The sequence below is a fragment of the Coregonus lavaretus genome (genome assembly GCF_964263955.1).
Source record: "Coregonus lavaretus genome assembly, chromosome: 29".
Taxonomy (NCBI): domain Eukaryota; kingdom Metazoa; phylum Chordata; class Actinopteri; order Salmoniformes; family Salmonidae; genus Coregonus; species Coregonus lavaretus.
Window position 1 is genome coordinate 20659267 of NC_140016.1, and position 116577 is coordinate 20775843.

The 116577-nt window shown below is 45.1% G+C and overlaps 4 protein-coding genes and 1 pseudogene across 5 annotated transcripts; 2 read left to right on the plus strand and 3 right to left on the minus strand.

Moving 5' to 3' along the window:
* Positions 1-1423: 1423 nt before the first annotated feature.
* LOC311105296 (BCL-6 corepressor-like protein 1) lies at positions 1424-28223 on the minus strand. Its single transcript, XM_084147388.1, has 12 exons — positions 28089-28223; positions 14205-14295; positions 11498-14077; positions 9365-9500; positions 8777-9253; positions 8164-8372; positions 7614-7883; positions 4782-4948; positions 4400-4545; positions 4195-4272; positions 3786-3942; positions 1424-3561 (listed from the first exon to the last, which is right to left on the minus strand). The coding sequence occupies exons 2-12, from the start codon at positions 14208-14210 to the stop codon at positions 3246-3248; spliced, it is 4542 nt and encodes a 1513-aa protein (XP_084003514.1). The 5' UTR covers positions 14211-14295; positions 28089-28223; the 3' UTR covers positions 1424-3245.
* A 7420-nt stretch (positions 28224-35643) lies between these two features.
* On the plus strand, positions 35644-56556 carry LOC311104852 (cleavage stimulation factor subunit 2-like). The gene is made up of 13 exons (XM_084146797.1): positions 35644-35740; positions 39291-39369; positions 39910-40079; positions 40259-40395; positions 40541-40660; positions 40907-41029; positions 41256-41355; positions 43160-43259; positions 52285-52829; positions 53365-53489; positions 53573-53647; positions 55554-55725; positions 56228-56556. The coding sequence occupies exons 1-12, from the start codon at positions 35662-35664 to the stop codon at positions 55674-55676; spliced, it is 1776 nt and encodes a 591-aa protein (XP_084002923.1). The 5' UTR covers positions 35644-35661; the 3' UTR covers positions 55677-55725; positions 56228-56556.
* A 1173-nt stretch (positions 56557-57729) lies between these two features.
* LOC311104853 (NADPH oxidase 2-like) lies at positions 57730-66805 on the minus strand. The gene is made up of 13 exons (XM_084146798.1): positions 66700-66805; positions 66303-66398; positions 65939-66049; positions 65594-65678; positions 62343-62488; positions 61355-61536; positions 61138-61264; positions 60931-61023; positions 60582-60823; positions 60186-60348; positions 59748-59894; positions 59514-59638; positions 57730-59342 (listed from the first exon to the last, which is right to left on the minus strand). Exons 1-13 carry the CDS (start codon positions 66742-66744, stop codon positions 59216-59218), a joined length of 1689 nt encoding a protein of 562 aa, XP_084002924.1. The 5' UTR covers positions 66745-66805; the 3' UTR covers positions 57730-59215.
* Positions 66806-69754: 2949 nt separating this feature from the next.
* On the minus strand, positions 69755-81880 carry LOC311104684 (endoplasmic reticulum membrane adapter protein XK-like). The gene is made up of 3 exons (XM_084146562.1): positions 80894-81880; positions 72247-72506; positions 69755-72151 (listed from the first exon to the last, which is right to left on the minus strand). The coding sequence occupies exons 1-3, from the start codon at positions 81241-81243 to the stop codon at positions 71313-71315; spliced, it is 1449 nt and encodes a 482-aa protein (XP_084002688.1). The 5' UTR covers positions 81244-81880; the 3' UTR covers positions 69755-71312.
* A 29830-nt stretch (positions 81881-111710) lies between these two features.
* LOC311104606 (ADP-ribosylation factor-like protein 13B) lies at positions 111711-113752 on the plus strand (annotated as a pseudogene). Its single transcript has 8 exons — positions 111711-111835; positions 111950-112005; positions 112086-112359; positions 112530-112545; positions 112603-112708; positions 112908-113116; positions 113311-113442; positions 113554-113752. The product of its transcript is annotated as an ADP-ribosylation factor-like protein 13B (transcript).
* Positions 113753-116577: the final 2825 nt, after the last annotated feature.

Consider the following 116577-nt stretch of genomic DNA (forward strand, 5'->3'; position numbering starts at 1 on the left):
TCTACACACAATACCCCATAATGACAAAGCAAAAACAGGTTTTTAGAATTTTTAGCAAATTTATAAAAAATAAAAAAAACGGAAATATCACATTTACATAAGTATTCAGACCCTATACTCAGTACTTTGTTGAAGCACCTTTGGCAGCGATTACAGCCTCGAGTCTTCTTGGGGATGACGCTACAAGCTTGGCACACCTGTTTTTGGGGCGTTTCTCCCATTCTTCTCTGCAGATCCTCTCAAGCTCTGTCAGGTTTGATGGGAAGTGTCGCTGCACAGCTATTTTCAGTTCTCTCCAGAGATGTTCGATTGGGTTCAAGTCCAGGCTCTGGCTGGGCCACTCAAGGACATTCAGAGACTTGTCCCGAAGCCACTCCTGCGTTGTCTTGGCTGTGTGCTTAGGGTCGTTGTCCTGTTGGAAGGTGAACCTTCGCCCCAGTCTGAGGTCCTGAGCGCTCTGGAGCAGGTTTTCATCAAGGATCTCTCGGTACTTTGCTCACCATGCTTCACCATAGGGATGGTGCCAGGTTTCCTCCAGACGTGACGGTTGGCATTCAGGCCAAAGAGTTCAATCTTGGTTTCATCAGACCAGAGGAATCTTGTTTCTCATGGTCTGAGAATCTTTTAGGTGCCTTTTGGTAAACTCCAAGCGGGCTGTCATGTGCCTTTTACTGATGAGTGGCTTCCGTCTGGCCACTCTACCATAAAGGTCTGATTGGTGGAGTGCTGCAGAGATGGTTGTCCTTCTGGAAGGTTCTCCCATCTCCACAGAGGAACTTTGGAGCTCTGTCAGAGTGACCATCGGGTTCTTGGTCACGTCCTTGACCAAGGCCCTTCTCCCCCAATTTCTCAGTGTGTGCCATAAAGTTCTAGGAAGAGTCTTGGTGGTTCCAAACTTCCTCCATTTAAGAATGATGGCGGCCACTGTGTTCTTGGGACCGTCAATAGAATAATCTCAAGGATGATCTATGGAAACAGGATGAACCTGAGCTCAATTTCGAGTCTCATAGCATCCCATCCTTATCACAGCACCATGCTGGGGTTTGAGTCATGCTGTGTACCTTTGAATCTCATACGAAGATGGATATTTCCTTGACAGTGCAAGTTCTGCACGACATTTCAGAGAAGGTAATCTCTATTTAGGCTGTAAATGTTTTATCTGCTATTGGTCGTCATGGGTATTATATGACTAATGATAAGATTGGATAGACTACATACATACCTGACACTGATGATCTCTTCAAAAGGGCAATTCATCACCAGTCTGAGGATTAAGTCCAGCTAACATCTGTCTGCCTTTAGGCTTACGCAATACGGTTTACAATGTAAAAGGTCGCGGTAACCGTTATCTTAAAAAGAGCACAGAGCAACGGACTGTAAATAGAATTTGCTTTCTGATGAGTCAAATGAATACCTCACAAACAATACTTCACAATCATGCTTTATTCTGGTTGATTTAAAAATAAAAAATAAATCGAATAGAAGGTTAACCTGTTTTAACAGCACTCACACAAGCAGTACATTGTCCTCTTCTCCAGACTAGATGTGTTCCACTTTCTTCACCATAGGTAATGAAACTATACTTTTTCTTTACATTTCTGTCACTTCATCTTAATTAAATATAATTTATTGGTTTTAACTTCAAACAAAAACATCATTGATTGTCAACACAAATTCTAGCTTAGCACCAGTACAATAAAACTGTACTTTTGCTTGTTAAAATACTGTTTGCAATAAGAAAAAAAAAAAAAAAATCTCAAGAAGGATCCTGAATTGTACATTTGAAATGAAGCACCAACCATACAAAGCAATTTTTCATAAATTGTTTGTCAGATACACAAGAGGTCAAATATATTAATGACTATTAAATTAAGCACAAACAACAGTGTAAATAAAACACACGCCACATAGCACGTTGGAGTCCGTCCGTAACCCCATGAGGGGGGATGAGCAAGGTGCAGTAAAAGGATACCTATCCTATCCCTCCTGTTAGTCAGTCTTATGCAGCAAAGTGAAGGGTTGCAGTCAGAACAGAGGAGCAGAGGACGCTGGTCTCCCCACAGATCCTATGTGGCACTTCTACTCTCACTCCCATCATCTGGTAAGCAGGAGGAGTGAAGAAAACTACAGCGACACCTTTCCATCTGTTGAGATCTGTAAACAAGTATTAATTCTCAAGTTCAACTAAATCAATCCATGATCTGAGGTTAAGAAGCCTACAGGTAGGCCGCGGGTTAACACACCTAAGATGCTTGGTGAAATCATGTGCACTGCAAAATGAAAGACAAAAGAAAAGTAACACAAACTGAATGGCCATCTACTTAGCAACTTGAGAGTACTGTGTGGTTGAATGATGAAATGGATCACTGTGGTTCTATGGTTCTGTTAGCTGGGCAGATTATGTGTCTGTGTGTGTGTCCGTGGTCTCTGGGTCTCCCATGTTAATCTGGCCTTGGGGCCTTCCTGCTACTGTTAGCTGGCCTGGCCTGGCTGTAAACCTTTTAGCTGCACGCAAGAGTTCACCCAAATAAAAGCCTTGGATTATCTCCCACCCCAAAATATTATCTTTCCCTCAGGAGCAAACAAACTGAACAAAACCACAAAAATAAAACCCTAAACATAATCCATCCCTAGCCACACGGATACATTACAACCAAATGTGATCGCCCTGGTGGCAAGATATACATATAGTACCATATACATATAGAATCATAAAAAATATGTTACCAGAATATTTATTGGGTCCTGAAAAATACCTACAGATTGGAACCTGAAAGCTGCTCTCCAGCACCGAGCACCCACACCCATCCTCAAGGTGGTGCCGCTTTGACCCCCATTTCTCCTCAATGTGGCGGTCCCAGGTCATTAGTGAGGTGTGTTCTTCCCAGTGGCGTAGACCAGTGGAGGCTGCTGAGGGGAGGACGGCTCATAATAATGGTCGGAACGGAGCAAAGGAAATGGCATTAAACATGGAAACCATGTGTTTGATGTATTTGATACCATTCCACAAATTCCACTCCAGCCTTTACCACAAGTCCGTCCTCCCCAATTAAGGTGCCACCAGCCTCCTGTGGCGTAGACATTGTTTCATTTCACCATACCACAACCACCATTACAACAGCTGGAGCCTCCCGACATTGTTTATTTTAATCTGCTGCTCGCGGGAGGTTAGGGTGAGACTCTGGGGACGTGTAGGGGAACAGTTTGGATGTGTGAGGGGCTGAGAGAGAGCAGAGGGGTGGGGGCTACCGACTGCAGGGCGTGGCTGTATCCGTCCTGTCCCCTTCCTCCTCCCCCTCGTCCTCCTGTAGGATGTGAATGGAGGAACCCAGCAGTCCCTGGAGCTCCGGGACACAGCGGACCAGCTCCACCGGCCCCTCTCCCTCTTCCTCTCCCTGAGGCTGTGCAGAGGCTGTGCTCACATGGCTGACAGACACCTGCCTACACAGCTCCGTCCGCGCCAGGCTCACCACCTCCAAGTGCGGGTACCGCGCCCGGAATATCCGGGAGGACATCTTCAGCCGCTTCAGGACGTCCGTCAACAGGAACCAATTGCAAAAGCTGTCAGGGACAAATGCAGGGTTGGTTTTAGAACTAGCTGAGCCTATCCAACAAGCTGATTCCAACAAGCTGATGGCTGAAGAGCGGTTTGAAGGATTTCAAAAGGTGCTTCTGGGTTTCAAATAGTAAGGAACAAAAAGCACTAGAATATGGGTGGAAAAGCTGGGACTATGTGTGTGAATGATTGTGTTGACAGGTGATTTTCTGCTCTGGTGTTGACTCACCCCTGGGTTAATGACACTTGGACATGGTAACAGGGTAAGAGGGGCTCCGAGGAGAATTCAAACATGAGACAGTCCCTATCAGAGTCTCCCTCCATCCTCCCCTCGTCCTCCTCCCGCTGAGAGAGCAGGAAGTCCCAGCATGCCTCCTGGCCATTCTCTGAAAAAACATGTAGTGATGTGAGCTCAGGACTGCCGGGAAAACTTGATTCACCTTTGTTCTAAGGACTATAAGCCTCGTTTCACCATGGGCTTAAGGCTCCCCCTAGTGGACTGTCCGGTTCATAACACCCACACTACGCATTCTAATCATGGCATATACAAGTCATAACACGGATAAGAGTGGATACATGGCAGTGGATGCAGAGGTCAATGGTTAGGAAAAGAAACCAATCAAACGAAGGTTTCTTACCAAACACAGAGCTGCTGTAGAAGTCCCATGGCAGACTGGGGTCCTGGTCACGTCTCCCCTCCAGGTCTGTGAAGTATTCTGAAACAAAGCAGATCCAGGGTCAGATTGAAACTCCACCAAGCACTCCTCTGTGATGTTCAGAAAATGACAGACTGTGATGTGTGTCACAGGGGTCAAAGGTGAAGGAGATGACAGGTTAGAGTACCTTTGAGGAAGGTCTTCATGCTGGGGCTCTGGGCCAGTTTGACCGCCGTCTGTCCAGAGTAGGTAGCCAGGGTGGGGTCTGCTCCGTGGTTCAGCAGCATCCACACCTCAGGCAGGTTATCACTGGCTACTGCGTCATGGATGGGCCTGACAAAATACAATAACACGTGTTACTTTTCTCGTTTCATCAACATACATTTCAACTGCATTACAACGGATCTCATATAAGCCAAGCGTGAATGCTCTATTTTATGCAACAGATATAGTCTAGAATGAAAGTCCTTTATTGCAGGCATAACCCTTCAGCTCAGGAGTGTATGGCAAACAATATGCTCTCCAAGTCTGAGCCCTCATTAAGTGTTCAGAAGTCATTAGACGCCCACCGTGTTCCGTCCTGGGCGCTGCAGTTGACGTCGGCCCCATGTTTCAGCAGCACCTGGACGATGTGGCTCCAGCCTCGAGAGCACGCCTCGTGGAGAGCCGTGTAACCTGCGTTGTCACGCCGATTGACCTCCCGCACGTCTTTTTCCAGACAGTAGAGCACCACGTCCTGCAGGAGGGACGGACACACAGCAAGGGTTTAACACCACAAGAAATAATACAAGAAATAATACAAGAAATATATGAATAACACTTGCACTTGTCTTATAAGACACTGTATTTGCTGTAGCAAAAATAAATAAATGATGTCTATATACAGTTGAAATCGGAAGTGTACATACACTTAGGTTGGAGTCATTAAAACTCGTTTTTCAACCACACCACATATTTCTTGTTAACATACTATAGTTTTGGCAAGTCGGTTAGGACATCTACTTTGTGCATGACAAGTAATTGTTTACAGACAGATTATTTCACTTATAATTCACTTTATCAGAATTCCAGTGGGTCAGAAGTTTACATACACTAAGTTGACTGTGCCTTTAAACAGCTTGGAAAATTCCAGAAAATGATGTCATGGCTTTAGAAGTTTCTGATGGGCTAATTGACATCATTTGAGTCAATTGGAGGTGTACCTGTGGATGTACTTCAAGGCCTACCTTCAAACTCAGTGCCTCTTTGCTGAACATCATGGGAAAATCTAAAGAAATCAGCCAAGACCTCAGAAAAATAATTGTAGACCTCCACAAGTCTGGTTCATCCTTGGGAGCAATTTCCAAATGCCTGAAGGTACCACGTTCATCTGTACAAACAATAGTACGCAAGTATAAACACCATGGGACCACGCAGCCGTCATACCACTCATGAAGGAGACGCGTTCTGTCTCCTAGAGATGAACGTACTTTGGTGCGAAAAGTGCAAATCAATCCCAGAACAACAGCAAAGGACCTTGTGAAGATGCTGATGGAAACAGATACAAAAGTATTCATATCCACAGTAAAACGAGTCCTATATCGACATAACCTGAAAGGCTGCTCAGCAAGGAAGAAGCCACTGCTCCAAAACCGCCATAAAAAAGACAGACTACGGTTTGCAACTGCACATGGGGAAAAATATTGTACTTTTTGGAGAAATGTCCTCTGGTCTGATGAAACAAAAATAGAACTGTTTGGCCATAATGACCATCGTTATGTTTGGAGGAAAAAGGTGGTGGCTTGCAAGTCGAAGAACACCATCCCATCAGTGAAGCACGGGGGTGGCAGCATCATGCTGTGGGGGTGCTTTGCTGCAGGAGTGACTGGTGCACTTCACAAAATAGATGGCATCATGAGGAAGGAAAATTATGTGGATATGTTGAAGCAACATCTCAAGACATCAGTCAGGAAGTTAAAGCTTGGTCGCAAATGGGTCTTCCAAATGGACAATGACCCCAAGCATACTTCCAAAGTTGTGGCAAAATGGCTTAAGGACAATAAAGTCAAGGTATTGGAGTGGCCATCACAAAGCCCTGACCTCACACCTATACAAAATGTGTGGGCAGAACTGAAAAAGCGTGTGCGAGCAAGGAGGCCTACAAACCTGACTCAGTTACACCAGCTCTGTCAGGAGGAATGGGCCAAAATTCACCCAACTTATTGTGGGAAGCTTGTGGAAGGCTACCTGAAACGTTTGACCCAAGTTAAACAATTTAAAGGCAATGCTACCAAATACTAGTTGAGTGTATGTAAACTTCTGACCCACTGGGAATGTGATGAAAGAAATAAAAGCTGAAATAAATCATTCTCTCTACTATTATTCTGACATTTCACATCCTTAAAATAAAGTGGTGATCCAAACTGACCTAAGACATGGTATTTTTACTAGGATTAAATGTCAGCAATTGTGAAAAACTGAGTTTAAATGTATTTGGCTAAGGTGTATGTAAACTTCCAACTTCAACTGTATGTTCAAATACACTACATGGCCAACAGTATGTGGACACCTGCTCGTCGAACATCTCATTCCAAAATCATAGGCAGTAAAATGGAGTTGGTCCCCCCTTTACTGCTAGAACAGCTTCAACTCTTCTGGGAAGGCTTTCCACTAGATGTTGGAACATTGCTGCGGGGACTTGCTTCCATTCAGCCACAAGATCATTAGTGAGGTCGGGAACTGATGTTGGGCAATTAGGCCTGGCTCGCAGTCGGCGTTACAATTCATCCCAAAGGTGTTCGATGGGGTCGAGGTCAGGTCTCAGTGCAGGCCAGTCAAGTTTTTCCACACCGATCTCGACAAACCATTTCTGTATGGACCTCGCTTTGTGCACGGGGGCATTGTCATGCTGAAACAGGAAAGGGCCTTCCCCAAACTGTTGCCACAAGGTTGGATGCACAGAATCGTCTAAAATGTCATTGTATGCTGTAGCGTTAAGATTTCCCTTCACTGGAATTAAGGGGCCTAGCCCGAACCATGAAAAACAGCCCCATACCATTGTTCCTCCTCCACCAAACTTTACAGTTGGCACTATGCATTGGGGCAGGTAGCGTTCTACTGGCATCCGCCAAACCCAGATTAGTCCGTCGGACTGCCAGAATGTGAAGCATGATTTATCACGCCAGAGATAAACTAGCTATCTTAAGATGAATACACTAACTAACTGTAAGTCGCTCTAGATAAGAGCGTCTGCTAAATGATTAAAATGTAAATGTAATGTCAATTCATGTCTGATAAACTGAAACATCGTTGGGTTAGGGTCTGGTATGGGGTATGGGGCCCACCACACAGGAGTAATGATAGGGGGAAAAGCGCTGAGCATGAATGCAGGCAGGTGATTGGGTGGAGCAGTAGAGCAGTACCTGGTAGCCCAATCGGGCGGCTCTTTGTAGCAGAGTCTCCCCGGCGTTCTTGTTGACAATGAGCCGGCGAACCTCTGGAGGAACAGGTCTGCTAGGGGGAGACTCTGGTGCCCCTCCCCTCCCTGAGGTCCCCTTCTTACTGGCAGGAGGGGAGGACGAGCACTTAGGGGTGGCCTGGAGGCCTGCTGGTTTCTTAGCGTTGGGGCTGTCGTCATCCGTTGCCACAGAGGCAGGGCGCTTGCCCAAGCTGCAACGTTTGGTCTTGAGCTGCTTAAAGAATACACATTTTGCAGGGTAATGAGAAAGTCATGTGTGACGGAGAGTCACAGCATGGACGAACGGCCTCACACTCTGTGATGGAGGAAATCAGCTGCCAGAGCACAAATAAAATGAAATAAGTTGTAGTAGTGATTTAAGCCACAAGGGGGCACCATGAGCCAAGCATTTAGGCTCATCACGGCACACTGTATCTCACAACAAGGATCTGTTTGACAGGAAACACAAAGTCCAGATCTATGGCCTCTGCGATGGATGCTGCTGAACTTCCTACCTTCTTGGGCTCATCTGTGTCACTCAAGTGCTTGCTCTTGAACTTTCTCTTCCCAGAGGGTTTGTCGCTGGGCTCTGGGGAGGCCTCTCTCTCCGGGCGCCTCACCGACCCTGAGCGGGTGAAAGAGGGCCTCCTGGGACCAGGCTCTGGGCTGGCGCCACGGCAGGTCAGAGTGGCACTGAGGCGTGGGTACATGCCAGTTGTCAAATCTACAGAAACACAGCAAATATTTACTCAATGGTTCTAAGCAGTGTATTGGGTGTTATTTAAACATGTTGTGTACTGACAGGCTCATAGGAAGCTACAAGACAAGAAAACAATGAGACTAGAACCAAAGCCCCATCGCAGTAAACATGCCTTCCATCTCTCCTAAAGTGTGCCATCCAAAATAAACAGTGGGTTAACAGCACTTTAAGGATATATGGATGTTTTCACATAATAAGCTGCAAATAGTGGGAAGCTACTGCATACGAAACCAGTTACACTGTATACAGTTCTATTCAGTCATTCAACTCGTACCAACTTTGCCTTGTGTAAGGCCCACTGTGATAATAACCACATCCAGACAAACCTGCAGCTGCTTCTATTTGTTCAATTTCCAGCTGAACAGTACCTGATCCAGATTGAGTGCCCTGCCTGGTGGTGACAGATCTCTCCTCCCCCTCTCCGTCTCCATCCCTGTCCTTCCCCGTGATGTACTCCCCATTCTGGTATTTCCTGTTCCGGCAACGGGACCGTTTCTTGTGTTTGGGGGAGTCTCCATCAGTGTTGGGGGCGGATCTGGCCTTGCCCTGGGCAGCCTTCTCAGGCAGGGGGTTGGTGCGCGGTCTGCCCCTGGGCCGGCGGGCAGGCTGGAGAGGAGGGTATGTACGGGGGGGAGGGAGAGTTGGGGGAGGTGGAGGAGAGGGAGTAGCGAAGCCCCAGTCGTCCAGCCAAGCCTCATCACCCCTCCGTCGGCCCCTCCTCAGCCTGGGGGTAGAGCTCTCTGAGGATGAGGGCTCCTTATTGGGTCTTCCAGGGCTGCTGAAGGAGATTGGGGTCTCAGAGCACTGGGGACTGGGGAGAGGACTGCTCCCGCTACCTGTGAAACCTACGTCAAAACAACGTAGACAGAGGAATCATAATAAAGGATTTCTGATTAGATCTTTGGCTGACGTAATATGTGAAGTTCTATTCTAGACTATCAGAAGAGACAGCCTACCTGGTTTGTTGTGAGCAGTCTGCTTGTTATCAGTGGGGCTGCTCTTCTCCCTGCGAGTGTTCTCCCCCTCCTCCCTGTGTGGGGATGGTTCAGCCAGCGACAGACTGTGCTCCAGTACAGGTGCACCTGGTTTCTTCTGTTGCAACACACAAGGGACAGAGTGAGAGCACTAAATAGGCCATTCAGGCAATTGATCGTAAAGCTTTGATGGTGATGGAGAGCATACGGAGAAACAACCGGACTGTATAAGCACTGAATTGCCTTTTTATTTCAATCAGTATACTTGAATCATAATACAGACAGGTACAGTGCCTTGCAAAAGTATTCATCCCCCTTGGCGTTTTTCCTATTTTGTTGCATTACAACCTGTAATTTAAATGGATTTTTATTTGGATTTCATGTAATGGACATGCACAAAATAGTCCAAATTGGTGAAGTGAAATGAAAAAAATAACTTGTTTCAAAAAATTCAAAAAATAAATAATGGAAAAGTGGTGTGTGCATATGTATTCACCCCCTTTGCTATGAAGGCCATAAATAAGATCTGGTGCAACCAGATTACCTCCAGAAGTCACATAATTAGTTAAATAAAGTCCACCTGTGTGCAATCTAAGTGTCACATGATCTCAGTATATATACACCTGTTCTGAAAGGCCCCAGAGTCTGCAACACCACTAAGCAAGGGGTACCACCAAGCAAGCTGCACCATGAAGACCAAGGAGCTCTCCAAACAGGTCGGGACAAAGTTGTGGAGAAGTACAGATCAGGGTTGGGTTATAAAAAAATATCAGAAACTTTGAACATCCCACGGAGCACCATTAAATCCATTATTAAAAAATTGAAAGAATATGGCACCACAACAAACCTGGACCAGGCAAGGAGGGCATTAATCAGAGGCAACAAAGAGACCAAAGATAACCCTGAAGGAGCTGCAAAGCTCCACAGCGGAGATTGGAGTATCTGTCCATAGGACCACTTTAAGCCGTACGCTCCACAGAGCTGGGCTTTACGGAAGAGTGGCCAGAAAAAGCCATTGCTTTAAGAAAAAATAAGCAAACACGTTAGGTGTTCGCCAAAAGGCATGTGGGAGACTACCCAAACCTATGGAAGAAGGTACTCCGTTCAGATGAGACTAAAATTGAGCCTTTTGGCCATCAAGGAAACACTATATCTGGCGCAAACCCAACACCTCTCATCACCCCGAGAACACCTTCCCCACAGTGAAGCATGGTGATGGCAGCATCATGCAGTGGGGATATTTTTCATCGGCAGGGACTGGGAAACTGGTCAGAATTGAAGGAATGATGGATGGCGCTAAATACAGGGAAATTCTTGAGGGAAACCTGCTTCAGTCTTCCAGAGATTTGAGAGGTTCACCTTCCAGCAGGACAATGACCCTTAGCATACTGCTAAAGCAACACTCGAGTGGTTTAAGGGGAAACATTTAAATGTCTTGGACATGCTGTACACCAGCGGAACCCAAAATCACAGTGGCTACATTTTACATTTTAGTCATTTGCAGACGCTCTCATCCAGAGCGACTTACAGTTAGTGAGTGCATACATTTTCATACTGGCCCCCCGTGGGAAACGAACCCACAACCCTGGCGTTGCAAGCGCCATGCTCTACCAACTGAGTTACAGGGGCTAGATGTACCAAGCTTATAGAGACATACCCCAAGAGACTTGCAGCTGTAATTGCTGCAAAAGGTGGGGGGGGGGTGAATAGTTATGCACGCTCAAGTTTTCTGTTTTTTTGTCTTATTTCTTGTTTGTTTCACACAAAAAAATATTTTGCATCTTCAAAGTGGTAGGCATATTGTGTAAATCAAATGATACAAACCCCCCCAAAAATCCATTTTAATTCTAGGTTGTAAGGAAACAAAATAGGAAAAATTCCAAGGGGGGTGAATACTTTCGCAAGCCACTGTAAGTTGATGGGTGGTTGATATTTCACATATTTTTTCAATTCTGCTTCATAATAAATGTGGACAAGAGAGTCAAGTGTGTGAATGTAATATGTTTCTTCCTTTGTTCAACCAACAAAAGAGAATAATGTCATTGTACAACACATAATCAAAACAACTCATCTAAATGGAATTGTAAATATTACAAAAGCAGAATAACAACGTACCTTTTTGGGACGTGGTTCTTTCTTAACTGGAGTGGTCTCCTGGCCTGGCTTTTTCTTCACTGGCACCACAGCCTTCTTTGAATGGTCCGGTGATGCCTTCTCCTTTGTTGGCTTCCTTGGACTAGGGGGCTTCTTCTGTTTGGTGAAGGCAGCTTTAGCTTTGGTGGGGGACTCCTCTTTAGTTCCATTCGTCTTCTTCTCCACCTCGACTACCCCTGCACACTGGCCAGTGAGGATGGATAGGGCAATCCCCTCCAATTTAGCACGGGGAGCAGGACCAGCAGGAGCCTTACTCTCCTCCTTCACCATTCCTCCCTCCAACTCCTGGGCTAATTTGCTGTCCATCCTGTTTCTGTTAGCTGAACCACTACTTCCAAAGACCTGTATCTCTTTGCCACCTGCATGCTCCCCCAGTTTAACATGTTTCTCAGAGCTCTTTTCTCTGGACTCAGAGACACCTGTTTTCTCAAGTTTGTTCATAACTTGTGTGGAATCCCCTTGAGAGGAAAGTGTCTCTTTGTTCTCCACAGATCTGATAGGTGGACATCCAAAGGAAGCAGTCTGACGGAACAATGTGTCCTGGCCCACTGTGTGGGTGCTCACCACAGGCTTTCTGGATGCCACAGGCGATAGATGGCAGTATCCCTCACCAGTCAATGCAGTGGTCTCTAGAGCTTTCTGCTTCACTATGGACTCAAGGTTGGACAGGGGGGACATTCTGGAAGGGCTTTGACATTTGGAACCTTCTGAACTTGTGGCCCCCTTGACCTTGTGAGTCCCTTGACTTACCTTTCTTTGAACAGAAGCACCTTGGTAAGGAAGAAGTGGTGGTTGCTGCCATAATGGCTTGACGACAGTGAGGGAGTATGGGATTGCTGCTTTGACACTTGCAGATTTCTGATGAGAGTGTGAGTTGGTAGAGCCGGGCAGAGCTGTGGAGAAAGCCCCCTTAAAGGGACAGCTTTGTGTTACAGCTGGGCTGGTACTGTTAGGGTGCTTGATACCATGAACGTGCTGGTTCCCCTTCGTCATGAACAATGCCTTCTTTCCCCTTGAGGCCAGGTGTTCCCCTTGGTCAATGATAGAGATAGTCTCCTGTCTAGCAAAAGTCTGGAACTCGTCCTCAAAGGACCCCTTCCCATCTTTGCTACGTAGGGTGGAAGCAAGTATGGGGCTGGCCACACCTACATAGGTTCCTGGGAGGTTATTAATGGGGCCTTGAGAGGAACCTTTGACCCAGGATGAGTTGGGTTCCAAACCCTGGTGATTTAGGGGCCTGCTGCTCTGCTTTTGATAAGCCCCATTTCTGTGAGTGTCGGGTAGGATCGGGTATGGCACGGCAGAGCCATACGTTGTAGTATGGGGCCTCTTTGGATGGAGGGCAACTTTCTGACATGCCTCGTTATGGAGATGCTCTGTGGTGGCAACCATGTTTGGAGGGTCTTTGACTGCTTTTGGTCGCTTCGACTTGGCGGACAGGTCAAGGGGCACATCCCTTGCTTCAGTCGGGCAAGCAACCGCACGGTCCTCAGCAGCAGATGGAGCCTTCAGTTTTGGAAAGCCTACGGATGTCTTGTCTGCACTGCGGTGCGGAGGGCCTTTCTCCACATGGTTCAGCAGCCTGCCCTGAGTGGTGATGCTGGCCAGTGAAGGGCCACAGCAGATGGCAGCGGTGGGAGACAACGTGAAGCGGGTTGGTGGGGCAGAGGCTAATGCTGGGTGCTGTATTGGGAGAGTGATAGTGGGAGAGGCCACCACTGAGGCGATGGAGGATTTATGCTCTCCTCCAGCTTTGGAGCTCTTGCTACTGGACGTCGAGTTACATTTGAGTTTGGGTGTTGCAGTGGGTGTTTTCTTTTCAGGTGCTGGACTTCGACCCACTGAGAAGTGATATGGATAGGTCCGCAGCAGTGGTGCCATGCCAGCAGCTGCGCTTTGTGGTTGACTCCCCTTCTGAAACTGGCTGGCTGTGGCTTCTCGCAATGCTGCGATCTGACCCAATGCGGGTGGAAGAGTGATTTTGCAGAGTGGAGATGAAAAGTTAGTGGAGGGAAGAAAAGCAACAGGCTGGCCTGGTTTAAATAGTGTTGAGCACTGAAACCCAGCTGGAAGACCAATCACTGGCTGGGTCTGAGTATGTGGTTTTTTATTGGACGTCACAATGCTGTGACTTGGGTTAACTGGGTCACCAGGGCTGTTCTTTGTACCACACGGCCACTGATGTGTGGGAACGACCCCAGCACCATCAGCCTTGGGTTTAGGGACCTCTGACCTCTTGTCTGCTCTCTTGTCAGAGCTAATGAGGGGAGGGCCTGATGTTGGAGCATTGTTGTGTTCTTGCGGAGGATGGACCACTGGGCAATGGTTGAAGTTGCTAGGGTCTGAACAGACGTTGACCGGCGTTTTACAGTCTGTTGCTGTGGTGGTCTTGTTTGGCTGACTGAGGGGCACATCTCCTCTGAGCTCCTGGGGCAGCGTCTGAGGGGGATTCCCTACCATGCTCGCAGACGCTTTAATCGGAGCACCGATCTCTCGGGTCACCGTGCCTCCATCCCCTACATTCATTGGAGTTGGATCCACCTAGATAACAAGAAAGGTACATAAAGCCCATGTTCACTGCTCATGCAAATATATCTCAGGTAAAGCACCATAGCATCATCTGTGAAGCTTACAGTTCACTCAGTCAGTGTTCAGGCACAACAATTACCTGCATAGGCTTTTCTTTAACACAACATTTCTTAGGTGTAGTTGACCTCAGGTCTGCAGCAAGGGGGTCTTCCTCTGTATAGGATGATATGCTGTTGAATGAACAGATATGACATACTGTAGTATGATCTGTGATGAGCTTATTTTCATTAACATAAAACAAAGCTGTAACTGCATTTTTTTTTTTTTTTATAGGTCAAACATTCTGGAAAAGAGACAATTGCACAGATATTGCATTTCTTTTTCATCATGGTGCCATTGGCTCAATACACCCGAAACTGGTCAAATGGCTCATTATTTTTAGCTCATGAGTCTTGTCATAGAAGAGGTTAGCAAAATATTACGAAACCGATTAGCCAGCCTACTGCTAACGCTACTATATATTCATATAGATTTATGTTAAGTTGGCACATTTGGGCTAAACATCATTGTTTAACGATTTTGTTATTTTTATTGAGAAAGTGCTAGATTGTTTTCTGTGTGTAAAGGCTCGCACACACATCGCACCAAATATGGATCTAGCGTTGGTCTGCCGGTCATTCCGCGCACTGTGTTTTAGGGACCACCCCATGTAGACGTCTGACTGCCGACACTGACCACACTCGATTCGCAAATTACGTTCAGAGGTGCTAAGAACTCTCGGCCAGCAAACACTAGTGGTGTGTCTAAGTCCTAAGAGAAGCTTGATGACGAGAGATGTCACACTGTCCTCAGTGAAACAATCCAGGAAGGCTTGGTTGTTGAAGTAAAAATATATGTTATATATTATTTTACATTTTATTTGGTATGTTAATCTTATCAAGAAAAATCCAATATTGGTACAAGGCATATTTGCCAATAACTTTCACTTACTCTACATTTATATTTTAGCTATGAGTAGGCCTATTTGCATGGACATAAAGATCCTAACATTGGAGTTGATGCTTTGCCCTCTTAACTAGGGCCGGGATGAAACCAGCATCACGAAACTCGTTCGTATCGAGGCAAGGAAACAAAACACGAAGCGGATTTCACTTATTTAGGAGGAACAGCCCTAATGTTGGAAACAAACATCATTATGTTGTCATCCAGAGTGTCACATGTATTTATTTTCCAAGCTATAGCACACAATATTTTACATACAGCAGTTATTTTTTGCCATGGAAAAAATATTGCGATACTGGTATCGTCTCAGCCCTACTCTTAACCAAGGGAAATTGGCACATATTGCTTTAAAGATGGAAACCATATTTTATTACCTCTCTCACAGTTCTCCTTAGTGTTGCACGGATGGACTCGGTCAGTGCTGACCAAGCCATGCACACTGCAGCACAGTGGACTGTCTGAGACCACAGAGAGAAGTAGAAACATGGGAAGCAGGTGGGGGTAACATTCTGAAATCCCTATACCAAACTCATTCATGTGGTCTCAACCCTCAACCCATTTCCAGCTCATTTAAGAAATCAATCCGAGGGTCAAGGAGAAGAGAACCTGAGGAATGACGCCATATAATGTAATTCAAATTCTTAACTACAGATACTCTGTTATCAAGAATGAACAATTGGTACAGCTCAAAGCACTGGGGAGTAAAGAAGACTCCAAATGCAAGTCTAGCTTCTGTTTCCCTGCCTTGACCATGATACCCAAATTCCAAAGTAAAGAGAGCAGTTAACAGTGACATCTCAGCAGATAGGCCAGGAGACTGTAACCAGGGCCGTAGATACATATGAGGACGCCAAGGTCCGGACCTCTGTCCGTACCTCTGTCACCCCCCCTATGGGACTCCCAATCACGGCCGGTTGTGATACAGCCTGGAATCGAACCAGGGGGTCTGTAGTGACGCCTCAAGCACTGAGATGCAGTGCCTTAGACCGCTGCGCCACTCGGGAGGTGTTTTCTTTCTTTTTTTAAAAACTATTTTCTATATTGTAGAATAATAGTGAAGACGTTAAAACTATCAAAGAATCATGTAGTAACCAATATATTTTATATTTGAGATTCTTCAAATAGCCACCCGTTGCCTTGATGACAGCTTTGCACACTCTTGGCATTCTCTCAACCAGCTTCACCTTGAATGCTTTTCCAACAGTCTTGAAGGAGTTCCCACATATGCTGAGCACTTGTTGGCTGCTTTTCCATCCCTCTGCCGTCCGACTCATCCCAAACCATCTCAACTGGGTTGAGGTGGGGGATTGTGGAGGCCAGGTCACCTGATGCAGCACTCCATCACTCTCCTTATTGGTAAAATAGCCCTTACACAGCCTGGAGGTGTGTTGGGTCATTGTCCTGTTGAAAAACAAATGATAGTCCCACTAAGCCCAAACCAGATGGGATGGCGTATCGCTGCAGAATGCTGTGGTAGCCATGCTGGTTAAGTGTGCCTTGAATTCTAAATAAATCACAGACCGTGTCACCAGCAAAGTACCCCCCACACCATAACACCTCCTCCTCCATGCTTTACGGTGGGAACTACACATGCGAAGATAATCCGTTCACCCACACTGCGTCTCACAAAGACACGGCGGTTGGAACCAAAAATCTCCAATTTGGACTCCAGACCAAAGGACACATTTCCACCGGTCTAATGTCCATTGCTAGTGTTTCTTGGCCCAAGCAGGTCTCTTCTTCTTATTGGTGTCCTTTAGTAGTGGTTTCTTTGCAGCAATTCGACCATAAAGGGCTGATTCACAGAGTCCCCTCTGAACAGTTGATGTTGAGATGTGTCTGTGACTTGAAGTCTGTGAAGCATTTCTTTGGGCTGCAATTTATGAGGCTGGTAACTCTAATGAACTTACCCTCTGCAGCAGAGGTAACTCTGGGTCTTCCATTCCTGTGGCAGTCCTCATGAGAGCCAGTTTCATCATAGCGCTTGATGGTTATTGCAACTGCACTTCAAGAAACTTTCAAAGTTCTTGAAATTTTCCGGATTGACTGACCTTCATGTCTTAAAGTAATGATGGACTGTCGTTTCTCTTTGCTTATTTGAGCTGTTGTTGCCATAATATGGACTTGGTCTTTTACCAAATAGGGCTATCTTCTGTATATCCCCCCCCCTACCTTGTCACAATACAACTAATAGGCTCAAACGCATTAAGGAAAGAAATTCCACAAATTAACTTTTAAGAAGGCACACCTGTTAATTGAAATGCATTCCAGGTGACTACCTCATGAAGCTGGGTGAGAGAATGCCAAGAGTGTGCAAAGCTGTCATCAAGGCAAAGGGTTGCTATTTGAAGAATCTCAAATATAAAATATATTTTGATTTGTTTAACACTTTTTTGGTTACTACATGATACCATATGTGTTATTTCATAGTTTTGATGTCTTCACTATTATTCCAAAAAAGATTTTGTAAAAATAAAGAAAAACCCTTGAAAGAGTAGCTCTGTCCAAACTTTTGACTGGTAATGTATATACATTGAACAAAAATATAAAAGCAACAACAAGATTTTTCTGAGTTACAGTTCATATAAGGAAATCAGTCAATTGAAATAAATTCATTAGGCCCTAATCTATGGATTTCACATGAATGGGAATACAGATATGCATCTGTTGGTCAAAGATATATTTTTAAAAATAGGGGCGTGGATCAGAAAAACAGTCAGTATCTGGTATAATGGTGGGATCACCATTTGCATCATGAAGCGTGACACATCTCCATTGCATAGAGTTGATCAGGCTGTTGATTGTGGCCTGTGGAATGTTGTCCCACTCCTCTTCAATGGCTGTGCAAAGTTGCTGGATATTGTTGGGAACTGGAATACGCTGTCGTACATGTCGATCCAGAGCATCCCAAACATTCTCAATGGATCACATGTCTGGTGAGTATGTAGGCCATGGAAGAACTGGGACATTTTCAGCTTCCAGGAATTCAGCTTCCATTTTCAGCTTCCAAATCCTTGCGACATCATGACACATCTCCTTCGCATAGAGTTGATCAGGCTGTTGATTGTGGCCTGTGGAATGTTGTCCCACTCCTCTTCAATGGCTGTGCAAAGTTTGGTGAGTATGCAGGCCATGGAAGAACTGGGACATTTTCAGCTTCCAGGAATTGTGTACAGATCGTTGTGACATGGGGCCGTGCATTATCATGCTGAAACATGAGGTGATGGCAGCGGATGAATGGCACGACAATGGGCCTCAGGATCTCGTCACGGTATCTCTGTGCATTCAAATTGTCATCAATCAAATGTAATTGTGTTCGTTGTCCGTAGCTTATGCCTGCCTGTACCATAACCCCACTGCCACCATGGGGCACTCTTTTCACAACGTTGACATTAGCAAACTGCTCACCCACACGACGCCATACATGTGGTCTGCGGTTGTGAGGCCGGTTGCACTGCCAAATTCTCTAAAACGACACTGGCTTATGGTAGAGAAATGAACATTCAATTCTCTGGCAACAGCTCTGGTGGACATTCCTGCAGTCAGCATGCCAATTGCACGCTCCCTCAACTTGAGACATCTGTGGCATTGTGTTGTGTGACAAAACTGCACCTTTTAGAGTGGCCTTTTATTGTCCCCAGCACAAGGTGCACCTTTGTAATGATCATACTGTTTAATCAGCTTCTTGATATGCCGCACCTGGCACGTGGATGGATTATCTTGGCAAGAGAGAAATGCTCACTAACAGGGATATAAACAAATTTGTGCAGAACATTTTAGAGAAATAAGCTTTTTTGCGTGTATGGAAAATTTCTGGGATGTTATATTTCAGCTCATGAAGCATGGGACCAACACTTTACATGTTGCGTTTATATTTTTGTTCAGTTTATATACACTGAGTCTACAAAACATTAAGGACACCTGTCCTTTCCATGACATAGACTGACCAGGTGAAAACTATGATCCTTATTGAGGTCACTTGTTATTAAATCCACTTCAAATCAGTGTAGATGAAGGGAAGGGGACAGGCTAATGAATGATTTTCAAGCCTAGACAATTGAGACATGGATTGTGTATGTGTGCCATTTAGAGGGTGAATGGGCAAGACACACAATTTAAGTGCCTTTTATCGGGTATGGTAGTAGTTGCCAGGCAAACCAGTTTGAATGTGTAAAGAACTGCAACGCTGCTGGGTTTTTCACGCTCAACAGTTTCCTGTGCGTATCAAGAATGGTCCACCACCCAAAGGACATCCAGCCAACTTGACACAACTGTGGGAAGCATTGGAGTCAACATGGACAACCATCCCTGTGGAAAGCTTTTGACAACTTGTAGAGTCCAATGCCCCAACGAATTGAGGCTGTTCTGAGGGCAAAAGGTGGGGTGCAACTCAATATTAGGAAGGTGTTCTTAATGTTTTGTACACTCAGTGTATATTTTGTACACAATAAAGAAAATCAGTTTCAGGTCATGTCGTGGAAATATTTGACTACATACATCTGGATTATAGAATGTCAATCATGTTTACTATATTTTACTTTTGACATTTCCCAACATTTTGCCTTAATGATACATAATTTATTACTATAGTCATCATCTAAATATTACTCCCAGCGTCGATCAAAGCTCATAACGCTTATATTATTGATCTGACTGAGTTTTAATTGTGCCTGCCTCTTCGCGAACGAGTGGAATCATGAAAAGTGGTTTGTTTGTTATGTTCGCCTGCGTCCCCAGAATTTGCCTTTTATTTTTTATTTTTAATGTACCTCCTTTTTCTCCCCAATTTCGTGATTACTATCTTGTCTCATTGCTGCAACTCCCCAACGGGCTCGGGAGAGGTGAAGGTCGAGTCATGCGTCCTCCGAAACACCCGCTCCACCCACTCGCTTAACCCGGAAGCTAACTGCACCAATGTGTCAGAGGAAACACTGTTCAACTGACAACCGAAGTAAGCCTGCAGGCACCCGACCCGCCACAAGGAGTCACCAGAGCGCGATGAGACAAATAAAGCCCCCCGGCCAAACCCTCCCCTAACCCGGACGACGCTGGGCCATTTGTGCGCCGCCCTATGGGACTCCTGGTCACGGCCGGTAATGACACAGCCTGGGATCGAACCCCAGGCTGTAGTGACGCCGCAACACTGCGATGCAGTGCCTTAGACCGCTGTGCAACTCGGGAGGCACTGGATTTGCCTTTTTAACAACACATTCACCTCTCTCTCAAACGGCTAACTCCGCCCTCTCGCGGCACAGGCCCGAGGGCCTGAGACGTGAAACGACCTACCCCAGCTCGGAGTCAGCTCAAGTAGGCCACTAAAGACGCTGCTGACAGTGTGTTTGCGAGATGCCGGACAAAAGGCAATTTTAAAACCATTCCGCGTCTCCTGCCGTCTCTGCAGACATCCCCCAAACAAACAAAAACCGACTCTCTGAGAATGAGTACACAACTGGTAAATAGTCGCTTATAGATATGTCAGTGAGTCAGGTGGCTAGCTGCCAGCAGAGACTTTAATTACAGTAATGTTGAAGGGCTCTGGCTAGTATTACTTAGCTTCTTACTTCATCCTTCTAGCTGGCTAACGTTAAACGGAGCTTACCTCAGCAGGAGCAACAAGTAGGCTACTAAGTTATAATAACTTTGCTTTACAGAGAGTAGGATACTGAGACAGACAGTGCTGTGACGCTCAGTGGTAAGGCTGAGGCAGGCTGCAATGCATGCAGGAGGAAGCAGAGGAGACAGAGAGAGAGAGAGGAAGCAAGCAAAGGCAGAAGTTAGTACAGTGGTTCCCAAACTTGTGGTCTGGGCCTCCTGTGGCATCCCCTGAGAACATCTGTACTAATCTTATCAAACAAGTTAGGAACTTAAAAAAGAAGAAGATATGTTTCAATATGAACATCCCCAGATGGACTATCTTCCCAATATGCCGACATTAAAATGCTATCAAAATTCAAACAACACAGTGTAATACGTTTCCACTTGTTAAATCCACTTCAATCAGTGTAGATGAAGGGCAGGAGACAGGTTAAAGAAGGATTTTTAAGCCTTGAGACAATTGAGACATGGATTGTGCATGTGTGCCATTCAGAGGGTGAATGGGCAAGACACATGATTTAAGTGCCTTTGAACAGGGTATGGTAGCAGGTGCCAGGCACACCAGTTTGAATGCGTCAAGAACTGCAACGCTACTGGGTTTTTCACACTCAACAGTTAACCGTGTATACCAAGAATGGTCCACCACCTAAAGGACATCCAGCCAACTTGACACAACTGTGGGAACTATTGGAGTCCATCCCGGTGGAATGCTTTCGACACCTTGTAGAGTCCATGCCCCAACGAATTGAGGCTATTCTGAGGGGGGTGCAACTCAATACTAGGAAGGTGTTCTTAATGTTTTGTACACTCAGTGTATATTTTGTACACAATAAAGAAAATCGATTACGGGTCAACATCTAAATATTGCTCCCAGCGTTGCTCAAAGCTCAGAACACTTATATTATTGATCTGACTGACTTTTAATTGCGCCTGCCTCTTTGTGAAGGAGTGGAATCATGAACAGAGTTTTTTTTTCTCGTTATGTTTGCAATTATGCAAATTAGCAAAACAATTTTACCACTACATAATTGATATTAATACTGAATCGTAAGTAATATTCTAACAATTAATGTGAATGTGATAATATGATAATCTGTGTGCTCCATTGATGTCTGTTTGTGCGGAGCTTGTTTAGGTATACAAATGTGAATGCGAAGTGATTTGAGAAAAAAAAGATATCTATGTAGAGAGTTAATGATTTTCTGCAATTCATCATTACAACTGACTGAACAGTTGCTGATGCTACTTGTCAAACCCCCCCCCCCATTCCGGACCTCCCTAAAACTGAAACCCTGGTTGTAAGTATCATATGCATGCACAATCATATGAATCTTGCATTATTCCTAAATAATGGCACCTTAATGAATATATTTGTCAGAAAGCAACATTTCAAACGCTTTCAGGCATCCTGTCAACACACCCTGCGAGGAAAGGTGAGCGCAGCCACCCCACCCGACAATAAATGAGACGACTACAAATGGGTCCGGTTATAACTATCCACCAGCAAATATCAGAGCAATGCACCGGGGGGTTAAGATCATTGTAGTTGCCGAAACATACCCGTACCGTAAAACGTGAGTGACAGCCCAGGTAGGCTCCGTCTCTCCGCTGAAATCGGCAAACATGGGTTGAATATAGTTTCAAGCATATAACTGAATATAAGAGGTTTCTGCATTCATTATCGCATAACCTTATGTTGCTACTTGCTAATACAGCTAGTTTGTCTTTGTGCTACAGTTAAATCGTCTCCTCTGCTGAGTAGCCAATTGGAATGCTATGGATGTATTTGAGAAACATATATTTTGTTTTTCTCATGCTGGCAAAACAAAGTCACACCTGTCCCAACTATAATGAGGTGGCTATCCCATAGAGTCAATCGGCTACGTCTAAAAGATAAATAAAATAATCTCCCTCAGACTCCAGACTACTTGCTCCCGGTCAATTGACTGCGCAGCCTTCATGCACAAAAGAGACGCATCCGAGTGTCAAATCTATGCTTTTGATGATGAACAAAATATAGTCGTTTTATTCCACCAGTTCAACTAATCGAAAAATTGGTTAAATCTCTATAAAAACAACGTATTCATGCTAAAACTCCGGGCATCCCACTCGCCCAAATAGCTGGAGAGCAGTCGTATCATAATAGGAAAGGACGACACTATTGCCTCTCAGGTGATCAGTCAAAACAGACTACACATGATCAAAATGGAACCAAATTTATCCTTGATTTTTAAAGCGAGAATGATGCGATAGCAACCAGTACAATAGGCTACAAAGCATGCATTTCCAATATCTAGAACGAAACGACTGACACGAGAATTTATTTTGCCTTATCAAATACTTACATCGTTCATCCGCACTTGCACGATACCCTACATGCACAATGTGGACAACTACCGTCACATAATGTTGCCAACATCAATCGATAGCCAAATATCACGGAACAAACATTCCAAACTCCAATGACCATATTATTTAATCAATCCATAGATCACGAGGTAAAGTGTCCATGACGTCTTTTACTGATAAATAACATTATTGAAGAAACGAGGTAATGATATAATGTTGGACTGTATTGAATAGACTGAAATTGACCGCATGAGGGATACATTGCACTTTAGCAGACTGTTTCCTTTGCTCATTTTCTGATTAAAAGTATTTCAGAACTAACAGAGGGTAGGGCAACAATCTACACAGAACTTGTAGTTGGCTACTGTAACGTGCACCGTACATAATAAGGAAATCAAAATGTAACTCAGGTTCAAAATACCACGAAAAAATGTCAGATCCCTGCGCAGCAAAGTCTCCGCGAAGCCAGTATTTGTCTGCATTACACAGTGCTATGCATGTTTAGACAGGCTACTGTATTTATCTCCGGCCGTGCGACACAAAATGTTGATTTGACTGTCTTTCATCGGCCCTTATCGAACCGCTTCTGTGTTCAAAGACATGCATGAGTCCGACCCGAACCGAGTCGTCTCGTCCCTGATACGGAATAATTCGACGGGTACTTAGCAAGCAAGATAACGATGTCAAATGGCACAAACAATTACAAACCCGTTCGTCCAGGGTGTAAATGAACAGTATATATCACAGCTCCAGCGAGAATCAAGTCTTTCGTTCTTGTCGGTTGCTGTTCACTAATCTCGACGGTTTTCGGTTCTTAAAGTCCGGGGGGGTTTCGTCAAGACAGTCCGTACTGTATCTCGGTATACGGTCTGATGGGAGAGAAGGTGGACTGATAGTCTGGGATTTGTAGTGTTTGGCTACCCACGCGCAAACGATACAAATCCTGTGGTGGGAGGAGTAATGACTGCAAGTACCAGCATGCAACGCAGTACTCCAGCCGCTCAAGGGGAAAGGGGGATCGCAGCGGTGCGCTAAACTGAAAAAGCTTACCGAAGTAACAAAGTGAAAATGGACATTTTCATCATAAAGACACCGATTTATATTGAATGAATGCACGAATAACAATAATTAATAATCCAATGAATTGAAGTACCCCTGCGGATGGTTGCATTATGGACTAAAGCGGTCCAACAAAAGAAGTGAGCGAGGTATTGGTTCAAAGGAATTAACACGAGGGGCCCGAGATCCTGTCGGGTGTGTGAAGGGGAAATACTCAAATTTCACGGTGTATTTATGTTATGGAGTCCCCATCATTATCATAACAACTTACTGTAGGCTTTATGGATTTGATGTATGGTCTAGGAATATAGCCTTGTTGTAGGCGGCAGAAATCTATTTGGACAGACTTTCATATAAAGCAAAAAACATTACATTTTAACGACAAGAATTAAGATTAATACGACCACATTATATTATCACCCCTCCAGGCCCAGTTGTACACGCCCTGCTTACACTACTTAACAATGCACATTGCCCCTCACTGCCTCTCCCCTGGTCTCTCCTTTGACAACCAGGCCTCCAACCAACTTGTACTTCAAACACCCTAACACTGACCTCCATCACTTCCCTGAATACAATCCCCTTTCTCGCCTATTCCAGGCATCCACCTTAAATTTCAATCCCCTCCCCAATCATAATCCTAAATGACTGATATCCAGAAATGCACAATTTCCACACCCCACATCTGTCTCCCCTCCCCTATATCACTTGATTCTGTTTCCTGTATGTTTATTTACCTGGTCTCTCTCCCATTAACCTTTACATTGACCTTTGCTCTCCTCCCAACTCCTCCACTTCTTTAATGCCATTGTCCCTTCCTTCTCAAACTCATTCATACAGTCACAGCCTGTTGACCCATCTTTCATGGTTATTCATTTCTTCATCACTGTGTGGATAGTTTTATCCGTTAGACTAACATTCTGAGATTAAAATCAATATCTGAGGATGAATGGTTTCAAATGAATTCACACTGTGCTTTATGACTGAAATAGGGAAAATTCCAAATATACACTGAGTGTACAAAACATTAGCAACACCTGCTCTTTCCATAACATAGACTGACCAGGTGAATCCAGGTGAAAGCTATGATCCCTTATTGATGTCACCTGTTAAATCTACTTCAATCAGTGTAGATGAAGGGGAGGAGACAGGTTAAATAAGGATTTTTAACGTTGAGACAATTGAGACATGGATTGTGTATGTGTGCCATTCAAAGGGTGAATGGGCAAGACAAAATATTTAGGTGCCTTTGAACGGGGCATGGTAATAGGTGCCAGGCGCACAGGTTTGAGTGTGTCAAGAACTGCAACACTACTGGGATTTTCACACTCAACAGTTTTCTGTGTGTATCAAGAATGGTCCACCACCCAAAGGACATCCAGCCAACTTGTCACAACTGTGGGAAGCATTGGAGTCAACATTGGCCAGCATCCCTGTGGAATGCTTTAGACACCTTGTAGATTCCATGCCCCGACGAATTGAGGCTGTTCTGAGGAAGGTGTTCTTAATGTTTTGTATGCTCAGTGTATATGGCAAACTCTATCACTCAAGATTACTCAAATAAGACAAGGGTAATTTCATTTAGAGGTGCATTACATTTTATAATTTCAGTCTCTGATCAGTATTTCATCATTTGAAACACATGACAACCTGACCCGTCATATCATGCTATAGGCTATTTTTTTCTGTTGGTCTCACTGATTTCTAGACAACCATGGACATCGATTTCTAGATTGTAGGCCATGCAAGACAGTGTCATTCTAGAAATAGACTACAGAAGCTGAGATGAATCACTGTTTTTGAAAAATCTGCATAATGTGTTGAGCAATTCTACCTTTATCTCATATAATATTAAATAATATTGGCACCATTTCCCGCATGAAGGCCTTTTTATTGAGTGATTATCACGATGACCAATATATTTGCAATCAATAAGACTGTTAGACATGCTTGATGTTTTAGAAGTGTGTCAGCCAAGTTCTGTTAGTTCAGAGATTATTATTTCAACATTTAAAGTGACCTACATGTTTTTATGACAAAATATTATGCTAATAATCACTCCACTCATATAAGCCATTACAGGTGGTAATTAACAATTAACAACACATATATCAAGTCAACTAAACGTTTTTGAGCATTGATTAATTGTTTTCATAGAGTTGTAAATAATGTTGAGGTAAAATAGGTGTGAATGATCAAGGTTAGAGGATCAGCTGCCTTTACACCAATATAACACTGATTACAAGTTTCAACGAGTGTCAGGTTATCTGGATACATCTTACAGTTAACTTGAACAGGCACCTGTCCTAAAAAATACATTTGAATGTTTGGAGACTCAGGCGATATAAAGAGGCTGAGAACCTATAAGTTATATTACCTTGCAAGGTCAAAACGGTTAGAGACAGGTCTCGAAGCCTGGGTTGTTTTGATTAATGCAGAATAAACATAATAGCCTACCCCAAAACATTCTGCAGGCCACGCGCTCTTACAGTTGGCATCTAGAGAAAAGCCTTTGGCACATGGTTTATAACAATTTCGGCTATTTAGAATCAGGCCGGCGCGGGACTCTTACCTGCATCATAGCCTATGCAGGTAAAAACGAAGTAACCATGGAATACAATATCACCGACTTGTGAATGACAGACATTTATATATATACATTCCGTTATAGCAAATGTCTAAATGTCAGGTAGTCTAAATGATGATAGAAGTAAAAATGTATGTTGGTCGTTTAACAATGACCTATTTCTTCACTGTCTCCCGGCTGCAGCCGTTGCAGCACAGTGATGCACCCCCATCGGACGGACACACGTTCGTCTTTCAACTATTTCGCAGGCTTCATCTAGGTGAAGATATCTTTCGGTGTGTAGGATAATTTACCCATTGCCCAACACCGTTCACTCGCGAACAGCAGGGAGTGCTGCATGTCGGCGGACAGCCTAATATTGACATATAGCCAAATATCAAAATAGGACAAATATACGCATCACACCGCCCATGCTACAGAATAACACGCCTGATTTTGAATGTGCCTTCCTATAAGCGGAACCAGGTTGTTGGCAGACTTCACATTGCATTGCGTCGGAGAGGGGGTTACCCAGAGACCTCAACGACAGAGCGAAAGCAATCCCGGTAGTGACCGGCTGCTCCGGGCTCCTCCAGTTATCGACTAGTTTTAGTCACTGCCACTACCACCGGACGTTCGAAGCTATAGGCTCAAACAACTTAAATATAGTGAATTACAGTACTCCAGTGTAAATCTGACTGTTGATCAAAACAATCACACTTAAAACAGCAAGTTCACAGTGAATGAAGCCGCAGTGTTTTGTTGAAGGCCTTGTGAAAATGACCGTCGTTCCCTTTCAAAACGGGGCTTAGGCTACTTTTAGTAAATTTGGTCGATTTATGGAATATTCTAATGCCTCATCCAAACAACCTAGGCCTGGGATAATGCCGCTATAGAGTAGGCCTAAGGCATGTCCTGTCACGTCTGAGTTCGCGGTTGCCATTACCTGGTATAATGTTTACGTCGATAAGGGAGTCAATCATCCAAGCCTTTACCATGGAGCCAGAGAAGAAGTTGGAGACGATGTTCTAAATTGGCAGGTTGAGGATGCCACTGAGGTGTAAACTCATGGCAGATGGACAATAATATTATAATAAAATACAGTGTGAAACTAGAATTCACGTTACATCTTTTTTGGGATGTAGTAGCCTTAGCGAAATATAATGTGGACCACTGCCTACTGAGACAGGATTTCACCCCAAGAAACATGTGACATGTTTATCCTGACACTTGAAGACGTCTTTAAATTACCAAGTGCACACCTTGAATACCTTTAGACAGGTTTGTTATGGCCTGTACATGGATTTACAAACTTTACTGTACACAATTATTGACAGCAAAGTTTGGGAGAGTTGACTGTTGCCCTCCATGGCGTAGTGCAATGCCCCCCTTAATGCCCCCTGCTCGCCAGTACGCCTTTGTTATTAATCGCATGGTATCGCACCGCCTTACCTTGCGCTCCAAACTGCCCTCGCAAAGCTTGCAAATAGAGCCTTTCACACCGCGACAAGTGATTGCTTGAGACTTGGTGACTTCTGTTAGGGGTCAGGAATATTCATTTTTGGTAGAATAATTCCAGAGTGAAATTTTGACTTCCCTCATCGCCCGTTTTCCAGAACGCAGCAGCTGGAGATGAAAATCGCGCACCCTGGGTCCTAGCGCCGACAGAGGCCTAGAGGTGCATAACAGGTGGTGACCGTATTCGAGCCTTTGATTATATAATTGTAAATTCAAAACATGGACATCTTTGGAATCATTCCTTCCTAATAATGAATAGGTCTACCACAACAGCCGAACTCTGGTGACCAACGTGGTGTTTTGGCCGCATGCTTCCAAGTGTGTTTTTCTGAACCATCATTAGATAGCTGACAGAGTGGTAGTCAAATTACAAATTTGACAATCATATTTGTAATATGATGTCATATCATATTACTATTATAATATTTGGCTACTGGATATTTCTTCCTGAAAATGATATGTATATAAGGAAAGTTACTCAATAATTTTATAACAATAAAATAATTGTGGCACTAATTTGGGATTTTCTTCTGCAATTAAATGCATAACACATGAACATCATGATAATGACGTCAAATATTTTTGGTGTAAAAGCATAGGCCTATTTCCTTATCATTAGGGATTGTACTGGAGTTTGTGCATGGCTTTATACTGGTACTCCTGGTTAAATAAAGGTGAAAAAAAAAAAAATATATATATATATATATACAGTGAGGGAAAAAAGCATTTGATCCCCTGCTGATTTTGTACGTTTGCCCACTGACAAAGACATGATCAGTCTATCATTTTAATGGTAGGTTTATTTGAACAGTGAGAGACAGAATAACAAGAAAAAAATCCAGAAAAACGCATGTCAAAAATGTTATAAATTGATTTGCATTTTAATGAGGGAAATAAGTATTTGACCCCTCTGCAAAACATGAGTAGTACTTGGTGGCAAAACCCTTGTTGGCAATCACAGAGGTCAGACGTTTCTTGTAGTTGGCCACCAGGTTTGCACACATCTCAGGAGGGATTTTGTTCCACTCCTCTTTGCAGATCTTCTCCAAGTCATTAAGGTTTCGAGGCTGACGTTTGGCAACTTGAACCTTCAGCTCCCTCCACAGATTTTCTATGGGATTAAGGTCTGGAGACTGGCTAGGCCACTCCAGGACCTTAATGTGCTTCTTCTTGAGCCACTCCTTTGTTGCCTTGGCCGTGTGTTTTGGGTCATTGTCATGCTGGAATACCCATCCACGACCCATTTTCAATGCCCTGGCTGAGGGAAGGAGGTTCTCACCAAAGATTTGACGGTACATGGCCCCGTCCATCGTCCCTTTGATGCGGTGAAGTTGTCCTGTCCCCTTAGCAGAAAAACACCCCCAAAGCATAATGTTTCCACCTCCATGTTTGACGGTGGGGATGGTGTTCTTGGGGTCATAGGCAGCATTCCTCCTCCTCCAAACACGGCAAGTTGAGTTGATGCCAAAGAGCTCGATTTTGGTCTCATCTGACCACAACACTTTCACCAAGTTCTCCTCTGAATCATTCAGATGTTCATTGGCAAACTTCAGACGGCCCTGTATATGTGCTTTCTTGAGCAGGGGGACCTTGCGGGCGCTGCAGGATTTCAGTCCTTCACGGCGTAGTGTGTTACCAATTGTTTTCTTGGTGACTATGGTCCCAGCTGCCTTGAGATCATTGACAATATCATCCTGTGTAGTTCTGGGCTGATTCCTCACTGTTCTCATGATCATTGCAACTCCACGAGATGAGATCTTGCATGGAGCCCCAGGCCGAGGGAGATTGACAGTTATTTTATGTTTCTTCCATTTGCGAATAATCGCACCAACTGTTGTCACCTTCTCAGCAAGCTGCTTGGCGATGGTCTTGTAGCCCATTCCAGCCTTGTGTAGGTCTACAATCTTGTACCTGACATCCTTGGAGAGCTCTTTGGTCTTGGCCATGGTGGAGAGTTTGGAATCTGATTGATTGATTGCTTCTGTGGACAGGTGTCTTTTACACAGGTAACAAGCTGAGATTAAGAGCACTCCCTTTAAGAGTGTGCTCCTAATCTCAGCTCGTTACCTGTATAAAAGACACCTGGGAGCCAGACATCTTTCTGATTGAGAGGGGGTCAAATACTTATTTCCCTCATTAAAATGCAAAATCAATTTATAACATTATTGACATGTGTTTTTCTGGATTTTGTTGTTGTTATTCTGTCTCTCACTGTTCAAATAAACCTACTATTAAAATTATAGACTGATCATTTCTTTGTCAGTGGGCAAACGTACAAATACAGCAGGGGATCAAATGCTTTTTTCCCTCACTGTAGCCATGTTATTTTCTACTCCCTATATATAGCCATGCTATTTTAACTCGTTATTTTTATTTGTTATTCACTGTGCCACTATTTATATTTTTTATTTGTATATCTTATCTTAAACTGCATTTTTGGAAAAGGACCCGTAAGTAAGCATTTTACTCGTAGTCTACACCTGTTGTCTACGAAGCATGTGACAAATAACATTTGATTTGGAGTGTCCATTTTCTTCATATTCTGTTAATATTGCTATTTCCTATATGTCAGCATTCTAGTGCCCTATAATTACACCCAAGAGACAAACAACTTCGGCAGAGTCCGTGTCTCCAGGTTGCTGTCATGTTTACACTAATAGGCTATTGCACAAAATTGCCTTATTACAATGTGATGTGAAGAGAGGACAGACACTTTTGTTACTTTGGATTAGAGACCCTCAACCTTACACTCGCTGCGAGTGACTAGAGTGGCCAATCGAAGAAGCCAGTCAAGTAGAATGTAGGTAGACAACCAGTTTTACCTCCCGGTAAACGCGAGCCCCTTCGATAGCCTGTGTTGTGGTCACGAGGGTGTCGCACTGTGCCCTGCTTTCCTCACTTGTACAAAACAGGCGACGGAAATGGATAACAGTTTTTCATACTATACCAGCACGGGTTGGTCCAACGAACCTGTCGTATAGAGAGCCTGTCAAATGTTCTCCAATTTATAAAACCGTTATTATAGGTCAATTCTCAGTAAAATAAATAACCAAGTGCCTCAAATGATTTCTATAGATCAATAGCACAATCCATCACAACCAATGCATTCCAGACATTCCGGAAACATGATGTCAGTTGAGTCCGTTAAAAGTTTCGGTTTTGCGCAACATTGTAAGCTAAAAACCTATGGATCCACCTCAATTAGATATACATCGGTGCGGATTAACTGTGGTTAATTAAAGGCCAGCATTTTAATGTTCATGCAACGGTTACATTTTGTCATTTTTAGATCGAGTTCATATTTGGTGACTAGTATCCCTTGCTATGCCGCAGGTCGAGCTGGATCAAAGTGGAAAGGTAGCTATAATACTACCATGACACAACTCAGGAGTAAACCAAATAGCTTGCCATTGCAAATGCAGTTGCACACACGACTGCACTCCCCGCCATTATAGGCCTATACACCTAATGGATTACAACAAGACTGAAATTCCATGCTTGTCTTAAAAATGAAGATATTAACATCACATAATATTTCTAACAGTTAAATACAGATAGTATAGATCAAAGGACATTCATCGCACGTAACAAGGAACATTTAAAAAAGGCCAAGATCTCGTCATCTACAAGACCCTTGCATTTGACCATGGAACTCAGCTGGTTCCATAGTGTAGTGGTTATCACGTCTGCTTTACACGCAGAAGGTCCTGGGTTCGAGCCCCAGTGGAACCACCACTTTTTGATGACCCAAAGAAAACATTCATTTACATTTTAGTCATTTAGCAGACGCTCTTACAGTTAGTGAGTGCATACATTATTTTTTAAAATTTTTCATACTGGCCCCCCGTGGGAATCGAACCCACAACCCTGGCGTTGCAAACGCCATGCTCTACCAACTGAGCTCCATACTGATACTATTGTTGACTGATAGTTTTACACTGGCTGAATCCAATATCTAAGATATATTATAAACTGGGTGGTTCGAGCCCTGAATTCTGATTGGCTTACAGCCATGGTATATCAGACCATATACCACGGGTATGACAAAACATTTATTTGTACTGCTCTAATTACGTTAGTAACCAGTTTATAATAGCAATAAGGCACCTCAGGGGTTTGTGGTATATGGCCAATATACCACGGCTAAGGGCTGTATCCAGGCACTCTGTGTTGCGTTGTGCGTAAGAACAGCCCTTAACCGTGGTATATTGGCCATATACCACACCCCCTTGGACCTTATTGCTTAATTATCTAATGCCAATTTAAAACATACAATTTAAAAAAATGTTCTCAGATGATTACAGATTTAGTGTTGAGTCACTAGTCTACATACCAGTTACCAAACCTACTACATTACATGACCAAAAGTATGTGGACACCTGCTTGTCGAACTTCTTATTTCAAAATCATGTGAATTATGGAGTTGTTCCCCCCTTTACTGCTAGAACAGCTTCAACTCTTCTGGGAAGGCTTTCCACTAGATGTTGGAACATTGCTGCGGGGACTCGCTTCCATTCAGCCACAAGGGCATTAGTGAGGTCGGGCACTGATGTTGGGCGATTAGGCTTGGCTCGTAGTCGGCGTTCCAACTCCTCCCAAAGGTGTTCGATGGGGTCGAGGTCAGGTCTCAGTGCAGGCCAGTCAAGTTTTTCCACACCGATCTCGACAAACCATTTCTGTATGGACCTCGCTTTGTGCACAGGGGCATTGTCATGTTGAAACAGGAAAGGGCCTTCCCCAAACTGTTGCCACACAGTTGGAAGCACTGAATCGTCTAGAATGTCATTGTATGCTGTAGCGTTAAGATTTCCCTTCACTGGAACTAAGGGGCCTAGCCCGAACCATGAAAAACAGCCACAGACCATTATTCCTCCTCCACCAAACTTTACCGTTGGCACTATGCATTGGGGCAGGTAGTGTTCTCCTGGCATCCGCTAAACCCAGATTCGTCCGTCGGACTGCCAGATGGTGAAGCGTGATTCATCACTCCAGAGAACGCGTTTCCACTGCTGCAGAGTCCAATGGCGGCGAGCTTTACACCACTCCAGCCAACGCTTGGCATCACGCATGGTGATCTTAGGCTTGTGTGTGGCTGCTCGGCCATGGAAACCCATTTCATGAAGCTCCCGACGAACAGTTCTTGTGTTGACATTGCTTCCAGGGGCAGTTTGGAACTCGGTAGTGAATGTTGCAACCGAGGACAGACGATTTTTACACACTACGCGCTTCAGCACTCGGTAGTCCCGTTCTGTGAGCTTGTGTGGCCTACCACTTCGCGGCTGAGTCGTTGTTGCTCCTAGATGTTTCCACTTCACAATAACAGCACTTAAAGTTGACCGGGGCAGCTCTAGCAAGGCAGAAATTTGACGAACTGACATGTTGGAAAGGTGGCATCCTATGATGGTGCCACGTTGAAAGTCAGAGATCTTCAGTAAGGCCATTCTACTGCCAATGTTTGTCTATGGAGATTGCGTGTCAGTGTGCTCAATTTTATACACCTGTCAGCAACGGGTGTGGCTGAAAAAGCCAAATCCACTAATTTGAAGGGGTGTCCACATACTTTTGTATATATAGTGTATCTCAATAATAAACAAGCTGCCTATTGTAAACTGCATTGTAATAAACTCTTGATTCATGATGAGATCGTTAATCCTAGCAATTTAGCCGATAAATGACACCTACGATGTCCAGGCAGGTGACATTTCAGAATGTAACATGAATTCTGTCATATGGCACAATAAATATCATGAGGTCAAGCTTTGACCTTGTGATATTTTAAAACAAACTTATAGCCTACTCACATCTCTTCTGTCCAGTGGGACCGATGTTTCTTCACTCCAGGTGTTTTGTTGCATTGCTGCAGTCCAGGTAACCTGCAATGAAAAGAAACACTGTTGTCAATTATTTCGCAAGAGACCACCACATTAATAGCAATTCAAGTTGTAAATTATTGACACACAATTATTTTTATCTCAAATTGCCTCTACGAAAAATATGTTTGAAAATGTATTTAATTGCAAAAGAGGGAGAATACCCTATTACAAAGCCTCTTTATATCCAAAGTAATGTACTAAGATTGTGGTTGTATACTGTTTTTCCAATAGATAGCAAGTACCAGTAATTACAATAATTGAACCCTTGTGGACTAAAATAAACGACCAACATCATGATCAAGCAATGTTTGTTTTTCATCTTGTTAGTTAGCACCCCCTACTGTTAAATCTGTTCTTTACAGGGTCCCAGGGCTTTCCAAGCTGAGGTAAAGGATACAGCACTTTCTCAGGCCAGTCTTGTAATACAGATTTGAGAACCCACTTCTAGCTGATCCAGGATGATATCCTTGCCAATTTTGCTGCCACCATGCACATTATCACTTTCTCAAATAATTTCTCCCCTCCCCCATAATGAATGTTATTCCATAATTAGTTTAGCACATGACTAAACACTGCCTGCACATTAAATAGTTTGAATGTGATAAATCCTGCAGGTAGCTATGTGACCAATTCTCCATTGCCAGGCTATTCTAAAATAATTTAGGCGATAAACAAACTATGAGGACATCATTTAAAAAGTCTGATACAGTAACGTTAGTGTGATACTGACAGCTAGTGGTAGTCTGGCACTGTACTAGCCGGTCCACGTGGAGGAAACATCTAATAATTCAAAAGGTAAACTTTTTTTTAAACCTTTATTTAACTAGGCAAGTCAGTTAAGAACAAATTCTTATTTACAATGACAGCCTACACCGGCCAAACCCGGACGACGCTGGGCCAATTGTGCTAGTTTGCTAGTTTGTTTGCAAAATTGGGATAGATACATTGCTAGCTGTAGAATAGTTTACGCAAGTGTTGAATTTAAGTTATCACTTCAAGCTCCTTGTCTCTACTAGGAAGTTAGCTAGCTACCCCAATGATTATGATAACTTTAATCTGTGATTGGACTGTAACAGTGTAATGTTAAACGTTAGCTAGTCAGGACTAGGCTAGATAACATATGCCTACACATATCATTCGTTTCAGCTTTAGCTGCTTACCAAATAATAACATGTATATCTTCTGAGTTCGCACACTTGACTTGACCCATTTGTTTAGCTAGTTTAGCTAGCTACATAAACACTTGTATGAAGCAGATCATTAAAATAAATTCACCCGAGGTTCCTGAACTAAAACTTTCGAGCGCATACCTAACGTTACGCACTGCAACAAACGACGCCCCCTAGTGGACAAATAGACTGCTGTTTTTCCCGCCAAATGTGAAGTAACGTATGTAAATATATTTGTAAGATATTTGCGTTAATACAGTACTTTTATTGAAATAGTTTATTTTATGTGGACAACATTGGAAACCTTTAGCTACTTTCATTCATTATATCAATGACTCCTCACTGCAAGGAGAAATGAAGGATGCGTTTGAAAAAGGTATTCAAACGAGGCCCACTCATAAACCGGATGGTGTTACACTTTAAAGGGTTGCATTTCCTGTTGCTACACTGTTATCATTCCCGAAAATGGCGAATTTAGCAGCTGCTGTTGTTGCTGCGGCTGGCAGAGATCCCGCGGTTGACCGTTCATTGCGCTCTGTCTTTGGTACGTTTATTTATAGAGTAATACTAGTTGTTTCAAAAGTGTATGTATGTCGGATAATAAGGTAGTACTGATGTGACAGCTAGTTGAGCGAGCTGGCTAGCTTGCAAAACGCGCTAGACAGTAGCTTTAGCTAGCTTCATTTAGCCAACGCGTTATCACTGAAATGTGTGCAGGATCTGTATCAAAATTCTTTTTTATAGTATGTCTCACGTTAGCTAAACTATTCATCTCTGTCAGTATTACAAAACTTGAGCAAGAATCAGGGTTTACGGGAGACGTTGAATATGGCTATTCCTCTAAACCCAGATTCTAGTTCACACGAAACTGTTGCTAACTATATTGAACAAAAATATTAACGTAACATGCAACAATTACAAGATTTTACTGAGTTACAGTTCATATAAGGAAATCAGTCAATTGAAATGAATTAATTTGGCCCTAATCTCTGGATTTCACATGACTGGGCAGGGGTGGAGCCATGGGTGGGCCTGGGAGGGCATAGGCCCAACCACTTGGGAGCCAGGCCAAGCCGATCAGAATGAGTTTTTCCCACAAAAGGGCTTTATTGCAGACATAAATACTCAGTTTCATCAGCTGTCCGGGTAGCTGGTCTCAGACGATCCCACAGGTGAAGAAGCCGGATGTGGAGGTCCTGGGCTGGCGTGGTGACACGTGGTGTGGTCTGCGGTTTTTAGTCCGGTTGGACATACTGCCAAATTCTCTAAAACAACATTGGAAGTGGCTTATGGTAGAGAAATTTACATTCAATTATCTGGCAAAGCTCTGATGGATATTCCTGCAGTCAGCATGCCAATTGCACGCTCCCTCAACTTGAGACATCTGTGGCGTTGTGACACAACTGCACATTTTAGTGGCCTTTTATTGTCCCCAGCACAAGGTGCACCTGTGTAATGATCATGCTTTTTAATCAGATTCTTGATATGCCACACCTGTCAGGTGGATGGATTATCTTGGCAAAGGATAAATGCTCACTAACAGGGATGTAAACAAATTTGTGCACAATTTGAGAGAAATATGCTTTTTGTGCGTATGGAACATATCTGGGATCTTTTATTTCAGCTCATGAAACATGGGACCAACACTTTACATGTTGCGTTTTATATTTTTGTTCAGTATAGTTAGTTAGCTAGCTAGCTAAGTGTAAACCCATGTTAGCAATGTGTATAGCTAGTTAGCTATATAGCTTGCTAATAGTGTCATAACACAGTCTTGGTCATAATTATATCACATAGCTAGCAGTGCTGTCTGCAGCAGGTGCTTAGCTAGCTAGCTAACTTGCTGTTGTTTCACAGACAACAGCAACGGGAACTAACATGTCTGGCGCTTCCAAAATGGTTAGCTCAAATCAAATCAAATTTTATTGGTCACATGCGCCGAATACAACAGGTGCAGACATTACAGTGAAATGCTTACTTACAGCCCTTAACCAACAGTGCATTTATTTTTAACAAAAAAAGTAAAAATAAAACAACAACTAAAAAAGTGTTGAGAAAAAAAGAGCAGAAGTAAAATAAAATAACAGTAGGGAGGCTATATATACAGGGGGGTACCGGTGCAGAGTCAATGTGCGGGGGCACCGACTAGTTGAGATAGTTGAAGTAATATGTACATGTGGGTAGAGTTAAAGTGACTTTGCATAAATAATTAACAGAGTAGCAGCAGCGTAAAAAGGATGGGGTAGGGGGGCAGTGCAAATAGTCCGGGTAGCCATGATTAGCTGTTCAGGAGTCTTATGGCTTGGGGGTAGAAGCTGTTGAAAAGTCTTTTGGACCTAGACTTGGCACTCCGGTACCGCTTGCAGTGCGGTAGCAGGGAGAACAGTCTATGACTAGGGTGGCTGGAGTCTTTGACAATTTTGAGGGCCTTCCTCTGACACCGCCTGGTATAGAGGTCCTGGATGGCAGGAAGCTTGGCCCCAGTGATGTACTGGGCCGTACGCACTACCCTCTGTAGTGCCTTGCAGTCGGAGGCCAAGCAGTTGCCATACCAGGCGGTGATGCAACCAGTCAGGATGCTCTCGATGGTGCAGCTGTAGAATTTTTTGAGGATCTGAGGACCCATGCCAAATCTTTTCAGTCTCCTGAGGGGGAATAGGCTTTGTCGTGCCCTCTTCACGACTGTCTTGGTGTGTTTGGACCATGATAGTTTGTTGGTGATGTGGACACCAAGGAACTTGAAGCTCTCAACCTGTTCCACTACAGCCCCGTCGATGAGAATGGGGGCGTGCTCAGTCCTCTTTTTTTTCCTGTAGTCCACAATCATCTCCTTTGTCTTGGTCACGTTGAGGGAGAGGTTGTTGTCCTGGCACCACACGGCCAGGTCTCTGACCTCCTCCCTATAGGCTGTCTCATCGTTGTCGGTGATCAGGCCTACCACTGTTGTGTCGTCGGCAAACTTAATGATGGTGTTGGAGTCGTGCCTGGCCATGCAGTCATGGGTGAACAGAGAGTACAGGAGGGGACTGAGCACGCACCCCTGAGGAGCCCCCGTGTTGAGGATCAGTGTGGCAGATGTGTTGTTACCTACCCTTACCACCTGGGGGCGGCCCGTCAGGAAGTCCAGGATCCAGTTGCAGAGGGAGGTGTTTAGTCCCAGGATCCTTAGCTTAGTGATGAGCTTAGAGGGCACTATGGTGTTGAATGCTGAGCTGTAGTCAATGAATAGCATTCTCACGTAGGTGTTCCTCTTGTCCAGGTGGGAAAGGGCAGTGTGGAGTGCAATAGAGATTGCATCATCTGTGGATCTGTTGGGGCGGTATGCAAATTGGAGTGGGTCTAGGGTTTCTGAGATAATGCTGTTGATGTGAGCCATGACCAGCCTTTCAAAGCACTCCATGGCTACAGACGTCAGTGCTACGGGTCGGTAGTCATTTAGGCAGGTTATCTTAGAGTCCTTGGGCACGGGGACTATGGTGGTCTGCTTGAAACATGTTGGTATTACAGACTCAGTCAGGGACATGTTGAAAATGTCAGTGAAGACACTTGCCAGTTGGTCAGCACATGCTCGGAGTACACGTCCTGGTAATCCGTCTGGCCCTGCGGCCTTGTGAATGTTGACCTGCTTAAAAGTCTTACTCACATCGGCTACGGAGAGCGTGATCACATAGTCATCCGGAACAGCTGGTGCTCTCATGCATGCTTCAGTGTTGCTTGCCTCGAAGCAAGCATAGAAGTGGTTTAGCTCGTCTGGTAGGCTTGTGTCACTGGGCAGCTCGCGGCTGTGCTTCCCTTTGTAGTCTGTAATAGTTTTCAAGCCCTGCCACATCCGACGAGCGTCAGAGCCAGTGTAGTACGATTCAATCTTAGCCCTGTATTGACTCTTTGCCTGTTTGATGGTTCGTCGGAGGGCATAGCGGGATTTCTTATAAGCGTCCGGGTTAGAGCTGGCCAATGTCCTGCGATCCAGGCTGTGTACGCAATTTTTTTCAGATTACATTTATTGTTGTCTAGCTACCTAGGATTCTTGTATTCTATAAGTTTCTCCACAACTCAGTCAAATTGCTGACTGGAACACTTACTCAATTTTACAGTGGGAAACATTCCATATGAGGCCACAGAGGAGCAACTGAAAGACATTTTTTCAGAAGTCGGTCTCGTTGTCAGCTTTAGGTAAGTGAGCAGTCTTAGTGTCACTCGGTCTCCTTTTTACTCAATTAAATACCTGATTTAGCCCCCAAAACATATTTACCAGCCCTCTGGTTGACCTATTTCTGAGAAACGTCCCATCACCGAAGGAGAATCTATAATCTGGAAGGCCTTACCAGTCGGTATGGGTTATACAATGTGTGAACTACAGTAAAATAGAAGTTCATATCAACATTTTACCTAGCGAGCTCACAAGTCCCGGTTCTCCGTAGTAGTTGCCAGGCAAGATTACTGCGCTATCCCAGACTCTGGAAAAGTTGGATATAAACACTTATTTTCACACATTTTATAACCCGTATCGACTGGTAAGGCATTCCGGATTATAGATTTGCGTTCTGTGACGGGAAAAGTTTATCGGAAATAGGTGAACCAGAGAGCTGGTAAATGTTTTTGGGGATACTGGATGTAGCCTTCAGCGACGGGAGCCCAGGTCTCCCCCGGAGCGAAGGGGCTAGCTTTTATGATACCTGTGAAAATGGTTTGTAAGCCTTGGCCCTCTTTCAGGTTGGTGTATGATAGGGAGACGGGCAAGCCGAAGGGATATGGCTTCTGTGAGTATCAGGACCAGGAGACGGCCCTCAGTGCCATGCGGAACCTGAACGGAAGAGAATTCAGCGGCCGAGCTCTCCGTGTCGACAATGCTGCTAGTGAGAAAAACAAAGAAGAGCTCAAGAGTAAGTATCCACTGTTGTGCACTATTAACCACAATGGAAAGTGTACACTGCAGTTCACTATTAACCACAATGGAAATTTGAAGAGGGGATGGGCCATGTTTTGCTGCTTCTCAATAATTGGTAGAGATGTTAGCTTTCAGCATAACTCTTAGGACATAACTCCTGTTGTCGTCCCCCAGGTTTGGGGACGGGAGCCCCCATCATTGAGTCTCCATACGGTGACAACATCGTGCCAGACGAGGCTCCGGAGTCTATCAGCAGAGCTGTGGCCAGTCTGCCCCCAGAACAGATGTTTGAGCTCATGAAACAGATGAAGGTGAGTGTGTTCTCTCAATAGACTCTACGCACAGTGACCGCTGCTGTTCTCCCAGTATCCTTGTATTGAGATTGTATATCATCACATTATAGCAGGATAATTGGAATACATTGGACTCACATTGTGGTGTAATTATCCCCTCCAGCTGTGTGTGCAAAACAGTCCCCAGGAGGCCAGGAACATGCTGTTGCAGAACCCCCAGCTGGCCTTTGCCTTGCTGCAGGCCCAGGTTGTCATGAGGATTGTAGACCCTGAGATTGCCCTGGTGAGACTTGGTTATTCTGAAGTATCATTCAACTTGGGTCAGTGCAAATGCACTCATAAATGGTTTTGAGTTAATGGAAGCACCAGTGTTGTGGATGTCTTACTGACTTTAGAGCGTAACTGTTCAGAGGCTTTTCTCCTTGAGCATGAAGTAATTCAGAGCTGATATTGGTCGCACATGTTCTCGTTGAGAGAGGTGTCAATGTGTAACCTGGATGTTCCTTTGTTTGTTTGACCCCTTCTGTAGAAAATGCTTCACCGTCAAACCCCAGTGCAGCCATTGGTTCCAAACAGTCAAGCTGGACCAGTGCCAGTGGCCAACCAGCCTATTCCCTCGGCCAGTGCTCCAGTCTCCCAGTCACAGCCCATGGTGAATCCACTTTGGCAGATACCTACACTGACATATAGCTAGCAAATCGTGTCATTTATTAGAATTTAGATCAAATTAAGTAATCTGGCAGTTTTCTACATCTATTAGATCAACCTACACAATCTCTAAAGCTAAATTTAACATTTAATATATATTTTGAAATAATTGTTACATGATGCATGTCTGCTGTTCTCTGTCCTAATGTCTGGTTGTGTGTGGTGGTCAGCCGGGCATGCACATGAACGGAGCCCCTCAGATGATGCAGCCCCTTCCAATGGGTGGGGGACCTGGGCCCATGCCAGGACAGGGACCTGTGGGACCACCAGGTAAGGAGACACACACACTCACACACAGCCTCTCTGTATCCAGAAGTCAAAGGAGCACCCCTGTTGTGCTTCCCTTTGCCATTTCACCCCAGGCGGGATACAGTCACCGATGGGAGTTCCTCAGGGAGGTCCCGTTCCTATCGATAGGGGACAAGGTAATCTAACATGCCTGTGTCTACAATGAAGCTATTTTTTGTTTTGTTTTATGGCCTCACAATCCATCCACCCACCCATCCATTTCTGGTCAGCGGTCCCAGTGCTTCAATTGAAATATCTTCCAGTTATTAAGTCTTCGCTTTATCACATTTTGCCCTCTGCTTTTTTTTCATGTCTTCCTTTCCTCCGTTGCTCTTTGTTGACACTAGGTGGCAGTGGGAACTAGTGATTGAAGAGCTTCAGGCCTAGGGTTAACTCAGCTTGCGGAAATGCTCATAGATTGCCGTTAGAAATATAACGTAATGGATCAGATATGATTGTCCAACTATGTAGATATCAGTGAGACTTTTATTTTTAGGGGATACTGAAGTACATCTCTATCTGCAATATATTTGTCCAACATTTTAACCACTAATTGCACCTCATCCACTTCAGCCATCCATATCAGTTAGGATTTAGCACTGCCTTCTGTTTGCTCTGAACTGTAGCTATGAAGTCAGTGTGGCATGCGATGGTGTGCTCCTATGTGTTGCTGCTTTGCTCTCTGAGTCGTGTGTCTCCTGTTTTTTTCACTTAATGCTGGCTCAGGAAACCTCCAGCACTCTCCCGTAGGATCGTCTGGTCAGGCTGCTATCGAGCGACCTCAAGGTATCACCCACACCCTAACCCCAGGCTCCGGCCTGCCTCCCCAGACTCCAGCCAGGCCAACAGGGCTGTTATGAGCTGGCTATAGCCTGACGACCGGGGCTGGAGCGCTCTTATTTCTTATATTTGCTATGTAAAACACGAGGAACTTTTGAGGGCACAAGTTGCAAGTCGAACTTGAAAAACATCTCTCGAGCAGTAGTTATGTAGGTGTCCTGTCAGAATAAATACATTTAGGTAATTTATAAATGTTTTATTAATCTGACTGGTCTTGCATACAGTTACAACGAAGTATGGGTGTTTGCTTCAGGCTAACAATACCTATTTAATTGTTATAATAACCTGTCATGTCATAGTTTGGGAGAGGCGTGTGGTGCAACCGCAAACTATGACTGATTAGTCCCAAGATACAAGGTCGATGAATTATTTGAGTGATTGCTGTAGTTGCACAATGTTCCTAAGAAAGCCCATATGAACAAATAGAAATGTAATGTCAAGGAATAGGATTAATACATTTCTTCTAGCACGTATCTGTGTTGTAGACTAAGACCTGCTGTTTTTGCAATTACATGATGACACCCCGTGGTCTTCATGTGTCACTAACGCATGGCTCTTCTATTGATGTGACCAGACGTACAAGACACAAGTAGGCAAACCACTTGAATGTAGATCATTTTCAAAGATGTGCCGTGCTCCTTTTGTGAGAGACCTCCCTCTTTGGTCGAGTACTACCCTGTTCCGCTCTCCCTCGGTCCTCTCCCTGTCTGTGGTGTGATGGTGAGCTGTGTCACTGCTGTGCTGTGGTTAATGTGACCTGTAGTATATGTCTGTAGAGTGTGACCTATGGCAGTGATGTGATATGACCATAGAATTCAAACTCTATCTGTATGTATGCATTACGGCGTCGTGAGTGATGTCGTGTGCTGTGATAGGTGGATTCCCTCCTACATGTCTATGGCTGACTGGTGTGTGTGTGTGTCGTCGTCCCCCCCCCCCCCCCCAGGACCAGGTGGTATCCCTCCCAGAGGCCTGCTTGGCGACGGCCCCAACGACCCCCGAGGAGGAACCCTGCTCTCTGTCACAGGAGAGGTCATCGAACCCAGGTGAGAGAAGAGTAGGGCTGAGGCGGTCGTGAAATTTTGTCAGCCGGTGATTGTCAATTAAATAACTGCCGCTCTCACGGTAATTTACCTTTTAAATTAACATAAACACGTTTAGCATCTCCGGCCTCCACGCATAGCCTACAAGCCACTGATGTGGACCTTTGGAACATCTACATTTAAAAAAGTCTAATAAATCCATTTAATATAGCCTACACATCACAATAAATCCATGATTTATTATAGGCAGGTCTAAAGAAACATTATGATATGAAGAAAATGTAGCCCATTTCAGAAGAACAGAATAGCATTTTCTGAGTCGTCCTTATGCTAGGCCCTGATCTGGCTACATGCCATATGGCTGTAGGCTACACTAGTTCATTTAGCAGGCAAGGTTTGCTTATAATTCCCGTGGCATTGTTTTATATTTTATAGTAACAACAATAAAATGAACATAGCTGAATAAAATGGAAAGGATATTTTTCCCCAAACGATTTTTGAGGGAGCGCGTACATGCGGCTATTCTGTGCTGAGTGGTTAACAAAGAAACAGGTCCTCCTATATGCTTAATTTAGTTATTTATGCAACTTTAGTTGTGATACAAACATTAGGCTATATGTTTTGATTTCTAATACATTCTAAGGCTGCATGATGCAATGAATGGTGATTTGAAAAATGTTGCATCGTTTCTTGCGAAGGCTGCACAGACATCAGTCTCTCATTCACAATTTGACAAGCACTTGATAATATTCTCACGTATTATTCTCCATTTAATCTGGTCTTTACATATAGCCAACTAATATACAGTCAGGTCCATAAATATTTGGACATTGACCAAGTTATTATTATTTTAGCTGTCTACCACAGCATATTGGAGTATAAATTAAATAATGAATATGAGCTGAAAGTGCAGACTTTCAGCTTTAATTTGAGGTTATTTACATCTAAATTGGGTGAACAGTGTAGGAATTACAGCACTTTTTATATGTTGTCCCCCCCTTTTTAAGGGACCTAAAGTAATTGGACAATTGGCTGCTCAGCTGTTCCATGGCCAGGTGTGTGTTATTCCCTCATTAGTTCATTTAAGCAGATAAAAGGTCTAGAGTTGATTTCAAGTGTGGCATTTGCATTTGGAATCTGTTGCTGTTAACCCTCAATATGAAGTCCAAAGAGCTGTCACTGCCAGTGAAGCAAGCCATCATTAGGCTGAAAAATCAAAACAAACCCATCAGAGAGATAGCAAAAACATTAGGTGGCCAAATCAACTATTTGGTACATTCTTAAAATGAAAAAATGCACTGGTGAGCTCAGGAACACCAAAAGGCCCGGAAGACCACGGAAAACAACTGTGGTGGATAACAGAATAATTATTTCCCTGGTGAAGAAAAACCCCTTCACAACAGTTGGTCAGATCAAGAACACCCTCCAGGAGGTAGGCGTATCTGTGTCAAAGTCAACAATCAAGAGAAGACTTCACCAGAGTAAATGCAGAGGGTTTACCATAAGATGTAAACCATTGGTAAGCCTCAAAAACAGGAAGACCAGATTAGAGTATGCCAAAAAACATCTAAAAAAAGCCTGTACAGTTCTGGAACAACATCCTATGGACAGATGAGACAAAGATCAACTTGTACCAGAATGATGGGAAGAGAAGAGTATGGAGAAGGGGAGGAACTGCTCATGCGTGGGCATGTATGGCTGCCAATGGAACGAATGATGTGACTGCTGACAAAAGCAGCAGGATGAATTCTGGAGTGTTTAGGGCTAAATTATCTGCTCAGATTCAGCCAAATGCTTCAAAACTCATTGGACGGCGCCTTACAGAGCAGATGGACAATGACCCGAAGCATACTGTGAAAGCAACCCAATACTTTTTTAAGGCAAAGAAGTGGAATGTTCTGCAATGGCCAAGTCAATCACCTGACCTGAATCCAATTGAGCATGCATTTCACTTGCTGAAGGCAAAACTGAAGTTAAAACGCCCCAAGAACAAGCAGGAACTGAAGACAGCTGTAGGAAAGGCCTGGCAGAGCATCACCAGGGAAGAAACCCAGCATCTGGTGATGTCTATGGGTTCCAGACTTCAGGCAGTCATTGACTGCAAAGGATTTGCAACCAAGTATTAAAACTCACAATTAAATGTATGATTGTTAGTTTGTCCAATTACTTTTGAGCCCCTAAAATTGGGGGGCTATGTATAAAAATGGTTGTAATTATTACACGGTTCATACAATAAGTTTGACAAAACCCTTAAATTTAAAGACGAAAGTCTACACTTAAAGCACATCTTGATTGTTTCCTTTCATATCCATTGTGGTGGCGTACAGAGCCAAAATGATGCAACTTGTGTCACTGTCCAAATACTTATGGACCTGACTGTATGTGTGGAATTATTTTAGACTTAGAATAGCCAACCCCCCCAAAAAATTATCTATAGCATGTGCTCGAATAGACGTTACCTGCAGTTACTTTTTTAATATGCCAGGACGGCTACACCGTTTGTCTTTTTGAATTTAGTAATAAATAAAGCAGCATGAGAGAGCAGGTATCCGCTTTTATTATATAGTGGCTAGTCAAAACTGTTTTCACATGCGATTGCGCAATGACTGGACTTATAAGAACACGTTTCACTAGGCTCTGTAGGCTATGGGCTCTCCGTTGTGTGTGTGTGTGTGTGTGCAGCCACCATGTTCCAGGGGTTTTGGGCCTATAGGCTACTGGTGCGTTCAAGACATTTGGGAACTCTGAAAAATCCTGACATCCGTAATCTTCAGGTCGGAAAGTCAGAAAGTCGGAGCTCTAGAAAGAGGTTGGAATTCCGAGTTGGATGACCGTTCAAAATGATTTTATATAAATATAAAATATTTGAGATTCTTCAAATAGCCACCCTTTGCCTTGATGACTGCTTTGCACACTCTTGGCATTCTCTCAACCAGCTTCACCTGGAATACTTTTCCAACAGTCTTGAAGGAGTTCCCACATATGCTGAGCCCTTGTTGGCTGCTTTTCCTTAACCCTGCGGTCCGACTCATCCCAAACATCTCAATTTGGTTGAGGTCTGGGGATTGTGGAGGCCATGTCATCTGATGCAGCACTCCATCACTCTCCTTCTTGGTAAAATAGCCCTTACACAGCCTGGAGGTGTGCTGGGTCATTGTCCTGTTGAAAAACAAATGATAGTCCCACTAAGCCCAAACCAGATGGGATGGCGTATCACTGCAGAATGCTGTGGTAGTCATGCTGGTTAAGTGTGCCTTGAATTCTAAATAAATCACAGACCGTGTCACCAGCAAAGCACCATAACACCACCACCTCCATGCTTCACGGTGGGAATTACATATGCAGAGGTCATCCGTTCCCCCACACCGCGTCTCAGAAAGACGTGGCGGTTGGAACCAAAAATCTCAAATTTGGACTCCAGACCAAAGGACACATTTCCACTGGTCTAATGTCCATTGCGCAAGTTTCTTGGCCCAAGCAAGTCTCTTCTTATTGGTGTCCTTTAGTAGTGGTTTCTTTGCAGAAATTCGACCATGAAGGCCTGATTCACGCAGCCTCCTCTGAACAGTTGATGTTGAGATGTCTGTTACTTGAACTCTGTGAATCATTTATTTGGGCTGCAATTTCTGAGGCTGGTAACTCTAATGAACATATCCTCTGCAGCAGAGGTAACTCTGGGTTTTCCTTTCCTGTGGCAGTCCTCATGAGAGCCAGTTTCATCATAGCGCTGGATGATTTTTGCGACTGCACTTGAAGAAACTTTCAAAGTTCTTGAAATGTTCCTGATTGACTGACCTTCATGTCTTAAAGTAATGATGGACTGTCATTTCTCTTTGCTTATTTGAGCTGTTCTTGCCATAATATGGACTTGGTATTTTACCAAATAGGGCTATCTTCTGTATATCACCCCTACAGTGCCTTGCAAAAGTATTCATCCCCTTGGCGTTTTTCCTATTTTGTTCTATTACAACCTGTAATTTAAATTGATTTTTATTTGGATTTCATGTAATGGACATACACAAAATAGTCAATTGGTGAAGTGAAATGATGATTATAATTTTTTTTTCAAATAATTAGAAATAATAAATAACGGAAAAGTGGTGCATGCATATATATTCACCCCCTTTGCTATGAAGCCACTAAATAAGATCTGGTGCAACCAATTACCTTCAGAATTCACATAATTAGTTAGATTGCACACAGGTGGACTTTAAGTGTCACATGATCTCAGTGTATATATACACCTGTTCTGAAAGGCCCCAGAGTCTGCCACACCACTAAGCAAGGGGCACCACCAAGCAAGCGGCACCATGAAGACCAAGGAGCTCTTCAAACAGGTCAGGGTCAAAGTTGTGGAGAAGTACAGATCAGGGTTGGGTTATAAAAAAATATCAGAAACTTTGAACATCCCACAGAGCACCATCTAAATCCATTATTTAAATAATGGAAAGAATATGGCACCACAACAAACCTGCCAAGAGAGGGCCGCCCACCAAAACTCACAGACCAGGCAAGGAGGGCATTAATCAGAGAGGCAACAAAGAGACCAAAGAAGGAGCTGCAAAGCTTCACAGCGGAGATTGGAGTATCTGTCCATACGACCACTTTAAGCCGTACACTCCACAGAGCTGGGCTTTACGGAAGAGTGGCCAGAAAAAAGCCATTGCTTAAAGGAAAAAATAAGCAAACACGTTTGGTGTTCGCCAAAAGGCATGTGGGAGAATCCCCAAACATATGGAGGAAGGTACTCTGGTCAGATGAGACTAAAATTGAGCTTTTTGGCCATCAAGGAAAACACTATGTCTGGCGCAAACCCAACACCTCTCATCACCCTGAGAACACCATCCCCACAGTGAAGCATGGTGGTGGCAGCATCATGCTGTGGGGATGTTTTTCATCGGCAGGGACTGGGAAACTGGTCAGAATTGAAGGAATGATGGATGGCGCTAAATACAGGGAAATTCTTGAGGGAAACCTGCTTCAGTCTTCCAGAGATTTGAGACTGGGACAGAGGTTCACCTTCCAGCAGGACAATGACCCTAAGCATACTGCTAAAGCAACACTCCAGTGGTTTAAGGGGAAACATTTAAATGTCTTGGAATGGTCTAGTCAAAGCCCAGACCTTAATCCAATTGAGAATCTATGGTATGACTTAAAGATTGCTGTACACCAGCGGAACCCATCCAACTTGAAGGAGCTGGAGCAGTGGCTAGATGTGCCAAGCTTATAGAGACATACCCCATGAGACTTGCAGCTGTAATTACTGCAAAAGGTGGCTCTACAAAGTATTGACTTTGGGGGGGTAAATAGTTATGCACGCTCAAGTTTTCTGTTTTTTTGTCTTATTTGTTGTTTGTTTCACCCCCAAAAATATTTTCCATCTTCAAAGTGGTAGGCATGTTGTGTAAATCAAATGATACAAACCCCAAAAAAATCCATTTTAATTCCAGGTTGTAAGGCAACAAAATAGGAAAAATGCCAAAGGGGGTTGAATACTTTCGCAAGCCACTATACCTTTTCACAACACAACTGATTGGCTCAAACGCATTAAGAAGGAAAGAAATTCCACAAATGAACTTTTAACAAGGCACACCTGTTAATTGAAATGCATTCCAGGTGACTACCTCATGAAGCTGGTTGAGAGAATGCCAAGAGTGTGCAAAGCTGTCAAGGCAAAGGCTTTTTGAAGAATCTCAAATATAATATATTTGTTTAACACTTTTTTTTCGGTTACTACATCATTCCATATGTGTTACTTAATAGTTTTGATGTCTTCACTATTATTCTACAATGTAGGAAATAGTAAAAATAAAGAGAAACCCTTGAATGAGTAGGTGTTCTAAAACTTTTGACCGGTAGTGTATACTAAATAATGTATGAAATTAGTTTTGATTTAGAACGGGCCATTATCATCCACCTGTCGGAACAGGGGCAGGGGGAAAAAGACATGTCATCTGTATGCACTTGAATAGGAAATGGGGGACGCTTTTCCCGTGGTTCATTTTCATGACAGCCAAGTAGGCTAATCTGGTTGTAAAGCAACGCAATGAGCTCAATATAGTCTATGGAAAGTTGGTGTGTGTGTGTGTGATGAGATATATATATATATATATATATAGAGATATATATAGATATAGATATATATAGATATAGATATATGTGTATGTATAAATGTATATGTAGGCCTAGCCTATAGAAAGCTGATGGGGTCCTCTTTTGCAGAGGCTACTAATGACCATCAGAGGCATCAGAGCTCAGTTTTGGAGAAGCCTAGTTGCCGTGACTCAACGTGCTTGAAAGCAGTATCCAGATCCATCGGATGTAGTGATCACAATATAGTAGCCATATCTAGGAAAACCAAAGTTCCAAAGGCTGGGCCTAATATAGTGTATGAGGTCATACAATACGTTTTGTAGAGATTCCTATGTTGTTGATGTAAATAATATTTGTTGGTCCGTGGTGTGTAATGAGGGCTAACAGACGTTGCCCTTGACACATTTATGAAATTGCTTATCCCAGTTACTAATAAGCATGCACCCATTAAGAACATGACTAAACATTTAAATCCCTGTGGATTGATGGAATTAAAAAATTGTATGGTTGATGAGGCAAAAGGAATGGCAAATAAGTCTAGCTGCACAACCGATTGGCAAACGTACTGCAAATTGAGAAATCGTGTGACTAAACTGAATAAACATAAGAAACTATGAAACAAAGATAAATGACAGAATGATAGTAAAAAGCTTTGGAGCATCTTCAATGAAACTTTGGGGAAAAAGACAAACTCAGGTCCATCATTCATTGAATCAGATGGCTCATTCATTACAACAGATATTTTTTTTCAATTTCCCTACACATCCAAGTATATCTGACCAAATTATGAAAGACCAGAACTGTAATTTTGAATTCCGTAAAGTGAGTGTGGAAGAGGTGAAAAAATGGCTGTCTATCAACAATGACAAGCCACCGGGGTCTGACAACTTGGATGGAAAATTACTGAGGATAATAGCGAACGATATTGCCACTCCTATTTGCCATATCTTCAAATTAAGCCTACTAGGAAGTGTGTGCCCTCAGGCCTGGAGGGAAGCAAAAGTAATTCCACGAGCTAAGAATAGTGAAGCCCCCTTTACTGGCTCAAATAGCCGACCAATCAGCATGTTACCAACCCTTAGTAAATTTTTGGGAAAATAATAGTGTTTGACCAGATACAATGCTATTTTACAGTAAACAAATTGATAAGTGATTAGTCCCCTGTAGCTCAGTTGGTAGAGCATGGCGCTTGCAACGCCAGGGTTGTGGGTCCGTTTCCCACGGGGGGCCAGTATGAAAAATGTATGCACTCACTAACTGTAAGTCGCTCTGGATAAGAGCGTCTGCTAAATGACTAAAATGTAAATGTAAATAAGACTTTCGGCACGCTTATAGGGAAGGACATTCAACAAGCACAGCACTTACACAAATGACTGACTGGCTGAGAGAAATTGATGATAAAACGATTGTGGGGGCTGTTTTGTTAGACTTCAGTGCAGCTTTTGACATTATCGATCAGTCTGCTGCTGGAAAAATGTATGTGTTATGGCTTTACACCCCCTGCTATATTGTGGATAAAGAGTTACCTGTCTAACAGAACAGAGGGTGTTCTTTAATGGAAGCCTCTCCAGAATCAGGAATTCCCCAAGGCAGCTGTCCAGGCCCCTTACTTTTTTCAGTCTTTACTAATGACATGCCACTGGCTTTGAGTAAAGCCAGTGTGTCTGTATGGGGATGACTCAACACTACATGTCAGCTACTACAGCAACTGAAATGACTGCAACACTTAACAAAGAGCTGCAGTTTCAGAATGGGTGGCAAGGAATAAGTTAGTCCTAAATATTTAAAAAACTAAAAGCATTGTATTTGGGACAAATCATTCACTTAACCTCAACTAAATCTTGTAATAAATAATGTGGAAATGTAGCAAGTTAAGGTGACTAAACTGCTTGGAGTTACCCTGGATTGTAAACTGTCATGGTCAAAACATGTTGATACAACATTAGCTAAGATGGGGAGAAGTCTGTCCATAATAAAGAGCTGCTCTACCTTCTTAACAGCACTATCAACAAGGCAGGTCCTACAGGCTCTAGTTTTGTCGCACCTGGACGACTGTTCAGTCGTGTGGTCAGGTGCCACAAAGAGGGACTTAGGAAAATTGCAATTGGCTCAGAACAGGGCAGCACGGCTGGCCCTTGGATGTACACAGAGAGCAAACATTAATAATATGCATGTCAATCTCTCCTGGCTCAAAGTAGAGGAGAGATTGACTTCATCACTACTTGTATTTGTGAGAGGTATTGACATGTTGAAATCACCGAGCTGTCTGTTTAAACGACTAGCACACAGCTCAGACAACCATGCATACCCCACAAGACATGCCACCAGAGGTCTCTTCACAGTCCCCAAGTCCAGAACAGACTATGGGAGGCGCACAGTACTACATAGAGCCATGACTACTTTGAACTCTATTCCATGTCAGGTAACTGATGCAAGCAGTAGAATTAGATTGAAAAATCAGATAAAGATACACCTTATGGAACAGCGGGGACTGTGAAGCAACACAAACATACGCACAGACACATGCATACACACACGATAACATACACACACGTACACATGGATTTTGTGTTGTTGATATGTGGTAGTGGAGTATGGGCCTGAGGGCACACACTTAGTGTGTTGTGAATTCTGTAATGAATGTATTGTAATTTTAAAAAAATTGTATAACTGCCTTAATTTTTCCTGTACCCCAGGAAGAGTAGCTGCTGCCTTGGCAGCAGCTAATGGGGATTCATAATAAATACAAATACGTGGAATTTGACTGCGGTCATAACTCCTGAGTGACGGTAATACGGTCACCGTAACAGCTGTAGGGAGGAGCCATAGACAGAGAACCACCATCGTGTAGTTTGTCATTGAATTAATCTGTTGCATTCTTATAGCACCTTTCAATGTCTGAATTACTCTTATTCCGTGTTCTCTTTGTGTCCAGTCGAGGAGGAGGAGGGTTCATCGGGGCCCCCCCACCACACCAGGGGCCCCCCATGCACATGAACCAGATGGCTGGCGGGCCTCCTCCGGACATGAGGCCGCCCCACGACATGAGAGGACCCCCCATGGGTGAACCCAGAGGCATGATGGGAGAGCCCCGGGGACCCCCCATGGGTGAACCCAGAGGCATGATGGGAGAGCCCCGGGGACCCCCCATGGGTGAACCCAGAGGCATGATGGGAGAGCCCCGGGGACCCCCCATGGGTGAACCCAGAGGCATGATGGGAGAGCCCCGGGGACCCCCCATGGGTGAACCCAGAGGCATGATGGGAGAGCCCCGGGGACCCCCCATGGGTGAACCCAGAGGCATGATGGGAGAGCCCAGAGGACCCCCCATGGGTGAACCCAGAGGCATGATGGGAGAGCCCCGGGGACCCCCCATGGGTGAACCCAGAGGCATGATGGGAGAGCCCCGAGGACCCTCCATGATGGAACAGCGGGGACCCCCCATGATGGAGCCCAGGGGACCCCCCATGGAGACCAGAGGTAACCAAATCACAGTCCAATTAACAACTTTTGTTTCATCAGAACAATGTTTCTTTCTCTCTCTTAGCAGACATTTTATAAGAAGCATTATTGCCATAATTTAGACCTGTATGTGCAAAACAGGTGGACAAGCGCCTGTGCTTGGACTAGTTATGTCAGACCAGCAATTAATGAGTAACCTGTGTACTCCTGAGTGGCGCAGTGGTCTAAGGCACTGCATCGCAGTGCTAACTGTGCCACTAGAGATCCTGGTTCGAATCCAGGCTCTCTCTCAGCCGGCCGCGACCGGGAGACTCATGGGCGGCGCACAATTGGCCCAGCGTCGTCCAGGGTAGGGGAGGGAATGGCCGGCAGGGATTGATAGAGCATGGCGTTTGCAACGCCAGGGTTGTGGGTTTGATTCCCACGGGGGCCAGTATTAAAAAAAAAATATGTATTCACTAACTGTAAGTCGCTCTGGATAAGAGCGTCTGCTAAATGACTAAAATGTAAATGTAAAATGTAACCTCATGAGGAATGGCTGTTGTTTCTGAAGGTCGGGACCCCAGAGCGGTGGACCCCCGTGGACCAGCGTCGGGCCAGAGGGTTCCCAATGCCCAAGGAATGCAGGGCCCCGCCCCTCACTCCATGAATCCTAACGCCACTCCACCTGCCAGACCGGTACGGCCTACCTACAGCTAAGTCTTTACTACATTAGATGTTATGTCAATGAAAACAGCTCTAATAACTGTGTGTTTGTTCAGGGTCCTGGTGTACCACAGTCCGGAGATAGCTTCAGCCCAGGGCATAGCCAGGTGACCTCACAGGACCATGAGAAGGTATGTGTGGCATGTCACTATTGGTTCACAATGAACTTTCAGATTGACATAAATGCCTGACTAGATACTAAAAGATAATGGCTCAGATTGTCTGCTGTCTAGAGAAACTGGACTATCAAGGTCTGCACTACATTCCATAGTTATTCTATGGAAAAATCTGAACATGTTCACTGTAAACTAGTTTTAGCTGATAACTACACTGCTCAAAAAAATAAAGGGAACACTTAAACAACACAATGTAACTCCAAGTCAATCACACTTCTGTGAAATCAAACTGTCCACTTAGGAAGCAACACTGATTGACAATACATTTCACATGCTGTTGTGCAAATGGAATAGACAACAGGTGGAAATTATAGGCAATTAGCAAGACACCCCCAATAAAGGAGTGGTTCTGCAGGTGATGACCACAGACCACTTCTTAGTTCCTATGCTTCCTGGCTGATGTTTTGGTCACTTTTGAATGCTGGCGGTGCTTTCACTCTAGTGATAGCATGAGACGGAGTCTACAACCCACACAAGTGGCTCAGGTAGTGCAGCTCATCCAGGATGGCACATCAATGCGAGCTGTGGCAAGAAGGTTTGCTGTGTCTGTCAGCGTAGTGTCCAGAGCATGGAGGTGCTACCAGGAGACAGGCCAGTACATCAGGAGACGTGGAGGAGGCCGTAGGAGGGCAACAACCCAGCAGCAGGACCGCTACCTCCGCCTTTGTGCAAGGAGGAGCAGGAGGAGCACTGCCAGAGCCCTGCAAAATGACCTCCAGCAGGCCACAAATGTGCATGTCTGCTCAAACGGTCAGAAACAGACTCCATGAGGGTGGTATGAGGGACCGACGTCCACAGGTGGGGGTTGTGCTTACAGCCCAACACCGTGCAGGACGTTTGGCATTTGCCAGAGAACACCAAGATTGGCAAATTCGCCACTGGCGCCCTGTGCTCTTCACAGATGAAAGCAGGTTCACACTGAGCACATGTGACAGATGTGACAGAGTCTTGAGACGCCGTGGAAAACGTTCTGCTGCCTGCAACATCCTCCAGCATGACCGGTTTGGCGGTGGGTCAGTCATGGTGTGGGGTGGCATTTCTTTGGGGGGCCGCACAGCCCTCCATGTGCTAGCCAGAGGTAGCCTGACTGCCATTAGGTACCGAGATGAGATCCTCAGACCCCTTGTGAGACCATATGCTGGTGCGGTTGGCCCTGGGTTCCTCCTAATGCAAGACATTGCTAGACCTCATGTGGCTGTAGTGTGTCAGCAGTTCCTGCAAGAGGAAGGCATTGATGCTATGGACTGGCCTGCCCGTTCCCCAGACCTGAATACAATTGAGCACATCTGGGACATCATGTCTCGCTCCATCCACCAACGCCACGTTGCACCACAGACTGTCCAGGAGTTGGCGGATGCTTTAGTCCAGGTCTGGGAGGAGATCCCTCAGGAGACCATCCGCCACCTCATCAGGAGCATGCCCAGGCGTTGTAGGGAGGTCATACAGGCACGTGGAGGCCACACACACTACTGAGCCTCATTTTGACTTGTTTTAAGGACATTACATCAATGTTGGATCAGCCTGTAGTGTGGTTTTCCACTTTAATTTTGAGTGTGACTCCAAATCCAGACCTCCATGGGTTGATACATTTGATTTCCATTGATCATTTTTGTGTAATTTTGTTGTCAGCACATTCAACTATGTAAAGAAAAAAGTATTTAATAAGATTATTTCATTCATTCAAATCTAGGATGTGTTATTTTAGTGTTCCCTTTATTTTTTTGAGCAGTGTATTTTGAAAGATTGGACTTTCCTTCTCCAGCTAAATGCTATGCTTTTTGCGGTCTTTGGTTCTCACATTACTGTTAATATCTGATCTGAGAGCAGTGTGGTTCACCAGTCTGTCTATGCTGTTCTTCAGGCCGCCTTGATCATGCAGGTGCTGCAGCTGACCCCAGAACAGATCGCCATGCTGCCCCCAGAGCAGAGGCAGAGCATCCTCGTCCTCAAAGAGCAGATCCTGAAGACCACCGGGACGCCCTGAAGACCCCCCCCCCCACCCCCATACACACACACACACCCATAGGCTCAAGGTAAGAGATGGGGTTTGTTCACAAGGATGTAACGTTGTAGAACATATATGATGGACAGGGAAGATAAACAGGGCATTGTGGCAGCTCTATTCATTGTATTTCTATCTGAAATGTTCAGAACAATCTCACGTCACTGAATATACCATTTAATAATATGCCATTTAGCAGACGCTTTTATCCAAAGCGACTTAGTCATGCGTGCATACATTTTTTTTTTGTGTATGGGTGGTCCCGGGGATCGAACCCACTACCCTGGCGTTACAAGCGCGGTGTTCTACCAGCTGAGCTACAGAGGACCACGTATTTGGTTCTCTCAAGTGGGGTAATTCTCCCTTTCCATGACGAGTGATGCGAGATTCCATTTTCCTTTACGCTGTCTGTCTTCTCAGTGGAGATGTCAGCCTGTATGCTTTGCATTGTGTTGCTCACTTGTGGAACACCCTGTAATTAATCTGCACATGATCTCCCTTGAGAATACTGACCCTTCCTGGTTGTTTTCAAGACTGTGACACAGGACCCCGACACCCCTGTCACCTCGATGTTGGATCGATCAGAAGATGTCACATCACTTCAAACATTTTGTAGATTGTTTTGTATTATATGGTCTGTTTTTTTAATGGAAGGTTGAAGTGAGTGTTTGTGATTTGAAGAATGTCTGTTAATCTTTTGAAGGGGAACATGTCAAAGTTCAACAGAGAAGCGTTGCAGAGTGTTACATGATGGGTTTTCATACTGTCTTTTCAAAAGCCCAACCTTTTTCATTTTGTGGCTGGAACCTGTTGTTGCATGTCTGGATATTTGTTCAATTAAATAAAAATGTCAGATACTGTTCCCAAATTTTTTTCAGTACTGTATTTAATTCAGATGGGATGTACAGGATTACCGGTAGTGTCATTGTAGACTACAATAAAGTTATCTAAAAGAAACAAACAAGACATAAAAAATCATGTGAAAGAATTGTGTGGGGGGTGCGGGGAGGGAGTATTGCCTGTTACATAACTGCAAGGAAAGTACCTTTGTACACATCCTTCATAAGATCATCACTCCTATCTGATCTCGAACATACTGACTGGCAATGCCTCACCCTCATTTCCTTCCAGTCTGGTACATGTCATCATTTCCAAGGAAATTGAGATTGATTATACTGTAGGGCTTTAACGTAGGAGTATTGCTGTAGTTTCTGTCTCTGTAACTACACACCTTGGAAGCACAAAACAATGCTTAGGCTTAAGCATCTAATGTGGGTGTATCAAAGTTATCTTGCCCAAGCTACCATTTTTGTAAAAGCAAATTAACCATTATTGTTTGCACATTGGCGAAGTGTACATTTGTTACACCCCCATTGAGTAGTATAGCAATTGCCCCCAAGAAGATGTACTTTGATTTCTCTGCTATCTAGATTATTCTTATTTCCCTTATCAAAATCGACAATAATTAGATCACAAGTGGGGGGCAAACAAAATCCAATGGTTGGCCTGGGCAACATGTATAACACCACTCCGTCATCACAGGTAACCTACCAAACCACTCCCTATACTTAGTGAATATGTTACTCCTCCATGTGTCATTTAAAAACAATAATCATATTAACAAGATGAGCTATTCTGTACAAAGCTCTTAATAACTGTAGTTGCCTTCATACATCCTGATCATGATTCATTGAGAAAAGCAAAGGAGCCAGCCAATCCCTGAGTAGTGCTGATGTAACAAAGCATTGTCTCTGTGTGCAAGACTTGTCAGTTTTCTGTGAAAGGTATTCAAGGGCCGATACACACCCATCTAGTCACTGAGGCAGCCAGCTTTCAATCCAATACGTTTTTCCGCCAACTTTAGCATGCCCCCAACTTTTTCCGACTTTTCTTCATATCTGAAAGGTAATTGTGTATTTTTGAAGGCGCTGACGGAGGCTAACTCCACCATGGCTCGTTCGCCAAAGCCTATAGGGAAATGAATGGGTTTTTTCTAGCTGGCTAGCCAGTTCAAATAATTACCAGAACATATCTGTCGTTTTGAGTTAAAATGTAACCAACTTTTTATTAACCATAACAGGAAACTTAACACATTAGAAGGTCATTATTTACAAGTATGGCGAGCTTCTAACTTACTGTGAATGTGAACAAATGAAAGCAGGGCATTGTATTTTTTCCTATCGGAGGAATTTAGAAATGGATCAATAGAGAGCAATAATAGTGGCTTCTAATAGTGGCTCCACCATGGTTCGTTGGCCAAAGCCTATGGGGAAATTAATGGAGTTTTTGGATAAACGCCGAAAATAAGGTCTGTGGTAAACACAGCCTTTGGAGATCTTATACGTTTTGTTCTATGAGATAATCTTCATCAGCAAACATCACTTTTTGTGAATTATGAAGGATTTATGTAATAAATAAAATAATTACGACAAAGCACATTAAGGCTTCCATATTCATAAAGGTCATGTTAACTGACTGATATTATCTCATAGAACAAAACATATAAGATCTCATAAGCCTGTGTTAACCTCAAACCTTATTTTTGGCGTTTATACCAAAACCCCATTCTTTCTCCATTAATTTCCCCCATAGGAATGGCTGAATGAACCAGAGGTTTAACAAAGATTTGTATAACTAATCCAAGATGGACCAGAGCCTGTCGTTTCCAATGGGAAAAAATTAGTCATAGTGGGCAGAACAAGGAAGGAGGTGGGCAGGGTCAAGCATGAGCTAGCGAGATCCTATTGGCGCATTCTAACAGACATTTGCATATTTCCGTTAGGGAACGCCTACTTTGTGAAGTGCGCGTGTGCAATAACTCAATTCACCTTTGGGCTCCTTCTAAACAACATACTTTTTTGAAACTTTGGCAAAGGGTAAAGTCTACAAAACTTAGTCCACTCGGTTCGTAACAGATTATAGTTTTGGGAACATAAAACTATTGAGATCAAATGTTTCATCGATGAGAAAATGTGCAGAATGTCGGACAAAATCTATCTCGTTCCATCTTCTCCCACTGCCGGCCACTGGGCTTCATCTCACTACCATATTTGGTAGTGAGTGGAAATGCCAAGCGAATGCTTCACATTTATACATCTGGTGAAATATATGTCTCATTGTTCTATCTGTGGGTTTAATGTCCGGTTTTTAGGACTACAAACTGGCAAGCTCAATGCTGCTTGCAGCATCAGGTTACCATGACAACAGTCACAACAACATGGTCAAAGTTGAATGTCTCTTGCTCAGTTGCTGCCTAAGTAATGGCTATATAAATGGTGAATGCCGACAAGAAAGAGGTAAAGATGGGGCCATTTGAAAGGGGATCATACAGACATTGCACAATTGTTTTTACAGGCAACATACTGTGAATCCTATGTAAAATAAGTATTAGACAGCGTACCAGGATCGGTCATCATCCATTGTGTTCAGATGAATGGTCTAAAACATCTCTGTTGCAAACATTTTGGAAGAGCAAAGAACCAGCTTTTCCTTCATGGGGAGCAGATTAGACATTGTTTTGCTCAAAAGTTCTCCTTGTTGAAGTAGAATTTGGTCTTTCGGGGATCGACGTCCGTGTATTTGACACATTTCTTTGACAAGACTGTAGCTAAGACTGCAGGGCCACACAAGAACGTGCCCACCACTGACCTGTGGACATTGATAAGAGACCAAAATATATAGTAGTTTAGCCAATGTAGGGTACACACCAAGCTATATGTTTTAGAAGTAATACCCCTGCTATTAACTACCAACTACACTGTCCAAAATTGATTTATAAGGGAATATTGTCGTGCCAAAATGTGTTGTAAACAAACTTACGTCGGATTCTCTTTGCGCACTTGTTCAAACTCCTTATCCCAGTTGGGCCTGCCATAGTTGGTTTTCTGCTTCAGACCAGTGACCACATCCGTGTCCTCATCGGCATGAACCATCACATGAGTTGCCTATGGGGAAGAAAGATAGTGAACAGACGCTACCACAACTAGTACATGTCTCACAGTGGAATACGGTAATAAAGATTGTTGGTGGGTGTATGTATGCTGCCTCACGTACATGGCTCTGATCCCATCCAGTGAGGTAGAGTTTGTAGGTGAGAAAGTCTCCCATGCCTCTTTCCTCCATCTCCCTCTCCAGCACCTGCAGCAGATCTGCAAACCACTCAAAGGCATGCGTCTCCCTGCACAACCAATAGAAGTAGATCTGCAACCAGGAAGTAAACATGAGAATGTGATTTCAAACAAAGGAATACCAAACGCATAACATGCCATGCTGGCAATAGTCCGTGAAAAATGTTAATGTTCACATAGCAGGAAACCAAGGTTTGCTTGACTTTTTGCGTAAGAAACAACAAAAAAGACTTGTTCTCAGACAACATTCAGGTGCATCATGGAATCTGTCCACTTTGTAAACATGCTAGACTGGTTAGCAGCACTAAAGCTGTCTGGTTAGTCGCTTCAATGGAAAGCCATAGAGTATCAATGTATTCCCTACCTTTCTGGTGCGTAGCTTGGGGTTGGAGTCTTTGAATTTGTACCAGATGGACTTGAGGATGGAGGCGAAGGGGGTGACTCCAATGCCAGCGCCAACCAGCATGGCGACCTCGTAGTCAAACACATCCTCACTGGCTGTACCAAACGGTCCGTCCACACCCATTCTGAGGGACAGGTCAAAGGTCAAGCAATGGCAAACAGGAAGAGAGGACAGAAAGATTTGACCAGCTAAACCTAATTCCTATCCATTCAGGAATGGTTTCCAATTTGAAATCTGTGCATGTAACTTGGACTTATCACAGAAATCATGCATTGATGCACCTTATCCACTGAGATTAGGAACATGCTGCTACAGTATAAGCCATTGGCTGCTTTTCTATAAAGAGGAGTAACTTACTTGGGTCCCTCAGCCCCCTCAGGAAGCTGCTCCACAATGCTGATGAGTTTCTGGGTCCAGTCCCCCACGGAGCGGATGTGCACGCTGAAGAAGTCCTCCTCAGGGGCCGAGGTCATGGTGAAGGGGTGCCACTCCAGCTGGGAGATGGCTGGGCAGTTGAGGAAGACATACTGACCCACGTCCATCTTGAAACCGTTCTTCACCAGCTGCAGCTCCAACACTTTGGACGGTCGAATAACTATCTGAGAGAGGAGAGTTGGAGAGACAGATGTTGATTATCTGTTTATGGAATGGAAAACACAATTATCATCAATTACACAGAAAAGCTGCTTGTTACTGCAGTGCACACCTTTCTGTATTTGACGCTCTGCATGTAGCGGACGAAGCGCAGCAAGCGTTCGCACACATAGAGGACCATGGGACCGATCACCCACATCCAGGTCTGTAGGGACAAGGGAACACAGGATATATTGTTTCTGAGACAATTCTCTTACCATGACGCCTGGGATTCACAGAAGTTATTTTTGGTTGTAGGTGTCATTGAGGAATCGCTTACCTGTGGGAACCCCCCTGCAAACTGAGGGATGGGACACTCCGGAATCATCCCCCAGTCATCTGTCCGATCTTTACAGAAGGTGGTATTATGTGGTGGATCGGTGGTTGTCTGACTTCGCACGATGCGTCTGTAGACAAAGGACAAAGCCATTAACTCTTGATCCAAAACAAATATTTCTACTTGAAATGAATGGGAGCTGGGACTGAGCGAGCCTTACCCGGCTCCATGGATGACCAGCCCAGCGAAGAAGACAATGAAGAGGTGGTGTGTGAACCAGAAGACCTCGAAGTAGCTGCGCCTGATGACCTCCATGGATGAGGTGATCATGAGGATGAGTGACAGCGTGATGATTACGCCTGTGATCCCAGCGATGCTGGTGAACACCAGGAGGGTCGGAGTCTGAGAGAGAAGGAGCCAATCAGAATACACACAAGTCAGTCACATGACCTCTAGGCCTATATAAGACATCTAAAATTACTCTGTGCCAGGAGTTTCTTCTGATGACCAGACCTGACTAGGAAACACTCTGGGCCTTAGTTACAATAACATACAAAGCATTATAATACAGTACGATATATATACAGTACCAGTCAAAAGTTTGGACACACCTACTCATTCAAGGGTTTTTCTTTATTTTTACTATTTTCTACATTGTAGAATAATAGTGAAGCCATCAAAACTATGAAATAACACATATGGAATCATGTAGTAACCAAAATTGTTAAACAAATCAAAATATATTTCATATTTGAGATTCTTCAAAGTAGCCACCCTTTGCCTTGATGACAGCTTTGCACACTCTTGGCATTCTCTCAACCAGCTTCATGAGGAATGCTTTTCCAACAGTCTTGAAGGAGTTCCCACATATGGTGAGCACTTGTTGGCTGCTTTTCCTTCACTCTGCGGTCCAACTCATAGCGCTTGATGTTCTTTTGACCGGTAGTATATATATATTCCAATGGCCAACAGCTGCTAGGGTAAATTCTATGGTGGAAAACTATTTAAGGGCCGTCAATGTTTTGACCCCTAGCTGAACCACTCCTCCCATAACAATGAGTGATGTTTTAAACTGTAGTGCTTTGTTTTAATTGTTTGAAACTTTATGTATTGCTTTTTTTGACCAGGTCTCTTGCAAAGGAAATGTTTAATCTCAATGAGACCAACCTGGTAAAATAACAATAAAATTAAAACATTGTAAGCCGTACAGTGGTTGTAGAACGGATTGGGTTCAGGAAGGTGCTGTTGCCCGAGTCATCCAGGCTGGACAGGGCCGTGCTGAGGTCATCATACTCCCCAAGCCTGCTATTGTAGTACCACTCCACATTCAGCAAATGGGCAATTGTGTGAACAGCTGCACCAAAACGAGGAAAAGAAACAGCAACATTTCATGTAGCATTAGGACATAGAATAGAGATTCCTCATTTGTTCAACAGGATCATTCCACCCCCAAATTCGACATCCATTCAGGGCAGTGAAGGTTAATTACTTATGAGACTTTGGACATAAGTCACTGCCTTGATTAGATACCACTGCTACATTCTAAAGAAGAAGTAAAAGCATAGAAATCAAGTCAAATTGGGCTGATAGACACAGTATCTCACCACTCATCTTGGCACAGAGATAATGGCACGGATAATAACATTAAAGAAGTAGTGTTGGAAAGTGGTTATCCGTTCCTCAAGCATTTCAATCTACGTTGACCAATGTACTGGTATTTCAACAGAAGCTGAGGTTTTCAATGACATCCTCAATATACACTATATATACAAAACTAGGTGGATTCGGCTATTTCAGCCACACCTGTTGCTGACAGGTGTATAAAATCGAGCACACAGCCATGCAATCTCCACAGACAAACATTGGCAGTAGAATGGCCTTACTGAAGAGCTCAGTGACTTTCAACGTGGCACCGTCATAGGATGCAACCTTTCCAACAAGTCAGTTTGTCAAATTTCTGACCTGCTAGAGCTGCCCTGGTCAACTGTAAGTGCTGTTATTGTAAAGTTGAAACGTCTAGGAGCAACAACCGCTCAGCCACAAAGTGGTAGGCCACACAAGCTCACAGAATGGGACTGCCGAGTGCTGAAGCGCGTAGCGTGTAACAATCGTTGAGTTCCAAACTGCCCCTGGAAGCAACGTCAGCACAAGAACTGTTCATCGAGAGCTTCATGACATGGGTTTCCATGGCCGAGCAGCCACACACAAGCCTAAGATCACCATGCGCAATGCCAAGTGTCGGCTGGAGTGGTGTAAAGCTTGCCGCCATTGGACTCTGGAGCAGTAGAAACACGTTCTCTGAAGTGATGAATCACGCTTCAACATCTTGCAGTCCGACGGACGAATCTGGGTTTGGCGTATGCCATGGAACGCTACCTGCCCCAATGCATAGTGCCAACTGTAAAGTTTGGTGGAGGAGGAATAATGGTCTGGGGCTGTTTTTCATGGTTCCCTTAGTTCCAGTGAAGACAAATCTTAACGCTACAGCATAGAATGACATTCTAGACAATTCTGTGCTTCCAACTTTGTGGCAACAGTTTGGGGAAGGCCCTTTCCTGTTTTAACATGACAATGCCCCCGTGCACAAAGCGAGGTCCATACAGAAAAGGTTTGTCGAGATTGGTGTGGAAGAACTTGACTGGCCTGCACAGAACCCTGCCTTCAACCCCATCGAACACCTTTGGGAGGAATTGGAACGCCGACTGCGAGCCAGACCTAATCGCCCAACATCAGTATCAGACCTCACTGATGCTCTTGTGGCTGAATGGAAGCGAGTCCCCGCAGCAATGTTCCAACATCTAGTGAAAAGCCTTCCCAGAAGAGTAGAGGCTGTTATAGCAGCAAAGGGGGGACCAACTCCATATTAATGCCCATGATTTTGGAATGAGATATTCGATGAGCAGGTGTCCACATACTTTTGGTAAGGTAGAATAGTACATCTAAAGATACTGGAGGAATAATGTTCCCATGTTCTATCGAAAATGTCACATACAGTGCTGTGAAAAAGCATTTGCTCCCTTTCTAATTTTCTCTACTTTTGCATATTTGTGATACTGAATGTTATCAGATCTTCAACCAAAACCTAATATTAGTGAACAATATGAGTTAACAAATAGCACAACAATTACATACTTCTTTCATTTATTTAATAAACAAAGTTATGCAACACCCAATGCCCCTGTGTGAAAAAGTAATTGCCCCCTTACACACAATTAAGTCAAGTAATCCAGGTCCTGAGGCAGAAAAGCATCCCTAAACTATCACACTACCACCACCATGCATGACCGTTGGTATAAGGTTCTTACTGTGGAATGCAGTGTTTGGTTTTTGCCAGGCATAATGGGACCCCTGCCTCAGGATCTGGACAACTTGCCTTAATAGAAGGAACCATGAATTCAGCTCTGTATCAGATAATTCTACAGGAGAATGTCAGGCCATCCGCCTGTGAGCTGAAACTAAAGGGCAGCTGGGTCATGCAGCAAGACAATGATCCAAAACACACAATCAAGTCTACATGAAAATGGTTAAAAAGCAAAAAAAATACATTTTGGAATGGCCTAGTCAAAGTCCAGACCTAATCCCAATTGAGATGTTGTGGCAGGACTTGAAACGAGCAGTTCATGCATGAAAACCCACACGTCACTGAGTTAAAGCAGTTCTGCATGCAAGAGTAGGCCAAAATTCCTCCACAGTGATGTGAGAAACTGATCAACAACTACAGGAGTCATTTGGTTGCAGTCATTGCAGCTAAAGGTGGCACAACCAGTTATTGAGTGTAAGTGGGCAATTACTTTTCACACAGGGGCATTAAGTGTTGCATAACTTTGTTAATTAAATACTATTTGTAAACTCAAGTTCCCTTTATTCAATACTAGGTTTTGGTTGAAGATCGGCTAACATTCAGTATAAAAAATATGCTAAAATAGAGAATCAGAAAGGGGGTAAATACTTTTTCACGGCACTGTATGTTTTCTAAGAGCTGGGCTGTTTCCTTTGTCCTTCTTGAGTCAGACTTTGTGAGAGCGATAGTCTCTCCAAGGTCAGGATTTCCCCATATAATACAATAGACCTTAAGTCCATATTTACAATTGGCCCAGCGTCGTCCGGGTTTGGCCGGTGTAGGCCGTCATTGTAAATAAGAATTTGTTCTTAACTGACTTGCTTAGTTAAATAAAGGTAAAATAAAATAATAAAATTAGCTTGCCTCCCTTTATCTAGTCAAGGGGTGAAAAAGATAAAGATAGATTTATTATCGCATATGCCTTCACCACAATGAGAAAGTGTCATATTTTGTGGTGACTAAATAATACTGGTAACAATTTCACATAAATCTTACACACTTCATAAGTACTGTCGACAAAAATCTAACTTTGTTTAAGAGTAAGGTATTTATCTGTGCAAAAGGCTTCAGGTTAGGGGTTTTCAGCTGGTTACCTACCAGGAAGCAAGTGTTACATACCTGTCATCAGGCCAATCATGTAGGCCACCAGCTTGTGGAAACTGATATTTTTGTCCAGCTGTTTTCTCATAGTTCGCCCACAGCACTAAAAAAGCAACACAAGAAAGTTCAAGAAAAATCTTAAGGAAGATTACAATCAAAGTCAATTAAAGACCTTTCTCACCTATTGGAAAAACAATTCAACCATACAAGTCTGTTCTGTTATAGGTGTCATCAGACAATATAACTACATAGTAATTTACAGAACACAGGGAATTACAGCCACAATATTCTCTGATGACAAATTAGACACTTGCACAATGAATGTCCCCACCCTGGGCCCTTGTCACTCAGAATTAGTCTTACCATGAAGGAGCCCCGGATGAGAGACAGCAGGTTCCGACACACAGGCAGCAGAATCAGCAGGCAGTTGAAGTTGAGGACGGCAGCAGGGGCTCTGGCCCAGGCCAAGGCAGACTGAAAGCCCAAAGACACCCATGTCAACCTGTGCAGTGTGTTATGCTATACACACCCTCTGTGGCATCTGTCCTTTTATAAAGAATGGTGTAAGCTACAGGTAAAACTCAGTTAAAACTTTGTAATTATATTGAACGAAAATTCTACGGACATCGGAAATTGGATACTTGTCCTATTTAAGTCAAATGCATGCATTATTGAGCACGTAGTATGTTTATATTACCTAAGCCCTAAATAGTATGGTAAGACTCACCCCTAAAATGTGGCGTGTGTAGAAAAACTGATCCCCCAAGTCGTAGAAGAAATAGAACCAAAGGAACAGGAATATGTTGATGGACATCCAGACCACCTGTACGTCCAGCCAGGAGGAGATCATTACCCAAACAGCAGGATCGTGACTATTGTATAGTATTTTAGTCTTATATTTATACTCTTAAAAATAACATATATTTTAGGGTTTCAGTATGGCTAACCATAGTTATATTATTTTGCGCATTTGGAGAGATATTGCGCATCTGGGTCATCACTCAGATGGGCTTTGTCTGGCAGTCCAGATAACAGCCCAAATAAATGTATCGCATTCATTTACATTATACAATAACTATAGCCTACACTGTCGAAGATGATTAAGGTAATAATCATGTTCTTACCAGTATGAAGGATGACAGTCCATGGTTAATGATCCAGTTGCCCATTTTGAAAGTATTTCGCCATCCACGGGTGACGCTACTGGTCTTTACATCGTTACCTGTCGTTTTTATACAACGTATGTTCACACCCCGCCCATTTAAAGTCAGTCACTAGTCCAAGTTATGACATGAGGAAACGCACAGTCTATACAATTGCATTACTCAACGAGTAAAGTAATCCTTTGTGTTTGTTGAAAGCGAAATGTGAGCATGCCATTCCGCATGTCAGTGGAATGACGAAGAATTGTCTTTTTTTTGACTGACTAGCTGGCTCTTGGGGTCCAAGAAGAGGGTGGATTTTTAGACAATTGAGAAAGAGCCAGTCCGACTATATCTGTCTGCATCTACAGGCCTCACGTTTACGTTCCCATGGCGCTATATATTTTTTTCTGGAAACAATATCAAAGGCTACTGGTAAAATAATGAAATACAAAATATGATTTATATTACAGCATTTCGTATTCAACGACTTTAAATTCAAGTAACAATGCAGTAGTTAAGGCACTATCTTCATATATTTTCTCTATATAACCCTAATTTCGAAACCAGTGGCGTACGGCAGTTGCGCGGGCCCCGCAAGGTCTGGTTCATCCCCATTGTTTAAGTGAAAGACAGACAATTTATGGCATTTATGGCAGCCGGGGAAATTGAGCCTGCTCTGTGGTTGTGTCATTAGCCAGGGGATTATACAGTGCCATGAAAATGTATTTGCCGCCTTTCAAATTTTCTCTACTTTTGCATATTTTTGATACTGAATGTTATCAGATCTTCAACCAAAACCTAATATTAGATAAAGGGAACCTGAGTGAACAAATAACACAACAATTACATACGTATTTCATGTATTTAATAAACAAAGTTACGCAACACCCAATGCCCCTGTGTGACATGACTCCAACCAAACACTTCCTGTAGTTGTTGAACAGTCTCTCACGTCGCAGTGGAGGAATGTTGGCCCACTCTTCCATGCAGAACTGCTGTAACTCAGCGATATTTGTGGGTTTTCAAGCATAAACTGCTCGTTTCAAGTCCTGCCACAACATCTCAATTGGGTCTGGATTTTGACTAGGCCATTCCAAAACGTAAAATGTGTTGTTTTTTAGCCATTTTCATGTAGATTTGCTTATGTGTTTTGGAGCATTGTCTTGCTGCATGACCCAGCTGCGCTTCAGCTTCAGCTCACAGACTGATGGCCTGACATTCTCCTGTAGAATTCTCTGATACAGAGCAGAATTCATGGTTTCTTCTATTAAGGCAAGTCGTCCAGGTCCTGAGGCAGCAAAGCATCCCCAAACAATCACACTACTACTACATGCTTGATCTTTGGTATAAGGTTCTTACTGTGGAATGCAGTATTTGGTTTTCGGCAGGCATAATGGGACCCATGTCGTCCAAAAACTTATACTTTTGAATCATCTGTTCATAGAACATTCTTCCAAGAGTCTTGATGATCATCCAGGTGCTTCCAGGTCAACTTGAATCAACTTTTTGGACGACATGTATCAGAGAATTCTACAGCAGAATGTCAGTCCATCCGTCTGTGAGCTGAAGCTGAAGCGCAGCTGGGTCATGCAGCAAGACAATGATAAAAAATACACAATCAAGTCACACATGAAAATGGCTAAAAAGCAACATATTTGAAGTTTTGAAATGGCCTAGTCAGTCCAGACCTAATCCCAAATGAGATGTTGTGGCAGGACTTGAAACTAGCAGTTCATGCTTGAAAACCCACAAATGTCGCTGAGTTAAATAAGTTCTGCATGCAAGAGTGGGCCAAAATTCCTCCACAGTGATGTGAGAGACTGATCAAGAACTACAGAAAGTATTTGGTTGGAGTCATTGCAGCTAAAGGTGGCACAACCAGTTATTGAGTGTAAGGGGGAAATTACCTTTTCACAGAGGGGAATTGGGTGTTGCATAACTTTGTTCATTAAATATATAAAATATTTGTAAACTCAGGTTCCCTTGATCTAATATTAGGTTTTGGATGAAGATCTGATAACATTCAATATCAAAAATATGCAAAAGTAGAGAAAATTAGAGGGGGCAAATACTTTTTCACAGCACTGTATATATATATATATATATTAAACAGGTAGTTTTTTAAAAACTTGTTACACTGGAATAGTAACTTTTGGTCAGGGTGAGCAGAGCGCGAGCCACTTTATTCTATTGCGCCGGGCGAGATGCACTGTGCTGCCTGTGTAAACGCAGCCATAGTGAAAAAGTCAGTTGCGAAACAGTTTTATTTGGGCTGTGATGAGAACAGAGATTTTCTAATCAGGTCACAGTTTTAAACGCCTGGAAAAACTCCTTGCCCTGTAGGGAGGATGGAAACCCTGTCAAACTGCAGTAACCTTGTACTTGTTCATATTCATTCCATTTGAAAACTAGACTAACAGGGGAGTTTCCATTACACAGACAACTGCGATTAGACAATAGAACTAACAGGGCTGCTTAATTTAGGATTTAAAAGGCCTAGGTATCCTAGCCAACCAAAGTTTGAATATAAACCAAATTTGATCACATTCACATTTTCTCTTAACACAATTACATTTGCTTAGGCTATAAATACAGAACGAATGATTTGCAGTTTGGTTGTATTCAGTTAAAAGCCCATCTGTCATAAACGCCATAAATTGACAGTCTTTCTCTTAAACAATGGGGATGAACCAGAAATAACAGTTTTAGGCTAGGTCTACTGGAATTCCTTCCAGTGGCTGTTTTCAGAAAAACATTTTTATATAAAATATATATTTTTAAATCAGCTGCGCAACTTTAGAGCAGGCTCAACTTGCCCGACTGCTCAGTTCACTTGCCCCAGGCAATAGGGCAACCCTTAAGGTCCCTGCTACAACTAGGTTCAGGATTTTGACCTGGTTACCATCAGGAGAAAGACAAAATGGCCCCACCACTCTGGGACCTGTGGTGCCACCTCATGCTTAATTTCCTATCTATAAGGTTTTTTGGAAAGCAATACCATAGGCTACTAGTCAAATAATTAAAGACAAAATATGATCTATATTACAGCATTTTTTATTCAACACATTTAAATTCAAGTAACAATGGAAAAGTTAAGGTACTTAAAACATACTATTGAAACAGATCATTCAAAAAAAGCAGGGATTAATGCACCAATGTTTCAGACATAAGGTACCAATGAGGCATCAAGTTCTTTATATTAAACCATCATTGAAAGTAAAAAGATATGTTCTGAATTGCATTTCAATTATTATATATTTACAAGGACAGTGTGATTACATAAAATCTATTGGCTCTTTAACCCACTTGAACTTCAAAGTGATCACTGTCAGACTCAGCTTGCCTTTTAAACACTGTGTGTGCAAAGGCAAAAAAAGAAGGGCAAACTGAGCTGCCGGGTACTACACTGAACAAAAATATAAAGGCAACATGTAAAGTGTTGGTCCCATGTTTCATGAGCTGAAATAAAAGATCCCGAACATTTTCCATACGCAGAAAGTGTATTTCTCAACAACAACAAAAACCAAATTTGTTTACATCCCTGTTAGTGAGAATTTCTCCTTTGCCAAGATAATCCATCCACCTGACAGGAGTGGCATATCAAGAAGCTGATTAAACTCACAACCACAGACCACTTGTAACCACGCCAGCCCAGGACCTCCACATCCGGCTTCTTCACCTGCGGGATCGTCTGAGACCAGCCACCCGTACAGCTGATGAAACTGAGGAGTATTTCTGTCTGTAATAAAGCCCTTTTGTGGAGAAAAACTAATTCTGATTGGCTGGGACTGGCTCCCAAGTGGGTGGGCCTATGCCCTCCCAGGCGCACCCATGGCTGTGCCCCTGCCCAGTCATGTGAAATCCATAGAATAGGGCCTAATGAACTCAGTAAAATCATTGAAATTGTTGTGTTTATATTTTTGTTCAGTGTAATAATACAAACCATTCATTACATACAGTGGGTGGAGTACGAGGAAGGTATCTCAGATTTCATCTAACCTTTGTTACATATGGGCGTGCGGATGAAAAAGTGACCTATTGCAACATGTTAAGTTTGTTCATGAAGTAAACCCCTGAGAACGTAAACAGGGGAAGTCCCAGTTTAAAGGGCGAGTCGGTCCTCTAGGGCCGGAGACACTTGGCATGCTTCCCACACACCTGGCCCCACTGTATCTGACCCTGTAATGCTCTCTCAAGGCTGCCTTTGTGCATCACGCAGGCATATCTTAATAGAGTACATTCTTTGGTCTCCCGTGGCCCACTGCCTCTCTACCTGTACAGTAGATGTCCAGTACAAACGGTGCACTCGTCAGTAACCCATTTTCCATTCAACAACAGCGATGTAACATTGTCTATATCATGGCTGATCTTTTTAAGTCCAAGGCTCTGCATGCATGTGTTATTCTAAAACGAGGAGCATCGATAAAATCACAGCATCATTTTTAAACGCGATTAGCTAACCATTTGGGACAAACTTGTCCTCTGTGCCCCGCAGTGCAGAGCAAGCTGCTCTGTCCGTCCCCTAATCTGCACCACTCACGGTATAACAGTCCTGAGTGTACATAACCATTAGTTCAGTAGCTGGGGCCTTCTCAAGCCGCCTCCATGTCTTCAACGATTGCCGTCTCGTGCTCCCCCAGCTGGCTGGTGAGGTCGGGGGGCTGCCGTTCAGGCGGCTCCAGTGGCACCAGCACCATGGTGGCGGTGGTGGAATAGGAGTTGGGTTGCCCCTCCCCCTCTCTCCCCACGCCCCTCCGACAGCAGCAGACGCAGGCCAGGCAGTCGTGCACATTGTGCCTGAAGAGGCGCCGACACGGGTGGCAGAACTGGTAGAAGAGTAGCATGAAGAGCACGGCCAGGCTGTAGCAGATCAGCAGCTGGGCCACCAGCAGCGGGGCACACACGTACGCGTAGAAGTCCGACTTATAAAAGTACCAGAGGGCGATGAGCACGCCGTTCTCGAGGAAGCGTCCGCTGTAGTATGAGGCCAGGCGGCCCCAGTGCTGCTTCTTCTCGATGAGGTCGCGGTGGGCCAGGTCCAGCTGCACAGCCGACCAGCAGAAGATGTTGATGCAGGCGTACAGGAAGGTGACCAGCGACAGCACCACCGTGGTGCCCAGCTTGCTGAAGTTCTTCTCCACGTTGTCGGGCAGCGAGGCACGTCGCGCCCAGAACTCGGCCCATGGCTGCAGAAAGAAGAAGAGCAGGTTGCCTAGGCCCACGGGGATCACCCAATAGGTGAGCGCGGAGCTGAACAACACCAGGGAGGTGACGCGCGTGGCGATCTCCAGGCCCCGCCACAGGATCATGCAGAGGTAGGCGGCCGGGCGCAGCCGCACCTTGTAGTCGTCGTAGCGGATGTTGATGGCCAGCACGCTGCACACCAGGGCCCCGTAGGTGATGGAGATGAGGCAGATGATCATCAGAGTCACTGGGATGAACACAGAGACAAAGCACTTGTTAGACCCTCCAAACAGCAGCAAAACATACAGCATTCACCATGAATGCCATCAAGAGGACTCTTACGTCTGATAGGGAGGAAGTACTTCTCCTGGATGTTGGCGTACAGCTGCAGGGTTAGCTGAGGGGTGGATCCCAGGAAGGCCTGGATGACGGCTGTGCGTTTGAAGGCGTTCCGGTGCGTCGCCAGCTTGCGCTCCGAGTGGCCGATCTCCCACTCCATGGGCGTGGCCTGGTCCTTCTTCAGCTTGATCTTCCTGGAGATGGTCACATATGGCTCCTCCTCTTTACCCGCCTTGAAGTAAACCACCAGAGCCTCGAAACACCTGAGGAGGACAGGAGAGAAGAGTAATACCACAGCCACCAGAGGGCAGTACAGGCTAACAAAAAAACAAAGATTGTTTCTTTACTTTCAGTCACATGATTTGCAATAAATATTACATTTTCCTTCACATTTTAAAGTTAAAACAAAAAAATGCGACATTGCTATATGGCTCCACCAGAGGGCAAAAAATTAACTGTGACAGCCTTTGACACTGCGTGTACAAAACATTAGGAAACACCTGCTCTTTCCACGACAGACTGACCAGGTGAATCCAGAAAGCTATGATCCCTTATTGATGTCACTTGTTAGATCCACTTCAAATCAGTGTAGATGAAGGTTGAGGAGACTGATTAAAGAAGGATTTTTAAGCCTTGAGACAATTGAGAATGTGTGCCATTCAGAGGTTGAATGGGTAAGACAAAATATTTAAGTGCCTTTGAACGGGGTATGGTAGTAGGTCCAGACATCCAGCCAACTTGACACAACTATGGGAAGCCTTGGAGAATTAATGGGCCAGCATCCCTGTGGAATGCTTTCGACACCTTATAGTCCATGTCCCAACAAATTGAGGCTGTTCTGAGGGCAAAAAAAGTTGCAACTCAATATTAGGAAGGTGTTCCTAATGTTTTGTACACAGTATTTGTGCGTTCCCTTCCGCTTCACAGAGGAAAATAGTTTGTGTTCACTGACAGAAAGACATTAACACCGCACACAAATAGCACAGACATGTTGTTTAGCACTACTTTAATCTGCTTATGTTGAGTAGTTCCAGTGCAGTGGATAGCTGTACACATGGCACTCCATAACGTCTAACGCAGGGATCATCAACTAGATTCAGCCGCGGGCCGTTTTCTTCTTGAGCGGATGGTCGGGGGGCCGGAACATAATTACAAATCATTTGTAGACTGCAAATTGACTGTAAGAAGCCCAAACAGATAGTTTTAGTCAAACATATCATTTCAAACTTTGCTTACATTTGTATACAATCTCTCTAGTATGCATGGGAATACTTAGGAACAGATTTCTTAAATTAAAATCACCTGGAGCTAATTTCCTGGTGTTTTCTTTACAGCCTTATGTCCAACAATGAAAATTCCACACAAAATGATTAATTTTTTGCTCAGAAAACTAGGGGGGACAAATACAACCACCCGCGGGCTGCCAGATGGGGAACCCTGGTCTAAGGTATTCACACTCAACCAAGTAAATCACAGTGTTTGTCTTTCAGACCAAAACATCTACTTTGTACATGGGCTTAAGGGAGAGAACACAGACAGGCTAGCTACTAGGATTCTCTTCCTGCCAGCTCAGCTGTGGGTTGCTACAGGACACCACATTCAGCCGTCATCCATTTTCAGCCAGTGTTTTTTCAGCTGTTGTGGTGCTGGTGGAATCACGTTCGCTGTGACCTTACAGTGCACAACCAAAACGAGAGCCTCTCGTCTTTGACTTCAACTCTCTCTGAACCGAGAGACATTAGGGAGGGGCACAAGCCACCTCTTATCTCTCCAGTGGTACTACTGGTAGCCTACGCAAAAGAATCGAGGTCATCTTGTCTGAGAGTTTTATGTTTGGTCTACAGATGGGAGGTGGTAGCGGTCACAAGACTATGATTTACTGATTGATTTCCAGGGAAGATTGGCATCATAATGCAGCTGAGAATGCGTGCTGGAGTCAGTCCAGCACTTCAGGTTCTGAAAAAATTACTAAGAAACACAATACATTTGACTTAGAGGAAAAAGCACAGCTGGAGAAAAGGTTGGCTGACAGAATCATTATGCCTGATGTCCACAGCAGCATCTAATGGTACCATCAGGTGAAGCAAAGTGCCTACTTCTGGGTAATTACTCCCTGGCCATAAAAACCACTTTGCTCTCTGCTTAGGATACCAGTACTTGTAAAGAGCACAAAGTAAAACACACATGCAATAAGGAACTACCTTAAAAAGGGGCAATCTGCAGTAGCTTCATCCATTTTTGCACTTATTAAATTAATGATATGTAGCCTACTGATTCTTGAAGAATATAACTTATAAATGCCTCATGAGCTTAACTCAACTGTCACACCCCAAAACATAAGTTTGTTTTACTCCAATGTAAATAAACACTGTATAGCTTTATAATTTGTATATCATGGATGGTCAAGTCCTTGCATCCATAGCTCAGTCTATGAATCTGAGTGGTTACATTTCTCCAGCCTCATCCCTCAGCTTTTTAACGAAACGGTGGTGGTGAGATCGCTTTGTTATTGTTTCAACTGCTGATTGCCACTTTAAGAAATGGGCTGCAGTTCAAGCAACCATTGCTGTTGTCTTTCATCAGAAAAGGCGCAAGGGTGGTTTCATCACCAGGAAATCATCTCAGCATACTCCTTGAGATAACAAGATGAGAATCTCTAGTCTGTTTACAACCGTGCTTTGGCATAACACCCACAAGATGCATTGGTGCTAAGGACATCAAGAGACCAACCTTTCTTCACTGTCTGTAAACATCGTTTCAGTGTTGCATGCTGGGACAGGGACAGTTCTATCAACTGTAAGTATGTAGCTACTTCTGCCTCGGGAGAGGAATTTATTCTCTCAGAGACAAGCTGTGACAAGGTCCACTCAAGCAGGGAACCAAATTACCACCACAGAGACTCACAGTTGGCCATGTTACACAACATCTTGTCAACAGATTATCTAAGATATAGATTGAAAAACACATTCATATAGTGAAACTGTACTTTGCGTTAATTTAAAGACCTGTGAGGAACAAGACAAACACTACCCTGTGAGCTAGAGTCCTTGCCTATTACAAGGTAAAGCAAGCCGTGCAGCCAGCAGCATTTCAACCCTTGGTCAGAGTTGCTAAGAAACATGCAATATCGAATTGCGCCAACACAGATGATGATCTGTGATGACATCAACCAAGCTCCACAGGAAGTGCACAACTGATTTTAAAAAAATGTTTTATTATTACATGCACCAGATAGGTGCAGTGAAATGTGTTATTTTACAGGGTCAGCCATAGTAGTACCTCGCCCCTGGAGCAAATTAGGGTTAAGTGCCTTGCTCAAGGGCACAGACAGAATATTTTCACCTTGTATTCGAACCAGCGACCTTTCGGTTACTGGCCCAACGCATTAACCGCTAGGCTACCTGCCGCCCAAAGATCAACCCAAAGGTCAGAGGGGACAGTGGGAGTAACTGTAACTAATGCACAGCTGTTTATCTAGTGTAGGGTATATGCAATTTCCCGTGTTACACCGCAAACTGACATAAACAAATCTCACAAGTAGGCTATCAGACACAACAAGCTCCCATCTACTATCTAATCAACGCAACATTATCCCTTTCTGTGTGCGCTTGTTCATCATTCCGTGTGTAGCCAGTAGATGTGATAACCGTCTTGTGGGTTGACAGAAATACTTTCCCCAAAACTTTATCAATTAAATGTTAACTACAAAGTAGGCTTACCTGGCAGAAGTATACCATGAGTAAGTTTATAATTTGTATCTATTATTTGTTCTTTGGAAACTTTGCCATGAAATGAGCAGCGGCAGTACAGAACCATCGCTAGACCAGCCCATTACTCACTCACTAGAGGCACAATTAAGAGCCAGATGCGGAATTAAAGGGGAACATCCAATTTAGTTGTTTCTCTATGAACATTTGTAATTGTAAGAGTTAAATGTTCCCCTTTATAAAACAAAAAATTTAATAAAAACATAACATAATAAAATCACATTTTATAGGCCCCCCTTAGAGTTGTTTATTAACCATTCTTTTACCACTTTATCTTGTACACTATGGACCTGGGGAAGAGTTGCAGGGGAGAGGAGAAGAATGTGCCAATTTGAAAGCTATAACAAAAAAAGTGTCGCTCGCACGTTTCATTTTTTAAAAGTAGCTCTCATGCCACAAATGGTTGGAGACCCCTGATCTAGTACCTCTGTTTGACACAGTTATCCATCGCCTTAGAAACAAAATAGGGTGAGGCAGGAAAACAAGTCAGAAGTTAATGATATGAAGCTTCCTGTCCAAGGGACATCCCCAGACAAGCCACCCTCCAGAGTATAATTATAGAACTGTGTAGCTGTAGCACAACAACCCTGAAACCAAACCTTGATCTAGTTCTACTGAAAACTGAAGGGCTGCTTCTTACGGTTTAGCACTGCTATAGTGAGGGAGAGGGGGAGCAGGGCTGTAAACAGTGTGCCAATGTCATGTCATGTGCTGGCTTGGCAAATGCCTGCTAGCCAGTCACTTGATTTGTCATAAACAGGGGTACTCAAGTACTATTTGAGGAGGTCCGGTCACACAAATTTCCTCGGTGGCAAAGGTCTGGATGGATAATGTAATTTATCGGCACAGTAACAAACCCCCACCTTGCAACCTCAAATGGTTCACTCCCCTCTTGTTGGAGGAGAGAAAATGTTAGTTTTAAAGCTAATTTCCCACAGTTCTACACATTTTGCATAAAGAATATATTTTTTTTGCTGTTTTAAAGCTCATTTCCTGCAATTCTACGTATTCTTCCATGTCTTATGTGTGTTTATATTATACCACGGGTCGAAGCCCAACAGAGTAAAAAAAAGTACAAAATCTTCCTTTTCGGGACCCGCGGTCCTAATTGACCCCGCTCTGGGTCCAGATCCAGTCCACCAGTTGAGTATGGGGGCCATTATGTGTGCAGCCAGTGCAGCCAAAAGAGATCATGCCAAAGTTGCCATTTGAATTGACAAGATATGCACTGTAGAAGTAAGGTATTCTGGGATGTATTCTAATCTTAGTCTTACAATATATACAATCTTTAAAACATTTAAAAACATTGACAGTGTGTTTTCATGCAGTAAATCTGCTACTCTAGAGGAATCCCGAGGGATATGACACAGGTCACTGCTTCCACATCCCAGTCAGAGACTCCACTAGATATTTGAATACTTGACACAGTGGTTTCTTCCACACATGGCTGATAGTCACCCTTCACTAAATGGATCACATTCACCTCACAGATTCAAGGCAGTTTCTTGTTGCGGAAAATATTAAATGCAGAACGACTATAATGAATTATAGGAAACACTGTTATTCTGCTTTTCTGGGTCTTTTGTTATCTGTAATGTTATCCATTGTAAACTATATGGAATGGTAAGCCATGCAGAAGGCCTACTTCATAAAGTGTTAAAGGGCCACACCTTCGGCTCTCTACAAGGCCTACAGTGTACAGCTGGGATAATAAACCAACAATTATCAACACCAACCACACCGATAACTTATCGCAGGCATTTTGTTGATATCGTTCATTGCGATAAGTAGCCTATACTAGAGAAATATGATGTTTGAAATTAAATAAGTTTGCTAATATGGTTGATTGTTAATGGGACAATTGATGGCTACAATCATCAGACTACTAGTAGTTTAAAAGATTTAAAAAAAAAATCTGTTCACATTAGTGTTATATACTTGTCGTTCTATTTATCGTTAACACATAAATTCATACAATTTATCGTGATATGAATTTTTTCCCCCATATCTTCCATCTCTACTAAAGTGGATCAAATTGAATTAAAATCCAAGGTGACAAACCAAAGTTCACCAACAGTGTCACTCAAGACATGCTTAGTTTCAAAACATCTACCAAAGACTCCACTTTGACTTTATTTTGCCAGTGACTAATGGCTCACGGTTTGTTCAACAGGTCTAGTTAAGAGTGATTTGTACTTAAAAGGATTAAGTGAGGGGACTTTCAGTGTTAGAGCAGCAATGGAAGCCTTCAAAGTGTGGGCATTTCACACCAAAGCAAAAATCTAATTTCAGCCAATTAGATATGTGAAACAAAATAAAGAAAAGACACACCCATGCATTTCTGTATACCAATGGCATTGTCCTCAAATGAGGTCCCACTCTTTATAACTTGTCACTTAGTAGCAGTGACAGTTCAAACCCAATTATAAGTGGGTTGACACAAAGAAGCAGCTGTATCTACAGTAGGCTACATGAGTCACGTCTGACAAAGGTGTAAATGAGAGGGTCTATCAGAACGTTGACCCACTTCACATCTGGTCAAACAGGTTTGAAGAGGCAAGAAAACAAACAGCCAAATGTATAGGATAACTGAGTAAACATTGTAGAGTGTTTCTTAGTAGGCCTACAGTACTGTAGCGGGAAATAAAGAACAGTTCACTGAGGACTCAATTATATGAACCTTCGGTAACGAAAAAAAGATTGCAGTCAGAGTGCAGTATAACTGCAGTATGCTGCAAATACTGCATCCAAAATAAAAATGTTTTTACTGCAGTAATTTTGCAGTGTAACTGCAGTTATTCTGTCATTACTGCGTCCGAAATACCACAGTTACTGCAGTTTCAAAACGTAAATATTTTTTGTAAGGGGGAGTCTAGTGCTCTACACTATGTCAGGCAGTAGAACGCTCATATAAACTCAGCAAAAAAAAGAAACGTCCCTTTTTCAAGACCCTGTCTTTCAAAGATAATTTGTAGATATCCAAATAACTTCACAGATCTTCATTGTAAAGGGTTTAAACACTGTTTCCCATGCTTGTTCAATGAACCATAAACAATTAATGAACATGCACCTGTGGAACGGTTGTTAAGACACTAACAGCTTACAGACGGTATGCAATTAAGGTCACAGTTATGAAAACTTAGGACACTAAAGAGGCCTTTCTACTGACTCTGAAAAACACCAAAAGAAAGATGCCCAGGGTCCCTGCTCATCTGCGTGAACGTGCCTTAGGCATGCTGCAAGGAGGCATGAGGACTGCAGATGTGGCCAGGGCAATAAATTGCAATGTCCGTACTGTGAGACGCCTAAAACAGCGCTACAGGGAGACAGGCCGGACAGCTGATCGTCCTCGCAGTGGCAGACCACGTGTAACAACACCTGCACAGGATCGGTACATCCGAACATCACACCTGCGGGACAGGTACAGGATGGCAACAACAACTGCCCGAGTTACACCAGGAACGCACAATCCCTCCATCAGTACTCAGACTGTCCGCAATAGGCTGAGAGAGGCTGAACTGAGGGCTTGTAGGCCTGTTGTAAGGCAGGTCCTCACCAGACATCACCGTCGCCTATGGGCACAAACCCACCGTCGCTGGACCAGACAGGACTGGCAAAAAGGTGCTCTTCACTGACGAGTCGTGGTTTTGTCTCACCAGGGGTGATGGTCGGATTGGCGTTTATCGTCGAAGGAATGAACATTACACCGAGGCCTGTACTCTGGAGCAGGATCGATTTGGAGGTGGAGGGTCCGTCATGGTCAGGGGCGGTGTGTCACAACATCATCGGACTGAGCTAGTTGTCATTGCAGGCAATCTCAACGCTGTGCGTTACAGGGAAGACATCCTCCTCCCTCATGTGGTACCCTTCCTGCAGGCTCATCCTGACATGACCCTCCAGCATGACAATTCCACCAGCTGTACTGCTCGTTCTGTGCGTGATTTCCTGCAAGACAGGAATGTCAGTGTTCTGCAATGGCCAGCGAAGAGCCCGGATCTAATAATAATAATAATAATAATATGCCATTTAGCAGACGCTTTTATCCAAAGCGACTTACAGTCATGCGTGCATACATTTTTTTGTGTATGGGTGGTCCCGGGGATCGAACCCACTACCTTGGCGTTACAAGCGCCGTGCTCTACCAGCTGAGCTACAGAGGACCTCAATCCCATTGAGCACGTCTGGGACCTGTTGGATTGGAGGGTGAGGGCTAGGGCCATAGAAATGTCTGGGAACTTGCAGGTACCTTGGTGGAAGAGTGGGGTAACATCTCACAGCAAGAACTGGCAAATCTGGTGCAGTCCATGAGGAGGAGATGCACTGCAGGACTTAATGAAGCTGGTGGCCACACCAGATACTGACTGTTACTTTTGATTTTGACCCACCCTTTGTTCAGGGACACATTTTTCAATTTCTGTTAGTCACATGTCTGTGGAACTTGTTCAGTTTATGTCTCAGTTGTTGAATATTGTTATGTTCGTACAAATATTTACAAGTTAAATTTGCTGAAAATAAACGCAGCTGACAGTGAGAGGAAGTTTCTTTTTTTGCTGAGTTCATAAGCCATTTTACACATTACCCTCTCTCCTTCGAGAAGCATCCTCGCGCACAGTCCCACCTGACAACAGGTATGCTTCCCCAACACCCCGCCCGAGACCACCGGATTGGAATAATCCCACCAATGTAGCGGGAGAGAGAACAGCTGATTGGGGGCAAGATTATGTTGTGCAGAGGAGTGCTCTACTGCCTGTACCACGAAAGCCTGGGCCTTGGGCGGCAGTAGAAAACTCATATTACAGTACTACTCAGCACGTTGCTTCAAATCATCCTAGTTGTGGTCCGAAGCTACTCAGCACTGTGATTACTTGTGGCACTATACCTACCTAATTAACGGGCCCAGGAGTAGTAGATGCAAGAAGAGGACGAGGGGGCGGTCTCTTCCTAAATCTCTATGAATGAATGTCAGCGCCAATTGAGTCAATACAGCCGGCACCAACATGAAGGTGATGGTCAACCCCATCCAGACGTCGTCATCGCTCTTGTGGTAAATGTTGCAAAGCACCGCTGCGCAGACAAACTCAACACAATACAACAATGTGGCCAACACCACGCTGAAAGGGGGCTGAATGTTATTGTGGTTGACAACCAATATGACTCCGTTTTCAGAGGCGGATTCCTGGTGGGATTGCTCGACGTCAGAGATCTTTTCGACTTGGTCGCCCTCTTCTTCCATGACTCACTGAACAAAATAATGTCAGACAATGGAGAACTGTAGGGCGAATGGATGGCTCAGTTTTAGGCAGGAAGGTAGGCTATAGATTGCAATGTCACATTGTATCCTTGTCCAGAAACAATGTATCAATTTCTTCAAACAAAGCACGCCAGTTGGTTATCATTCATGAATTTATCAAGTTTGTTAAACAACGTCTTCAAATGTTTCCTTGTGATATGTTTGCTTCGGTTGGTCCTGTGCTTTCGTCCACTTTCAACACACAACAACAAGAACTCATTACAGTTCAACATGACGCGCTCTCTTGTGCTTATTTTCATTTCGTTTACAGACAGTTGACACTGTGGCCACTATAAAATAAAAACAGCATCGGATCTCTCGGGTGGTTGTACGTGTAAACACCAGTCGTAATCCCACAATCTCAAAGATTGGCAAAGAAAGTTTCGAACGCAATGCAAAAGCCATGCCGCTGATGTCCGCCTGCAAATGTTGTGCTCAGTGCCCCCATTTGCCCCCATTTACCCCCAAAGCGACGTCGAATGTTGTATCCTAATCAAAACCGAAACAATCCATCCACTATCGTGTCCCATTGCACATTTGAATGTTTCGTTAGCTCCTCTAGTGATCACGAAAGCAAAGCAGGTGTGTCTGAACATGCCTCCTATTTCTTGTCTATGGAACGTGTTTGTAGGGTAGGGGCAGTGCTACCGCTCCTGGGTCCTAGGGCCAGTGATTATTCTACTTCTATGATATCATGGCGGTCCGCAAAAAATCGTTTTGTGCATGCTGCCACCTACTCTGCTGAATGTACGATCAATCATGATCTGCCCAATTCTGCACTACCAATTTTTTTTATATATAATAATAATAATAATATATTAAAACCAAATAAATCCCTAACTTCTACCACACCCTCCCCTCCCCAACCCCATTAAACTTTATCTATATCATGCTGAAACACTCCACCCTTAGGATTGTTCAGCATGTAAACAACCATTTCTACAGTAACATCTGTTACCCCCAATATCTCTTTTGCCCGGTCTCCACAATAACCCTCAACCTGGCATTTCTGCTTTCCACAACCTGAGTCATATTGATAACCTTACCAATAAAAGCTATGAAGTCAACTTTATTCATTATCAAAGTGTCCTTTGACACCGCACAACCATGCTAGGACCATGAGAAGCACCAGCTCTGACAGTAGGTCCACTTACTACAGGTACATCCATGTAAGCTCTATCAGTCCACACTGTAGTTCTACCAATCTGTTTTACAGCCTCTGCATATGATACATCATGACTGATCCTATTTCTCTGAGCCTCTCTAGCCTCTCTCTGTACCTGGCATCCACCAAATGCTGCACTGTGTTCTCCCCCACAATTACAGCACTTAACCTTCACATTGCTTCTACATTCACCGTTATCATGGCACATCCACACTTGGCACATATTTTCTTTCCTTTACACTGAGCAGCTACATGTCCCACTCTTTGACATTTAAAACACTGCAGTGCATATAGGACAAATGCTCTAACATTGAAACTAAGGAATCCATACTTTTCCCAGCAAGACTTTCTCAAACATCAGCATCACTGATAAGCTTTCACTTCTTTGACCCTCTTTCCTACTGATCAACCTTTTGGCCTCAATCACTCTGCCTCCCTTCACATTTTCTTTAATATCATCTGTGGACATAGATATTGGGACCCCAGTGATGACTCCCCTCAATCTAGCATAAGCACCAGGTACATGCCTTTTAATCTTCTTCCCATTAAGCTTTTCCATTTTCAGAATCTTCTCTTACTGAGCCTGGCTACCACACAATATTAACAATCTACCATTTCCAATGAACTGAGCTAATTTTATTTCACCTACCTCTTTCTCTCCGGCATTAATTAGTCGGATAGGGTGTAATGCCTCGATCACACCTACAGCATCATTGCACAAAATGGTACGCAGTATCATCTAGATATGTGTGCAGCAAAAGTTCAACATTCACCTTCTGCTACCATTTCTGTCAAGCCATCTACCGTATGCACCACACAGAACACACTGCAACTGCCTCTGCAACGCAATGCTGCAAGGCAAACGCAGTGTTCCATTGGAAATGAATGTACGTCTGGTGTACCAAACTGCAATGAAGCTGTCGGTGTTATCGAGGCGTAAGTGAGCCCCTGTGGTCTCATCAAACACTATCACCACTTTCCACTCCAACACATCATTACTCTTGCTTCCTACCTTGGCCCTCTTTATGCTTTCTATACTAGACGCTCCACTGCTTTCTGTATCATGATCTCTCTTCTTCCTATGTATTTCCACTACCAACCATTCTGGTCCTTGACCCTCATCCTCTCGCTCCATCAGAACTGACACCCATATTGTTTGCATTCCAGCACAGCTGTTGCTTCACCAACTTTTTCTCTATTTCCTCTGCCCTACTCACCGCCATTGTCTGTTACTGGCAGGTTGACGTTTATTGGGATGAGCCTTGTCCAATTATATATATGTATTCACTAGATCAGGGTTTCCCAAACTCGGTCCAGGGGCCCCCCCTGGGTCCACATTTTGGTTTTTGCCCTAGCACTACACAGCTGATTCAAAGAAGAACAGCCTCCATAGGAATTTACAGTATTTCAATGTAATGTTTCAAGGACATAAAGACATGCATTTAGCTAAGTATTTATTTGTTGTAGTGGGGACTGCAACATAAGAACTCTATAAAGAAATCCTAAATGTTTTTATATTTTCCATTTTTATTGGGAAGTTATTGGCTTCTGTTCAGTTCATACAATACTATGTACTGTTTAAACAAAATGTATCTTCCTAAACCTGTAGCTGTTGAAATGAAAACATGTTGCTCACCTCTCCACTACAAAGCAACACAATGTAAATTACTATAATGTAAAGCTGGAGAAGATAACGCATGATCCCATAATAATATGTTTTGAATAGTGCTGACCAATTTAAAATCAATCTGATGTAAAGTTACTCCCCCATGAAGCCAGTAAAAAGAAATTGCATTAGAGTCAACTCAAGATCAAGGAATGACTATTTGTACAATAAACCTAGGAACTGGTTCACTCAGACTGTAAAAAAACACTGGATTCACTGGGCGGCCAGCTCTAGGAAGAGTCTTGGTGGTTCCAAACTTCTTCCATTTAAGAATGATGGAGGCCACTGTGTTCTTGGGGACCTTCAATGCTACAGAAATGTTTTGGTACCCTTCCCCAGATCTGTGCCCCTTACACAATCCTGTCTCGGCACTCTGATTTAAGGGTTTCTATTAAAATCGTACAAAAACCATACATCATAAATAATTTCATTTCCATACAATATTTGCATCACGCCACACCATACTCACTCCAGTATCCTCTCACCCTCCTCTTTCCACCACCCCATCACTATTAACCAACCAACAACCCCATCATAATAATAAAACACTATGCCATTTAGCAGACGCTGTACTTACCGTCATGCTTGCTTACATTTTACGTGGGCGGCCTCGGGGTCCAAACCCACTACCATGGCGTTACAAACGCCATGCTCTACCCACTGAGCCACATAGGACTACGTAAAAATAAACAAAAATCACATCATATATACCGACCCAACCATACCCCAACAATAATAATCAAAATACTATGCTATTTAGCAGACGCTTTCCCGTCATGCGTGCTTAAATTTTACGTGGGCGGCCCCGGGGACCGAACCTGCTTCCATGGTGTTACAAGCGCCACGCTCTACCCACTGAGCCACATTGGACTTCAAAAACAACAAAAAATTCACATCTTATATACCACCACAAACTATAACACTAAATACACCTCAGGGGAGCACCTTCCCTCCCCTTTTTTCCCAGCCTCAAAAACACACCCTCACACCTTCCTCCCTACCCCTCTATACTAAACCTAAACACCCCCCTCTACACTAATCCTAAACCCCCCTTCCACCTCTCCCGAGCAGCATGCTGCCCCCACTTCTTCTCCTCTCCCTTCATCCTCCCCCTCAAATTTCTCTCCACCCTCCTCACTATCCCCTCCACACCCCCTTCTCCCCCTGTCCTTTCCAATTTCTGCCTAGCCTCCCACAAACCCTGTTTAAAGAGGCTTATGAGAAGCCAGAGCAGAAACCTGTCCCTAACCGTCCCCCTCGCTCTCCCTACCCCTCTTTCTACCCTAGCCCATGTAACCACAAAATCCCCTCTCACCCTGCCTATCAGACCCTGTGCCCTAGCCCACACTACCCCGGCGAAAGCACAGTCCCAAAAAACATGGCGCACCGTCTCCTCCCCGCCACAAGTTGGCCTTGGGCAGGTGGGGGATCGAGTCAAGCCACGCCCGTACAAGATGGAACGTACGGGCAAGCCCTTATGGAGGCTCAACCAATTCAGGTCCTTGAGCCTGTTATCCAGACCTCGCACCTGCACTCCTTCCCAAACCACAGCCGGGATACCCAATACCGGCCCGGGACACCCTCCCTGTCTCACCTCCTCGTACAGGTGCCTGTGATCTAAACCTACTCGGGCTACTTCAACCTCGGGGTAACCACGCAGCCACTTGGCCGCATAGCCAAAGTGCCACGGCAGCTGTTCCGCCCGAGGACCCGTGTTAGTCCACACCATTACGCTTCTCGCCTGGTAAGAGAAAAACACCCGCAGGAGGTAACCAGACGGGTGTATTACCGGATGAGCCAGCTCAGTCAACAAATATTAAACAAAAATTGAATCCAGCTTGAGGGGGAAATGTGGTACCCCCCTACCTCCCTCCCCGATGGGACAGAGCATGCGTACCCTCGCGACATACTCTTGCCTGCCACCCCACATTAACTGGAACACCAGCCTCACTAGAGGCACTCTCAGACTCTCTGGCAATGGGTAGACATACGCCATATACAATAGTGACGGCAACACATCCACCTTGAGGACCAGGACCTTGCCTATAAAAGATCCACCTTATATACTTCTCCCCAAAACCTAACCTGCCTAACACCCTGAAAAGAAAATATCTATTCACTCGATCAAAGGCTTTAGCCTGGTCGAGTGCTGCTACCATTAGCGGCAGCCCTCTATCCTCTGCCCAAGCAATGGAGTCCCTGATCAAACTCAGGTTCCACCTAATAGAGCGTCCCTCTATCCCACACGTCTGATCCTCATGGATGACGTAGGGAAGGGCTGTGCGCAACCGGTCTGCTAGAACCTTCGCAAGTAGCTTGTAGTCTACGCACAGCATGGTCAACGGCCGCCAGTTGCCGAGATCTGTGGCGTCCCCCTTCTTGTACAGAAGTGACAGCACATCTACGGCCATCGATCCCCCGGGACCCCTGTCTCGAGGATGGCCTTCAAGACTTCGAGGACTACTGGCCCAAGTATACCCCAAAACTTGAGGTAAAACTCCGCCGGCAGCCCATCCATCCCGGGCACCTTCCCTTTTCCCATCCTCCTGAGGGCGCTCTCAACCTCTTCTAGGGAGATCTCAGCCTCCATTGCTTTTCTAATGTCCTCCGCACTTGCCGGGACAGGTGTTCTAAAAACACATTCCCCTGCTCTACATCTACTGCCCTCTCTTGAAAGAAACCTCGGAAATGCTCCGTGGTCACCTTGACCATTTCCTCCGTCTCTCTCACTACTCTACCGCTTTCTTCCCTAACCCCATACATTACCTTCCTACTCTGCCTTTCCCTTACAGATTTAAAGAACCCGGCCGAACATGTTTCGTCGTGTTCTATAAAACCACTACGCGCCCGCATCAAGAAAGCACGAGCCTTCCGCTCATGCACCTCCCTTAGCTGCGCCTTTAGGGCAGCGGATCTCTCCCAGTCTGCCGACCCGCCGAGGTTGCCTGCCTCAAGCTCGAGTTCTAGCAGCCTCTGGATATGATCCACCTCCCTCCTTTCCTCCCTCTTTTTCTTCTTCCACTGTCCTATTATAAAAACCCTCATCCTCACCTTCACTATTTCCCACCATTACATTTACATTTTAGTCATTTAGCAGACGCTCTTATCCAGAGCGACTTACAGGAGCAATTAGGGTTAAGTGCCTTGCTCAAGGGCACATTTACGTCATTTAGCAGACGCTCTTATCCAGAGCGACTCACAAATTGGTGCATTCACCCTATAGCCAGTGGGATAACCACTTTACAAATTTTACAAATTTTTTTTTTTTGGGGGGGGGGGATGGGTAGAAGGATTACTTTATCCTATCCCAGGTATTCCTTAAAGAGGTGGGGTTTCAAATGTCTCCGGAAGGTGGTGAGTGACTCCGCTGTCCTGGCGTCGTGAGGGAGCTTGTTCCACCATTGGGGTGCCAGAGCAGCGAACAGTTTTGACTGGGCTGAGCGGGAACTATGCTTCCGCAGAGGAAGGGGAGCCAGCAGGCCAGAGGTGGATGAACGCAATGCCCTCGTTTGGGTGTAGGGACTGATCAGAGCCCGAAGGTACAGAGGTGCCGTTCCCCTCACTGCTCCATAGGCAAGCACCATGGTCTTGTAACGGATGCGAGCTTCAACTGGAAGCCAGTGGAGTGTGCGGAGGAGGGGGGTGACGTGAGAGAACTTGGGAAGGTTGAACACCAGACGGGCTGCGGCGTTCTGGATGAGTTGTAGGGGTTTAATGGCACAGGCAGGGAGGCCAGCCAACAGCAAGTTGCAGTAATCCAGACGGGAGATGACAAGTGCCTGGATTAGGACCTGTGCCGCTTCCTGTGTAAGGCAGGGTCGTACTCTCCGAATGTTGTAGAGCATGAACCTGCAGGAGCGGGTCACCGCCTTGATGTTAGCGGAGAACGACAGGGTGTTGTCCAGGGTCACGCCAAGGCTCTTCGCACTCTGGGAGGAGGACACAACGGAGTTGTCAACCGTGATGGCGAGATCATGGAACGGGCAGTCCTTCCCCGGGAGGAAGAGCAGCTCTGTCTTGCCAGGGTTCAGCTTGAGGTGGTGATCCGTCATCCATACTGATATGTCTGCCAGACATGCAGAGATGCGATTCGCCACCTGGTTATCAGAAGGGGGAAAGGAGAAGATTAGTTGTGTATCGTCAGCGTAGCAATGATAGGAGAGGCCATGTGAGGATATGACAGAGCCAAGTGACTTGGTGTATAGGGAGAAAAGGAGAGGGCCTAGAACTGAGCCCTGGGGGACACCAGTGGTGAGAGCACGTGGTGCGGAGACAGCTTCTCGCCACGCCACTTGGTAGGAGCGACCGGTCAGGTAGGACGCAATCCAGGAGTGAGCCGCGCCGGAGATGCCCAGCTCGGAGAGGGTGGAGAGGAGGATCTGATGGTTCACAGTATCAAAGGCAGCAGACAGGTCTAGAAGGACAAGAGCAGAGGAGAGAGAGTTAGCTTTAGCAGTGCGGAGAGCCTCCGTGACACAGAGAAGAGCAGTCTCAGTTGAATGACCAGTCCTGAAACCTGACTGGTTTGGATCAAGAAGGTCATTCTGAGAGAGATAGCAAGAGAGTTGGCTAAAGACGGCACGCTCAATAGTTTTGGAAAGAAAAGAAAGAAGGGATACTGGTCTGTAGTTGTTGACATCAGTGGGATCGAGTGTTGGTTTTTTGAGAAGGGGAGCAACTCTCGCTCTCTTGAAGACGGAAGGGACATGGCCAGCGGTCAAGGATGAGTTGATCAGCGAGGTGAGGTAGGGGAGAAGGTCACCACTCTAACACCCCCTCGCACATGGACCGGAGGCTTTCAAGCCCCCTAAAAAAATCGACAAAAGCGTTGACGAAAGCCTGCCCATCCAGCACCTCCCGTTCTAACTTCCAGTACCCCCTACCGAAGAGGCAGACTGGTGCCCCCACCTGCAGGAGCACCCCATCATGGTCCGAAAAGAACACAGGCAACAAGCACCCAGACAACTGACCCAGAGACCTAGATAGGAAAATATAGTCGAGCCTCCGCTCGACCCCCCTAGAGTTGCGCCATGTTGGCCATGCCATCGCCGGAACAGTGTGCAGGCCCCCATCAACCAGACCATGGCTTGCCATTAGTCCGGCGACGGCTCCTGCACTTCTATCCCTCCACCTCCCTATATCTACATTGAAATCCCCCCCTATCACCAAGTGTCTATTTGTAGCACACAGCGGCTCCAGGCAGTCCACCATCTCCCTCCTGCCCGTTGCCAGCTGTGGCCCGTACACCACAACAACCCTATACCTACTATCCCTTATCGTGACATCTGCTCCCAGTACCCTACCCTGCATACCCACAAAAGTGCCCTCCACCTTCACCTCCCTATTCCCACACAGAATCCCCACCCCCGATGAATGAACCCCCCCTATGCCCCACACCGACTCTCCCTTGTCCCACTCCCTCCTAAACCTTAAAACATCCCCACTATCCCTTAGGTGAACCTCCTGTATAAAACAAACATCAAAACTCACCCCCTCTAAATACCCCAAAACCGCCCTTCTCCTAACACCCTCCCTTATTCCCCTCACATTTACCGTAGCAAAAATAACCCCTGCCATAATACATTTTACACATCACACAATACTATTCCCCAAAACTCAAAAACCAAAACAGGAGGCTCACCTGATGCTCCCCTGCTCCATCTCCTCCAGCGGTGCCTCCGACCCCCCTTCAGGTGTCCCCCCACTCTCCTCCATCTCCCCAGCCCAGGATGCCGGAATGGTGTTCGGCTCCCGGGTTCCCTGATCCCTGGGCTCACCACCATCCTCCTCCATCCCATCAACCCCGAAAACGGTTGGAAAGAGCACCGGGGATCCAGCGTCCTCTGCCCCCCCCTGCCACCCCCCAGTGGGTGCCCCCGGCAGTTGTGCATTGGGAGGGGTCAGCGCTGTGGGAGCTTCTTCAACCCACTCCCCCCTTCTCTCCCATTACTCACTTCGCCTCCCCCTCTTCCCCCCCGCCCATCTCCCTCTTCCTATCCCCAGACCTCCCCCTCCTCTTCCCTCTCTTCTTCGTCAAAACCGGCAGCGGGGAAACCATAACCCCCCTAACCCCCAGCTCCTCCTCCCCTTCTCTCGCTCTCTCCCTATTCCCCCCTCCGGCATCGCCCCTCTCCCCTTCTCCTCTCCTTCCAGGGCTGTGGCCGGCACCTCTCCGACCTCCTTCCGCTCCTCCTCCTCTGGCACCTCCTCTCCCACTCTCCCCTCTGTCTCCGTCACCGTCGCCGTACCCGCCTCTCCTTCCTGTCCTTTTCCTGCCGTCCTCTGCCTGTCCTCCTCTCTTCCCGCAGCTTTTCCTGGTGCCTCCTCTGTTGCAGCCGGACTTCCCTCTGGCCCTTGGCTCAGGTCTGGAACTCCCTCTCCACTTCCTCCCCCATCCCCCTCTCCTGCACCTGCTCCCCCCCCTGCAGCCGCTGCATACGACTTGTGGCGAGCCGTGCAGTCCCTCCACAGATGTGCTGAGGATCCACACCCGTGGCATTTCTTTGGCTCACCACAGTCTTTCGCCTCGTGCGCCCCTGACCCACACACCCTGCACTTCCTCCCTCCACATGAGGCGAAATTATGTCTATACGTCATGCAGCGTCTGCAGAACGGAGGCTGACGGGCATAAAATAATGTCAGCCCCCAGGGAAAACAGTGCTGGAGGATGAAGGTACCCCCCCAGGCCCCCTGGGTCTTCCTTCAATAAGGCCTGGAAAATCCTCCTCCCGTTCCAGAACCCGAGCGTGTCCTTGAGGAGCCTTGCTCAGGAGACATTGTCCATGTACCTCCCCAGAAAGGCCCTCACCTCGTCTTCCTTCACATGCGGGTTAAACATGTTAACCGTCACCACTCTGAAACTGTTCCTCGCCAGGCTCGCCACTTCATAGTGGCACATGGGTCTAGCCTACTCGACCACCTTCACCCTTCCCATGACCTCGTCATGCTTCCCCTCCGTGTGTAGCACGACATCATATTCCCCTTCCAGGGGATTCGCCTGGAGGCACAACACGTCCTTTACCTCCAGCTTCAGGACCCCCATCAGTATGGTCCTCCCGAACGTCTCCCTTCCAAAGGGCTCCATCTCCTTCTCCCTCCATGCGAACCTTATCGCATTAGCCATCCCCATCCTGGGAATCGCCCTGTAGTTCTTTGAATCCGCCATCTCCGCAAGGAGAAAAGCGTTTGCACCTCTGCCCCGACTCTCTTATTTGCAAATTGGCAAGTTCCAAAAAATTTATTTTGCTTGGTTCTGGCCGTTTCTCTGACAGTCGGGAGTATCAAAATGGAAGACTTGTTGAGTTTCTTTGCTTACACAGTAAGTTGTAACTCGTTCAAAATACAGCCCTTTAGCCATGACATTATGAATCACAATTCCTTGACCCGGATTCGAACCGGGGTTGCTGCTGCCACAACGCAGAATACTAACCACTATACGATCACGGCGAGCTACCAGAGCTTGCTTCTTTGATTAGTGCTGACCAATTTAAAATCAATCTGATGTAAAGTTACTCCCCCATGAAGCCAGTAAAAATAAATTGCATTAGAGTCAACTCAAGATCAAGGAATGACTATTTGTACAATAAACCTAGGAACTGGTTCACTCAGACTGTAAAAAAACACTGGGTTCACTGGGCGGCCAGCTCTAGGAAGAGTGACCATCGGCTTCTTGGTCACCTCCCTGACCAAGGCCCTTCTCCCCTGATTGCTCAGTTTGGCCGGGCGGCCAGCTCTAGGAAGAGTCTTGGTGGTTCCAAACTTCTTCCATTTAAGAATGATGGAGGTCACTGTGTTCTTGGGCACCTTCAATGCTGCAGAAATATTTTGGTACCCTTCCCCAGATGTGTGCCTCAACACAATCCTGTCTCAGAGCTCTACGGACAATTCCTTCGACCTCATGGCTTGGTTTTTGCTCTGACATGCACTGTCAACTGTGGGACCTTATATAGACAGGTGTGTGCCTTTCCAAATCATGTCCAATCAATTGAATTTACCACAGGTGGACTCCAATCAAGTTATAGAAACATCTCAAGGATGATCAATGGAATCAGGATGCACCTGAGCTCAATTTCGAGTCTCATAGCAAAGGGTCTGAATACCTATGTAAATAAGGTATTTCTGTTTTTTATTTTTTCGGCACAGATTCTAGATTTGGGAACATAAAACTGTATTGAGATCAAATGTTTCATTGATGAGAAAATTTGCAGAATGTTGGCCAAAATCCATGTTCTCCCGCTACCGACCAATGGGCTTCCTCTCACTACCATATTTGGTAGGGAGTGGAGACGCCAAGCGGAGTGAAATATCTGTCTCATTGTCCTATCTGTACTAATACAGCCTTTTGGCCACTAGAGGCATATATCATTCTCTATATTTTTCCGGATTCACTTCTATTAATCAAAGCCCTGAAAGAAGGAATATGATAATGGCTGCCGATGTCTTCAAAGGCTCTTATTGGCTAATTGTCATCTTTCCAGGGTTTATACAGAGGAAGAGGCGAAGCGAGAGGGGATAACTGGGCCCGAAATCTGTCTTCTCCAGCAGGTGTCAATGACAGAGTGTCAAATTTGGACAAGTGATGGAAAACTTGATAGAAAAGAAAGATCTAGTGTGCCTGAATGATGGCCGAGGGACCAGGAATGATGTAGCCACAGGGAAAGAGTCTGCCTTGGACCTCACTCTGGTATCTAGTGCGATGGCAGGAATATGTGACTGGGAGGTATGGGAGGAGTCGACAGTAGGGAGTGATCACTACCCCATTCTATGCACAGTAGGCCGAAGGGAGGAGGAGGTGTTAGTGGAGGGAGTAGGCAGGTGGGTGTTTGGAAGGGCAAAGTGGGATCAGTTTCAGGAGCTGAGTGAGCAGGTGATGGCTCGGGTGGATATGAGAGGGGATGTAGATAGTATGAATAACTGGGTGAGAACAGCGTTAGTGGGGGCAGCTACTGAGGCTTTACCTAAGAGTTCAGGGAGGAGGAGGAGGAGGAGGAGGAGGAGGAGGAGGAGGAGGAAAGCAGTTCCATGGTGGACGGAGGAATGTGGGGCAATGGTGAGGATTAGGAACAGGGCATTTAGAGTACTGAAAAATACGCATAATTTCCAACATCTGATTCAGTATAAGCAGGCCCAGGCCATGGTGAGGAGAACAATCCGTCAGGCAAAGAGGTCATGTTGGCATCGGTTCTGTGACACCATTGGAAGGGCAACACCTGTGGGAGAAGTGTGGGGGATGATTAAGAGGATGAGTGGGATCAGAAGGGAGTTGGATTATCCAGTGTTGACGAGTGGGGAGGACGTGGCAGTAACAGATGAGGAGAAAGCAGAGATGATGGTCAAAGCATTTGGTAAAGCAAATCTGTCAGAGGAGGGGCAGAGGGGGAGAGAGAACACGAGAGAGGAGCATCCTGGAGTGCTGGAAAGGAGGGAGGATGTAAATTATGCGTTTACCAGGGCAGAGGTGAAAAGAGCAATAGGTAAGGGAGGGTTAACGTCACCTGGGAAAGATGAGGTGTGCTATGTTATGTTGGCCCATCTTAGTGCTGAGGCACTGGATAAGGTATTGGTTGTACAACAGAGTGTGGGAGGAGGGGAAACTACCAGGCAGTTGGAAGGAGGCAGTAGTGGTACCAATCCGGAAGCCCGGGAAGGATCCAACGAAGCCAACAAGCTATCGGCCAATAGCTTTAACATCACATGTATGTAAGATTATGGAACGTATGATTACGGAGAGGCTAACTTACTTCCTGGAGAGCAGAGGGCTAGTAATGATTAGTTACCGGAGTGTAACTCCAGTTCTATGAGTGGAGCGGAGCCCCATAGGGGAGCTCTGCTCCTATTGGTTTACCCACTGCCCTAAGGCAGCATCAGCCTGAGACAAAATTATGCACACACCTGCAGCCAATAGGAGTACAGGTGTCCCTATAAGAGGGGATGCCTCCCCTCAATCAGCCTCCCGAGATATTTATCTTCAGCGAGACTAGAGAGGGTCGGCAGGGCCTTAAGTCCTATGGGGCTCCGCTCCACTCATAGAACTGGAGTTACACTCCGGTAACTAATCGTTCTATATCATGGAGCTCCGCCCCATAGGGGAGCTCTGCTCCTATTGGTTTAAGGCGGAGCGTAGCGCTCCAAAATGTACTCCCTGCCGAGCCCAACACTTCCCATCGAAATGAAAAGGTCAGGCCTAGCAATGGCTGCAACCAATTCCCGCAGAACTGTAACCACTGTCACCTTACAAGTGTCACAATATACTACGTCATCGGTTAAAAACCCGCCCCACCTAGTCCAATGGCAACACCAATGACTAGTGGGCAGATCACCAGAATATAAACCATACTAATCTGTACTAGCAGATAGATGGTACCTCATATCCTGTTACAATACTACCGACCACCAATGGAATGACACAAAGTGTCACTCTACATTGTGTACACGGTAGGCCGCCTCACTCAATCAATGGAACCCCAGAGATTAGTGGGCAGATCCCAGAACATGATTCATACTAATCTGAACAAGCAGATAGATGACGTCACATTCCGTCAAATTAACATGACCGGTCTAATAGCATCGTAACCAAGTTACTACTATTATCCCTCATCATGCCGCCCCACTCCAGTGAATCACTGGTGGGCAGATCAATACATGCCCTCTACTGTACTGAAACCTGTCAGTCAGGAGTCATGCCAAAAATATGTCCTTCTATCAGAAGCGGACCTGATAGAGACCCTGTCTCTACAGTCCTGCATTCCTCTCCATTTAGCTCAAAGTCTCCCTTCAGCCACGCTGAGTACAGACTGAGCCAAAGAGTTAGAAGACATATCCAAGAGATAGAAACTGATAAATGGAGACGGTGTTGACCATGACGCCGCTCTACATATATCCTCTACCCATGTTCCTCTGAAAAGGGCAGTAGAGGGAGTGAGCTCTGATACCCTGAGGCAATTGTCGCCCCGCTGCCTCGTAAGCTGTCTCAATGCCCTCACAAAGCCAATGAGACAGACGCTGTTTCGAAAGTGGTCTCCCTAGTGCAGCCGCACCGTGACACACAAACAGCTGAGGCGATGACCTAATCGCTGCTGTGCGCTCGACGTAACACGCCAAGGCGCGTACCGGGCACAGGCAATGGAGCCTTTCCCCACTCCTCTCTCTATGAGGAGGAGGAGAAAAAGCCCACAGCTCCACGGTCTGTGATCTATATTAACTCCTAATAACCTTCGGCACAAATGCCGGGTAAGGACATAACACCGCTCTGCTCAGATCGCCATTAATGGCTAGGCAGTCGGGTCTCGTCGAAAGAGCACACAAATCACTAACGCGCTTAGCCGTAGTCAAAGCGAGCAACAGTGCCGTCTTCATAGACAGCATCTTGAGGGGTATTTGATTCAATGGCTCGAACGGCGACTTACATAGCGCTTCGAGTACCAAAGCCAAATCCCACTGAGGAAGTGTGGCTCTAGGTGTTGGCCTAAGCCGCCGCGTTCCTAAAAGGAAACGTTTCACTAGAGGGTGGCTAAAGACATTGTCTCTGCCAAACCCCTCATGACAAGCTGAAATCGCCGCTGCAAACACCTTAATGGTGGCGGGCGATCGCTGCTTATCAAACATGAGCTGTAGGAAAGAGAGAATACTCTCAACCTGACAGCTCATGGGGTCTACGCCTTGTGTGACACACCATCGTGAAAACACGTTCCATCTACTGGCATACATCTTAGAAGTGGAACTGGCACGTGAACCCTGTATGGTCCTGATCACCGCATCAGATAACCCACGGCGCTCTAGCCTGTCCCTCTCAGCAGCCAGGCCTTCAGTGGTTGGCCGATTATGGGCAACTGCCCTATCGTGCCCCCCGCCTGAGACAGTGCGTCCCGTCGATGTGGAATTGGCCAAGGTGGCGCAATCAACATCTGACTCATCTATGCAAACCAAGGAGCCCCTGGGCGATCGGGGGCTACCAGTATCACTGACAGCCCTCCTGACCTCACCCTGGCTAACAGTGGGAGAATGCAGGACAGCGGAGGGAATGCATACAGAAGAACTCTCGGCCACGGGTGGTGCGCAAAAGCGTCTCTTCCCAGTGGCGGGTCTTCCTGTTCCCTCAGAGAGAACCATAGGGGACATTGCGCATTCACGCGTGACGCGAATAGATGCACCTCGGCTCTCCCAAACTGTTCCCAAATTTGGAGAACAATGTCCGGATGCAGACACCACTCGTCGTCTCGAGGACCCCCTCTTGACATGAGGTCTGCTCCTACGTTCAAGTAGCCCGGAATGTGTGCTGCTCTCAATGAGCGAAGGTGCTCGTGAGCCCACAGCCACAATTCCTCTGCCGCCCTGTGGAGAGCAGGAGACCTGACTCCTCCCTGGCGATTTATGTGGGCTACTGTGGTCCGGTTGTCTGACCAGACCAGCACATTGCGACCCCGCAGGGTAGAGGCGAAGTGGGTCAGAACCAGTCGAACCGTTTCCAACTCCAAGAGGTTGATGTGGCGACTCGAAAGAGGCCACACACCTCCTATCGCTTGGGTCTGACATGTCCCTCCCCATCCCGTCAGAGACGCATCTGTGAACACTGGGATGTAGGAGGACACTTTGCCTATCGGGACTCCGTGCGTGAGAACGCGCGGGTTTCTCCAATAGTTCAGATCTGCACTGAGCGAGAGGGGAACCACCACCAACCGATGACGTTGACGCACTGGGTCTAGTCTTAGTTGGGCGAACCATCGCTGCATCCTGCGCATGTTCAGGAGTCCCAGCGGAACCACAGAGTGGGCTGACGACATGAGACCCAAGAGTGACATGATCGACAGCGCCGTCACCGTGTGATTCGGACAACACTTCCTCAGGGCTAGCAACAGGGCTACCCTTCGAGGGTCCGAAATTCGAGCCCTCATCATTACAGTGTCTAGCTGTATCCCCAGGTAGACAATCTGATGACTGGGCCAGGGGGCGCTCTTTTTCCAATTCACAGCGAACCCCAGACGTGTGAAATGAATCACCGTCTGTGTTGTGTGAGTGATCGCCAGCTCTGCTGACGGGGCGAGAACCAGTAGGTCGTCTAGGTAGGCTAATAGCCGTATTCCCTGACGACGCAACGGTTCCAATGCCGCCTCCACACACTTGGAAAACGTGTGAGGTGCCAGGGCGTACCCAAATGGCATCCTCATGTATTCGTACGCCACCCCTTGAAAGGCGAATCGCAGAAACTTCCTGTGACGCGGCTGTACCGGCACATGAAAGTACGCGTCCTTTAGGTCTATGCTCGTACAAAAGTCTCCCTTCTGGACACATTCCAGCAGACGTTTTGTCGTTAGCATTCGAAAGGGCCGTTTGGTTACGCTCTCGTTGAGAATGCGTAAATCCAATATCGGCCTCATCCCCCCTGTCTTTTTCGGCACTAGGAAGTAGGGTGAATATAGCCCCTTGTTCCTTTGCTCCTGGGGAACCACTGTGACCGCCTCCTTCGCCAAAAGTTCCGTAATCTCTGAAACCAGAGCGGCCACTTTTTCGGGCGTTTTCATCACCGTCTCCACCACTCCCCTGAATGGGGGTGGGGTCCGATGGAATTGGAGAGCATAACCCTTCTGCAACGTCTGTTCTAGCCAGCGTGAGAGGGTGCAGCTTCGCTGCCACTGCCAGCAATGCAGAGAAAGTGGCCGAGCGCGAAGCTGTGGTACATTCAGTAGGAAGGACCTGTATTCCTCTATGGCCCTTGCCGCCGCTGTTCCTCGACACTGAGGAGGTGGAACAGCCCAAGGCGGGCCTCCCATGAAAGGGAGAGGAAACATTGGTGCGTTCTGAACCCAAAGGGGGGGCAGAAACGTCAGTTAATCTCGTAACCGTTGAATTCCTGCCCTCCGTGAACGCAACACGGGTCTGAATTGCACTGACCGAGGACACAGCCTGCGACAGGGCACCATCCCCAGTAAGCGATTGCGTCATCGTAGATGCCTGCAATTCGCTATTAGAGCCACTCACTACAACACTCCTAGGAGTCTGTAATATGAGGTCTCTATGAGGTAACCCAAGGCGGCGCCTTGATACCTTCTTAGCCTTCACTTTCTGTGTGTGTTCAACTCTGCACCTCTGGTGGGTTGAATCACGCTCAGTGTGAGTATTAGCGCGTTCTGTGAGAAGTGGGGGCTCAGATACGTTAGTTATTCCCGTAACCTTCGTAATCCGGCCCTCCGTGAACGCAGCGTGGGTCTGAATCGCACTAACCGAGACCCTAGTCTGCGATAGTGCGCCATCCCCAAACAGTGACTGTGTCCTCATGTCACCTGACTGAGGCTGTAGCCTGCTATGAGAGGCGCTCACTACAACCCTCCTTGGAGTCTGTAATGTGAGGTCTCTTTGAGATATACCAAGACGGCGTCTCTGTATCTTTTCTCCTTTCACCTCCTGTGTGCGTTCAGCTCTGCACCTCTGGTGGGCTGAACTGCACTCAGTGTGGTGAGTATTGGCGCGTTCAGAGAGAAGTGGGGGCGCCGATACACTGGGCACCTTCGTGACCGTGGTAATCGGGCCCTCCGTGAACGCAGCATGGGTCTGAATCGCACTAACAGAGACCTTAGTCTGTGATAGTGCGCCATCCCCAAATAGCGACTGCATCATCATGTCAGAATCTGACAGAGACTGCTGTCTGCTCTGTGACGCATTTCTTATTGAAGTGTTATGTGTACCTACTCTAACTGCCTGTTCAGCAACGCACCCCTGGTGGGCTGAACGGCGTTTAGAGTGGTAGGTGATAGAGGGTGAGATTTGAACGCTCTCGGACGTATTATGGAAAAGGGGCTCTTTTTTGACAAAGTCAGGTGGAGCCAACTCTTTATTAAACACATCAACAACAGCATAAACATCATCATCCATCCCTTCAACCGAAGGGTGGGGGGGAACAGTGGTCACGTTCAGTGATGACGTGACCTCCATCCGCTCCCCCGTGTCCCGTCATGTGCGCCTCCTCTTGTGGCCTCCCTTGGGGGCCCAGGTCGGCATCCTCACCACCTCCCTTGCCGGCTGCAACGGGGCCACCGTGGCTGCTGGGGGGGCTGGGCCCGCTCTCCTGCCTCCTGTGGCCGCTGACTGGCGCCGGATACGCCGCCTCACTGTAGACCCTTGTCTACTCTGGGGGGCGGAAGTCGATGGTCCTTGTGACGGCGCAGGGCCTAACCTCCTTGCCAATGGCAGGTGTCTGGCCAACTGCTTTTTCTTCGTCTTCGTCTCTTCTTGGCTCTTCAGTCTAGTCCAGTCACTGAAGATAAAGGGAGGCTGATTGAGGGGAGGCATCCCCTCTTATAGGGACACCTGTACTCCTATTGGCTGCAGGTGTGTGCATAATTTTGTCTCAGGCTGATGCTGCCTTAGGGCAGTGGGTAAACCAATAGGAGCAGAGCTCCCCTATGGGGCGGAGCTCCACGATATAGAACGCCACATCAGAGTGGGTTCAGGAAGGGTAGGGGAACTATGGATCCAGTGCTCTGCTTAGAAGCAGAGGTCAGGAAGGCTCAGGTGAACAAGGAGACTGTTGTAGCTGTCTTTTTTGATGTGGAGAAGGCGTATGATATGATATGGAAGGAGGGGTTGTTAATCAAGCTTGATATTATGGGGGTAGGAGGAAGAATGTACAGCTGGATAAAGGATTTCCTATTTGGAAGGTCTATCCAGGTGAGGGTGGGGAAGTCTTTATCAGGCAGCTACTTGGTGGATAATGGTACACCGCAGGGGAGCGTGATTAGTCCTCTGTTGTTCTCAATCATGATCAATTATGTTTACTCTCAGGTACAGCCGGATATAGGGAGGTCGTTATTTGCAGATGATGGTGCCTTATGGAAGAGGGGAAGAAATGTGCCATACATAGTCAGGAAGGTGCAGGAAGCAATTGATGAGGTAGAGCGGTGGGCACTAATGTGGGGATTCAGGTTCTCTGTAGAGAAAACTCAAACAGTGTTCTTTACCAGGAGGAAGGTGGGAGATGAGGTATGCTTGAGGTTATATGGGAGAAACCTGGAGAGGGTGGGGGCCTTCAGGTTCCTTGGGGTATACTTTGATACTAGACTGACCTGGGCAGAACACATTGAGAGAGTGGTGGGAAAGTGTAAGAAGGTGCTAAATGTGATGTGCTGTCTGACGGGGAAGGAGTGGGGGGCTGGGCGTTCCTCATTGAAGACCATGTATGTTGCATTGATCCGATCTGTAATAGACTATGGAAGTATAGCATATTGTTCGGCAGCCCGGACCTCACTGGAAAGGCTAGATGTCATACAGGGGCAAGGACTCAGAATATGTAGTGGGGCGTTTCGGACGTCCCCAGTGGCTGCATTACAGGTGGAGATGGGGGATATGCCATTGCAGATTAGGAAACAGCAGCTGGCAATGAATTATTGGGTCAACCTACAGGGACATGGGGTGTCTCATCCTGCGAAAGGGATTTTACAGGCATGCTGGGAACATGAGCGAAGACAGAACACAAGCTTTGGGTGGATGGGTAATACCCAGGCGAAGGAGATGGGACTGTATGGAAGGGAGTTTAGTCCAACTGTAGTTATTCCTGTAAATCCACCATGGCTACTCCCGCCTCCAGTAGTTGATCTAGAAGTGTTGGAGAGACTACAGAAAGATAGGGAGGGGGTTGATCCAGCTGATTTCTTTAAGAGACGTCTGGAAACTGTGTATCAGGATTTTGTGGCCATTTACACAGATGGTTCAAAATATCCAAGGACAGGACGTACTGGGTCAGCATTTGTAGTGCAGGAGTGTGGGGTGGAAGTCAGGAAACGTATTACAGATCATCTGGCTGTATATACGGCGGAGCTGATGGCCATACTGTTGGCCTTGCAGTGGGTGGAGGAAGTTAAGCCAGATAGAATAGTTATTTGCTCTGACTCAAGTGCAGTGTTAATGAGCCTCCAGTCCTTTAGCTCACGTAGCAGACAGGACCTGCTTTATGAGTTCTTCCACACCGTTCTCGACAAACCATTTCTGTATGGACCTCGCTTTGTGCAAGGGGGCATTGTCATGCTGGAACAGGAAAGGGCCAGAATCATCTAGAACAGGGGTAGGCAACCCTGGTCCTGGAGTGCTGGAGGCACTTCATGTTTTGGAATTAACCGACCTGGAAGACCAGGTGTGTTGAATTTAGGCAATCACTGAACTGATCAATTAGCTCAGTTAGTCAGGTGTGGTGCTTAGTTGGAACAAAATCCTGCAGTACCTGCAGCACTCCAGGAACAGGGTTGCTTACCCCTGGTCTAGAATGTAATTGTATGCTGTAGCGTTAATAATATGCCATTTAGCAGACGCTTTTATCCAAAGCGACTTACAGTCATGCGTGCATACATTTTTTTTTGTGTATGGGTGGTCCCGAGGATCGAACCCACTACCTTAGCGTTACAAGCGCCGTGCTCTACCAGCTGAGCTACAGAGGACTTCACTGGAACTAAGGGGCCTAGCCCAAACCATGAAAACCAGCCACAGACCATTATTCCTCCTCCACCAAACTTTACAATTGGCACTATGCATTGGGGCATGTAGTGTTCTCATGCCATCCGCCAAACCCAGATTCGTCCGTCGGACTGCCAGATGGTGAAGCGTGATTCATCACTGCAGGGAATGCGTTTACACTACTCAAGAGTCCAATGGCGGCGCGCTTTACATCACTCCAGCCGATGCTTGGCATCGCGCATGATGATCTTAGGCTTGTGTGTGGCTGCTTGGCCATGGAAACCCATTTCATGAAGCTCCCGACTAACAGTTCTTGTGTTGACATTGCTTCCAGGGGCAGTTTGGAACTCTGTAGTGAATGTTGCAACCGAGGACAGACTATTTTTACACACTACGCGTTTCAGCCCTCGGTAGTCCCGTTCTGTGAGCTTGTGTGGCCTACCACTTCGCGGCTGAGTCGTTTTTGCTCCTAGATGTTTCCACTTCACAATAACAGCACTTACAGTTGACCGGGGAAGCTCTAGCAGGGCAGAAATTTGACAAACTGACTTATTGGAAAGGTGGCATCCTATGACGGTGCCACGTTGAAAGTCACTGAGCTCTTCAGTAAGGCCATTCTACTGCCAGTGTTTGTCTATGGAGATTGCATGGCTGTGTGATCGATTTTATACACCTGTCAGCAACAGGTGTGGCTGAAATAGCTGAATCCACTAATTTGAAGGGGTGTCCACATACTTTTGTGTATATATAATGTAACAACTTAGGAAGATGAAGAACGTAACTCTTATTATAACAATACTATGGCCAGCTATATACAGTACCTCTCAACTTTTCAAAAAATGTGCTATGATTAACTGAATGCTTCTGTGCAAACCTTTATTAACTAGACCGTTTTTCGGTTCTTCTCTCTCACTCGCCTGTGTGTTGTACAGTGCAGGAGCACAGAGAGATGATTTGTCCTCAGTTTTCCTTTTTAGGCTACGCTACAACTACTAAGACAGACTTGGCTTGTTACAGCATCAGAGCTATGTGAACATGTGCAGTGGGATAGCCAAGCTAGCTCATATACAAACATTGAGGGGTTGCTGGTGTCCATGATTAACTTTTACTAGGTTATGTCTAGTCCAGGGGTGTCAAACTCATTCAAGGGAGGGCCGAGTGTCTGCAGGTTTTTGTTTTTTCCTTTCAATTAAGACCTAGACAACCAGGTGAGGGGAGTTGCTTACTAATTAGTGACATTAATTCATCAATCAAGTACAAGGGTGGAGTGAAAACACACAGACACTTGGCCCTCTATGGAATGAGTTTGACACGTGGTCTAGTCTATGAGACCAGGCTGGTTGTATAGACTTACGACTGCCATGACACAGTGTTGCATTTGGTTTACATTTCAATTTGGAACTATGTTTTACTAAATGGAAAAATTACAAACAAAGTCACATTCTTTAAATGAAAGGGACCCGTTTTTTGTTTGCTCAGGCTGAGAGGGATCCCCTCTGCTTCTTTTGGCTTTGCCGTTTGGTCAGTGCAAATGTGGTGTCTTTAACTAAATGTTGACTTCAATCTGGCCATTCTGAAACTATCTCTAAGCTTGAAATAAGATTTTGTGCTCAACGACAGAGCACTTAAAATGCAGACTGTTGTAGATGGTTTTAATAACATTAGTTTTGATGATAAATCTATCTTATTTTTGTATTTGTATTATTATCACAGTGCACTGTTTTCCATATGAAAGCCCAAACCCAGATTAAGCATTCATGTTTTTTTTCCAGAGCAGCACAATAACAGCTCAAAGGCACAGTGTTACCCATGATGAGTCACCCCAAAATATGAGAATCCTTCCCCCAGTGTAACCAGACGGATCCCAGGCAGGCAGTGACGTGGGCGCTGCATTGTGAATGGGGCTTACAAAGTCTGCTGGAGGCCCTCCTACTATTAATAATGAATGCGTGTGGCGAGACAGCGCTGTGGGTCAGTGGCTGCAGACTGTAGAGGTTGTTTACTTTCTGGAAGCATGCGTAGGACTGAGGCCCTGTCATTAGTGTCCCAGCAGGTCTTTATACCCAGAGAGGAAGAGGCGACGCAAGATAATTTACTTTGCCCAAAGTCTGTCTGTATGAGATAAGCCCTTTTTTGTATGGAGGTCTATGAGAGGGTGTCGAATTACGTGAGGCTTATTTGATCGAATAGACGTTTTGTAATGTTCAGGCTGTTACAAATGTACTGATATAAGTGGATGCACGTGGCATTCTGGCAACTTTGAGAAAAACAACTTAGTTGTGCATGTTGTTCACGCGTGTATCTGCCCTCTCATTGGCTAGAATTGCCTAATGAGACTCTTAAGGGACCGTTCTCTAAAGTTGTGGGAACATTTATTGTTAGTTGGGTCTAGCCAATCAGATCAGCCAAAACATACTCCTTATTCTGTCATTGAACAAAAAGCTGAAGACAGTTTTGGTTCAGATTCAAACTATTTAAAGTCTAAAACGATACATCCCACAGCCAATCAGAGGCATAGAGGTTAAAGGGTGTACTATTCCGTAGTTACAATCACTAGTTAGTAGAACGATTTAAAGCAGAGAGACGTCAGAGGGTACATAACCCTCAGACATTCAACTGTCAAGTCTCTCAGAGATATGTTAGGTATGTGGAGGGCATGGCTATATAAGGCACGGTGTACAGCTGTTGTGCCAAGCTTTTGCTGCTGCTTTTGCCGCTGCTATGTGTGTGTGTGCACGTGTGTAAGTGTGTGTGTCATTGCCAGCTGACGCTGTTGTAAGAGCCTCGGAGGAGTCTAGTCAGCAGGTGAAGCTCATGCCTGATTGGACACAGGGGTAACAACTTAATGAGATGAAGCATGTACAGTCGTGGTCAAAAGTTTTGAGAATATTGGTCTCCACAAAGTTTGCTGCTTCAGTGTTCTCAGATCTTTATGTCAGTAGTTACTATGGTACACTGAAGTATAATTACAAGTATTCCATAAGTGTCAATGTCACACCCTGGCTCTGGGGACTATATGTTGAGCCAGGGTGTGTATATTCTATGTTTTGTATTTCTGTGTTGGCCAGAGTGGTTCCCAATCAGAGGCAACGAGTGTCAGCTGTTGCTGGTTGTCTCTGATTGGGAGCCATATTTATAGAGGCTGTTTTCCCACAATAGTTGTGGGATCTTGTTTCCGTTTGGTTTGTTCCTTTCGGTGTGTTCCTTTTGGTTTACATAGGACGTCACGGTATCGTTTATTGTTGTTTTGTTCGAGTGTTTACTCTCAATAAATATAAGTATGTTCGTTCATCACGCTGCGCCTTGGTCCACTCACTCTGACGATCGTGACAGAAGATCCCACCATACCAGGACCAAGCAGCGTGTCCAGGAGCAGGCGGCCTGGACATTGGAGGAAGCGCCGGGAAAGGAGCTGGAGAAGTTGGCGATGGCCCAGGTGGGCAAATCGTGGTCCCGGGAGGACATGCTCGGGGGCAAGGGGCCATGGGCGAAGATTAAGGCCCTGGCTAGAGATGAGCAACGGCGTCAACAGTGTCGTCGTCGGACGGACGAGAGGCAACCCCAGAAAATTTTTAGGGGGGGGCACACGGCATGGGCGACTGGGCAGCAGGAGGCTGCCACAGGGCGAAATGGGAGACGAGGAGAGAAGGCCACCGGGTTACGGGAGCCATTGGTGAGAGGAGGGAAGGAAGTTGTAGAGGCACGGCGAGAGGTACTGAGGTGTATTGCCAGTCCGGTCCGGCCCGTTCCTGATCCCTGTTTAAGGCCAGTGGTGTGTGTTCCCAGTACAGTCTGGCCTGTTCCTGCTCCTCGCACCAAGCCTACGGTGCGCGTCGCCAGCCCGGTCCGGCCTGTTCCTGCTCCTCGCACCAAGCCTACGGTGCGCGTCGCCAGCCCGGCCCGGCCTGTTCCTGCCCTTCGCACCAAGCCTACGGTGTGCGTCGCCAGCCCGGTCCGGCCTGTTCCTGCTCCTCGCACCAAGCCTACGGTGCGCGTCGCCAGCCCGGCCTGTTCCTGCTCCACGCACCAAGCCTACGGTGCGAGTCGTCAGCCCGGTCCGGCCCATTCCTGTTCCACGCACCAAGCCAGGGGTGCGCATCGTCAGCCCGGTCCGGCCCGTTCCTGCTCCACGCACCAAGCCAGGGGTGCGCATCGTCAGCCCGGTCCGGCCCGTTCCTGTTCCACGCACCAAGTCAGGGGTGCGCATCGTCAGCCCGGTTCGGCCCGTTGCTGCTCCACGCACCAAGCCAGGGGTGCGCATCGTCAGGCCGGTGCCTGGTCAGGTACCGGTCAACTGCTCCACACCGGAGCTTAAGCAATCCGCTCCTACGATGTCCAGTCCAGCTCCAGCCAGCGGGGCCAGACCGGATCAGGGGCACTACGGGGGGATTATTGGAGGGTGGTGGGCGAGCCCGGAGCCGGAACCGCCTCCGAGGAGGAATGCCCACCCAGCCCTCCCCTGGTTTGTTTATGTTTAGGCGCGGTCGCAGTCCGCGCCTTTAGGGGGGGGGTACTGTCACACCCTGGCTCTGGGGACTCTATATGTTGAGCCAGGGTGTGTATATTCTATGTTTTGTATTTCTGTGTTGGCCAGAGTGGTTCCCAATCAGAGGCAACGAGTGTCAGCTGTTGCTGGTTGTCTCTGATTGGGAGCCATATTTATAGAGGCTGTTTTCCCACAATAGTTGTGGGATCTTGTTTCCGTTTGGTTTGTTCCTTTCGGTGTGTTCCTTTTGGTTTACATAGGACGTCACGGTATCGTTTATTGTTGTTTTGTTCGAGTGTAATAAATATAAGTATGTTCGTTCATCACGCTGCGCCTTGGTCCACTCACTCTGACGATCGTGACAGTCAAAGGCTTTCATTGACAATGACATTCAGTTTATGCAAAGAGTCAATATTTGCAGTGTTGACCCTTCTTTTTCAAGACCTCTGCAATCCGCCTGCAATGCTGTCAATTAACTTCTGGGCCACATCCTGACTGATGGCAGCCCATTCTTGCATAATCAATGCTTGGAGTTTGTCAGAAGTTGTGGGTTTTTGTTTGTCCACCCGCCTCTTGAGGATCGACCACAAGTTTTCTATGTGATTAAGGTCTGGGGAATTTCCTGGCCATGGACCCAAAATGTCGATGTTTTGTTCCCCGAGCCACTTAGTTATCACTTTTGCCTCATGGCAAGGTGCTCCATCATGCTGGAAAAGGCATTGTTCGTCACCAAACTGTTCTTGGATGGTTGGGAGAAGTTGCTCTCGAAGGATGTGTTGGTACCATTCTTTATTCATGGCTGTGTTCTTAGGCAAAATTGTGAGTGAGCCCACTCCCTTGGCTGAGAAGCAACCCCACACATGAATGGTCTCAGGATGCTTTAATGTTGGCATGACACAGGACTGATGGTAGTGCTCACCTTGTCTTCTCTGGACAAGGTGTTTTCCAGATGGCCCAAACAATCGGAAAGGGGATTCATCAGAGAAAATGACTCTACCCCAGTCCTCAGCAGTCCAATCCCTGTACCTTTTGCAGAATATCAGTCTGTCCCTGATGTTTTTCCTGAAGAGAAGTGGCTTCCTCGCTGCCCTTATTGACACCAGGCCATCCTCCAAAAGTCTTCGCCTCACTGTGCGTGCAGATGCACGCACACCTGCCTGCTGCCATTCCTGAACAAGCTCTGCACTGGTGGTACCCCGATCCCGCAGCTGAATCAACTTTAGGAGACGGTCCTGGTGCTTGCTGGACTTTCTTGGGCACCCTGACGCCTTCTTCACAACAATTGAACATCTCTCCTTAAAGTTCTTGATTATCCGATAAATGGTTGATTTAGGTGCAATCTTACTAGCAGCAATATCCTTGCCTGTGAAGCCCTTTTTGTGCAAAGCAATGATGACGGCATGTGTTTCTCCAGACTCGTCCTCATCAACACTCTCACCTGTGTTAACGAGACAATCACTGACATGATGGCAGCTGGTCCTTTTGTGGCAGGGCTGAAATGCAGTGGAATTTTTTGGGGGATTAAGTTCATTTTCATGGCAAAGAGGGACTTTGCAATTAATTGCAATTCATCTGATCCCTCTTCATGACATTCTGGAGTATATGCAAATTGCCATCATCAACACTGAGGCAGCAAACTTTGTGGAGCCCAATACTTGTGTCATTCTCAAAACTTTTAACCACGACTGTACACAAAAGACAGTTCCTGGATATGTTCTTCCTGTTATGCGAAACATAAAAATAAATACCCCACAGAGTGAAAAATAGTTGTCAGTCACATTTGACGTTGTATTTGCCACATTGATGCCTACTACTGGGACTCACTGTTTATAAATATTTTATTTTACATTAGTAGTGTTGTGGTTAAAAAGGTTGGCTTGGGGAAATTATGCATTTTGTCATGAATAGACAGACTGTGATTTGGCAGCAGTGCAAATTATTTCCTGCCCATGTCAGCTCATCTTTAACAAAACCACACAGACACATAATCATAGCCCCTTGTACTGTAAATGGTTCCATAGACGTCAAGGCCATCTAGTGGCCATTGTGATGATGTATCAACTTGTAAAGATGTTACAATGTTACAAGGCAGCAATAATATTGTAAAGTACAATTAAACAGAGCTACATTTGCCTCATACTGCATGTGTATCCTGTTTGATTCCCATGAAACATTATTGTGATAAGCTACTGTCATTTCAGGGGGATATATTTTGTAACATAAACTGAGACCAGCTGCACATTTATCTGAGAAAGTGAATACTGTACTTTGCATTTATATGGTTGACAAATTGTATGGTCATTATATTATTGTTGCTTGTTGTTATATTAGTGTAAAAAAAAACAAAAAACATCTCTAATCTACTCACTATGAACGTCACAAGACATCATAGGTCAAATTGAACTCAATTGAAGGTGGGGCGATCCCGGTAATACCAGTAATCTGGATTGCTTTCTTCCATTGTTAACTGGTGGACACAGTGGTGTCACACCACATGCCCACAAGCCTTGTAAACAAACAAGCAAACCCACTGGGCACACACTGGTTGAATCAACGTTGTTTCAACGTCATTCAATGAAATTACATTGAACCAACGTGGAATAGACGTTGAATTGATGTCTGTGCCCATTGGGAACCTACAGTACAGCATGATGTCATTATGCACTGTGTGTCTTCACTATTGTTTCCCATTTTAGACACTCGAAGGCAGGGTGTCTATCACTACTGGATGTCCTGCTGTCGTGACGGGACTTTCAGTAATATGATAACTGTTATTTATCGAATCAACTAACTATGTTTAATTGTTACTTGATTAAATTAATCATGTAACAATTAACTCATTAGGATTTGGGGCACCATGGAAGAAGTTGTTTATAGAGTTACCAGCACCCGAATTAAACTCTAAAAGGTATTTACCTATCAATATGTATAAATCAGTCAATGTATTAATCATTACCTCTTATCAGTCTCATTCTGAACGGTCGTATACTTCTTGGATCTGCACGAACCCCAGCTTTACTTACGATTCAGTACTACCCAAATTGGTTTAATTATTTATTTACTAGCTAACTAAATAATAACACAGAATAACATACACACTTAAGGTAGTGGGTTCGATCCCCGGGACCACCCATACACAAAAATGCATGCACGCATGACTGTAAGTCGCTTTGGATAAAAGCGTCTGCTAATTGGCATATTATATTATTATATTATAAAACATGAGAACAAGTCCCTAGCGGACTAACAACAGCATGACTGCTTGGCTATCAAAAGAGGGAGGGGTAGATAAGAGAGAGGGAGGGGTAGATAAGAGAGAGGGAGGGGTAGATAAGAGAGAGGGAGGGGGAGAGAGAGAGAGGGAGGGGTAGATAAGAGAGAGGGAGGGGGAGAGAGAGAGAGGGAGGGGTAGATAAGAGAGAGGGAGGGGTAGAGAGAGAGAGGGAGGGGTAGATAAGAGAGAGGGAGGGGTAGATAAGAGAGAGGGAGGGGTAGATAAGAGAGAGGGAGGGGTAGATGAGAGAGAGGGAGGGGTAGATAAGAGAGAGGGAGGGGTAGATAAGAGAGAGGGAGGGGTAGATAAGAGAGAGGGAGGGGTAGATAAGAGAGAGGGAGGGGTAGATGAGAGAGAGGGAGGGGTAGATGAGAGAGAGGGAGGGGTAGATAAGAGAGAGGGAGGGGTAGATAAGAGAGAGGGAGGGGTAGATAAGAGAGAGGGAGGGGTAGATAAGAGAGAGGGAGGGGTAGATAAGAGAGAGGGAGGGGTAGATGAGAGAGAGGGAGGGGTAGATAAGAGAGAGGGAGGGGTAGATAAGAGAGAGGGAGGGGTAGATAAGAGAGAGGGAGGGGTAGATAAGAGAGAGGGAGGGGTAGATAAGAGAGAGGGAGGGGGAGAGAGAGAGACAACGAGAGAGTCAAACTTATCGTTGATACATTTGGAAACTACCCTCAAAGTAGTCATAATACTTTGCTCACGAACCACCGCCCGTTTGGGGTAAGAAGAGTCCCATCCTGCCTCATTTATGACAGTGTTAACGTGTCAAAATTGTATTGCAGTCAGTGACTTGTCTTATTGCAGTCAGTGACTTGTCTTATTGCAGTCAGTGATGTTTCTTATTGCAGTCAGTGACTTGTCTTATTGCAGTCAGTGACTTGTCTTATTGCAGTCAGTGATGTTTCTTATTGCAGTCAGTGACTTGTCTTATTGCAGTCAGTGACTTGTCTTATTGCAGTCAGTGACTTGTCTTATTGCAGTCAGTGATGTTTCTTATTGCAGTCAGTGACTTGTCTTATTGCAGTCAGTGACTTGTCTTATTGCAGTCAGTGACTTGTCTTATTGCAGTCAGTGATGTTTCTTATTGCAGTCAGTGACTTGTCTTATTGCAGTCAGTGACTTGTCTTATTGCAGTCAGTGACTTGTCTTATTGCAGTCAGTGACTTGTCTTATTGCAGTCAGTGATGTTTCTTATTGCATTTTTATGGTCTAATTGTCTGAACTCAAAATTGCCTTTTATTGTTACATTGGAATTTGTATAGAGAAAGGCAATCTTTGTTATTTTTTATTACAAAAAATGATTCACCTGAAACAGGAAAACTTAGCAAAATAAATATGGATATTGAAAAGATATACTGTAGGTTGAAGTCTGGTTCTAGTTCAACCAAGCTTGAGGCAAGAAAGAGGGTCAGCATGTTCATGCTCTGACTGACTCAGTCTGGGTTTATGCAGCTTAATGGAGACGGAGCAGATGCAGAAAGCTGAGACCTGCTGGATTTATTTAGCACACCTCAGACAGACAGACGCTCACACGCTTGCTGTCTGTGTAGAACCAGACTGTGGCAGACTACACACAGGTCTAAAGATGTCAGACAGCTGGTAGGATACTGTGTCTGAATGCATGCCAGGTCAGTCACATAGTTCCATGATATGTAGTTAAGAGTCCATATGCAGTTATACTGTGTATTGTAAAACAAACCCCATGGTGGAGACCATATGGACTTACGGACATTTTATGGGTATAGCAAAAGGGATATACAGTATACAGCCAATTCACAGACCCAATGAATAGTGCTACCCCAAAGGGATAGGAATGCACTGTAAGTACAACCCATGTTCCTTAGTAACCAGGTACCAAAGCCCAGGTTATATAAATACACAGATAACACTAACACTAAAGAGTAAAGAAATTATCAACTTTTTTAATCTGATTCTGGGTAGGTTTAGATGTACTGTAGTTAGACAAACTGGGTGCGAAAATGTTGGTTGGTTAAGTAGGCTGTGGTGGCCATATGTAAGTCTTACTTTTTTAAAGGATATGTATTTTATTGGATTTTCTCACACAAAAAAGTCACACATTCTTATAACAGGATTACAGCAGTAGTTGGACAGTCATAACAATCTCTTAAACAATGTCAAGTTGTTATACAGCTGTACATTGGTGTTGATATTAAAACATGTTCTATATCCAACCTGATGATAATAAGATGTTTTTACACAGGCAGCCCAACTCCAATCAGTCTGTTGACCTTTACTACCCATGATCTAAATAGCTCTGGAGTATTCTGGAGTTTATTGACCCGGGTCACCTGACAGTGACCTCTGCTGACTTGTCAACGTTCCTTATATAAGTCTGTGGTTTGCACGTCGGCCCTGTGTAACAATGAGCTCTTCTTTCAGGTGGGAACTGAGGAGAAGATGGTGGCCGCTGTGCTCGCCTTGCTCTGTTTCACCACAACTGATGACCGACTGCTGCAGCTGTGTCTCCAAGACCCAGCAACCCATCAGGCAAGAACGACTATCTCTCAAATGGATTAACTCAGTCTGCAATCACTTGCGATTGCAAATAGATAATACTGTCACTTAAATTGCTTCAGGACTATATCTCATATTTTCACACAGGAAAGTCAATGCACTGGTGGTCAGTCTTGACAAAGCAGGAAAAACATCCACTGTCAGTGAATTAAATACAGACCAATACAAACATGACACCGTAATCTGGGTTGGCTGACGTAAATTGTCCTGTCTCTGTCTGCAGTGCCCCCGGTGGATGTGGGTTCCGACTCATGGGTGTGTCCGGACGGAGCTGAGAGTGGAGAACTTCCTGGTCACCCTGCTGGACATTGGTTGGGCCCCGGAGGTGCGGGGATCCTGGAGGGATCTCTATGGGGAGGTCCATGGGTTCATCTTTGTGGTGGACTTCAGTGACCGGCAGAGGATTAAAGAGTTCAAGGAGCTTCTGACGGACCTGCTGAAGCAGCCTAGAGTGGCGGGAAAACCACTACTGGTGGAAGGACTACTACTTATATCAAGTTTGAATTATGTGAATAGAATACTTGATCAATGCCAAAATAAAAAGCGAAGTTACAGCTGATTTTATGACTATGTTATACAATGTTCTATGAGGTGTACAGAAACCCATGAGTTGACAGATGATCTATATTACCTATACCCATTAAAACCTTAGTGTTGCCATTTACAGTGGGCAAGGAAGGACCGTAGCGAAACTGATTAGTGCTTTCAAAACAACGTTATGCTCTGTTGTTGTGTTTTAGGCTGGCCACCAAGCAGGACAAGATGAACACCCTGCTGGGGAGTGAGATAATCGAGATCCTGTCTCTGGAGAGACTGGTGAACCAGAGCCACTGTCTGTGCCACATTGTGAGTCTAGTCCTCATACACACCACTCTCCACACAACTAGACAGACAGACAGACAGACAATCAGCTAGAAAGCCATCCTGCCAGCCAATCAGAGATACAGATTATGTTAATTAGGTACAAGAGACCGATAGATACAAAGACAGACACAAATCCATGTGGGCTACATAGATTTGATTATGTTGTGCTTTTTTGCTCAAGGAGCCTTGCTCAGCCTTCATAGACCGGTGGAGGTGGACAGACAGGATGACACTGCGGGTCTTTGCTGGCCACTGCGTGCCGTCAATCTGGATTACCCAGAATTCTGTTCTCGCATAATCAGGAACATCAGGGACAGGAGACCTCTGGCACCAGATGAGAGGAACAACCATGGGAAGATGGAGAGGCCGCAGCAAGCCCAAAGAGGAAAGGTAAGAGAGAGACTATAACTCTGTGCCTTCAGTTAGACTCCCAGAAAATCATCTGTCTTGGTCAATGTGTTGAGATTGCAGTGACAGAATATGTATCCATTAACTATTTCTATTTCAAAGACATTGCTTAGCTATGTTAGCTAAAGCATTATGGCATTGACCCTTTTTTCATGTGAAATTTTGTCTCTGTGTAGATTACATGGCAGCAAAAATGACCATTGTAAAGTACAACGCCTTCAAGAAAAGGACCAAAGGCCCAAGACCCCTTCACTACAACCCATTCGAAAGATCTTGAAAAAGGTAAAGACATTGACAGTTTTAATATAGTTGCAGATCCATTTGATCTTGATAAGATTCCTATAGTTTCAGTACAGTAAAGGTGTTAAATGTGAACTGATGAGCATTTTATATTGTAGAAGAGCAGGTCAAGATTAAAGACAGAAGAGGAAAGTGAAGGAGGAGAGAATGTGGAGGGAGGGGGAGGGGCAGGGAGGTAGCACAGAGGCGGACCAGGAACACACTGTGCAGAAAGAGAAGGCCAGCAGTCCCCTAATACCTCTGAAACGAGGGAAGCTGAAACGCAAAGCCAAAGTGAAGGAAGAGACCCTAGACCTCCCAGAATCAGTTGAAAACTAAGACAAAGACAAATCAAGGTAACTATGATCCTCAAACAATAGAACTCACTCTGCCTCCAGTGTCTTGGAGTATGTTATAAAGGCTTTATTAAGGTTATAGCATATTATTAGTACTTCTGAATATCGAAATGTGTATCTGTTAAAAACTTTAACATGTTCTCATCTGTAGATAAAGGGGACAAGAAGAAGAAGAAAGAAACAGAAGTGAAAAAGGAGAACAGAATTATAGTAACTTGACAAGGAATGCCCACACGCATTTCAATATTACTTTCCTTTACTTTCAACCCAATAAATAAAAGGTGTACAGCCATGTACAAATGGTACAAAATCAGCAAAACGATACAGCCCACTCAACCTGTGGTAGAGTCACATTGTACAGATCCGACTCTGGGGGATGACATCATCAAAGGAGAAAGGTCACGGTCAATGCCAATAATAACCCTACACACATTAATAGTAATCATACTATAGTGCAAGTAAGTACAACACATATTCAATGTAATTATTTATATAGCGTCCACACTATAACAAGAATAAACACTAAGGAGATTCCAGGGGCATACTCTTAGCCAGTTGACCTCTCCGCGAACTTTGGTGAGCCCCCAGTCACTCCTTCTTAACTTGCACTGAAATGCAAAGCCAAAATTAGACTCTGTCTGAGGATCAAAGCCTGTTTTTAAACAAGATATATGATTTCCCTGTTTCCTGATAGATCATTACCGAAAAGCCCTTTTGGCTCTGAAAGAGCATCAGGATCAGAGCTAGTGAGAGTAGAGGGTTGAGAGAGCGAGAGATAGAGTCCTGGGTCCAGTGTGTGACTACGCATTCTGCTATCCTGGCAAGGGCAGCACTCCAGTGATTATGAACACGCGTAGACACCTTAGTGACTCCCCCTCAGCCTCTTCCCATCCACCCATCAAGACAGCTACCTGACAGACTGACTGACAGAGGGAGGCCTGCCCTGCCTGCAACCCCTCCACAACCTCGTTCTATTACCTCACATCTTAAACTTATGGATTACAACTGGAGTTTCCATCGGCTTTTGAAGGACAATTAAAAAATACCTGACAGCAAGTTTTTCTTAGTAGCCACTGTGTAGGAATTACAAAGCCAATACACCCCTAAGAAATGTGTGTTTATTTTATGTTACCAAAATATGTTATATGAAAGTGTCAATATTTATTTATTAGTGATTATTTAATTATCTGCAGTAAAAGTAAACAATTGTTCACAAACATGATCAATGTACGTACTCGGCCAAACTATTTGAAATCCTCCTTGTAAATATAAATAGAGTTTATCTGTTTATATTGTAATTTTGATGGAAAGGGAGACATGCTTTTATAAAGTTTCTTGACTTTTTATATGACTGTTGAAAACATTTCCCACAGAAAATAAAGTAAGCTAAAGGAAAATAGCATTATGAGAGATTCCAACACCAGGTCAATTTGAGGAAATAACAAGTACAGAATTGAACTGTATAATAAACATGCTTCCTTCACAATTGACCATTTGCCTTAAAGTGTTCTCCTTGAAGATGATAATGCTTGAAAAAAAATAATGCTTTATTGCTTGACCCAGATTGCCCCCTGCAGTCCAAACAGTATTAGGACAAGCTGCAAACTATTAGTCAGCCAAACAGGTACAGTGCCTTGCAAAAGTATTAAGCCCCCTTGGCGTTTTTCCTATTTTGTTGCATTACAACCTGTAATTTAAATGGATTTTTATTTGGATTTCATGTAATGGACATACACAAAATAGTCAAAATTGTTGAAGTGAAATGAAAAAAAGTACTTATTTAAAAAAATTCTAAAAAATAAATTACGGAAAAGTGGTGCGTGCATATGTATTCACCCCCTTTGCTATGAAGTCCCTAAATAAGATCTGGTGCAACCAAGTACCTTCAGAAGTCACATAATTAGTTAAATAAAGTCCACCTGTGTGCAATCTAAGTGTCACATGATCTCAGTATATATACACCTGTTCTGAAAGGCCCCAGAGTCTGCAACACCACTAAGCAAGGGGCACCACCAAGCAAGCGGCACCATGAAGACCAAGGAGCTCTCCAAACAGGTCAGGGACAAAGTTGTGGAGAAGTACAGATCAGGGTTGGGTTATAAAAAATATCTGAAACTTTGAACATCCCACAGAGCACCATTAAATCCATTATTAAAAAATGGAAAGAATATGGCACCACAACAAACCTGCTAAGAGAGAGCTGCCCACCAAAACTCACAGACCAGGCAAGGAGGGCATTAATCAGAGAGGCAACAAAGAGACCAAAGATAACCCTGAAGGAGCTGCAAAGCTCCACAGTGGAGATTGGAGTATCTGTCCATAGGACCACTTTAAGCCGTATGCTCCACAGAGCTGGGCTTTACGGAAGAGTGGCCAGAAAAAGCCATTGCTTAAAGAAAAAAATAAGCCAAAAGGCATGTGGAAGACTCCCCAAACATATGGAAGAAGGTACTCCGGTCAGATGAGACTAAAATTGAGCTTTTTGTCCATCAAGGAAAATGCTATATCTGGCGCAAACCCAACACCTCTCATCACCCTGAGAACACCATCCCCACAGTGAAGCATGGTGGTGGCAGCATCATGCTGTGGGGATGTTTTTCATCGGCAGGGACTGGGAAACTGGTCAGAATTGAAGGAATGATGGATGGTGCTAAATACAGGGAGATTCTTGAGGGAAACCTGTTTCAGTCTTCCAGAGATTTGAGACTGGGACAGAGATTCACCTTCCAGGACAATGACCCTAAGCATACTGCTAAAGCAACACTTGAGTGGTTTAAGGGGAAACATTTAAATGTCTTGGAATGGCCT

Excerpts from the sequence above, each read along its gene's own strand:
- LOC311104853 (XM_084146798.1), bottom strand. The coding sequence starts at position 66,744 with ATGGGCAACTGGATCATTAACCATGGACTGTCATCCTTCATACTG. Across the intron at positions 66,050-66,302 it reads ACACACGCCACATTTTAGGG|TCTGCCTTGGCCTGGGCCAG; the intron begins GTGAGTCTTACC and ends TTGGGCTTTCAG. Across the intron at positions 59,895-60,185 it reads CCAAGCTACGCACCAGAAAG|ATCTACTTCTATTGGTTGTG; the intron begins GTAGGGAATACA and ends TCCTGGTTGCAG.
- LOC311105296 (XM_084147388.1), bottom strand. Across the intron at positions 4,546-4,781 it reads AGCGCCCAGGACGGAACACG|GCCCATCCATGACGCAGTAG; the intron begins GTGGGCGTCTAA and ends GTATTTTGTCAG. Across the intron at positions 3,943-4,194 it reads CTACAGCAGCTCTGTGTTTG|AGAATGGCCAGGAGGCATGC; the intron begins GTAAGAAACCTT and ends ATGTTTTTTCAG.
- LOC311104852 (XM_084146797.1), top strand. The coding sequence starts at position 35,662 with ATGGCGAATTTAGCAGCTGCTGTTGTTGCTGCGGCTGGCAGAGATCCC. Across the intron at positions 41,030-41,255 it reads TCTCCCAGTCACAGCCCATG|CCGGGCATGCACATGAACGG; the intron begins GTGAATCCACTT and ends TGTGGTGGTCAG. Across the intron at positions 41,356-43,159 it reads GGGACCTGTGGGACCACCAG|GACCAGGTGGTATCCCTCCC; the intron begins GTAAGGAGACAC and ends CCCCCCCCCCAG.
- LOC311104684 (XM_084146562.1), bottom strand. The coding sequence starts at position 81,243 with ATGGAAGAAGAGGGCGACCAAGTCGAAAAGATCTCTGACGTCGAGCAA. Across the intron at positions 72,507-80,893 it reads CTCCTGGGCCCGTTAATTAG|GTGTTTCGAGGCTCTGGTGG; the intron begins GTAGGTATAGTG and ends TGTCCTCCTCAG. Across the intron at positions 72,152-72,246 it reads GTACTTCCTCCCTATCAGAC|TGACTCTGATGATCATCTGC; the intron begins GTAAGAGTCCTC and ends TGTTCATCCCAG.